General features: G+C 33.2%; 1 long non-coding RNA gene across 2 annotated transcripts; it reads left to right on the forward strand.

Moving 5' to 3' along the window:
• The first annotated feature begins 35,741 nt into the window (after nt 1-35,741).
• On the forward strand, nt 35,742-95,334 carry LOC143248376 (uncharacterized). Of its 2 annotated transcripts, none has more exons than XR_013026951.1 (4): nt 35,742-35,954; nt 69,111-69,234; nt 80,500-80,637; nt 94,758-95,334. It is a non-coding gene; the product is annotated as an uncharacterized LOC143248376 (long non-coding RNA). The 2 variants fall into 2 exon arrangements; XR_013026952.1 differs by lacking the exon at nt 94,758-95,334 and adding an exon at nt 82,736-84,658.
• The last annotated feature ends 48,845 nt before the right edge of the window (nt 95,335-144,179 follow it).

The raw sequence follows: 144,179 nt of genomic DNA on the forward strand, positions 1-144,179 counted from the left end.
AGCCGTCCCTAATTTAGCAGTGTAAGACTAGAGGGAAGGCAGCTAGTCATCACCACCCACCGCCAACTCTTGGGCTACTCTTTTACCAACGAAAAGTGAAATTGACCGTCACATTATAACGCCCCAACGGCTGGGAGGGCGAGCATGTTTAGCGCGACGCGGGCGCGAACCCGCGACCCTCGGATTACGAGTCGCGCTTGGCCATGCCGGGCCATCAGGCTAAATCAAACATACAAAGACATAAGTCTAAATCCTAATATAGGGCACTTTACAGGAGATGACCAAATATAAACAAAATATTATTTTCTTGAAATACAAGAAAAAAAAAGGCTATAATTAATTCTTTATATATACGTTGTTGCTATAATTAATTTTAAGAAAAACATGTTCACGAAATCTTTCTTTGACCCGGCATGGCAAGGTGATTAAGGCACTCGACTCGTAATATGAGGGTCACGGATTCGAATCCCCGGCACACGAAACTTGTTCGCTCTTTCAGCCGTGGAGGCATTATAAAGTTACGGTCAATCCCACTATTCATTGGTAAGAGAGCAGCTCGAGAGTTGGCGCTGGGTAGTGATGACTAGCTGCTTCCCCTCTAGTCTTACATTGTTAAACTAGGGATGGCTAGCGCAGATAGCCCTCGTGTAGCTTTGCGCGAAATTCAAAACAAACAAACAAAATATTTTTTTAAGAAAAAAAACATTAATCAGTGTTTAGTGTCACATGAGGGACAGTCAGCTAGCAATACAATAAAAATCACAAAATAACATAGCACGCTCTCCATAAATTCTACCTGATAGTGTTAACGTATGTAAAAAATAAGGCGTAAAAACCGTAAGATAGATCACTTTGTTTAAAAAAATTTGCAGTAAAAATCTTTCTAAGTTTCGAAACTAATGTTAATGGATAGTATTTGTTTCACTCTTATCTTAGAGATAAAATATTTACATGATTTACATATAATAATGTATATAGCTTTTGCTAAAAACATGTAATCAAGATGAAGATACCTTTATTTTAAGAGCGCAAGAAAAATACGGTGAACGTCGTATCCTTCTGGTGGCTTAAAAACCAAAACAAAAAGTTAATTTTAATATTTTTCCTTAAGGTTCTAAAATTTCCGAGCTTTTATTTATGTGTTTGAAAGGCAAAGAATCCGAGTTCTAAAGCCAATATTTTAATAATAAAGTTAGAAATAAAAATTACAATATTACTCCATATGATTACAAAAGGACATTTTAAACCGAAGCATCGTCTCTATGGCTTTTTTTAGTTTGCGTGAAAGATAATAATTCAAAGTGTCAGATTATATACATATGATTTAGATTCCTTTAGGAAACAGGATATTTACAAAAATAATCACCATAAGATTTGATTTTTACAGATCTTGATAAAACAACTTTGAGAATTTACAATTTATAACTGTTATAGGCAGAAAGTAGTTACAGAATTGTGTTAAGTTTACACATTGCCATCTCTTTAATGGTACGTTGACAACATTACTCTGAATGGACGAGAAATTGACTTCTCTCTACTATCTGAATAAAAATTTTACAACGGTTAAAAATCGACATTGAGGGTTAAAGTGTTGATAATTTACTTATTTCCTCTAAACCAAATGTTAATAAATCTTACACGAAAATATTTAAAATCTCGACATTTTTCTTTTATTTCTTTGAATTTAAATAATGTAAAAACCATAAATTGTTCTTCAAAAATTGACGTCACATATTCTACGGGTAATATCTATATAGCCGCACGGGAAAGATCTAATCTAATCACAAACACCGCAGGTATTCAAAATAGCGCAGCCGAAATAAATAAAAGGATTGAGTGTGTGACTTAAAGAAATGAAGCCAAATTCATTGCTAGACTTATAGTATTAATGAGAAGTTTGCAACAAATATTCATTCATCAGTTAGGCCTCGTTTTTGTTTTGCTTGGGGTATGATGGTGGATAAAACTAAACAGTTTGTTTTGTTTCCAAATTTCGCACAAAGCTACACGTGGGTTACCGTCCCTTTACACTGCTTTAGCAGTGTAAGATTACAGGAAAGGCAGCTAGTTATCACCAACCACCGCCAACTTTGGGCTACTCTTTTACCAACGAACAGTAGGATTCACTGTCACTTTATAACACCCCACCATGGCTGAAAGGGCGAGCATGTTTGGTGTGACGTGGATTCGAACCCGAGACCCTCGGATAATGAACTGAGCGCGTTAACCACATGGCCATGCCAGGCCCGTACTTTTGATGCGAAAAAAAATTAAAAGGAGAAACTCAATTTTGAGTTTCTCTATGATATATCTTAGGTATAACTTGGTTGATTGTCTTTAAATATGGTATGTGAAGAAACAGTCCAGTAGAGCACATCCTCTGAAAATATGTCATAGTTTTTATTACTACAGTTCGAGTTACAGAAAAGCGAATGTCGCTAAACTATCACTCTTGTTTTTTGGCTGCGAGACACACGGTAGGGTGTCTCAATATGTTTGTTTGAATCCAAACTGCACAATAGACCATAGGTATTTAGTACGCCACGGATAATCGAACTCAGGATATTAGTATTATACGTCCGTAAACTTTATCTGGGGGGAACTTAAGTTACGCATTGTAAATCTATGTTTGAAAAGATGGTATTATGTTACTTATTATAATTTATCTCGGACGATTCTATGGTTTATTTTGTTACGTACGTCACACACTATGATTTCTAATAGCCGGAAATTTTAATTTTAATTTATAAGTTAAATAAATGTCAGTATGTATCAAATTTATAATATTTACCAACAAGATTTATACATACAATGTTCTTCCTTCATAGAAATATACTTTAATACACAAACAGCCTATATAAAACTGTTAAAACTAGAATAGTAGTAATTATTAAAGGTTTTTTGTTTTTTTTACAAAGAAATGGTATTGGAAAATGTGCTATACAATAATTTATAATTTTACCATGTCATTTAGTTATAGACCTACATTTATATTTATACAAATATCTATAGCTAAATTCTAAATTTAATTATATAGACAAAAGAGAAAAAAAAGAAGATATTCAATGATTTTGTTTAGCATAAAGCAACACATTAGACTATCTCTTCTGTGCTCACCATAAGTATAGAAAAGATGTCAGATTTACTGTTTGTTTGTTTTTTAGTTTCGCGTAAAGCTACACAAGGGATATCTGCACTAGCCGTCCCTAATTTAGCAGTGTAAGACTACAGGAAAGGCAGCTAGTCATCACATCTCACCGCCAATTGTTGGGCTATTATTTCATCAACGAATAGTGGGATGTACCTTCACAATATAACGCCCCACAGCTGAAAGGGCTAGCATGTTTGGTGCAACGGGGATTCGAACCCGCGGCCCTCAAATTACGAGTCGAACACCTTAACTCACCTTGTCATGCCGGGCCCCAGACTTACTGCTGAACCACTGAGAACGTCTTTCACTGATTTTTGAAATGTATTTATTATGGTTTATACTTGTAAATCCATTTTCAAAAACCAGTTTTATATATCAACTATGTATCAACTATGTATCAACTATATATCAACAATGTATCAACTATATATCAACTATGTATCAACTGTATATTAACAATGTATCAACTGTGTATCAACTATATATCAACAATGTGTCAACTATATATCAACAATGTATCAACTGTGTATCAACTATATATCAACAATGTATTGACTATGTATCAACTTTATATCAACAATGTATCAACTATATATCAACAATGTATCAACTATATATCAATAATGTATCAACTGTGTATCAACTATATATCAACAATGTATCGGCTATGTATCAACTGTGTATCAATTATATATCAACTGTGTATCAACTATATATCAACTGTGTATCAACTATATATCAACAATGTATCGACTATGTATCAACTACATATCAACAATGTATCGACTATGTATCAACTGTGTATCAACTGTGTATCAATTATATATCAACTGTGTATCAACTATATATCAACTGTGTATCAACTATATATCAACTGTGTATCAACTATATATCAACAATGTGTCAACTATATATCAACAATGTATCAACTGTGTATCAACTATATATCAACAATGTGTCAACTATATATCAACAATGTATCAACTATGTATCAACTATATATCAACAATGTATCAACTATATATCAACTGTGTATCAACTATATATCAACTGTGTATCAACTATATATCAACAATGTATCGACTATGTATCAACTATATATCAACAATGTATCAACTATATATCAACAATGTATCGACTATGTATCAACTATATATCAACAATGTATCGACTATGTATCAACTGTGTATCAACTGTGTATCAATTATATATCAACTGTGTATCAACTATATATCAACTGTGTATCAACTATATATCAACTGTGTATCAACTATATATCAACAATGTGTCAACTATATATCAACAATGTATCAACTGTGTATCAACTATATATCAACAATGTGTCAACTATATATCAACAATGTATCAACTATGTATCAACTATATATCAACAATGTATCAACTATATATCAACTGTGTATCAACTATATATCAACTGTGTATCAACTATATATCAACAATGTATCGACTATGTATCAACTATATATCAACAATGTATCGACTATGTATCAACTGTGTATCAATTATATATCAACAATGTATCGACTATGTATCAACTGTGTATCAATTATATATCAACAATGTATCAACTACTTCTTTTTCTGTCAAAAATATTATTTTTGCTAATTAAATTTTCGTCATCATTTGAAGACGAGACTCAGTAGTTGGTGTGATGGACTGTAGATCTTTAGGTCGAAGGATAGGATCCCATTGCCACGAAAACATAAACATTAAAAATTCGTACTTTCTACTTTGGGGCTGTGTGTGGTGTGAATTTACTCTTGGTGTTATCATTACAAACTAGAAATACTATATTTTGCCTTAAAGATATATGCCTATGTTACAAAGTTTTTAATTCAATGTTATTTATCTATTATTCTGCCAGAGGGAACTGTTTTTTTTTGCCACTTGATGACCTTTCCTGTCCTATGTATTGACTAAAATCGAAGTTTATCAATGCTATTACAGTTGAACCTCTTACACAATGTTAGTGAAATTTAGTAGTTTGTATGAAATAATCGTTTCGGGGATCTTAATTTACCCATAAAAAAGTTCGTTTGTAAGCTGTACTCTTAAACCACTGAGTTTTATGAATTTTAGTTGTATTGTATGTTTTTTACTTCAAATGAAATTCTATATAAAATCATAATTTCTATAAAAAACGAGTGATTGTTTAAACAGTAATTCATTTATTTCTCATATTAAATTGAAGCAAGATGATGTATTACCGAGTTAATTAATAATTTTTTAACATTAGAGATTCAGATGAAAACAGAACAGATATCATATATTCAGATGAAAACAGAACTATATCATATATTATTTGCATACGAATAAAATTTTAACCGAACATCATAACTAATAAAATATGCACTGTATACAAACAAATATACATATACTCATAAATTGAAACAGTTATCATGGAAATCTCTTTTTTTTCAGGACAATGATTGTAAAACGTATGACATACAAAATAAATATAGAAGCAAATTCTACGCTACAGTACATTAAATGTGAAGTAAATAGTGATAAACACAATTGGCTATACTAACTGTCTTTAAATATTTATAAACCAAAGCATTAGGTATGACAAAATTTAAGAAGAATAGATAATTGTAAAGGTATGTAAAGTAAACTATTGGCTAAGTTATAATATTTACATCAGTTCAAATGACGGATACATTTATAAATGTGTTATAAAACGGATATACATAATGCGCTGTGCTGTAATAGTTGTCTCGTTAAAACAACAATTTTGCTTCTAATAGTTTGGGGCATATAATTAAATCTAGATATTGATGACGTAATCATATGTTGAGACTCCCTACAATGGGATCATGGTCCTATTGTTCTATCCGTTTATAGAAAGAGTATCCACCCTAGCAACAGTTACCTTAGTAATACAATGCTCCCTAGCAACAGTTACCTTAGTAATACAATATTCCCTAGCAACAGTTACCTTAGTAATACATTGTTCCCTAGCAACAGTTACCTTAGTAATACAATGTTCCTTAGCAACAGTTACCTTAGTAATACAATGTCCCCTAGCAACAGTTACCTTAGTAATACAATGTCCCCTAGCAACAGTTACCTTAGTAATACAATGTTCCATCTACCCAAGGAATTTTAGTAACACAATTCGCTTGGAAAACTCATTGTCCACTTCTGTAAAACACATGTACTACAACTAGTGAGTCTACCCTCCTGTAAAAAACAATATACTTAGTAATACTTTTCAAATACAGAACCATAGTAACACCGTCCGCCTAGAGGACCTTGGTGACAACATCTTCCTATATAACTTTAGTAAGAACTAAAGAGTAAAATGACAGATTTAATGTTATACTAACAAAGCAAAAGTGTAATTGTGATGAAAACCTTTCATTGTTGATAACGGTAAACATAACACTGTGTAAATTAGATAAAATATCCATTTAAGACTTATATTGTTACTGTAAAGTTGATGACATGTTAATAAAAACCACCCTCTGGTGTTTCGCTCAGGAACTATATGCATGTTTATTATTCTGCGTCTTCTAGCAACTTCGTGGAGCCATGATTTTTTATCCGTACCCTAATACAGTGGCACCCTGGAGTGTCTCTTACATAATATCATTTTAACCTTCAGATCTATATATTATGTAATCCTCGGTTGTATATATTATGTAATAGTTTTATAACTCTTTGGCGGCATCCTTTGACCCATGGAGAGTTTTCCTAACAACTAATAAAGATAGGAAGACTACACTACATATGTTAGGACACCCCTGAGCTACACCAAGTAAGGCTGCTGCGTTCGGCTCTGCTATTACCAAAAATGTAAGAGGAAAGCGTGTGGAAGCAAATTCATAAATACAGGGTGTGTATCAGTGTAGAATTAAAGAATTGAAATATCGACTTATGCAATATTCATGCGTTGTTTCCATGTTTCTTCTTATTATGATGCTTGAAATTTCCTATCGCAGGTAACATTATTTAGATTTAAAATATCCTTCAAATATAAAACTAAACTAATAAACCAGGCAGTTGATCAGAAAATAATATAAAGTAGTCATGTGAAATTACTCCAAAACTCAAACCTGAAAGTTTTGCGTCTCTAAATATACGTATTCTTAAGTCTTAATAAGACTTAATTAATAAGAATTAATTAAGTTTTTTGTTTTTATGATATTAACGTAGTTACCAGGAATTTACTATATAATTTAATTCGAATTTCTACAAAAAAGGCTGTATTTTTTATGGATTCAGTTATTTGAGAAATATTTGGAATTACTTATAATTGAAAATACAAGAGTGCATAAGTAGAGAAATATTAATAGGTTGACAGTACACGCACTTGTAAGAAAATAGATGCATCCACATGCTCTCTGTAGTTTAAGCTCAGGTCGATAAATCTAAATCAGCAGTTCGAACAGAATAACAGCAATAACATAATTTTGCATATTTTCAACACCTGCTGTGATATTCATGACCTTTGAAATTTAGCCAATAACGTCTTTTAATTCCCGAGAAGACTAACAAATATTCAGTTTTATCCATTATTAATAACTTCTGTGCTGTTTAGATTATTTCTGAATTTGAGTTAAAACTCTGTATAACAATGTTGCTGTATTATTTAGTAGAACTATTATTATCTGTTAAAGTTATTAGAGTTAAATAATATTTGATTTTGAGTTAAAAATTCGATCTTATAGGAATTTTTCTGTATTATTTAGTTGAAATCTTTATTATCTGTTGAAAATGTTAGGGTTAACTAATGTCTGAATTTTAGTTAAAACTCTGTCTTATAAGAATGTTGCTGTATTATTTAGTAGAACCATTATTATCTGTTGAAGAGATTATGGTTAAATAATGTTTGAATTTGAATTAAAAAGTTTATCTTATAGAAATGAATAGTAAGAGAAGCTATAGCTGCAACTGACACTTCTTGGAACAAAAATGCAGAAAAGAAAATTTACAAGATATTTGTCTAATGTTTCTTATTGTGATTAATTGTTATAAAAACTATTCAACAAGCATTCACTATTCTTAATCCCTCGCACAAAAGAAGCTGAAGAGATTTTAGTTATTTAGAAAAAGCTTTGTCATGCTTTTCCAACATATCTTGAATGAAGTCACTTCTGTTAAGATTACTAATTCTCTATTGAAATAGTTTTAGTTTTCCAGAAGTTACACCATACAAGACAATGGCCTTTTTTTAATGAAGATTTCAGAAATCTATTGTTGCTTCAGTAACACGATGCCCCTGCACTTGGTGAGCTCTTACTACCTGGATTTATATTCAATATAGGAACAGGAAACATAAAACGAAAACAACGTAGCTATATAGAAATTCAAATTCAAGTTAAAAGCTTCTTAGTAGCAACAACTTTAGCAGAATGACATGGTAAGCCATTACCTCAGCTTATACGCCAAGAATAAGTTGGATGATGTGACTTGTTAACATAGCTGAAATCTCTTTCAATTTCAGTGGTGGCTACTAATTTATGGTTTATGACCCATTAGTTGATTCATGACTTGATAGTTTTTTGAAGATCTCAGGGCTTTTATTCTCTTCTCGTTAGCAAAGGTCCCATTTCTGGATCTTCAGTTGTAAACGAAACTGTACTTATTGTTTGCCATTTGATCAACTACACAGTTATACCAAAAGACCTTCCCTTCAGCTATTCTTAACATTCCTCTGCTACAATGACAAGATATCACAATATTATTGTAATTTTAATTATTTTCCTTCCGCTAGAGGGCTCTCCTAGTGGTCATTGTTCTGTTTTGTCACTTTTTACTGAAGAAGATAGTATAACTGAAGTTATTCTCTGTCCACTTCGCGATTGACCGGAAAAAAATATTGAGAGAATTGATAGATTATCTACGATTTTATTCAGAGAGGGAAAACGAATATATGAACCTTCATTTTCTTATTCGTGACATGAAAGCTGAGTTATTCTAGTCGTCTGTATGGTAATATAAAGTTATATATATATATTCATCAATACAAGAAAAGTGGAACTACAGAGATAGTCCCCGGAGAAAGTGCTCATCGTGTATGTTCTATGTTGACAAGTCGGTATCTGAAGATGGATGATTATTATACACTGCCATAAGGTTCTCTTGGCCTCTCCATCCAAGTGGAAAACATAGTCAGGGTGCAAGCATCTGGAATAAATTGTAATAGTAACACTTTGTAATTCATCATGCAAGATAGTGCCACATTACAGTTAGACTTAATCAGATTCTATTTCATATAGCCACTCAAAGTCACACACAAGTTACTTATCTCACGGAAATATATAAAGATTATTTGAGTTATCTAAACCTACTTAACGTGAGACTTAGTTAAAACTATTCTACACTCATATGTTTACTCAAAGTTATACGCACTAAAATTCTTATCTTACAAACTTTATACTTGCAGTTCATTTCTCTTCTCCAACTCTTCTGATGACTAGATGCAGATCAGGATAAAACTGAAGAATCGCTTTGGATGACTAGTTACAGACACAAAGTTACACGATCCTGTTTATATTCTTACAAACCTATTTACATATACCACACAGTTGTTGGTTTTATGTATATATATTCACAAATCTCTTACAATTCCGCACTGAGTTGTGAATCTTATGGATTTTGATTTCTGTTTTTGTTTAATTCTCATTTCTAGTCAGCGTTGTTAAATAGAATTCATAATATTCACGCTGTGTTTTCATTCATTTAACTGGTTATGCCAAACTCGGTAAAAAACCAAGGGGAAAACAGAAACAAGAACATTTGTAATTCTAGAAACTTCCTTATAACACAGGCCTAGTTTCATTCGTTTCACAGACTTAATCAAAACCACGTATGAGTTTCTTTACTGCAATGGTCTCATTAACATCTGAATAAAAGTGTCATAAATCTCACAATAACGACTTAAAAACATTTAAGACAAGTTTAATTAAAACGTCAGTTAACAAATTAGCATTTAGTATTTTACATATAACGTGCAAGTCAATAATGAAACTGAATTGCACAGTCTTGATTATACAGAGCATTTGTAAAAACGGACATAGAATATACAATTAGGTAGGCATCACTAAAGACTTATGTACACTGTTTTAATTTTACTATCACAATATAAATTAAAGGCTGAATCATCTTTATTTTTAACAGAGCTAAAGAGAGCACAAGAATATTTATTTTATTTCTTTAAATTGTATATTGTAAAAAAAAATTATGATAAGGCAACAATTTAATATAGAACACAAGCACGAATCTTCTTTCTTCAATATTTCTCTTGTGGTCAAAGCGTATTTACTGTATTTAAAAAAGTAAACTTTTGAGCAAATTCCTTTTTTATGTTTGTTATTACTTAAGAATTATCCGGAAGATGTATTAAAAGTTTGAAGACCTCTCTAAACTAACCATAAACTCGATATGTGTATTTGAATGATTTAAGTTAGACATAAAGCAACGCAATGGGCTATCTATGTTCTGCTCATAACGGGTATCGAAACTCAGTTTCTAGCGTTGTAGCTCCACAGATATACAGCCGTGCCATTGGGGGCAATTCTACATGAATCTATAATTGATTTATACCTAAATCTGTTACTAATAAATTTGTTTACATTTAAAGATATCTGACCCATATAAAATATCAAACCGCGTTTCCATGTAAAGGAGCCACCCAGTGACATAGCATTATATCTGCGGACTCACACCTCTAAAAATCGGGTTTTGATACCCATGGCAGGCAAAGCACAGATAGTTCATTGTGTAGTCTTGTGCTTAATTATAAACAAACAAACAAACCTTATAAAGGAACGTATTCTAAAGTCTCATTTAAATCATGGGATCGAACGTTTACATTATTTTATTTATTAAAACTATGAAGTACGTCCTAAAGAGCATTCATGTGATAATACTTTGGAAATTATTCTAATTTATTCCTGGGAGTGATAGGAAGTTTCGATGTCTTCCTATCTGAATATTTTCTTTGTGACCAGTGTTTATCACTGACCTACACATTTTATTTTCGCCCATTATAATAACTGCTTATTTTCAATCCATCTGAAAGTACAATATATTTAAAAACTTCCACGAAAGTGTTTTAGAATAAGCTATTGATTCGTTGTGGATAAACGTTCTGCTGTTAAAGTTTCGTACTAAACTCATTGCAGTCTGCCCGCCTCCCAGTACCATAGCAACATGTCTGCAGACTCACACCGTTAGAAACCTGGTTTCTTTACCCCTGGTTGGTATAACACAGATAGCCCATTGTGTAGCTTTATGCTTAATTTCAAAGAAACAAGCAGTTTGCCTATAAGTGTGGAGTTTTGTGCTTAACTTCAAACAAACTAACCATACAATGCGGGTTCCGATAATTCACGACAGTTATATACAATAGACTTATATAACGGGAATAAGACCCTAAATAAAGTGTACTACATTTTTTTATTGAAGTTTATATTGTTTAAGTCTCTAGTTGAAACTTTATATTTATTATAAGTTATTACATTTGTGTCTAACCGTTAGCCAATAACCACAGTTAATCCCTTTACAACTGACAGAAGTAAGTCCTGTTAACGTTACTCATGACGTTAAGTCGATCTTTTTGGCAGATCCAATACATACCTAATTCACTTTAACTCACTTTGCCTGTCTCAGGGTTATTTGGTTGTCGCTAAATATTGATTCTGTGTACTGTTTTACTTCGACAGTTTACCATACATTTTTTATTTTTACTCTCATCAGCGTATTAAAGCTGATTAACTAAACGGTCGACTGTTCAAAACACTACCTGAAATTAAACACAAAATGTATTGGTGATCCACTCTCTCTTCTCTCATGCAAACTTATTAGTAGTTATGGGAAGAATGCAATAACAACAACAACAACAAGAAAAACATTTTGTTTGCATGTAAACTGACAACATCACGATCATTGATAATAATACGAACATCTAGAAGTATTAAAAGGTGTATAATAGAAAATATAGAGTAGGAAGGTGGTAAGAAAATGGAAGTTTTGTTGTTATCCCTAGGCAACGCTTTTATACAGTGGGAAATGTGTAGTTCAATAAAGCAAGAAAACTGTAAGCGTTTATGGTCGAAAAGATATGAAATAAATTACAATTTAACTAAATGATCTAATAAAAACACAATTAAAAGAGAAAAGAAAAAAATGACTAAATGAATGAATATTTTGTGTTTGATTAAAAAGGTATTAACTTAACACTTCGAACCCGTCACTCGACGAGGAACTTGTGTGGGTGATGATAGACCGGGCTGTGTAAAGCACAAGTATTGTACAAAACGTCTCTATATAAGACACAAGTATTGTACAAAACATCTCTATATAAGACACAAGTATTGTACAAAACATCTCGATGTAAGACACAAGTATTGTACAAAACGTCTCTATGTAAGACACAAGTATTGTACAAAACGTCTCTATGTAAGACACAAGTATTGTACAAAACGTCTCTATGTAAGACACAAGTATTGTACAAAACGTCTGCTATGTACAACGTTATAAAACAAGAAGAGATTGTCGAGATATGTGGAAAACAGCGAAATTGTGAAAATATTTCGTTCAAATAATTTGTTCAGATATCGACTAAATTGAGAAAAGAATATCTAATGCAATAGAAGCTTCACAGTCAAAATTCGTTAGAACATTGTAATTGTATTAAAAGTATTATATTGAGTGGCTTGAAGAACAATTTTATGGTACATAGCACATGCTGTAATAAAATTGTTCTCAGTGGAAGTTTTAAATAAAATCTAAATAACGTTTGAATAAATGTTTCTTCCTTCTGCACGAACAATTCACCTCTAACCTATTGGAAAATGTGCTTAAGTCACGGAGACAATTAAATAATTTTGTGTTCTCTTTATAGAAGTGCTCTCTACATTTTTAACTTGGAATTACAATGTCGTGACTACAAAATAGTTTACAGGTCGAAGGATAAAAGGAAAAATGCTTACATGGGTAGACCCATATACTTATTTTCAACTAGGTGTCAAATACAATTGTCGCCTCTTTTAGTCGAAACCACTTTGTTTTTATATGCTGCTTTATTTGTTTCTTGGATTATCAGCACAATATCATAAAAGTTAATCAAAAGAGAATTAACAATAATCAAACTTATTTTTCTGGTCAAAATCAATTAGCTTGCTACTCGAGGGCTATCTGCGCTAGCCGTTCATAATTTGGAATGTAAGACTAGAGGTATAGCAGCTAGTCATCACCACATACCGCCAGCTCTTGGGCTACTCTTTTATCAACGAATAGTGTGATTGATCGTCACATTATAACGCCCCCATGGCTGAAAGGGCGAGCATGTTTGGTGTGACGGGGATTCAAACCCGCCACCCTCGGATTACGAGTCGAGTGCCTTAACCACCTAGCCATGCCGGGCAAATTAATTAGTAAATACACTTTAGCTTAATATTCAGTAGTTAAATTTTAATTGAATAATGATTAAAATAAATTCCTAATTACAATTACTACCTGATGGAAATGAAATGTAGCGTTAGCTGGCATTTGTCATTGTTAGTTGATAGTTGTTAAAACAGCACACATGGACCCAGGACATGATAATATCAGTTGATAGTTGTTAAAACAGCATACACAGACCAGGGACAAGATAATATCAGTTTGTAGTTGTTAATAAACACACATGGACCAGGGACAAAATAATATCAGTTGGTAGTTGTTAAAACAACACACAGATATTAGGGATAGGGTAATTTTAGTTGATAGTTTTTGAAACAACACACGGAAGTCAGTGACAAAATAATATCAGCTGGTAGTTGTAATTATACATAGTTGTTAAAATAACACACAGAGACCAGGACAATGTAATTTTAGTTGGTAGTTGTCATTGTACGTAGTTGTTAAACAGGAAATAAAGATGAATAAAATGTAATTGTGTCTAACTTTCAGTTGAAGTGATTATTATAGAATTATGATCTTAAAAATAATTATGCTCTTGTTGAATCTAAATATTCATATGTATTTCTGTCAAGCTAAACTTGATGTAATATAAAGTTGATTACTATGACCTTATTAAGTTAGTGAGGTTTTTGTGCCCATTTGTTTGCGTGATACGTTTTGAAAAGTATCTTTATTTTCAGGAGTTTCTAGGAGACAATATAGGACATATTCTAATATTTGTCGTTTGTTTTTAGTTCCTCGTATAAAATTAATTTAAAATAAATAAGAAACTCTAAAAGTACTAAGACATATTGAATAAAAATCTGTTGGCAAAATTGAGTCAAACTATTTGTTTTTACTTGGAATGAAAAGAAAGTCGTATTGAATAAGTAATAAACAAAAATCCTAATTGAAACGAACTTGTTACGCTGGTTTCCGTGTTCAGTAATCCTCCCAGCTACGTACTATGCAACTGAATTAAACCATATTAATCTCTCCTAAAGCCTTTACGCTAATTTAACGAGGGATTCTGTTTACAAGGCAAAGAAAGGTGAGCTCTAGAAATAACGACTGTTACCATCTAGGATGTTCCCGGCTAGAAATAATAAATCTTGTCCTCCACGATCGACTGAAATTAATCTTCCACGAATTCTAGTCTAGCCCACTATGTTGCTCAGCAATAAAGAAAGAAAGGGAGATATCATGATATACCTTTGGAGTGGCACGTGCTCTCTTGAATAGATAAAGAGAATAATGACAAGTAGAGACACACAGGTAGAAACATTCATTCTTCTTCTGATCCGATTGGTTTAATGCGCTTATAGTACCATGCAGGATCATAATGCGTATATGGATATATTTTTGGCTACGAAGACTATAGGAGATATTATACATCAATTTCCATTCATCAAAAAATAAGCACACTCACAGATTATAGATGTCCAAGACACTTCATATATAAAAAAGGGCGCATATATTGTCACATTCATATACAGCTTCTCGTAGAAAATGAACAATTGCCAAAGTACCTTTTTTTGCTCATAATTAGGTTTACGTAAGTAAAGTTTCACTGACCATTCTCAACTGCATTTCCATTTAACTTATTTTGAGATGTAGCTTCCTACGCACACAACACAGAATTATAATTTTTACATAAAAACGTATACATAAAATAATATTTACACAAAAATAGAAAAATGTTTATGTCTCTTTGTTGAATTTCGAGCAAAGCTGCTCAAGGGCTACTTGCATCAGTTGCCCCTAATTTAGAAGTGATAAACTAGAGGGAAGGTAGCTACTCAACACCTTCTACTCCCCGCCAACTCTTGGGCTACCTTTTTACCAATGAAAGTAGAATTGGTTGTAACATTATAACGGCCCCACGACTGAAAGGGTGGACATTTCAGTGGAAGGATTTTCGAGCCCCTGACCCGAAGATAGCAAGTTGAGTGTCCTAACCATGTTTACATATTAACGGAATTAATATAATACGAAACATTTATAAAATGTAAAAATTATAATAGAATATAGTATTTGCTATTTTCGTTTCTCATTATTGTCCTCCAAAGCTGATTTTTATCAACAGTGTTAATTTAGAAATTTGATTCGCCCTAAATGTCTAACGTGTATGCGAAACTTTGCAACTTAATGAAAATCATGAATTTCTCTGCACTTCGATTGGTTAAAGTCCGTGTTTTCTGAAAATCATTTCGTTAGTCAAAAATTTCTTTGTTTAATTCAAATACACATTCTGGTTTAAAGTAATCGTATGTGTGTACCTGAGTTTACTGTTTTCAGTATTTAATCATGAATTTATAACTCAACCCATTTCCACATTCTCTGCTAATTACATTCACATCAGTAACAGTTAGGTTCGTTAATCAAGCAAAACGAGCTCTACTTAAAGCGTAATACCTCTGATACTCAACAATGCTTAATTCACCAATGGTCTCGTTAACATGAAACTAACTGATCTGATGTAATGCTAATGTCCTCTGTTGCTGTTTTCTTAACAGAACAATAGAGTTAGTACCTGAACATAAGCATCTAGAAATTATTTGATATAGAAGACAACTGTTTTAAAATGAAAATATCCAACGATAAATATGCTGATTGAAAGGTGTCGCAAGTTTAAATAATGTCATTTTCTTCAGCAAATGTCATAGGTTTAATATGAATACCAAGACATTTAAGAGATGATTATCATTCTAGGTAAAAATAAAATCCTGCCTCCCCCACTTCCCAAGTGAACAATACTGGTCGTTTTTAAGTTTTTTATTGGCGCGGCATGGCCAAGTGGGTTAAGGCGTTTGACTCGTAAGCCGAGGGTTGCGGGTTCGAATTCCCATCGCACCAAACATGCTCGCCGTTTCAGCCGTGGGAGCGTTATAATGTTACTTTTAATCAGTCAATTCTATTTTTCGTTGGTAAAAGAGGAGCCCAAAAATTGGCGGTGGGTGGTGATGACTAGCTGCCTTCCCTCTAGTCTTACATTGCTAAATTAGGGACGGCTAGCGCAGATAGCCCTCGAGTAGCTTTGCGCGAAATTCAAAAAACAAACAAAGAAGAAGTTTTTTATTTGTTTGTGATAGTAGCAACGGGAAAAAGTAACAACTGCATTCTTATTTGAGTTTGTTGTGATAAAGTTTAATCCAACTTATTAACGTTTATTTGTGTTCTTTAAAAACACAGTATGTGTGAAATAGAAGCAAAAAAAAAAGGGGATAACTAACTTTTTTTTTTTGCTGCCATGGTAACTTACATGAAAGAGTAAGTATGAATAGAATTTTATTTCAGTATGGCAACGAAAGCTTAACGACGAATATGAAAAGACAAGGTCATTTTTCATCAGCACGACATAAAAGACTACCACGCTGTGAGAATTATATTTGCGTGTCTCTTAGCAACCAAAGTGGCTTCCGGAAAGAATATGAAGTCATAATTTTAGTACGATCTTGATTATATATGTTGTTTGACCATAACTACTGCACTACTTCATCCGTGTGGATTAATAATTGGCAATCAAACACTGGACCTCCCTTGAATTTAGACTTCGAGTTTATAAATTTTTTGGAATACTTGTAATTAATTACTGACAAGTGCAAATAGCCTTTGTGTAACTTTGCGCTAAATTCAAAACAAGCAAACAAATAACTGGCAAATTTTTGTACTTTATACGTTATTTCAGATGAAAAGGGTACGAGTTACATGTTTAGTGGCATCGCTGCTCACCCAAGTAGTTTGACGAACTTATCAGTTGTTATTCAAATATTAGCAGAAAATAAAATGTCCGTAATTATCAGATCGGGTAAAACACTAAAACAGGAGGTGGCAAATAAGGCTAAACCTCAGTGCGCCATTGGATCATGTGACCAGAACAAAGTAAGAGTATTTCTCTGCTGACTGAGGTACACCCCGCTGGTCATCATGCGGCACATCTCAACGGGTGGTTCGATTTGCTGACGTAATTACGGGAGGTAACGAAGCATCGTTGAATGGTTGTAAATAGCCCTGTGGCGCACACAACAGCTCTGACAAGTACAGGCCATTAATGGAACATCTAAGCTAGGGTTTGTCTGCATCGTCGAATTATTTCCTTAGTTCAAGTTAACCGCTTCGCAGTTAGTTTACGTTTTTCTTGTGCCAAAAACTGCCATAAAAACTTGATGTACTGTTCTCCTGTGCATCTTACACGACGATATAGTTAGCCTTCAGCACGCTAAGTCTTAGCCAACCTGTCTAGCCGCAGTGTGTAAATTAACTTTGAATTTACTGCTTTTTGCTAATGAGTACAATGACATAACCAATGCTAATAATTTCAATTCACGTTCAATTGGATAAGCATTAGGGAAATAAAGTTCTTTGTTGAGTGAATTTGATAGAATGTGATGCAAAAGCTTTTAGTGGATCGAACTCGAAAGTATCTGATTACATTATGCAACAAAATTTTTACTTTTTCTTGTTACTGAGCAGAAAATGTTATTTCCCAACTGATTATGCCTAAAGTAAATGGAAAAAACCTATTTTTCTCTTCAAACTTTGCTTTTGTGACCTGGGTAATGAAATTTTCAAATTTACCTATTTTCTAGAACATTCCAGGTAGATTCAGTGCTGAGTGGCTGATAGAGAATTTTCAAGAACTTTCTAGAATGTTGTAGAGCTTCCAAAACCTTCTAGAATTTTCTAGAAAATTCCATAGTAATATATATATACAGGGGTTCACCACTCACCACTTCAGTTTAGTTCTAGCTGCCTAAGTGAACACAGACCTATCTGATTTTATCAGAGATGGCATCAAGAAGCTGCAAGCATTCTCCAGGCTTATTCTGCTATGTATGTGGCCAATTTACCAAGAAAAGAGTGAAAAAGTACTCTGTGACAGCATCTGTTAAAATGTGTGAAGCCAACAAGGAATATTTCGGCATTCCTGTCGGGGATCATGACAAACCCTGGGCACCTCATTTTACCTGCGAGCATTGCAAAACAACTCGAGAAGGTAAGACGGACAATTTTTTGCTTGATTGAATAGTAAGATTTTATAATATACAAATTTTAGACCTTTTAAAATTTAAATATCTTTTCATTTTTTTTAAATTTCTTATAGTATAGAAAAAAATATCACATATAAAATATTTTGTATGAACCTCTTACACACTACTTGTGGATGAAATAAATTTATTCTTTATAATAACAATTTTATTTTGCTCTTTTGCAGGATGGTACAGAGGGCAAAAGAGAGCCATGAAGTTTGTTATTCCAAGAATTTGGCGTGAACCCACTGACCACTGAAGCAGTTACTTATTCTGCAAGGTGGACACTTCCAAACTTCGGGCTGGCAAGAATGTATCTGCTATCATGTATTCGAACCTTCCATCATCAATCGCCTAAGTGTCACACTGCTCTTAGCTCCTTACCCACTCCGCCAGAGAGAAAGTAGCCATTCTCAGAAGAAAGCAGCAAATCAGAAGAGGAAGTAGACGTTGAAGATTCAGATTACAATTTCAGAGATGCAACTGAGAGAAACCCATACTTTCCCAAACAAAATGACCTCAATGATTTGATCAGAGGTCTTGGTCTAACAAAGTCGAATGCCGAGCTTTTGACATCTAGGCTCAAGGAGTGGGATTTGTTAGATGAAAGTACACAAGTCGCAAGTCAGAGGAAGCATCACCGACATTTTTCAAGCTTATTCACTCGTCAAGATGGGCTCTACTTCTGCCACAATGTATACGGTCTTTGTAAGGCAATTGAAATTGGCTGTAACTCGAACGAGTGGTGCCTCTTCATTGATGACTCATTCAGAAGCCTTAAAGCTGTGCTGTTCCATAACGGGAAACATTGTCCATCTTTTTCCTGGCTCATTCGGGGCACCTCAAAGAGCAAGGCGAACGCTTCTACTAAGATATACTGGACTTTGAACGCCCCTACCAAGGAGCGTATAGCGAAAATATAGTGGGAGACTGTATTTGGGGGCTGATACGTGAATGTGATTTACATTAGAGTCTAAAATTTCGAAAAACAACTCACTTCTAAACATTTTTGTTCATTTATGTATAAATTTAGAATAAATATATGTAAATCTTGATTCATATTGTTTTATTCAGACCTTATGCAAATGAAAATGTGCAAATTTGCTCACAAAAGCGAAGTTTGAAGGGAATAATGACCATTTTCTATACTTTTACAACATAAGCAATTAAGAAATAACACATACTATCAAGGAACAAAATTTGTGATGCATAGTGTTATATTACACACATGTGTAGAGAACAGCGCTCTATTACAATATACAGTTATTTAACAATATTTGTAAAATAACATTATTTTTCAGATATATATATTACAACTGTTACTGCTTGTATTGTAAATTTTGAAATTATTGTTTGGTCTCGTGAACGATTTTGGTTTGGTTCGTTTCGAATTTTGCAGAAAGCTACACGAGGGCTATCTGCGATAACCCTCTCTAATTTAGCAGTGTAAGACTAGAGGGAAGGCAGCTAGTCATCACCACCCACCGCCAACTCTTGGGCTACTTTTTTACCAACGAATAGTAGAATTGACCGTCACATTATAACGCCCCCATGGCTGAAAGGGTGAGCATATTTGGTGTGAAGGAGATTTGAACACGTGTCCCTTGCTTGGTATGATCGAATAAAGTTGCTTAGTGATTAAGAATAAAAAGTCATTTTCTCAAGGAATTGAAAATATTAAATTGGATGGTTCTGATACTTTTCCAGCTGTCTCTTTCATTAGAGAATAATATGAATATTTAGATGGTTTTTGCTATCCATTGAACTGTATATGCGTTTTCCTTATGGCAAAACCACATCGAGCTACCTGCTGAGTCCGCCGAGGGGAATCGAACACTTGATTTTAGCGTTATAAATCCGTAGCCTTACGGCTGTATCAGCAGGGGACTTTTTGGAAATACATTTAGTAACATAACTGTGTTTTTAACTAGTGTAATATAACATATTTTTCATGCCTTTACTCTGTACCAGTGGGAGACCAGCTGAAAGGGAAACGTTTAAACTTATACATCCAGAACGCTTTCTGGAACTTTAAGATAAAGATATTCTCTCGTCGATTAATAAATAAATTTACAGAACTAGTCTGTCAGTGAAAGCTTTGTTTACGGGTTGTACAAAACTGTTTGCCTTCATGTGGCTCAGCAGTATGCCTGATGGCATGTAACGCTAAAAATTAGGGTTGATACTCGAGATAGGCACGTTACGGATATTCCGTGGTGAAACTTCGTTGTTTATAACAAACAAACAAGGCTTTTCATACACTGAAAAGTAAGCAAGTCCACTAACAATGTTGAGAACATAAAAAATGACAAAAGCTGTAATATAACACTTATCAAGACTTACGCTCTAAAAATACACAATACCTAATGCACTCACATTCAACACTCGCAGCTTTCAAAATCAGTGTTGTATTCTGTCTCTCTACAGTGTGAACGTACGATTTGATGACTGCACCAATCTTCATTGCAAATAGATAATTCAATTTAAAACGTATTATTAGAAGGCTCGCTAGTTTTCTATCGGAATACTTAAATGTGCATAAGAGTAGATCTTGTGTCTTTATTCATATAGTTTCTCAATGTTTTAGTCAAACAGACATTATAGAAGTGAGAGCTTTTTTAAAATATTTATAACTTGTTCTTTTTTACCCATTATTTTCTTTATTTTTTGAATAATCTTTCATTTAATTGTTAATTATCACGCAAGGCGGCTCGACTGCTATCCGACTGGCCATTCCTAATTTAGAAGGGACAGACCAGAAGGAAAGCAGCTAATTAACACAACCCACCAACAACTCTTGCGCAATTCTGATGGAATAGTGATATTGACCGTAATTTTTAACAACCCCATGTCTGAAAGGGCGAGTATATCAGGCGATAATATTCGAATACGCGAATCACATATCGCGAGTCTGGGGTTCTAACCATCAGGCCATGTCAGGCACCATGCTGCATCAGGTTCTTTTCAACAAACCATTTTTATATAATAAAGTAAGACCATCTCGATAAACCAATTTAATTATAATAGTGCTATATTCGTATTTAAAGACTGTCCAACAGCTAAATCAGTCCACCAGAAACAAGAGATTCAAGAATTTAATTGAAAGGCAATGGACAAGTGAAAGACAGAAAGAAAATGTCTGTCAAAGCTTAACCTGAGAGTGCTACAAGAGGTTTCGATTTTTGCAATAAAACAACACGAATCAGATAGACACGAGTCCATGTGATTCATTGACAAACAATTCACAAATTATACAATTGTCCATTAAAAAATATTTACTACCCCCGTTGTACTGCAATTGGAATATACGTTTACTAAACGTTTAGTAGAGAAAATTCTATTCCAATTGTAGTAGAATAGAAATAGAATGTTTGCAACGTGATAATATTTAAATGTTGTTTCTTCCTAATTCCGTGCTTGTGTTTTTGTGTGGTAATAAAGAAAGTGTTAGTTACATCGAAACTCTGTAAAGTGAAAAAAGAAAGTTAGAGATAAAACAAAGAAAAAATGAGAGTTCAAGGTAACAGCGGGAAGAAGTAGAGAATTAAAAACAACAAGGGAAAAAAAAAGAAAGTTAAAGATAATACAGAAAAAGATGAGAGTTAAATATAATACAGAGGGAAAAAACGAGAGTTAAAGGTAACAGAGGGAAGAAATAAAGAGTTAAAGATAACACAGAGAAAAAAAGAGAGTTAAAGATATAAAAAAAAGAGTTAAAGATAATACAGAGAAAGATGAGAGTTAAATATAATACAGAGGGAAAAAACGAGAGTTAAAGGTAACAGAGGGAAGAAATAAAGAGTTAAAGATAACACAGAGAAAAAGAAAGAGAGTTAAAGATAACACAGAGGAAAAAAGAGAGTTAAAGATAATACAGAGAAAGATGAGAGTTAAATATAATACAGAGGGAAAAAACGAGAGTTAAAGGTAACACAGAGAAAAAGAAAGAGAGTTAAAGATAACACAGAGGAAAAAAGAGAGTTAAAGATAATACAGAGAAAGATGAGAGTTAAATATAATACAGAAGGAAAAAAACGAGAGTTAAAGGTAACAGAGGGAAGAAATAGAGAGTTAAAGATAACACAGAGGAAAAAAAGAGTGTTAAAGATAACAGAGAAAAATAAGAGTTAGAAATAACACAGTAAAAATATAAATATTATTTTATAGTTTTCACTAATCACATAAAAATTGTTAAAAAGAGCAGAGTGTGTATTTTATGGAAAAAATGCTACAACTTCTTAAAAAAGCAGCCTCCAACTTGCTATGACCAAATAAACCTGGGGGATACAAAGTAATCTATAATTAGTGATTACGAAAATAATGCGACAATGTTAAGATATTACTTTAAGTTACTGATTACTATATTTCTAAAGATATATAAAATTGCGAAATTTATCTCATTTTAAATATTCTAGAAATATAGTTTTAGAAAGGAAGGTATGATAAAAGTAATATAAACTATTTTCCCTTTGTTTTACACTTTGCCCCAAGCAACTACAAAACAAAGTTACATTTTCCAACTATTTTTGGTTCTGGTTGTTCAAAGTTTAACAAATCCAGTGCTTCCTGCACGTCAATAAAGTGCTCTATTATTTGAGTTAAAGTTTTAGCTCACAGCAGCTATTAAGACACTTTTTACCTACTCAGACTATTGGTATTGGTACCAAGAAAAGGAGGCCCGGCATGGCCGGGTGGTTAAGTTACTCGATTCATAATCCGAGGGCCGCGGGTTTTCGAATTCCCCATCACACCAATCATAATTGCTCTTTCAGCCGTGGAGGCATTATAATTTCACTGTCAATCCCACTATTAGTTGGTAAAAGAGTAGCTCGTACAGCTTTGCACAAAATTCAAAACAAACAAACTAATAAAAGTTTTTCTCAACTGGGCTTATCGTAATAAGAGATACCTGGTTCAGTATCGTTTCTTATGAGTAACTATTATTCAGATGTCCTTGGTTGCTGTCTGTTCTTAGTAAGAGCGGAATATCACATATGTGTTTTGTCAGATTGACATCAGTCGACAGTTAGATGGGAGATTTATGGAATGCATCACTGAAGGGGAAGCATACCAGATCCAGAAATTGATTTCTCTGTATCAACCTGAGATCTACTGTCACTGATCTGTTCAATCTTTCTTCCACCATATCTCATTATCGGCAGGAGAGGTTTCAAAGACCAGGAAGAGATCTTCCATCCCTGGTGTATCCAAATTAGATTTTGTATCGTTAGAGCACATCGACCTTTACTTGTCATAATAATGGACTAAACCATGATTATAACACAAATACATCTCTGTAGTCTGTCCCGTTCTATTTCTTCTTTTTTAGGCGGATAATATAATACTTGTGCAGGTAAATTACACATAATATAATAGGAGGTCTGTGGTCATGATCAGTAACTGATAAAATAGTTAACTGAAAGTAAGTAATGTTGAAAGTTACGATACTAAGCGAAGGTAATTCAGATTAAATAAGTATTCAAACAACGGGATTTTATATCGTTTAAAAAGTATCAGTTTAACAAGTGTTTTACAAAACTACGTAGGGCATTATTCAATATTGTATTGTGTGTTTGAATCTATCATGCTCGACATCAGTATGTATATACATATATAAACTGCTCAAAAATTAAAGGAACAAGTAGGTTTTCTTATATAATTTATTTCAGTGTTCCAAATGTAATAATGTTTTTATTTTTTTAGGTAATTTGCCTCATTCCAGTTCCATCCGTATCCATTTTTTAATGTGTGATGAATGGTAAAACATGAAGAAAGAATATTTTTAAAAATGACCAATGTCACCAAAACTGATATCCCATATGAAACAATACTTTAAACAGTTTATATGCGTTTATTCAAGAAATGTTTGAAACATTCAATATCTAGTGTGACATCCACGGGCTGTGACACACTCCTGACACCGATTTTGCACACTTTTAATCAGTCTATCGATGTTATCTTGGGGTATGACAGCCCACTCGTCTACCAGGGCTTGTCGGAGTTCCTGTACATTCTGAGGAGGGTGCTGGTGCTTCTTAGCATGCTTCGACAACATATCCCAACAATGTTTAATCGGGTTTATCTGGAGATCTGGTGGGCCACTCAAAAGTCTCTTTTCCTTCCTCGTCAAGGAAACCCATACACATCTGGTCTGGCGACGTGGGCTCGCGCGTTAACCTAAATGAAAATGGACCCATCGCCAACAGCAACGACGAAAGGCCTCACAATGGGTTCCAGAATTTTGTCTCTATATCGTCGTGCATTCAGAGCACCCCTGTCGAGTATGAGTAAGTCCGTGCAGCCACCCAAGCATATGCCTGCCCAGACCATTACAGAACCTCCTCCATAAGCGTCGACTTTCACAACGTTACAGGCGTAAAATCGCTCTCCTTGACGTTTCCACACTCTTGCACGTCCAGCATCACGAGACACAGTGAACCTGCTTTCGTCTGTCCACAACACGGTGGCCCATTGACGAAGTTCCTAGTCCAGGTGCTGACGAGCAAACTCCAACCTAGCTGCACGGTGTCGCGCTGTCAGAATAACGTCTCTTGCAGGCCGTCTGACCTTAAGGCGTCCTTCGCGCAGACGATTGCGAACTGTCTGGATCGACACACGGGTTCTAGTGGAATGTTGAAGGTCATTTTGCAGTGACCAAGCCGTAGTTAACCTGTACCGCAGAGCGATAGTCACGATGTAGCGGTCCTCTCTAACTGTTGTGCAGCGATGACGGCCTTGATCTGGTCTGCTGCCATAAGAGTTCGTCTCCTGGTAGCGTTGCCAAAGTTGATTTATGACGCTTGGTAACACGCCGACGCGCTGTGCCACTCTCCTTTGGGTCTGGCCATCCTCCAGCATCTGGACCACCCTGGCCACCTCGTTCTCTATCAGATGGTGCCTAACTGCTTGGGTACACAAGATGAAGGTACACACTGACAAAACGAACCGCAAAAGATGCATTTTGGTGTTTGTTTTGAGAATTAATGAGGAATGCATAGTTTCACGTAACAGCCTTACATAAGGCTGTATTCTTCAGTTGTATTCTCCTAGAGTGAGGTGAGTTTCGTTTCAGTTGCTTCAAACTTCACTCGCAAGCTTAAAAATACACTTGTAGACGAACAGATATGTTTTTCATAAATAAATTTAATTATGACAAGAATATACTGAAATATGTACTTGTTCCTTTAATTTTTTTGAGCAGTATATATATACATAACATGACTTAGGCGCCATAAAAACACAATACTAGCAAACAATTCAGAGTTAAGTCATACAGAAAAATAAACAAACAAGAGTTTCTTTGTAGTTTAAGCACAAAGCTACACAAGGAGTCACTGTGTTCTACCCACCACCACCTGGTTTCTAGTATTGTAAGTCTGAATACACACCGCTGTGCCGCTGGTGGGGGGTGGGGCATAAGAATAAACGAAGAGTTAAAATCCACTCTTTATGTCTCCATTGTTATCCCCATAGATTCCTTATCCACTCTGTATGTCCCTATTGTTATCCCCATAGATTACTTATCCACTCTGTATGTCCCCATTGTTATCCCCATAGATTCCTTATCCACTCTGTATGTCCCCATTGTTATCCCAATAGATTCCTCACTGTTCTGTGAAGTGAAACAGTAAATTTCCTAGTAGTGTAAATAATACAAAAATATGTGTTGTATTATTATTTTCAAAGATTTTACGTATATTAAAATCAGTGACTTATGTTTCTCTTTAAAAATTAAAACTGTACTAAAACACTTTTTGTATAATATGTAATGCTACAATTTGAAAATTAAGATAATGTTTTTACCAGACAAAATGTGATTAAAACTAAAACTAAAGTAACTTGAATATTACATTTAAAAATTTCAAATACATAAAGCTATAAATTCTTGCGTTGAACAAAAGTATTTCAAACCCTGGACATTTACCGTCAAGATACAATTTGTCTTATGAGACAGGCCCACAGTGTTGCAGTAACATCTCTGCAGACTTACAACTATAGGAAGTGTATTTCGATACCCATGAGGGACAGAGCACAAATAGACCATCATGTAGGTTTGTGCCTAGCTTCAAACAATAAGCCTTATGAACTCAGGTTTTGAACAGAAACAACGCGTGATTCGTCCTAAAATAGTAAGTCTGCTGAAACGCTTTCGACGAATTTCTAGACTCTTTTTTTTTTTTTTTTTGGCTGCACAGAAACGCAAGTTTAAGTTTGTTTCTGATAATTGTTTCCTTCCTTTTCAAATATTGGTAATGCCTACCTACAAGGTTATATATACATTTAGCATATCACTGGGTGTACGCCAATGACATCTTGAATTGTAGACACGTAAAACTAGTTTAATGCATAATTTGCAATGGTTATGTTAATTATTAATTAATACGAGTTTACTTGATAATTTTGCTTTAAACCTTCTTTAAACTTTTGTTTATACTTACAAAGAAATCTTATTAATTGAATTGAACCATTTAGATAATATAGCACTTTAAACTTAAGACACAAAGAAAGCTAAGGTTACATGCGAAGAGGTGAATTCGAAATAGTATATTATCAGTATGAAACAGGTCACAAACTACTTTTGGATGAAATTCTTTACTTATATCAAACTAAGACTAAAACAGATTGTTCAGAACCACAGAAATCATCAAAAGAAATGACCCCTCGATAAACCGTGATAACGGCTCTAGCTGGATTTAGCAAAGTGTACTTAGTAGACGTTTACCTAACCACTCAGCCCGGCATGGCCAAGCGCGTTAAGGCGTGCGACTCGTAATCTGAGGGTCGCGGGTTCGCATCCCCGTCGCGCCAAACATGCTCGCCCTTTCAGCCGTGGGGGCGTTATAATGTGACGGTGAATCCTACTATTCGTTGGTAAAAGAGTAGCCCAAGAGTTGGCGGTGGGTGGTGATGACTAGCTGTCTTCCCTATAGTCTTACACTGCTAAATTAGGGACGGCTAGTACAGATAGCCCTCGAGTAGCTTTGTGTGAAATTCAAAAACAAACAAGCAAACCTAACTGCTGTCACCTGGTGACACCATTTCCGTCACTTTAAACCCATGTGTCTTTTATCTTTGTAAAAATATATAAACCTTGTATTTGTTAGTACTGATTATACCTGAAGAAAACAGATAAATGTTCCAACATCAGTGAAACATTTCCTTATGCCTACATATCGTTTTTTACCTATCTATTATTATACTAACTTAATGTGTTAACTTACTTAAGTGTTTAGTTTGGTATAGCACAAGTTGAAAGAAATAAATTTGGCCAAGTAATTTTCGTGCATTATAATATCAGAAATACTCAACAGTAACACCAGGGATGACTGATTGTGCAAATATATGAATGTTTAAGAAATAACAGATTTATGAAGATATATATATATATATCAACATAATAAAGAAACATAAATATACACGCAAACACACTACCGGGAATTAAACTGTTCGTTAGATTGTTGTATTTTGTACAATACAACATGAGGGTTATTTGCGCTAACTGTTACTAGTTTTTAAGTGATAAACTGAATAGATGGTAACTAGTCAATACCACCAACCACCATCTCTGAGCACACCTAATATACTTTTATAACGTACTTTATAAGATTTTCAAAGTATGGAGTGTGATTTGTTTATCTGCTGTAGCGGATGCGAACCATAGATCCACAAAACAACGCGCCCTAACACAGTATAAATATGTATACACAAACACATATATACATAATAAATAAGTATATATATATATATATATATATATAACCCTTCTATTCAATATCGAACCGCATAGTAGTGTATTTAAAGAAAGAAATATCATGATATGCCATCAAAGTTTTTTATCTATTTTTAACCCTTACTTGTGTATTGTTGAAAGTTAAATTATTTACTGAGCTTTGTGGTCACCTTGTTATTTTGTCTGTTTTGTATCTCGTAACAAAATATTTTTACTTACTAAGTCATACATTAGTCGCGCAATCACAAATGAAAATCTTCAAATAAAAAATGTATTTGATAATGTGTAAGATATTTTAATCTTTCTAGCTTAAGGATTTTTTTTACATTTTAATAAGTTACAAAGTAGTTTCTTTTTTAACCTTAAAATGGCAAAGTGAAATTCAAAGTATACCCCATCGTGTCTAATGACAGGCGTTGACGTGAAACAAGAAAATTCATTACCATTCTAACCTTTTAATTGGCTCTAAAAAAAGATATAAATGACAAAGGCAGATTTATGCTTCACGTACTTCCTTACTTATAACTAAAATTGCGCTTCTTCGTGTAAATCACACTAATTAAAATTTTGTTTTAGAGTTAAGTGGAGAGAGGAATCTAAGGAATTAAAATAATGATTTTTTTTCTCAAAAGGAGTAATTAGCAGTCATGTAAGGTATCTAATTACATGTCTATTAATGATTAGTTAGTTTTCTTATATCTCGTTTTATTATTAAGTATATAAAGTTTCGTTGAAAGTTGTCACGTGTTAAAAAATATTTTAATCATAACGTATATTTTGAGTTGTTTATTTAGAATCAATCATGTTGAAGGACCAAAAAGGAAGATGAATATATATATATATATATATAACCATTTTTTAGATTTTAGTTTTTCGATATATATTCCCTGTGACAATGTTTTTCTTTCTGAAGTCCATCTTCAATAATACTGTCTGTTTCTTAAAGAAAGATTAACACTAATTATTGTTTAATTAAAAACGTATAATAGTTGCTAGGTTTAGGTTTTGAAATTCTATTGTTGGACGTAACATTTTCTTTTTATAATTTACTTTTCATTTACTTCAACTCTTCACTATCACTCATGTCCAGTTTCCTTTCATTCTATATCTTGCATCACAATATTATTATTTTCTGTAATATCTGAATATCTTTTATTTTTCCATTTGCATCAATACTCCATGATTCTAATTCATTTCTGTTGTTCTATTAAGTTACTCTATATTTCTCTTCACACTTCTCCAATAAGCTTTGGCTACATCATTTATACATTTACTTTCTTCAAATATGATCTTCATATTTTCATTAAGTCTTTTCTCCACCTTGCATGTTAACATTCTTTTGGATTTTCTTTCTAGACATTTATTTCTCGTTCTTAATGATACCTTTCAAAAATCTTATTGTTTTACTATTGTTACTTATTGTTCTTCTATAATTATTTTGTTCACCATCATGATATTTTTGTTCTTCACTTTAGTTTATGTATTTTTCAATAATTCGCCATTTTATTTTTATTTTGAATCATTTTTAAATAATTAAATACTGCATTTTTCCTGTTTTTTTACTTCTCTTGTTTTCTCTCAAGTTCCACTTATATTTTTATTGTACATTACTTTTTTATTGTTATTTATTTTAAATTTTTCTTTTTTACCTTTTATTTGTGCCATTGCTTCTGAACAATACGTCATCATTTTTGTTCATGAATTTGTTTCGGTCTCCTACATAGAATCTCTCTTTTATTCGTCATCGCACCTTGTCTCCTTTTCTTCTCACATTAATCTTTACCTCATATCTGATAATTATTTGAATAATTGAATGCTTATTTTTGATTCTTTCTGTTTAATAATTCGGTGACTCACACATTTTTTGCAATTTCCAACTTTTCATATTCAACATTTTAATAGCACCACTGTTCAGTTTTAATTCTGTTTTTAAACTGGCATCACTTTATGTAAATGTTTTCATACCTTACTCATGCTATTTTTCTATTCTTTGCTTCTCACAGCTTTCTAATTTCTGAACTATTTTGTGATTTTCCTTCTCCAGTTTTCCTGCTGTTATTCAATTTGTCTCTCTTCTTTTACCTGTTCGGCAGTTAATCATTGTTTTCTTGAGTTTATTTAGCATCAATTTTTTTTCTATTTTATGATAATTTTTATTCTTATTTTCCAATTATCTTAAGCTTTTCTTTTATAAGTTACATATTTTCGATTATGATTCAACAAAGTCTTGTCAATTCTTTATTCAAGATAATAACGCCACAATTATTCCGTAACACGCAGAAGATCTGTAGTTTGAGTGCTGCTCACCAGAAGACCCTACCGTTTTAGCTCCACAAAAAGGAAGCGGAGGATGTAACCTATCTTAGGAGAGTGTTACAATAGTTCGATACCACAATGCTTGTTACTATAAGCGGATGGCATTGCCAAGATTTTATACCAGGGTGCTGTTACTATGAGCGGACAGTGTAACTAAAATTTATAATAGTGTTACCAGATGGATTATGTATGCTTTGCAAAGGTAGTCGGCACAGCATGGTGAGGTGATTAGGGCGCTCAACTCATAATCTGATGGTTACAGGTTCAAAATCTTGTCACGCCAAACATGCTTGTCCTTAACACCATCGGGAGTTGTAATGCGACGGTCAATCCCGTTATTTTTTGACAAAAAAGTAGTCTAAGGGTTGACGGTAGACGATCAGCGCAGATAACCCTAGTGCAGCTTTGCACGAAATAAAAAACAACAAACAAATAAAAAGGGGAACAGTCTCATAGAATTACCTACAAATTTCGACTTATTACGCATGTTTTACAAAAGTGGATATGTTTCTTTAAGCGATAGTTTTTATTATTTAGATTCTATTTACATATTGTATCACTAAGGGCAATTTGATTTCAAACGTCTAGATTTAATTACTAGAGTTTTCACTTACAAAAGCTGTTTCTATCCTGTGTGGCCCGGCATGGCCAGGTGAGTTAAGGCGTTCGACTCGTAATCAGAGGGTCGCGAGTTCGAATCCCCATCGCACCAAACATGCTCGCCCTTTCAGCCGTGAAGGCGTTATAATGTGACTGTCAATCCCACTATTCTTTGGTAAAAGAGTAGCCCAAGAATTGGCGGTGGGTGGTGATGACTAGCTGCCTTCCCTCTGGTCTTACACTGCTAAATTAGGGACGGCTAGCACACATAGCCCTCGTGTAGCTTTATGCGAAATTAAAAAAACAAACTATCCTGTGTATAGGTTTAGCACAATAAAAGTGTTACTAGACGTATTAGATGTTTTTTGTTGTTTTCTTTATAATGGTGTTTCTATACTTCTGTAGGCTTGCTGCAGCTTTCATTTCATGCGTATGTTTTTCATTCACATGTGTTTCTATTGGAGCATAATATTACTAACATATTGCTAAAATGTTTTGTCATACCTAATGTTTTCATAAATATTGAATAAGAAAGTCTATTCCGTTTCTACGACTTAAAGTACTGATTATAGTTCTCCCTTCTATAATCAATCACAATTTTTGCATTTCTGAATTTTTCTCTTCTATTCACCCCAAAAATAACGCTTATTTATCACGTTTAAGTTGATCACTAAAGTTCCATAAATTGTTGAACTTTTTTGTTGAGGACTGTCTGACTGAAACTAACAATATATAGCAGTTTTTCGGTTTCTATACTTAGGTAATTTTGCAACAACAAAGTATAATAAACGAATGACTTACTATTCAACCACTTTACTATTATAAAAAAAAAATTAAAATAGAAACATTTATCATGTACTATACAATTTAAATGCTTGAAAACTGTGTGGTTTTACTTTGGGTTCAATAGACATTGAGGCAAATCTTTGTCTAGCGTCAGAACCACTGTTTGTTAGAAAATTCCTAGAGCACTTTCACAGAGTGTGGAATTTTTAACTCAGTTGGTGAAGCACTCGCGTTTTAACTAGATATTATACCCTTAGCCTTAAGGAAATGCCCTAGTTTTAATTAGGGCTTAAAATGAGTCTCAGATTTATATGGGTATATGAGCGACATGACGTTTAATCAGTTTCTTTTTCTTGCACTGTTATCCAAGAAATGGGAGAACGAGAACAATGTATGGGATGATTTTATCATAACTAAAACAAACATGGATAGGCAAAGTTCGAGAACATTTTGTACAATTAACTTTTGTATAACAAAAATCATAAAAATATTAAAATGAAATCAACTAGAGTCATGACTGGAATTTCATTACCTTATGTTAAATTGTTAAAACCCTCAGTTAATTACGTATCACATATTACAGCCCGTCAAGGCCAGGTGGGTTAAGGCGTGCGACTCGTAATCTGAGGGTCGTGGGTTCGCATCCCCGTCGCACCAAACATGTTCGCCTTTTCAGCCGTGGGGACGTTACCATGTGACGGTCAATCCCACTATTCGTTGGTAAAAGAGTAGCCCAAGAGTTGGCGATGGGTGGTGATAATAGCTACCTTGCCTCTAGTCTTACACTACTAAATTAGGGACGGCTAGCTTTGCGCGAAATTCAAAAATAAACAATCGAATGCAATTTTACAGACGAAAAAATAAACGTCCCGAATAAAAAAATAAAATAAAGACTTATGAAAACGAAATACCCAAAGGAATATTTACTTTTAAAAAAAAAACCTTCTGCTTTAACTCTCGTAAAAAAATGAAAGCCAAAATTTAAAACTCTGAACATTATAGTGAAGAAAGTGATAATTGAATAATTCAGTGAATAAAGCAATCATCAAACACTGATGGAACTAATTGTATTATTCAAACTAGTTGGATGAAACAGCTAATAAAGACTATTTTCACTGTGCTAAACAACACTGATTGTTTTAATTTTTTACTCTTAATAAGCAAATATCGCATGCACCTGAAAAGAAATTATATATATGTAATAATCATAGTAGGCCCGGCATGGCCAAGCGTATTAAGGCGTGCAACTCGTAATCTGAGGTTCGCAGGTTCGCATCCCCGTTGCGCCAAACATGCTCGCCCTTTCAGACGTGGGGGCGTTATAATGTGATCGTCAATCCCACTATTCATTGGTAAAAGAGTAGCCCAAGAATTGGCGGTGGGTGGTGATGACTAGCTGCCTTCCCTCTAGTCTTACACTGCTAAATTAGGGACGGCTAGTGCAGATAGCTCTCGAGTACTTTTCCACGAAATTCAAAAACAAAACAAAATAATCATAGTAAACATCACACCAAATTGGAGATGTTTTGAAGTTTTTTTTCACATTTCTGTTCATTATAAATTTCAAACAATAGGTTTGTACAAATATCACTTTTGAAATATGTTTTGTCTGTTAATCGTATGACTTTAAATTGTATGGTTTTGAAATATATTTGTTCCATTTGTAATACGTAATTGTTTGTTGTTGTTTTTTTAATTTCGCGCAAAGCTACTCGAGGACTATCTGCGCTAGCCGTCCCTAGTTTAACAATGTAAAACTAGAGGGAAAGCAGCTAGTCATCGCCAACTCTCGGGCTGCTCTTTTACCAACGAATAGTGGGATTGACCAAAATATTATAATGCCCCCAGGATGAAAGAAGAAGCATATTTAGTGTGACAGTGGTTCGAAACCGCGACCCTCAGATTACGACTGCAGGATGGAGAGAACGAATTAACTGATGACGGGATTGTGAGGTATTCAAAAATAAAGTGGAAGAATACATGATTAAAAAAATAAACTTTAGGCAAATACCAATATGTAAGAGGAATACAAGAAGAAAAATTTAAATACAAGAGTGTTTAGATGTTGAAAGAAAAGACGCGTTTTGCAAGACAAAAGAAGACGAGAATTTGATTGATAAGGTTTTGCAAAAGATAAGAAGATGAAAATTCAGAAGAAATGGAACTTGATGTATTGAAGAAGGTAAGAGAAATGAAAGTATAGGATTAGGATAAACTAATAAATGGAAACGACTAAATGTGCGCGAATTAGACAATAAAAAATGTAGTTATATGGTTATTGAAACAGGTACGACATGACTTGTGAGGAGGTGAAAAATAACAGAAATGAAGAATATAATAAAGGGAGTTGATGACAATAATTATAAGTGATAGAGAATCAAAGAAAACTGAAAAAGGTGAATGATTAGATTTTGTATTAAGTGAAGAAAACTAGTAGACTGGAACTATTAGGCATAAAAACTCAAAATGAGCGATATTCTAACTGCGGTAAATGTGATGATTCTGAACCTGAATTCCGAGATATTCAAGATGGCGGCAAAGATGCCTACCTAAACATATATCTGCCCATATATCAACTTCTACTTGTGATATCACAACAAAATATGGGTCTATACCTAGGTTTTTGACGAATCGTATTTCATCTTTGCATTTCAAATTGCTTTTGGATCAATGCTTTGTTCAATATTGGCCATAGTAGAGATAAACGCCTATTACATCACTGCACTAACTCGAGATCAACATTTTAAGGATGCTGCCTCGTGATTACATAATTATTGCAAAATACCCCGTCATCTGAGTATTACGTAACTGTTGCATAAAATGGTGACGACATTACATAGCTATTATTAAGTTTTATTAAAAAAAACTTGTATTTTGAGTGCTACTCACATGAAGGTGCTACTGTCTTATAGCCGCAAAACGACAGCAAAGAGTGCAATTGTCTAAGGAGGGCAAAAATCATACTTCGATTCCAAAGAATTTGTTACTGTAGACGTTTCTAATAGAGTTACTAGGATATATTTTATCCGGGTGGATGTGTTTCTTTAGGCGGATGGTCTCACTAGGTATATTGCGCATTTCATACATAAATGGATACTCTTATTAAGAGTTTATATATATACATATATATAATGTTACTAAGGGCAGTGTTATTTCTAACGTCTCGATTTATTTATGACAATCTTCACTTATTAAAACGGGCAGTGCTTCTATAAGTTTGACCAGTCTGACTTAGTAATTCCAAAATATTTTATATTTTCTCTTTGTTGTTTTTTCCCGTTTTTCTTAGAAGGGTTATCAGTGGCTTAGCGGTAAGTCTGAATCTGAAGGCTTATAACTCTACAAACCTGGTTTCAATACTTGTGGAAGGCAAAGTACATCGATAGCTCACTGTGTCGCACTACGCTTGACAATAAACCAAACCAATCGTCTTAGAGAAATCATAACAAGAGTGAACGGCCAAAACTTTGAACGATTGCTATACGATTCACTGAATAATTGAAGTTCTTGCCTCAACTGTTATTACGATGATTGTAAAATATGACGGTTGGAACGTAATCAGGTTTTTTGTTTATCTTTTTTTTTTTTTTTCCTTAGCGCAATAGTTAGCCGAGGCACTTAGCGTGCTTACATAAGTTACAGGCTAATTTAAAGTCAATCTAAACGACTTGAAACCTGGAATAAACTTAATTCTGTAATGTTAGTTTTCCTGACGCTAAGCATGGAGATAAAAATAAGGTTACTAGATAACTTCGAGAACAAAAAAACTTAATCACAGAAAAGCGCCGCAGTTACGCACTCGTCTGTTCGGGTTGTTCGGCCTGCCTCCACTGCACTGTGACTATAGGGACCCACGCGTCCGTCAAGTTCGTTTGTCTTTTTAAGCCCACTGTCGAATAAAACTAGAAGTTAGCAATTGGAATGTTTGGTGAGTTTACTAATTTAGATTTCAACTCTGACCTAGCATAGTAGTTTATTTTATAAGAAAGTCAAGACAATAATAACAACATGCTGTTGTCATCGTAAAGTTTTAATGTGATCCAGTTGAATCAATATCGGGTCATTGTTTTATTTTTTAAAGCTATTAACATGTCTGCGATTTTGCGTATAACAAATATTTATGATCCAATTGAATTAATGTCGGGTCATGGTTTTATTTTTTAAAGCTATTAACATGTCTGCGATTTTGCTTATAATAAATATTTATGATCCAATTGAATTAATGTCGGGTCATGGTTTTATTTTTTAAAGCTATTAACATGTCTGCGATTTTGCTTATAATAAATATTTATGATCCAATTGAACTAATATCGGGTCATGGTTTTATTTTTTAAAGCTATTAACATGTCTGCGATTTTGCTTGTAATAAATATTTATGATCCAATTGAACTAATATCGGGTCATGGTTTTATTTTTTAAAGCTATTAACATGTCTGCGATTTTGCTTGTAATAAATATTTATGATCCAATTGAATTAATATCGGGTCATGGTTTTATTTTTTAAAGCTATTAACATGTCTGCGATTTTGCTTATAATAAATATTTATGATCCAATTGAATTAATATCGGGTCATGGTTTTATTTTTTAAAGCTATTAACACGTCTGCGATTTTGCTTATAATAAATATTTATGTTGAAAATTCTGAAAATTTATAAGACTTTGTTAGCATTAGATTGTTAAGCAAAACGTGCATTCGCTTTTCATGAAATAAATGTGTAAAATCTAACATTTATTTTTTTATTTGTTTTAAAACTTCACTCATCTTGACCGTCAGTGAATAAATCATTAAATTTACCCACTCAACATGATAACTAAAAATGTAAAACAGATAAGCTCAACAAACTTATATTATATATGTTTTTGAATGAGTGATTTTGATCAATTCATTTAGGGTTAAGGCCAAAAACTTCTAAAAGACGTTAAGTGCAGTTATAGTCTCAATTTTTATTGTAAAGGCTTACTAACGTAAATTATTTTTCAATGTATAAGCCTTATGAAAAACTTGTCTATGATTTTATTTTGACGAAATCTAGCACTATTCGTAGTGCAAGGAAGTACTTTTCATAACGAATCACAATAGTTCTGTCACAGTTAAGTTGATTCTATCTTTAAAATAGTTTGTCTATTTTATTTTAGAAAGAGTGTTTTGGTCTTTTATGCTTCTATAAACAGTAAGAAGACCACTAAACGTCTCAGCACCAACGGTCCCGAAAAGTTTATAAGAATTTGATTGCCACAGATAAGAGAACATAAAATAGAATCCTCATTAATAAACTGATATGTGTAGTTTATATGTTTGCCATTATACAACAATCTTTCTATATGTATAATACAGTAATCTCACAAAATTCATGTTATTTTGATATTACAAGTTTTATTGTTTTTTTCCATATACGTGAAACTTAGTAAGTATGAAAATGATACAAAGTTGTATCCCACTAATTGACAACAGGCATATTGAGACCTTCGATAATTAGATTGACTTGAATATTTTATGTATTGTTACATTACAGCTCCTGATGTAGAATGTTATATGAACGGGAAAGATGTATATACAAAAATACATAAACAGATAAACGAATCACATGGTGTCTATGCATACACTAAAGTTCTATTGCATCATAAACAGGTAAAGGAATCACATGGTGTCTCTACATATAGTAAAGTTCTATTACACACGCACACACACATAGATATATTTTCTTATGTGTAAGGAATAATCAGTAGTTGTCAGACGTGAATTCACTGGTGGCACTCGTAGGACGTTCACCATCAACAATGTTTCGTTGAGTTGTAATTAACATTCTACGGGGAATAATTTATTATACTCAGGATTAAGTTTTTATTTTTTATTTTTATATTTTGGTGCTAGTTTAAATATAAATTTGTACTGCTACAAATTCGCTTCTTCTGTATGAAAATAAATCGTTTATTTATTTTTACAAATACCACTATTGGTTCTATCAGACTCCTTTTAACAACAAATAATCTTAAATTAATGATAACCACTATAAATGAAGTTCATAAAAAAATCCTTGTTATAAGATAAATCTAACATTTTATTTCTAAGAAATCAAATAGTTCATGTTCTTAAATAAAGATAAAACGTTCAGTAATGTCCAGAATCTCTGTTCGACTTCTGAAAGCATACACTATCGATATCTACATTATGTTAGATTTTTTTTTGTACCAAGTATCTTGTTGTGAGCCAAGTTTATACTTGTAATCATTAATGTAAAAACCTCTGAGACCAAAAGTCGGTTTTGATAGAACTAGTAGTGCTATTTGCAAAGAAGGGAAATAAATATTTATTTTCCCACACACACACAAAAGGTAACATGCAATGTTAAATGAAAAACAACAACAAATCTTAACAGTACTTTTCCTTGGTTATCAGAAATTTAAGGCCAGATTGAAGATTGAAGTTTTTTCCTATGTAGAACAGCAGTTTTCTCCAGCTTTTGAAATTCGTTTACTTTTAAGTTGTTCCCATATAAGGTATGTGCAGAAGGTAGTTTATCCACAGTGTATGCTTTCAGAAGTAAAAAAAAAAAAAAGATGTTCTAAATATTACTGTAAAATTCAGTAATATGAACGATATGGTTTCTTAAAAAGGAAAAATAAACCTTTATCAAAGTGATTAACGATACTGTAACTAGTGATATATATGTATATATATATAAATCATTATTATGTATGTTTTTAGTATTAATTCGGAATTCTATTACAGTTTTAAATGTAATAAGATAAACATACTTATTTGTATCACCACTGACTTCTTGTCACAAAGGTTTGATTATGACTTTATAACAAGTCTAATTGTATGACTGATTGTTTAGAATTAAGCTCAAAGCTACACAATGGGCTATCTATGCTCTGCCAATCACGTGTATCGACTAGCGATGTGAATACACAGACACATATACCGCTGTGCCACTGGGAGGGGGCGCGTAATTGTATGAAACTGTATTCACAAACTTATAATCTAATATATACATATACGTACCTTCAATTACTTTCCTCTCCTTAGGATAATTCTCGTTTTTCAAAATTTTATTATTGTTCATTATTGCTCATCGTAAGATACGATCATGTTTTAAGAGGCGCTAAAACTGTTTCTTCCGAAATCCACTATACTTTGTCTTTATTTCTTATAAGTTTTCAATCCCTTTACAGCTGTTTATTTCCTTACTTAGAATTATCAGTGTATTAAGTTTGTACATATTCAGCTTTATTTTAATGAACTTTTACTCACTGTTATTTTCTGGATAACGTTTTACTTATTTTTGGTCCTCTTTGTTGAGTTCGTTGTTCATGAATGTAGTTAAAGACGCTTATGGTTGAAATACAAGTTCATCGTTACATATCAAAATTAAAAAATCCTGTTCTTAAGAAGAGTTTGAATTTCGAAAGCAATACGTAGTTTAATAAACTAGATGTACTTCTGAAACTGATGACCGAGTTTGATTGAATAATCCAAGTGTGGTTTTAAATTGTACAAACTTCCTTACTTTCTGCTTCTCTTGATTCAAAGATTACTTCAAATATGTAATCATTTGATAATACTTCAACTTGTAGTTTCAGCTGAAAAGCTGCTGGTGGAAGATGAGAATATTTGAGTAATCAACATCAACGCCACCTGGAAGGCTAGCTAAGCACCCAGTTTGAGTAGCGATAGCTTTCTTCTATTTCCATTCCTTGCATTAGAGGCTATGCTCTAACCTATTAGAGCGGAAAGCAGGGAAAGTATGCTGGTGTCACTCTCAGCCTCGCTTCTAACTCGGAACGTGAAAACTCCATTATTTGCTGAGTGGCCGAATTTCCACGCTGGTGGTCAGGGCATTCAAAGCATTAGGCTTGTTTTCTGGTCAGAAAAATCCTATTATTCTTATTTTCCTTAAGACATCTAGTTTTTGTTTTAATTTTCTTTCATTCTTTTTATTTGAACATTTCACGAAAAATAAAACGAAACCCCGTTAAACAAACATTAGTCTAGAAGCTTTGTGAGCCCTTGATCTTAAAGACCCCTGTAGTATGTTCGTGACATTTTTTACGGCGTTGACTATCAGAAGAAAAAACAAAACTAAGAAAAGATTTGTGTGATAAATGTTCTCATATAATTGCGTTTTTCTGAGTCAAAAGTGCTTATATATATGTAGTATTTGTTTTGAGTTGACATCAAAACTTTAAAAGGTAGATATATAGGGATGAATTTTGTGTCGTAAATTTCAAAAGTTCGAATTAAAAATGAGCTTTAAAAAACACATAGTAAAATAGATTTTTTCAAAGCATCTTTTATATTAATAACTACTAAAAAAACACTTCTATATACTGATGTGTTCAGGTGAACTAAAATAAACTCAGAGCCATATCGCATAATTCCAATAAACAGGATATTTTATCAAGAGTGGCTTCACAAAAACAAGTTAAACTGGTTGAATTTAAGCTAAATAATGAAGAGATTGAACTCAAAGTATAAAACAAAACAAAAAGTATATTTATTAATACATAAAACAGAAGAAAACAGCGTGTGTATCTTTGCTTACGACGGACTTTGGCTTCTTCATAAAGTTTCACTTGTTGATTTGATTTCGCGCAAAGCTACACGCGGGCTATCTGCGCTAGCCATCCCTAATTTAGCAGTGTAGGACTAGAGGGAAGGCAGCTAAACACCACCACCTACCGACAACTCTTTTGCTACTCTCTTACCAACGAATAGTGTGATTGAACGTAACATTATAACGCCCAAACGGCTGGAAAGGCGAGCATGTTTGGTGTGACGTGGATTCGAACCCGCGATCCTCAGGTTAAGAGTCGAGTGCCTTAACCAACTAGCCATGCCTTACTTTTCTAAACATACTTGTTTAGGTTATGCTTGAGTAGTGTCAGACATATAACACCACCGGCATGACCCATCTTCTACAAAGTGTAGAAAAGTGTGAGAAATACTGATTCGTCTCAACCTAATCTTCAGCTAGTCATACATGATAGAAGTGTTGTGAACTTATAAGAATTAACATATTTTGTATCGTAGACAAGAGATCATCGTTGAAGTTATTTTACTTTTTTTTTTACCATTTAGAAACAAAACAACAAAAACATAAATTTATCTGATTTTCTATTTCTTGATCCAAAGAAACCTCACTTCAATATAATATTAGATAGTAAAATATATCACTTAAAGCATGAGTTTCGTTTTCTGAAATAAGATTTCTCCAGTTCTTCCTTTTTTAATTTTTTGTTATTTTTGTTCTTCAAGCCATCTGTCTGCCATAAACTTGTTCTTATGCATGAAATTGTCAAGATTATTACAATCACGTGGAATTTTCTTAGATGAACGAGGTAAGAAAAACGCGTGTTTATAACATATTAGGCCCAACTTGTTTGGAGACCTAATGTTTGGATATATCACTTTCTTCTTTCACTGATGTTTCTAGTTTACTTTACCTCAGGTGATGAAGTAATCCAGTCGTTTCTTATACGATATCCTGTTATTACAAATGTTGCTGTTTCTAGAATAGTATTACAGAACACCGAGCTGAGAGTTATTTTAAAAATATAAGGTAAAGCGGCCTTTTACGGATATGAAGGCATAAAAACAGTTGATAAACTTCTAGACGTACTTAAGCTGAGGTGATACATTTGTCACGCGATGTATTACTCAGCCTGAGCATAAACATAATGGAAGCAGAAAACAAAATTTTTATCGGCATTTAAACACACTTTTGTTTTAATATTTAGGTATAACTTCTACAGTTTCCTAACTACTTCCATACAGGCAATATTGCGTGAAAGAATTTTTCTATTTTACATGTGACCTGTTTCATTTCTTTCGCATGTCTTTACTTATTTTAATATGTCCATTCTGTTTAACTTTCCTTTTGTATTCTTATAGATTTTTCAAAAAATAACAGATATATTTCTTTCAAACCCACTCTAAAACACACTCCTGTCGGTAAATTAATCATTTTTATACTTATTTTAATCTAAATTGTAGCCAAAATATCAATTAATTCAAGCTCAAATAATCTTGACGTACACTTTAAAGAAGTGTAGATGACGCTACAGCAATTAATTATATAATTCATATCGTCTGTCTGTCTTCCTCTACAGTTGGTATTGTTATAATCATAAACGTTACTGTTTATCTATCTATAATTATGTGCTTATGTACAGTCTTGGTTTATCACCTACTAAGTTATTCCTGACTTAAGGAGTTTGTTTGATTTCACTCTATTACATGATGCATTTTATAAAATATCACCTGAAAACTAATGATATTGTATAATATGCACCGTCATTCCAGATCTTTTAGTTATAGACTAAAATACATTATATACAGTAGTTGCTGAAAGTTGAATAGTTTTTGTTTCAAAGAGCAGTACTTTTGTTCTAAATAGCTTTTCATCATATATACTTATTACGCATACGACCATCTTTATCCCACACATTAAATATCTACTTTAGGGAAATGAGTCGCACACTGGAAACGATGATAGGTTTGAAGAAATCCCATAAACCCACTAAATGATGTTTCAATTCCATTTCACATTCTTTAGTCAGTTATTACTGGACAAGTTTTGTTCTAACTGTCTGTGCAAGGCTACACCATTATATACTGTAAGCTGCTCATTTCCATAGACGACTGTCTTCAAATGGTCCAAGAGATTTTAATGATCCTTATAAACGTTCAGATTTTATGATCAATGCATAGGGTCTTAGGAAATAAATATTTCAGTTGACGTGCTGTAAAACGATGTAGAGTTGAACTGTTTTAAGCTTTTAAAATGTGTTTCATAAGACTTGTTTTCTTTTTTCTTTTTAAATAAGAAGATAGCTAGCTGCGCAGGAAGTATGCAGAGATAATTTTGAAAAGTAATGGTTTTATACGTATTAGTAATATTCAACACATTAATCTACGTATACACAGTATGGTAACTAATACTCAAGAACGTAATGTGAACACATTTTAAGGGTAATGAATGAATCACGAAACAGGTGGCGCGAGTGTACATTCTGTAGAGGTTTACTTTTTTCGAACAATGTGGAAATGGAACGCTCATTTCATTTTGCGTCAAATGAAGCTACGTTTTGTGCAACTCAAAAATTTTTACACATAACAAACTTTAGTAACCATAATTTTCTATATTTATGGAATAAGAAAATTTATTCAGTGCTACATTCTTTGTCTGAGATAAAGGAGGAGAGTAATAAATACAGAGAAAGTAATAAAAGTTAGTTTTGAAATCTTGTATACAAAATCAATACTTTATCGTTATAAAGAGAATTTCCTGATGTCACTTTACTTAATCGTGGAAACCATTGTTTTTCATTTTATAATATTTCCAGATCAATGGGCAGAAATGAAAGAGGAAAGTCACATTTTTATTGCTATAATTATCTATTCTTTGAAGGAACATTTCGTTTTATTCTTTCAGCCTGTAAACAATGTGAAACTTTTACTTTACATATTCCCTCGCTGGTAAAGAGGTAAATCTACAGATTTACAGCGCTAAAATCAGGGGTTCGATACCCTCGGTGGACTCAGCAGAAAGCCCGATGTGGCTTTGCTACAAGAGTGTGTGTGTTTGTGTTTTCGCATGTATGAAAACACACACACTCTTATTTTATATATCGAAAAAATAGCAATATATTAATAGCTTATATATTGCTATGAGCCTGTAAACAATACGACGCTTTTATTTTACATTTTGAAAAAATAACAATATATGAATAGCTGATTATAGAACTAGTAAGCAATATTTTTTTATTTTTAATAAACTAATTAAAATACAATGATTCTCTTAAAATAACTTCTGGAATATTCCTTACTCCTGATATATATATACTCTTCAAAAAAATAAACGCAAAAGGCAAAATATGAAACAAATAGTTAACAATTTTATTCCGGGTAGTTCTGTATGACATGTGTGAAACTTTGCACATTCACTGCTGAACATCCAAAGTCTGCAAAGGCGAAGTTCATGCTCACTAGGTGAAGTTTAACGTCACTCAATGTCAATAACGAGTATGCCCCCCGTGAGCATCAATAACTGCTTGGCATCTCCTGCCCATGGAAGCGATGAGATGATGAATCACATCCTGTGGAATGGCTGTCCACTCAGCCTGCAAAGCTGCTGCAAGCTGAGGTAGAGTCTGCGGTTGAGGTTGTCGCCGTCGCAGACGTCGGTCCAACTCGTCCCAAAGATGTTCGATGGGGTTTTAATCTGGTGATTTGGAGGGCCAGGGAAGAACGTTGATGTTGTGGTGTCTCAACAAGACAGTGGCGAGTCGGGCTGTGTGAGGACGGGCGTTGTCATGTTGAAAAACGTCGTTGACGTTCACCATGATGGGTTGCACATGGGGCCTAAGAATCTCGTAGACGGTTGCGTACGGTCTGATCGGAAATCCTACGCAGCCCTGGTATGGTTGAGGCAGTAGACGTCGCAGTGGTGGTCCTATCCCGAAGGTGACGTAACCGGATGTAGCGATCTTGTGCGGGCGTGGTCACACGAGGTCTGCCAGATCGTGGACGGTCACGAGTTGATCCATGTTGTTGGTGACGATTCCATAGCCTTTCGATGGTGCTTGGGTGGATATTCACAGCTCTGGCAACATCTGATCGAGATTCGCCTGCTTCCAAGCGACCAATAGCGTTGTTGCGTTGTGCTTCAGTCAGTCTTGGCGTAATTGTATTGCGTGTCGGTGGCTTAACACTGAGCTATGGAAACCGAGAACCCGTTACTTTTATAGGGATTTTGCACATGTTGCACTTGCAGAACATGCAGATCTCTCAAACAAATTTATTGGACACGCATGCGTTTTGGCGAAAAATCCGATGTTTTCCTCCGTTTTCAAAGTGCACAACTTCTATTGTCATTTTGGTCTGACAATCAGTGCCTTAACACGTGTAACATCACATACTCTGAGCTTGTAACGTTATTACATATATTTCTCTTCAAAATAACAAAAATATCCCTTTTGCGTTTCTTGTTTTGAAGAGTATATGTATACATAGGTCTTCATTAGATATAGACAGTACAAAGAAAATAAACACGTATTTGGTATGAAATTTGATTGCAATAAGACTGATACGTTTTAATACATCTTTATTTACTTGTCCTATACCGGTTTCCAGTAAGCATTTCTACTTACAAACACCTTGTGTGCTGGCTTGGCATTACCTTGAGATCAGGGCGCTCGACTCGTAATATGAGGGTCGCAGGTTCGAATACCCGTCACACTAAACATTTTCGTTTTTTCAGCCGTGGGAATTTTATAAAGTGACAGTCAATCTCACTATTCGTTGGCAAAATGAGTAGCCCAAGAGTTGGCGGTAGGTGGTGATAACCAGCTCCTTTTATCTACTCTTTTGCTGTTCAATTAGGGACGGCTAGCGCAGACAGCCATTGTGTAGCTTTGTGCGAAATTCAAACTAATCCAAATCACTTGTTTTCTTATAGCAGCGCTGAAGAGGCTTTTTGGGCAATAACAGAGCTCTTTACGTAAAGTGGCTGAACATAAGCATTGGAACGTTCAGGACGAAACGCTGTCATTTATAAGATATCAATTATTCAGGTATATAAGATCTTATGTCAAACAAACGTGAACTACATATCCGTTTTTTATGTGACAATATATAATGATAAGACTGGTAATGGTTTTTGACAAATATTTTTTATAGCAAAATATTATAGGTTTCCAATGATAAAAAATATAAAATCATCTAAACCACACAGCTCAAGTGTTTGCAAAGATTTTTTTTAAATTTATTTTTAGAAACGTGATAATTTTAAGAATATTAGTCTTTTCGTTTGTTATATATTAGTTAAAAGAATTCTTGAAAATAAAGGTAAGCAGGTCGGGATGATAATCTTGGTGTTACGAAGCTAGCACGTTAATTTACGTGATTCTCCAGTGCTGTTAGGAAGGACTATGATTCACATAGTCTTCCTACAGAATAATGTAAGACTCTTATCAAAGTATTTCACAAGTAGCATGGTCTTAGATGACGAAGGAGTAAGCTAACCCTAATTTGAAAAGAGAATTAGTTCAAAGATGACTTCCATGAAGTTTGGCAGAGTGCCACCTTTTTGAGATGATGAGAGACAAATAGTTCAAGTGGGATATTATCAGTTTGTGTTGTCTTTATTGTCGTTGATACGATTGCTTTAAATCAAATGGCAGAACTACACGATCCTGAAATGTTTGAGAAGCGGTTTTGGTTACCTTGGAAACGATACAAACAACTGTACGCCTACTGTTTGTTGATTTTTATACAAAGCCATTCAAGAGCTTTCTGCGTTACTAGTCCCTAATTTTGAAGTGATAGACTAGGTGAAAAATAGTGACTCAGTATCACTCCTCCTCTTTGCCAAATCTTAGGCAATCATTTAATCCTTACTAAAAATAGTCGGAGTGACCATTACATTATAACACTCTTATGGCTGAAAGGTTGAGCATGTTTGGTAAAATGTTTCAATCTCGTGATTTCGCATATTGCCACATAGTTGTTATTAAATATTTTCAATTTTCTATTCTCATTAGTAATTAGATAACATAACTTTGTGTTTTTGTTACATACTGTAACTACACACACGGTTATTTAGGATTTTATCAACAGAACATTTCATAATTGATTCACTAGATCTCATCCCGAACTCAGTCATTTTATGCAAAACTAGCTTTTCTCTGCGTTCTGAATCAACATATGTGACTAACAAAATATTTTTAGTTATAACTAGGTTGCGCAACGATTTGTTTGTGTAAAGCACAAAACTATGCAACAGGCTATCTGTGCTCTGCCTACCACGGGTATCGAAACCTGGTTTTTAGCGTTGTAAATCCGCAGACGTGCATATCGCTGTGCCACTGGGTGGCTGCACAGCTTACAAATAAAACATGTTGTCTGTATTTGAGTTTTGTGGCTTAGATATTTTTTATATTTCTTATTATTATAAACCTGTAATATAGTTCTATTAAAAAATGTTTATGAAAAATCGTTATCAGTCTCATCACTATCGTGATCAATATTCATGCTTCACACAGATCATTAAAAAGCCAGATTACACTATTAAAAGTGTTAAGTCTTCGGATTTACAATGCTAAAAATCAATGGTTTAATTCAGTTTAGAGGACATAACAGATAGCCCATTGTGGCTTAACCATAACATAACACATACACACATACACTCTCAAATTATAATTAACATAATAGTAATATAAATGTAAGCAACAATATATATATATATATATTAAGACAATAATATACATGCACATATATCTATTCTAAATGCAGAACATTAAATAATAAAGAAGACTCTTAAGAAAGAAATGCCTCTAATTTATACAATGAGATGAATTAAACAAAAGCTGGTGTTTGATCAGAAAGATCCAGTTGCATACTTATAGAAAGTACATGATAAGGATGTTCAGCATATTATATATTGAATATATAACTTCATCTTATTGTCTTTGGTAGTTCACAATAATTCTGCTATAGTTCACAGTATTGCACTGGATCAGGAAAGGGTGATGTGAGTTATTTGTTTCCTGATGGACATTGTATGAGAAGTGATCTTTTCCTCATTATTATTATGCTGTTATTTCATAATACGGTTGTCCACTAACTTTGGTGGTGTTCGGTCCATCAGCCACAAGTAGCGTGATTCCTTCAACCAAATCCATTATTTATCAAGATAAATAGGATACTTTTAAAATATTAAGAAACCAGTTGACGAACCTTATGAAAAGAAAATTTCGGGTTTCATTTTACGATCAAACCCAAAGAGACAAGCGACATATACCATTCCTGAAGTTATAAAAGAAACGATTTTAAATGAAAAATTCATGATCTGGTCAAATACGATACATATCTAATATTATATATATTAAAATTACACTTTTACAATAAACAAAAAGCTTTGTTCTATATTCTATAATAGAATGTTAATTATATTTTTGATATATATAAAAATCAAGGACTGCTTAATTTCAAGTTTTATCAAATCCTTTTTAGCCGAGTTCTAAGAAAACTTTTATTTAAGAAGAAACCAACAATATTTAGAGACAAACTCGATTAAATTTAATTTATATAAACAATAATGACGAATGATATACTTTAACTAATGTGTTTATGGAAATATTTCCAAATATATAGAAGTTATTGTTTTGAATTAAGCACAAAGCTACACAATGGGCTATCTGTGCTCTACCCACGACAAGTATCGAAACGCGGATTTTAGCGTTGCAAGTCCGCAGACATACCGCTGAGCCACTGGGGGACATATATAGAAGGTAAACCTAGATCCATTAAATAATATATAAATTATGGAAGTTTAAACTAACAGAAGTTGTAATGGTCCACCAGAAACGGCGAGATGTATCACATATTCTTTTGTTAATAGCTTCGCAAAATCTTTCGGTACACTGAAGTTACAGATTATTTAGAAATATTTAAAACATTTTAAACTGTGTATAGAATATTACAGATTTATTAGAGCTCCATCTATCAACGTTGAATCTCATACCCTTTTCAATAATGATTTAATAATAGGATACTTTAGGGTAAAAAAAGAAAATGTTTCAAGCAAGAAGCTTGACACTTCACTTACAGTCACATATTTATAAAATAATCAAACAATCCATCTTTATGCCAAACACATTGTCCATCAGATGTCTTCAGTGATTTCCTAAGCCATAGTATGTAAAAATGTATTCATATCAATGCTAGTCCTTAAGACAACAGGTGAAAAGCAAGGATTTTTTCTGATTTTGAAAAAGTTTTGACAGTGACAGTCTAATTGACAGTTATCAAATATATATATTTTTTCAGTTTGTTTAAGGGCATTTGTATCAATAGTGACAATTAAATGGGAATAACTAACTATAATAAGATTGTAATCACTAACACCATTTGAGTGAGGAAAAATCACTATCTGCCATGTCATATTGATTCCTTCAATAAGGTCATTATTCGAATTTTTACATTTTCCAGTGGGACCTCAATGTTTTTATTCAACTACTAATAAAAGAACTAGCGAAAGACGATCCTTTGTCATACAATATCAGCAATTCATTGTCAACAGTTTGAGTTTTAAAAGAACTAGCAAAGCCATGATTCTTAACGAACATCTAGTTATTGGATGATTTATAGCAAATCTTGTTATCCACAAGTTAAAACTGGAGATCGCCAAAGCTTGTCTGCTATTTAAGAAACCACTCAATTAGAACAAAGTATGGCGCCTGTTCCAATTTACAGGCCTGCCAAGCGACTATTTTTCAGTTTGTCACGAAAGCTTGGTGGATACAGTTTCTCCCAGTCACAGATGTCTTTGCGTTTTCGATTGCCACTACAGATAGGCCTTAATGACAGACTCTTTTCAACAGTTAGTCAAAGCAATAGTTTATTATAACGACGTTCTTGCTCGATAGGTGTCTACTATCAAAAAGATGGATGAACAACTATCAAATACCGACACCAGACTGAAGTTCAGTTTTTCTAGTTGTGCGGTTTCTCTACTCAGATATTGATATTAACTGAACTCATATTTTATATTATATAAATATTGAATATTATAATTATATAAATACAAATTAATCTGTTCACCCAAACTAATTCCTCTAAATTAAGATGTTTTCGAATACAAATAAATAATTTTCTTATTTATTCAAATATTTATCACCTCATGCACTTTCTGAGAAGATTTGGAACATTTTTTTTTTCCAGAATATGAAATTAGTTTCTCCTAGAGCACCCAACTTTAAGTGGTACAGCGGCAGTTCTGCAGACTTCAATACTCGTGGTGGGCACAGATAGCTGTTGTGTAACATTGACCTTAAGTACAAACCAGTAAAAGTTCTAGAGCAAGTAAAATCTTTGGTCCAATAATTTATTTGAAGCTAATTAAAAACTAGAGAAATGCGATTCATTATTAAACTTCGTGTTACTATTAGGAAAGTGCAAAACGTACTAGAGAACATTTCGACAATTTTAAAGATGGTTGTGGCACAAATTGCATTTATTTTCATTAATTGGAAAATTTATAACGGTCAAATTAACAAGGAATTCCGACCTGATTGAGTGGTTGGTGTGGATCTCATACAGAGCTCTTTAAAATGGTGTCTTATATTTTAAAATGTGAAACTAAATGTCTCAAAGTAATGACAGTTTTTTGATATTTCTTATTGATCCTTTTGGGGAATGTTATAAAATATCCCTTTTTGAAGCAGATATTCATACATTCAGGCCTTAATAATTAATGTATTCAGAACGAATACATAGAATTTTCAGGTTTGAGGCATGATTATATTTAACAATACAAGAGAAGAAACGAACTTGAATCGTCTTAGAACACCAAACTATCCAGAAAGAGACCTGTAACAAGTCGTATAACGTAGACATTATTTGATTTACATTGGTTATTTCATTAGTGTATATTATACATTTCTGAACAGGTCTAACTTGTGCTGTGTAATCCAGGAAATCGTTAATAGATCCCTCTTGCATTCCAGCCACGAAATTTGATAAATTTAATGATATCTGATTTAATAGGCCCGGCATGGCCAAGTGTGTTAAGGCGTGCGACTCGTAATCCGAGGGTTGCGGGTTCGAATCACGGTCGCACCAAACATGCTCGCCCTTTCAGCCGTGGGGCGCTATAATGTGACGGTCAATTCCACTATTCGTTGGTAAAAGCGTAGCCCAAGAGTTGGCTGTGGGTGGTGATGACTAGCTGCCTTCCCTCTAGTCTTACACTGCTAAATTAGGGACGGCTAGCACAGGTAGCCTGCGTGTAGCTTTGCGCGATATTAAAAAAAACAACAAAACTAATAATCTGATTTAATAACTTTGTATTTTCGGAAAAAAATAATTTAGGAAAATTATAGTTCTAGGTCAGACGTGCATGTCTTTCTTTTAGAGAGTGGTTCGTATTTTCTTTTCTGCATCTATTATCTAAAGAAAATGTGATTTCACACTTTTATTAGTGTAAAGTATTGATATAAAAGCTATACTAACTGTGAATTGGCACTTTATTAGAAAAGTGATTTTACACAAACACAACAGAATTATAAAATATTAAATACAGAGGGTTTATACGTTCTATTAAACTATTTTAATATACAAATAAAGCAGTCACTTGACAACGATGGTTAGTATAAAATGGTGTAGTAGTTGCATCTATCAGAATTACATTTTAACTTTCTGTTATTACATAAGTAATGTGAAGCCGCCGGTTATTAATCCCTTTGGGGAAGGCTATAAAACACCCCTTTTGGAAGCACGATATTCATATGCTCAGGTCGTAATAATGTATTCAGAAAGAATATTTAGAATTTCCACGTTTGAAACATCATTATATTTAACGGCATTGAAAAAGAAAGGAACATGAATCAACTTAAGACACCAAACTATCCAAAAAGAGACCTGTAAGAAGTCGTATTACATAAGTGTTAGTCAAAATCTAACGTCCTATAATAGATGAGAAACCATGAATGTAAAGGTCAGTGGCAAAAGTTGTCTACAAGACACGTGCAGTACGCGATATAAATCAAGAAAAACAATATATCTCTCTGGAAAAGTAACAACAGTCACAAGTCACGTGTGCACAAGTTGCTTTCATAAAATATCCAGGAAATAAAGACGAACTTCAGGAAAGTGTATGAACGATATATAGCCTGGGCAAAGCGTTTGTAGGGATGGTAATTTATAAAGAGTACGCACTACTGTGTCTGAATAGCTGTAACTGGCATCATGCCGTTTTGTACCAGTTAATGGTTGTGAAAATGTTTCAAAAGAAAAGCAAATAATGTTATAAAATCTTTTTGAAGGAATTCTTTATACTTAATAGATTCTGCAACTGGGTAACTTGGATAAAAAGGTCCATATAAACTCTACTTACTATCAGATTAGTGTTCTGAAGTTTCTATACCACACAGAAATATTGAATTTGTAAGGAAGCTTGAACTATAGGTTATAGGCTCACAAGATAAGGATTCTAATTATTTGTTTCGTTAAGCGTCGGATATCTCAGGCAGATAGAAAATTATGTGGGTATTCATATCGTTTCTTATGAAAGTATCGGACGTGAGTGTATGGATTTCTGTGTAATGAAACTGTTATGCTGGGTGCTGGGAAACCGCCGTTTTCGTACACTAGATGGATTATGAAAATCAGCAAGGAATTGTGGTGTGTTTAGTCGTGACAGGTACTGTCACGATATACAATCGTCAAATACAGTTTGACTGAGCGTAGTAACACGATCTGTAGCCATGTATTAAAGCTTCAAAATCCTTTAATATAATAAAATCAACATTTGCGTAACATTTTAATAAATCATAGTTCTTACAAGTTAGTTTAGTTTTTTGTTGTGTATGTATAGCTCTTAAAAACTTATACTTTCTAAAAATGTATTCCTAAAATGTTGCTTATAAAATGATCTTGATGTTAGTAATTTTGTTAATAGTTGTTTTTAAATTAATTTTACTTACATAACGCGATTCTGTTTATAAGTTTACAATTTTAGATAAATTGCAATAATTTGTAAATTATTCTAAACTTACACCTTTAAAAGAGTAAAATATAATTGTTGAAACAACACTTTATTTTCTTAGAGTATATGCTAGAGTTTTGTAATGAACGTCCTCGTGTACGACTTGTATGTAGATGAAATGTGACAATTCCTCTGCAGTTTTACGGAATTGGTCCTTCCTCCAAATTAATATCTTGTTTGCACACTTCAAATGATGGTTTATTCACTGTAACCTTTTCAGCTCATGTTGATCACTTTTGTTACAGAACACAACATCCCTACTGTTAAGAAAAAGTTTGAAATTAGCTCACACCTTATTAACAAGTTAAATGGCTAGACATTAAACTTAAACCAGGCTTAATAAGAGAAATTTCAGACTTAGCATTAAAAGCTGTGTCGGAACTGTATGGGTTACTTTTCATTAATAGGTTTGAACTGGTTATAGTCTGAGCTTAGCCGATACACTAATCCAGTTAATTTCTGATACTACCAGTTCGACCTGAAGAGAAAAGATGCCACTTCAGAACGGCTGGTACTGGTATTAACACTTTTATTGATAAGGAGAGAACAACGTTTTGACCTTCCTAAGTAACCTTCAGAAGTTTTGTAATTTATCATCGTTTCGGTTTTCAAGAATGCAAAGCTTTATTTCATGGTCTTATTTGATTAAGATGCATAAACACGATCCAGTCGGTCTTTAACAAAATCGCACAGTCGAGATCCAAAATTAAATACTTTTATCTTTTTACACTTTAAACGTTATGTTCCGATCCTTGCATCTTAATCAAATAAAACCATGAAATAAAGCTAATCACAAAACTACGAAATGGGCTATCTCTGCTCTGCCATCGCAGTATCGAAGCCAGATTTTTAGCGTTTCAAGTCCTTAGACTTGCAGTTGAGTGACCTGTTGGACCTTTTAATAAATATGTCCAAGTGTAATTGTAACCATGACCATTTCAGATCGTATGGTTGCGTTTGTATTAATTGGGCTGTTAATAACATTTTAGAGAAATTTCGAGATGTAAAATGTTACCATGAAGAAACAGAATGTCATAGAGATTTGTTTGAGAATACAGCGAGAATTTATAGTTTTTGTGTAACTAAATTATCTGTCTATAATGAATACAATTGGAAAACATATACTAATATTGACACACATTCCCTACTAAGCAAATATAAAACTTTACTAGTAAAAAGCAACCTTTTCTAATAAAACATATGTGTCTAAAGCATCGCTATAAATAAACCTTCATGCCTATTATTAGTAATTATTCTGCGAAAGTATGTGTACTAAATTTAAAACTATGTATATTGACTTTTTATGTTCCTTCACTTAATACATGATATAGGGGCTGACACCCTAAAGTCGGTGATTACAGTGATCTAATGTTCATCTATCATTAGCTGTTTAATTTATCTTTCACTTTGTGCTTGACATTTTCAAAGAAACACATGTAAATGTAAGAAAAATAAACAAACTACAAGTGGTAATGATTATATCGTTTATCTTAGAACTGTGATATTTTTTTGGCTTATGCAAAATGTACCAAAAATATGCTGATTTTCTAATTCCTCTAAAACCTTTGCAATATCTTATTTAGTATTCTAGTAAAGGTTTGGATGGAATATACCAAGCCGTTTTGAGAATATTTGTTTTCCTTTTAAGTCTAACGTGTGTTTTTTTTTGTGTATGTGCATTTTATATGCGCAGGCTTTACCAGTCAATAGTAAGAACTTTAAAGTCTTGTTTGAACTGAATCTTTACTGTACTGTTTTATCTCTCACTTTGGACTTATAGATTACTCTTGATGACCGAATAATGGGATTTGTCTGTCGTCCTTATAACGCACAAACGGCCTGAAAGTGTGGAATGTAATTTTATTTGATCGATAACGAAACAGAAATATTTGAACCTAGCCCCTTAATCACAGTTTGTTTATAACTGCAATTAATAACGCGAGTAACAAGTGATTAAAGTATTTTAATATCTGTTCGAGAATATCGAAGATCAGACTTTATATCCTAGTGTATATTATTGTGCAAAAATAAAATACAAAATAATCAATAATGCAAAAAATGTACTAAAATATTTTTATGAAGTATGAGACAGGTATTGTTATGTAAAATTAAAAACAGATACCATTTTTATTTGCTTTAGTAAATGTAGAACAAAAATGATATGCCAACAATAACAAAACGAAATTAATCTGTCTTCATTCATAACAATTAAATGACTCTAAACTTATCTTATAAAGTCTTCAATTTAACCATATACCAATTTAAATTAAATATCACAGTGAATACAATTTTTTCAATTTTGACATTTCCTAATGAATTACAAATAAAAACAACGGACAGAATCTTAGACAAGTTGATATCCTATATGAAATGAATATTTTTAATATTTTTGTGGCGGGTCTGTTTTTTTCATGAGTATTAGGTAGTTCAGCTTTATAACGGAAGGAAAGATTAATCAGACAATTTTCAAAGTATATCTGAGCTTAGCTGAGTTGTAACCTAAGAAATTAAATAGACTGAACACGGAATGTAAATTGAAACAAAAGTACTTTATTATTATTGCAAAATAAAGAAACAGATGGGTGTATACTTTTATAGATGTTGTATAGTCGTCTTCTATTTAATTAAAACGTCTGTCAGCAGCTACCATCTCTGGAGATGTCTTCCTTTCAACCAAATCACGTTAAAATTGACATTAATAAACTAATGCTCTGTAATAAAAAAAAACACGTTGGATTTACTCACAAAAATGAAAATGTGCATTACCGCAGGACCGGTCGTTCTTGTATAACATTTAGATATCACATATTCGGGCAGTGAACAGCTTTACTCTTGTTGACTTGTTCTGCACAATAATCAAAGATGAAACAAGGTACTGATGGCTGAAAAAGAAACAAAAGTAAGAAAAACAAAAAACAAGTCATCGTTTTTCTGGACTATGCGTTTTTGTTAAAACTACATAAAATGAAGCTAAACAAAATCTTTGAAATTTTCTATATTAATAAAAGAAGATAGAAAACATTTAATATATCCGCGCATACATCTTCACGAGAAACAAAACTTCTGATTGTGTGTAACATACCGTAAGTGATTCATTACATTTACTTACATATACTAGTGCCATGGCACAATCTCTCAATAAGATGGCGCACATAATGAAAAATGACACTTTACTAGTCTGAAAAAACAAACATTGTTTACATAAAATTACATATAACAAAACTATGGAGTTTTTCAGGCCTATAATCATGTCACAACAAAACCACATTTAGTAAGTTTTTATAACATATCATCCTTCTAGTCTTACTTTTGCAGAAAACGACACCCAGTGATTTATTTGTAGAGGTTTTAATCAGTGACGTTGTCGCAGTACAAAATAATAAATGACAACTTAACTGCTTGTACTGTTTCGGTTTCGTAACAGTGTTGGTAAAAGAAGAAGCTATACTGCTTTACTACAGTCTGATTTATTAAAAACAATATCTATAACTTTATGAAGAACTATAAGGTGCAGTGCTAACCTGCTGGTTAGTGTCTTCTGACTATGACTCACATGATCTGTAAGACTGACGATGGAAGCTATTCTAGAGCTTTCTTCTATAGAGTAGTTAAATCCAAGTTTAGGGATTCCTATGCTTAGGATAATAATTCTGTTTCTTTGCAGGAAAAAACATAAAGATGTAAAGAGTAACTACATTTAGAAATTTAACATAAAGAAATCCATGCTTATCTATGGGATTAAAACATAATCAGATTCTGGTCTCAAGTATACGTAGAGTAACACATTCCATGAGTGAAATTCGTAAACTTCATTAAGAAAAAGGAATATTAAATATCAACAGTAACTACCATCACCGACAGTAAACTGAGTATTTGAAACATATGTACACGTTTTAGTCTCTTGTTAGTTACATTGTGTACTTTTTAAATAAATAGATTAATATTTAAAGCAATTGTTTATACTTAAACTGGAATTCCAGTTAGAGTGGATTTTTTTTTTCAAGTTGGAAGATAAAAAGTGAAACATAAACATTTGCTATTGTTGGCTGACTTAGATAAATGACTCAGTTGGTTGAAAAGTAATTTTTTATTATTTATCCTTCGGAGTTTTGCGATGTAAAAGAGTAACACACTTTTTAGTTTCCGATCTCAACATACAAGTAACTTTATACGAATCAAAACCTCATTGGTAACAAAGTAGTATAACCTGCTTTAAGATCACATTCAAGAATGAATTGACTAGAAAATAACTTCTGGATTCGAACGAAGTACATTATTAATGTAATTCCTAGTAGACTCCACCCGACATTAGAAAGTCGTTATCTGATGTTTTTATTGATCTGACATCATGCTATTAAAACCTATGTTTGGTATAATCTATTGAAAACTGAAAAGGAACCCGGTATTTTCTTATAAACTGCTCGAGCTTAAACAATAACTTACGTGACAGTATTATAGTATATAAATCTGAAGCCTGGTTTAATAAGTTTTGGTGGTCATATCGAAAAGGCAGGATGACTCATCGTGAAGATGGAATATTCGTTGAGCAACGATTATTCCAAACTGTGACCTCATTTGATAGGCCGGATTTTCACTGATAAATAAAACTAGTACATACACGTTAAGAAATTGCTTTTTTATTTTTCAGGAAGCAAAACAGAATTTGCTTAACGTTAGTTTTGTACTTTAGCATAAAATACAACATATGATTCAACCATAACAGTAATGAAGTACTGTGTTGTATATATTGCGCCCATTCTGTAAGGTATGTAGTGACTGTGAGGAAGCAAAATACGTCAGTATGACCAGTAAACACTAAATGTGGAGAAATAAAGGATTAAATAGTTGTTCGAACATTCATTTACAATCAACTCATTATGTATTATACATAGTTTCATTTCTTTCCATGTCTGTGGCTTCTACTTAGTTGTCGTCTTTACCAAGAATACGAGAAAACTCTTGTTTTGAGGAATATTACTATCTGTTATTTGGTTATTATCTATGAACTGCTTTCAGAAAAACATATGAATTTTTTATGACCCAATAGTATGGATCTATCGAAATTAGGTGGGAATAGAGGTATTAATCTGAACAGTGAAAGTATATAATGTAATATTATTCTATTAGGGGCGTTCGTGAAGGCTCAACTTGATCTCTTCAGTATTAGCAGAAGAAAAAAATTAACTGTAAGCACTCAATTCCATCAATAACATGAAATATAACACAGAAACAACAACAAGAAAACAGAGATATATCGACCAAACTGGCTAAATCGTTAGTCAGTGATGAAAAACACTACATGCTGCTTACGTCTTTTATTTCTTTGTAGAGGTCAGAAAAATGTTGTTTTCTGTAATTGAAACAGCTAGCCAAAGTCATCAGCAGATTCTGTAAATATCCAAAACAATCAATCACTTTCTAAAACTTGTTTATCTCTTTCAGTGCGCTATATTTAGGCAAAAAAGAAATAAACTTGAACACATCGTTCAAATATGTAAGGTCCACTCATTGTGTAAATCCAGGTGTTTTATATTGAGCAACTGTCAAAGTGTATGTCAGTAATTTCGAAAGCGTAAAGCTACAGAGCGGACTATTTCTGCTCTGCCCATAGGAAGCATCGAAACTCGAATTTTAGCGTTATAAGTCTTCACGCTTACTGATAAATACTATGCTCATTAGTGACCACGTTCACCTAATGAAAAAAAGATTACCAGCTATCCAGTAATTAAGAGCATTGATAACAAATGACAAGTCAACCAAATTCAATGAAAATCCGTAAAACACCCACAGATTTACAGAGGAGGACACGGAGAAACAGACAATTTATTTGTTTTTTAAATTTCTCGCATAGCTATACGAGGGCTATCTGTGCTAGCCGTCCCTAATTTACCAGTGTAAGCTTAAAGGGAAAGCAGCTAGTCATCACCACCCACCGCCAACTCTTGGGCTACTCTTTTACCAACGACTAGTGGGACTGACCGTCACATTATAATGCCTCCACGACTGAAAGAGCGAGTATGTCTGATATGACGAGGATTCGAACGCGGGACCTGCGGATTACGGGTCGAGTTCTTTAACCACCTGGCCATGCCGGGCCATAAACAGACAGTCGAACAATAATAATTAAAACTAATGTTTGGTCCACCTTTACAGAAATAAATAAGTTAAAGGATAATCGTTGGGAAAAGTTAATAAATAAAAGTAGTTTATCTATGAAGGTTCAATATTACAGAGAAAGTTATCTTCATAGAACATTTGTAAGCAACAGTTGAACGCTCAACTACTAGGGCTGTTACAAGTATTTTGTGTCCTTGAACTGTTCTACTCGAGTCACTTTATACTTGTTTAATTTGTGCAGAAAGTAACGCATGCACAACAAATAAAGAGACGATAACTTCTTCATATTAATCTATAGCTCTATATTATATACAGTGAAACATCATAGACATAATATTTTTCGTTGTCTTTCAAAATATTGTACTATACACTGTAGTAAATATGTATATTAACCCTGCCAAAACTGCAAAGGCGAAACGTTGGTTTAAATAAAAATACATTATTTTATATTTATATGGAGTGTAAAGGTCGTTTTTGCTCAACTTTTATTAAACGTAGACTTGTAAGCTGTAGAAAGAAATCAAACAACACGATACAAAGAAATTGTTTTCAATGCTTGTAATTTATTACTCCAATGCTAAAAGTTTGTGAAATATTTTATTGTTACGTGTTTTGTGCGAGGAAACTGACAACACATTATCAATATTATTATTTTTTTAAATATAGCAACAGTATTTGGATTTGGAACTCAAATTTCAATTTCGCATTATTCATACAAAGTAATATTTTTAAGCTTAAGCCTAACTTAAAGAATGTATTTCAAAATTCTTATCAAAACATATATATATGTATATACACAGTTTATATATTGTTCAATTATTTAGCTAATACATACTTTAATGTTTTGTTTCGTCTGTGCATTTTCCATTCTCATTTATCATAGAAGAAGATGTTTAATATAATTCAAAATTACTTATGGTGGCAAATATTTCCTTAAGAAGACAAATTGTTTCATCATTGTGGTGTTCATAGTTTCATGACTTCATACGATTCTGAAAACAACGAAGACAGACTGAAATGTGTCAAGGTGAATTAGTTTGGCGTTTCATCAGGTCAAATGTACCGATATGCTACTTTCCGATATTATTCTATAAAGTGTTATCCTAAGCTTAACGTGGCGCAGTTTCGTAGGTTATAAATTACCAGAAAAAAAACTACAAATATTTTGTGATGATTGGATTGCTCAATGAAATATATTCCACATAGGAAGAAACTACACGTTTGTTTATCGTGTTTTATGTCTTAAATATCTTGTGAATTAGTTTATTGTAACGAGTAAGTTAACTTAATCATTTGAAGTTTAGTAAACATTGGTAAATATCACACCATTTGAATTGTTTTTCTCTAAAAAATTAACAACAATAACAAAGCAGCCTTTGAATTAATATTAGTTTAAGTGTATTTATCTGACTGAATTTCCCGTAATTTTCTTTATATTTGTATAAACATTGTGATATATATTCAGTACTAATGTGCTAGAAAAGCCAATTGCAGTGTATTTTGTTTTTATAATCACACAAACAGTGTTTATAAGGAAAAGTTCACGAGTAGTGACACTCGATGTGTTAAATGTGTGCTGTTTTTTAGAGTTTATGTTGCTGTTATTTCTCAGTGTTTCGAAGGACAAGTTGTTTTCAAGGAAACTATAATATAGATAGTATTTGGTGAACCTTTTTTTGTATGGAACAAAACGTATATATATATATTTTATTTCGTTGTTTGTCAGCAAGATAACTTGATTACAAATAAAACAAAGTTGTTGTTGACAGATAACATTAGTGACCAGCCCCACAGATGATATAGGTCAAGTGTACAACGGACAGTGGCCATTCTTTAAATCTAATCAATTTCCAAGACAGTATGTGAATGTCCAGCATTTGATGTCATTCCTAATGGAAGTTTTGTCTCTGTTTGTTTTTGATTTTCACTGAAAATGTGATTACTGTCGCCTTCCCTATGTTAAACATTTTTCACTATGAATGATGGCTAGTTGTTGAGGAAACAAGACGATGCTTTCTTTACGTAAAAAAAGAATTTTGAAAAACCCTCTTACTTACAATTCCACAAGTAAACTTCCGTTACAAACTTTGTTGGCAAGATACTTACATTTCCGTATCCTTTCAAACTTTTATCATTGTAGACAATTATTATTTTGACAGTTAGATAAACAAATATCTTGGTTATATTTAGTTGTTTGATTGACGGATTTGAGGACAACCAAGTTTGTTTAACAATGATAAAAAAGTAATACATAAAAGTTGAGACTTTTGCAATTTAGTTTACATTGGTTTATATCCAATAATAGAATTTCGTGAAAACAAAAAAACACTAATATAGAAAGCATTGTGCTTTATTTATTATAATATGCGTTAGAGAAATGAGTATTAAAATAGAATAATTGGGACATGTAACATTTCATAGTAACAAGACTATTTTTAAGTGATACCTTTAAAGTGAGTGTAATGGAACATTTGCAGGGAAAAGCCTAATATATTTTAGAGTTGTTGAACATGGTAGTGAAATATAAAACAATTACTGCTACATACTCACATTACCTGATATTATATCTAATGTGTTTGGTGTAATTGAATTACCCTTTCTGTAAGCTTGAATATTTTAATTTTGCTAAACAAGTTAAACATATCTGTAAAATAAAAAGTGAGCATTTTTTTTGCAAAATTTTGCTTTAACACAGCAACGGTTATTTCTCTGTTGACGGAACTGCGTGAAATTCTACGATAAGACATTTGTAGTTTTATTGTGATATATACACTGCAAATGTAGAATGTGTAGTGACATTTTTCCTTATTATTTAACAACAATCATTTAAAGAGACGATCCATATTTTCAATTCTACATCGAACAAGTGGGTGGCTATTACCATCTATGAATACATTTAATTTCATGTGGCTTTAAATGATGCAAATGTTTTATGGTGTTATCTTATTCAACACCGTAAAGATTATTAGTTCAAGATATTTATTTGGTGAACTTAATAACTATCATTTCTGGGCACTAGTTGGGAATAAGTTCGTTTTGAATTTAAATACATCAAGGCTTTAAAAACGGTAAAATCAATAAACGTACACTTAGAATAAGCAAGAGTAACCAATAAGCTTAACCTGAGTTAGGCCTGCTTCATTTTCGCTATTTTGTAGTTTACAGAAGTCTGTGTTTGCTTGAACCTTAGGTTTGGTTTCAATTTCGCCTAAATCTACACAAGGGCTATCGATTAAGCAGTGTAAGACTAGATGGAAGGCAGCTAGTCATCACCACCCATCGCCAACTCTTGGGCTACTCTTTCACCAACGAATAGTAGGTTTTGATAGTCACATCATAACACCTCCTCGGCTGAAAGGGCGATCATGTTTGGTGAGACGGGGATTCAAACCCGCAATCCTCAAGATTACGAGTCGAGCGCCGAAACCACCTCGCCGTGCCAGGCTGATTTTAGGATAAAAGATAAATTCAACAACAAATTTTGACTTATTATCTCTATTTTTATTAGAATCGCAGCTAAAAACACTTTCAATATTTCACATTAACGAGAATAGTATCTATGAATTTAATGCAACATTTATCTTTATCACTTCTATAAACGGATTGTTTGAAATTACCCACTGTTTTATGCACTGTTTGCTACAATGAGTTTATTTTACAACTTGTATCTATGGTTTATTGAAAATTACCTTTTGTCTAATTCATTGTCCTTGCGACAGTGGGTTTCATTTACAAACAGTGTAACGATGATTAAGTCGATGAAAATTACATCTGCGATTTCCGCCCAAGAAATTCTGCTAGATGTTACGTGTAGATTTTTCTGAAACTATTGTTACTTAAGTAATGCGTAGGTGGTTTTAAAGTTAAGACGACTGAGTGCGTGTATTCTCTAAGCCTACACTAAATTTTTAACATCAAAAGAATTTTTCAAAACTTTAAAACGTTGCTATGGGTGATATCGATTATTATTGGTACTCAATGGACTTTTTTATAAATATATTTATATATGTGTGTGCGCATGTTTTTCATCTATAGCTAAAATATGTCATAAGCCACTTTGTGCATTCAAGTAGAGTTGTATTCTATTTGATAATAAAAGTTTTGAAAAATTCAGTTTTCTACAAAGGTTGCCCAACTGTTTGAAGCGGATATGTATTAAACTGTAAGTTTAGCGCTTAATAGTAAAATTTAATCCTTTGTGTACATGAATTACTCTTTGCTCAGAAATTGAAATGTTAAAAATTTAGATATTTTTGAAAAATAAAACGTAACATTTACACCATTATTAGTAGGATTATAATTTATGTACACTGTTTACACAGTTTTAACAATACTCGTACTATTCCAATGAGTACTATTAACTAAACTGAATAATGTGCCCAAACAATTCTTTAATTTGTTTTTCTCAGATAATTTCTTATTCTAATAAACCATACTTCGTGGTTTAATGATACGAACTGAACGATACGATACTTCTCTCTTGGATTTCAGCAACAACCATAAATATTTTGGTTATCCCCAGAACCAGTTTCTAAGCTAGTACTTATTTTTGTTCGTATATCTAGGCTGTATGCAGGCTTTGACAAGTTAAAAACTACTTGTGTTAAACACACTTTATAAAAACATTTCAAAGCCATGTATTACTCAAGAAATTGCTTCATCCTAGATTGTGTTCATTTGGATGATCATGCTTATCTGCATTTTACCTCACATTCATATTTTTACTGTATTAAGCTTGGCAAATCTGTAAGTGGTCGTCGGCTTGAGTTTAAGCACACCAAAGGTGCATGAAGTTGGTGTTAATCCAGTTTCTTCAGCCACTTTTCTGCATGAAAATAGCCATTGATTTAGTTTCGAATATTTTGTTATTATCTTGTTAATTGTTTTAAAAGACATGTCGTATATCATCAGAGTGACGTTTTGAGTCGAAAGGTTCTCTTTCATAGCCCTAACCTTTCTTTTAAGATGAAAGTATAATTGTGAATTGTTTTTGGATGCGGTTACAAATATTATTTTTGTCATTCTAATCTAAGCATTCTTCTATCAAAAAATCTTAGTTTCCTCAGTGTATATTAAAGGCTCCCTTATTCAGAATCCCACATCTTTGGCTTGATATAGGTTAGCTAAATCGCTATAAAAGTACTCTTTCTTGAAACGTGTGGTGTTTTAATTTTCTCTCCAGGCGTAAGATTGTCTGAAGTGATATTGCGCTTTCGACAAAAATCAAATATGTGTCGCCTGTGGCGTCACGGCTTGTACGTACAGCAAGACACTGCTGTATTAGCATAAGCACTCCTTTTCATAACATTCAAGTAGCCCTCTATGAATCATTAAAATCGACCCCTAGTATTATAATTTGATGTAGAATGGACGTCAAGGTTTATTTGCATCGCATCTTTTATCTAAAGACTTTAAGCAACTTCTTTATAATAAATTATTTGTATTATATATAAATATAAATTGTATGCATCTGTTTAAAGTTCCAATCAATATCACGCTATACACTAAACCAACTTTGTTTGCCATAAGCAAAAATTTCTTTCAGATTGTATAGATTCAGAGTGAAAAATATTGTTCATTGCTTGGAAAAAAAAAGTACTTGTTAATAGGGTATTTTTAATTATTCATCGAACAAGTGACTGGGTATAGACTCCTGACACTAATTAGTAAGATACTGCTATTATTTTCTTAGTGTTTCGAAATACTTTCTATAAAGTGTAAACAAAATAGGCGAACATGAGTATGTATGTATTTTTTTATAGCAAAGTTACATTGGACTATGTGCTATGTTCATCGAAGAAACTCGAACCCTTCATGTTAGCATTGCAGATTTGTAGACATACCTCTGTCTTGACTGGGGACAGAATAGGTGAAGATAGAGAAGATATCATAATAAAAAAAATTTAAGAGAGTTAAAAAAAACATACCGATGAAAGACATTTTGATCTTTCTTTACTAGCTCTCTCCGCTAGATGTCGTGGTTTTCATAGAATTTGCAATTATAATTTAGCGAAATCAATGTTGAAAAATATAAATATGTTCGTAGTAAAACATCAGATATCTCAGATTACTATTAACATATCAAATACTGTGGCATGAGAAAATGGTTAGATTTTATATAAAAAATATAACAATTATTAATTGATACAAGGGTTTGTGTACACAATTAAAACGGTCATTGTAAAGGGAAAAGGGTCACTTCTAGTGGTGTTTAGGACAAGCGAGCACGCGCGTACATTTAGCAGTGAAAGACTAGGGGAAAGGCAGCTAGTCGTCATCACCCACCTTGAACTTTTGGACTACTCTTTTACTAACGAATAGTGGGATTGACCGCACATAATAACGCCTGAAAGGGCGAGCATATTTAGTGTGACTAAGATTCCAACCTGCGACTCTCAGGTTGTGAGTTGAGCTCCATAACCAGCCAACTATGCTTGTACCGGAATTACGTCAGCCATATTTTTTATGGAATGAATTAGTACAGTGTACTACCAGTTTAAGTTTTAAAAAAGTGGTTATTATATGTCAAAACAAATCGTGAGTGTATATAAAAATACCCATACAAGGTATAAAAATTCTTCTGAGAAAAATACTTTGCTTTCGAGTGAGTAAAGTGATTTGGTGAAACGCTCATAAAGAAAAAAGATTCTCTTTTCCTACCGTTCTGCCGATTTTTGGTAGTTATTTTGGTCGAGAAGATATCACGCCCCTTAAAGAGTCTCAAAGATAAGCAGGGACTATCATAAACAACTGTTTCTCTTCACCCTACTTTGTGTCCAATGGATAAAGACTTTCTTTAAAAAATTAAAAAAACTCTAATTTTCTGTTCTTGAACATCGTTAGAAAAGGACCCCTCGTGTGTGCGCAAAACTACGGACACTAGTACCGCGCATGCGGTAGATGCAAGGATCTGAAAAATCGCACTTTTGTGACTAGCGACAAAAACGTTCGCGGACATCTTATAAACCACAATGCGGATGGAAGGAGAGATACAGCGCGCAAATACCCTTTTAAAATTCATAAACAAAACTGTATCCACAATCGTACACAAGTAGGAGTTTTCCAAACACATACACTGGCTGTATTGTCTTGCTTGATACACCTTACAGTGGCTGTTTCGTCTATGTTTTATTTGCTGGATACACCTTAAAATAACTGTTTTGTCTATGTTTGGTTCTTCAGAAATCTTATTAAGACATAATAACAAAACTTTAGCTTGAATTGAATACACTTGCTTGTAATTCGCTTTTTTTTTTGGTCCGGCATGGCCAGGTGGTAAAGGCACTCGACTCGTAATCTGACGGTCGCGTGTTCATATTTCCGTCACACCAAACATGATCACCCCTTTCACCTGTGGAGGCGTTATAATGTGACCGTCAATCCCACTATTCATTAGTAAAAGAGTAACCCAAGAGTTGGCGGTAGGTGGTGATGCCTAGCTTCTTTCCTTCTAGTCTTACACTGCTAAATTAGAGACGACTAGCGCAGATAGCCCTCGTGTAGCTTTTCGCGAAATTAAAAATAAACAAACAATCGCTCTTTTTTATCATATATTCAACAGAAACGTGTTGGGAAAGAAAGAGAAGTGTTATAATCCATTTGTTTGAACGAACCCCGAAGGCGATAAATATCATATAACTTTCATACAGCTAACTATCTTACCTATGATTGATGTTATTCTTTTGTTTTGTTTGAGCAGGAATAAAATAACTCTATGCTATATATAAACATTTTAGAGCAATTTAGTATTTTGTGTTTGTTTGTTTGGTATTAACCATATAACACATCATTACCATCTGTGCTTTTCCCACCACCAGTATCGAAACTCGGTTTCTAGTAGTCTGAGTCAGTATTTTGTGAGATGACACTCTATTAAAGATCTTGATGCTATAAAAACTCCAATTTAAGCTTTGTATTAATTACAAACGTCTATTTACGTGGAATAAACAAATAATTTCAACAGTTAGTATTTATATTAAAGAATTAGACGAACTGAAGTTATAGATAATGAAAATTTTTATGTGAATTTTATATATTACATTTGTCACTAGTGGTACTAAGGTATTAAAAGATTCAACAGAGTGTCTTACTTGTTCATAATAGATGTCTGCTTGCTTGTATGATACATGTAAAAGTACGGTGTACAACTCACTGCTGATGCTATCAGACTCAACGTATATTACAATGGTAAACAGTTTAGCTGTTTACGAGTGTACACTTACGGATGCTGCGGATGAGCTTCATGTACTAGCGATTGCAGTAAGAAATTTAACACCACAAACAGTAAGAAATAATATAGAATCTATGGTTTTTTATTTATTTATTATCATCATATTAATACAATCTTATTACCATAACGGATAGAATTAGATTGAAATTTCGAGAAACATGTGAAGATATTTTGATATAAGTAACTTTAATATTTAAAAGTATAGATAATATATCAAATATTGTTTATTTGTTATTAAGCACAAAACTACGTAAATAAACTGTCTGTTTCGTGTCAATCGTGGGTAACAAAAGCTGATTTTTTAGATTTATTAGATTATTGTTGTTTAGCCTCGGGTATGTGGGGGGTGGTGGGATAGATACTTCATAATCAGTATGTGTAAAACAGGCATATTTGTTATAATAGTAACATAAATGATGTTTGCCTACTAACCATGTGATTTGTATCAAACTGAAAAGAGTAAAATAGGCACTATGTGTTATAATGGTAACATAAATACATGATGTTTGACTATTAATCATGCGATTTTCAGGTGCATCATTGGAATCTCACTTATAAGGGCATGTCTACAGGGTTGGCGCGAAGGCAGACCATTATTGGAGATCTCTGTCTACCTTCAATTTGAGATATCAGAATTTAGTATTTTAAGATCTCTAAACTACTAACATGAAAACACTTTTGCTGTTGTTATTGTTTGTTTATATTTCTGCGTGGGAAGATTTAGTAGAAGTTTGAAACAATATTAGACTACCGTGAAGATATGCGTAGAGAGCCTAAGACAGTTTCTTTATTTTATAATTAAAAATAAGAAATAGACATCTCTCAAGCCAAAAACATGTGTATTTTGTACTTGTATTTAATAGCACACGATTTCTATGGTTTGCCTTCAGCTTCAACGTATCTGAGCGCCCATCATGAAGAAGTGATTAAAACAGATCAAAATTATATTAATTATACACTTTTTTCTTCTAGCCATAGGATGCCCTATTTTCTACCGTTTATTTCAAAAACCATTGGTTTTCCTTTGCCTTTGCTGTATCTTCGTAGAAACCACGTTTCTTAGAAGCGTTTTGCCATTAGATATAAATTTTCCAAGAGAGTAAATCTGTTTTTATTTCGTATTTAGAAAAAACAAAACAGTGTGTGTGTGTTTTTTATAGCAAAGCCACATAAGACTACCTGCTGAGTCCACCGAGGGGAATCGAGCCCCTGATTTTAGCGTTGTAAATCCTTAGACTTTACCGAACAAAACAGAACTGTTAACCATTTTTTTATAATTAATGATCTTAGAGATGCCTATAAGAATTTTATTTCGATTATTTTGAATAGACTATGAATGAAATCTATAGCGTGAAATTTATAAGGGCGAAAGTAAAGTTTAAGTTGAATGTAAAAAAAATATATATATTAGTCTGATATTATTAGAAACTTGTGTATTTGGAAACATAGTCTGTGGATCAATAGATATTCAACTGATGTAGAAATAAATTAATGACTCCGCAGCTTTATAAAGGGGTTGAAACTATATTTTCAAAATGTAATTAGATATTCACAGTATTTTTTGGTAAACGTTTGTATGGTTAATGTACTAAACACTTAATTCATTGCTGAATAAGACAAACAGAAATAAGATCAAACTGACGTAAAAATAAATTTAAAAAACTTTAAACATGGAACCTTATCTTAATCAGCGATGGTATAAAATAAGTTGCATAATTTCAAGATTCATCATTTTGATGGGCCAGTTAGCCACGTGAAGCTCTACAGCTAACTAGACAGCGATACTAATGGCCACGTCTTATTAAACAGGCTCTGATAAATAAGATGCTTAAATTCTGGCTTTTATATCAAGTTTCCATCGAAAGAAGGCGTCTGTTTTTTTAATTTTTAGTTTTATGATCTCGCATGCAAGCTGTAACACGCGAACAATATGAATCTCTTGTATTTGAAAGTAGTTCATTATTTTCGTGTTTAATATGATAATTTCTTGGGTCTTTTTCTTGTAACGATACATTCAGTATGTTTCCTTTTGTGTTAAATGAGGTCTTCTTGAAATCATGTTTATCCTTTTTCTTTAAGAAGAAGGACCATGAAATGTGGACGTTGCTTCTTTACGATCTAATATAAAGCCGTTACTAACTTAGACGACCGTAAAAAAAACATTATACTTTTTACTTTCGGTAGTGACGAAGAAGAAGATGTTTCCCGTTTATCATCCTGATGTGTCTCAAAAAGACATCCTCCGTTCTGAATGAATCACCAACATCACTAAGCATATACTGTCGATCCACTGCCTTAAAAGCCTTGGGTAAGATCTTTCGAATTATATTTCATAAAGTCTTTACTAAGCAAAATCACTAAACAAACAAAACAAACAAATAGACAATGCACAGCACGACCATTTAAGTTACAAGGCAATGTTATCAAGTTTGTTAAGCACTTCTTTGGATAAAAACAGCTTTTATATAGCGATGTAATTCTATGACTTATAGGTGTCAGTTCCGATATGTTGAGGTGATTTTTTTTAAAGAAAGCAATGTAGTTCTTTATTGAAGACCATCAGGCCTAAATTACTGAACGCTATGTAGGTTTCAATAAATAAGCGCAAATAAAGGCCTTCATGTACATGTTATTACTTTTTTACTGATAACCACCCCTATCTTAGCTATATCTAAACTGGAGAGAGCAAACTGAGTAAATTTTCCCCATCTGTGCAAGCGTCTTTATCATTACTGTTGCCTTGGTAACGTATTATAATTTTCACGCTGTTTAATTAGCTGTTACGCTCTCGGTGAACCAAAGGTTTGTTCTAGATGTACACGAAAATAAACTCTGTAATGTAGGAAATCTACATATGAATTGTGATCTGCGTTGATCGTTGATTAGGCCTAAGGCGGTGACAACGTAAAATTTACATAATCAGAACCGACAGGCATTATAACTTAGGCCCCATCCACGATGGACGCAATAAACCACTATAACACTCCAGTGGGTTTCCTACAATGTGATCATGAGCTAAAGAGCCTCAAAACCAGTGTAACAAGATCGACAATTTATGTTTGGATAGATTGTTAATTTGCATGACAATACGAAGAAAATTAAAACAAGATAGCTAGTTTGAACACTGATGACACCTAGCTCGTCTAGAAACAGAGATTAAAATTATGCAAGGTTAAATGTCCATTTCAGTAAACAATATGAATGTAATGGTACTAGGAAAAATAGATTATGGTGAATATGCTTTAGTCGTGACTAAGTTCCAAGGACTGTACTAGCAAAGAGACCATTTTACACAGGAATAAAAAATGAAATTACAATAAAATACCTAGGACTGGTGCCTACAAGATTCAAGTACAGTTGTGATTAATTCGTGAAAAAGTTCCACTGACCTAAGTTTTCCTTTGTATGTACTTAGGCTAACAGGAGATTGAGTTGCTTGTTTTCCCTTTACAAGAAAAGTGATTTTTTTTCAAATATTTTTTATTTTAAAGAAAGGTATTTCTCTTACTCATAAATGCAATTTTTTATGTCAGTGTAGTACCAAACTTCAACAACAGTCGCAGCAAGTAATAAATAATGCATCTGGAGTTGTAAAAGACAAGGAAAATAAATATTATTTTTCAACCTTGCACCCATGAAAAACTCACTTATTTCAATAGAACATGTTACAGTTTCTCCTAGCAGGAAGTAATAGTTCGATTTTTATATCTCATATTTTGTGAAAGCAGTTATATTGAATGTGTGTACATATTCGCATATAAAACTAGAACCAGCAGACAACTATTATGTATCAAAACAATGACAGGATAGAAAATATTTGTTAATAAAGAAAAAAAGGGAATAATTTAAATTAGAGTAAAAATTGAAGCTTTTGTACTCAACACAAAACAAAAAGTGCGTATGTCTTGTGACACTGGCTAGCTATAGTGTCATCAGAAACTTACTCATTGCTAAGACAGAGGGAAAATCATATCTTTACTAGGCAAAGACTCAAGGATTGTGTTTACACTGTATTTTTAAGTTAGGCCATAGTCCGAGTGCGGCATCCTTCAACCCTAGATTACCTATGGCAATAACTCTTCCTTATGCATACTAATTTATATTAAAATATTGTAACAATGTCGCTCTTATTAACTGCACACACCTCAGAGAAACGATGACAAATAAACATGGGAAAGTTTGCTTGTTTTGAATTTCGCGCAAAGCTACTCGAGGTTATCTGTGCCAGCTGTTCATAATTTAGCAGAGAAAGACTAGCAGGAAGGTAGCTAATTGTTACCACCGACCGACAACTCTTGGGCTACTCTTTTATTAACTAATAGTGGGATTGACTGTAAGAGTATAACGCTCTCACGGCTGAAAAGGCGAACATGTTTGGTGGTACGGGGATTGGAAAACGCGACCAGCATATTGTCATAGTGTAGCTTTGTGCGAAATTCAAAACAAATCATATATACAGTGAAAGATTAGTGGAAGAACTGAAGAAGTAAAACGAAATAAAAAAAATCTATTGATGATTAACACTCCAGTTCTAACTATCTTGACGTCTGATAATCCTGGTATTTTGTTATCTTTTAGTCTTTAAAGCTCAACTTTTAACATTCAGTTTGTTTTCAGAACAAGCAGACCTCATTGTTTTACAAAACAAATACGCGACATCAAGATGAATAAACTTTTTCTTATGTTTATTAAGCTGTTGTTACTTAAGACAAATAAAGTGTACACGATAACAACACATATGCTATGATTTGGTAGCTTTATAGTGTGCCAGGATCATGAAGTTAAAAAGTACTTGTTTGTGACCCATTTTCTATGCAATTTGGGGTCAATTTGGGGTCACAGATGTGTGATAACAGTGACAATGAAATATTAATAATGAGCCAGAGAAGAATAGTCTTAGTGTTGGCGGTGAATGCTTTTGACTAGCTGCCTTCCCTCTAGTTTGTCAGCTCAACCGTTCTAAGCAGATAGTTGCTGACTGTAACTGACTGCTTTTCGAGATGTTTACGTAGTTAACTGAAAGTAACTGTCGTATGACTGATTTTTCTTTCAAAGGCTAGTAATGCCTATCACGCTCTGGTTTTACATTATACAACCAAACTACCTGGTCAGCAAACTTAACACCTAAATTATACCTCGACAAACAAGATGTTGTTTTAATATTTCGATCTAAATTATGCAGAATAGAAACAAATATAACCAGAGTGCATTGTTACTTCTGTCAGTATGAATTCGTGGTTGTCTATAGATGTATATAAATACATACATATAATATATATGAATTTACAATTAAAAACAAATTGATATATAAAAAACAACAACAACAAAAGCCCAAAATATATTTGGGTTCTATTTAGAGATGATATTTGTTGTTTTTTATCCAATACCTATATGATCACATACCATTCGATACTCATGGTCAGTACTGTTAATTGATTATTATACGATTTCACACATAAGGTAATTTACAAAAGTTGAAAGTGAATAACTAAGAAAACACAACACGTGTGATTGTATACTTTACGTGAAAAGGTATCTGTAAAAAGAAATTAACCAAATTTCTTTCTTGTTTTATTTTAGAAATTTCTCGTTAACATGGGCATTTCCATTACGAAACACGATGTTCAAAAGCCTTGGATTATATTAGCTCAGGGGAATAATGTCTAACTTTGTTTAAAAGTGGATCAGATAATGATAAGGAAGAACTGATGAGCGAAGCGACGCCAGAAGTTTTTATGCTAAAAATATTCAGGGTGGGGTAGAAAATACTTTTCCGCCCCATTAAAAAAGGGCCTATTGCTGGGGGATGATCTAAATGCTGTTATATAGGGCTGCAGACAACGTCAGGGTTCATGCCACAATGCTGTACAAATGCTCCGCATTCTCAGCTATAGGTGAGTTACAAGAGTAACAGTCAAAAACTTTATTCAATTCATTGTATCTCTGTCACTACAATTGCATTACCGCTCCTAGAAATTAATTATAAACGTAATAAGGGCAATGAAACTGATTCTAACCCTAAAGGTAAACACATTTACGATTTCAATTCTGTAGTTTATTCTCTTGTGCGTGATAGAATGACATACCCGTGTAAAGCATTCTTGTATATATTGTACAATACACAATTTAATTATAACCTGTGAAAGCATATAATGTTTAAGCTCTTCCCTTGCGATTATTTGCAAATTAATAATTTTGAAAGCGTTACCTCAACATTTACCCACGGTTATCACCCGGAACATTCACCAAACTTATCATCCTATTAGAAACATTAGTCATGTGTGAATCACGGTCATGAAGACACGCTGTGATCGCGAAACAATAATACGTTCGTGAAATGTACCATTCCATTGCCAAGATGTGGAGTGAGTGGATATTATTGCTCATGTACCGAATACGTGTCGCATATTGACAGGTCATGCAGGCGCATATTAAATTCTCACAAAATCAATGCAATGTTGATGATGTCACTCCCTCACCATTCTGGTTTTCAGGGGCTACAGTATAATGCCTGTAACATTAACGATGAAAATAAAAAAAAACTGAATGAATTATAGACTTTTATCACTTATTTAATGAGTTATATTTCAACCTATTTTTACAATAAGAAGAAACTCAAACTGCAATTTTTTGTCTCGGTTTCATAGTATATAATTACACTAGATAATACTTTGTATTTTATTATACTATAAAATAATTTTGTAATTGTAACGTAATGTTACATTAATATCTAAGTTTGTAGCCATGATATTGTGTTATAATAAGTAAAATATTGTATTAAAAGTAAATTGAAAACGAGTTGTATTATGATGGTATTTCTTATTCTACAAAATATGATGTTGTGCCTATATTATCAAGTCATAATATCTGTAGTAGGTTTTGTAATGAATTTGAATGTCAACTCATAGATAATGAGAAATTTTAATAAATAATTAAAAATCGTTAACAGTTTGAAGTTCTGTGAAAATAAATACAATTGTGGAGTGTGTACAAAACCTTCACATTTCAGAAGTTTAAAACCTACATTACATCAACTACTAATTTCGAATTTACTTTAGTGTTTGTTTCGTTCTTTAACACAAAGCTACGTAATGAGCTAAACATGCTGTGCCAACCACGGCTATCGAAAACTGGTTTTTAGCGTTATAAGCTTTCAGACTTAAGCTGAGTCACTGTATGTGTGTGGGCGCAATAATATGGAACCATATTTTAATTGCGAAATATTTAGTAAATGATCAATATATTTTTATTTTATCACTATAGCATGCTAATTTAAAGTGTCATATAAAATGAACACTTGTATAGTTTTCTGGGTAAGTTTATTTCTTCTCTGTCAAAAAAGAGCAGCTACGAAAAACAGAAAGGAACACATTTCTTCTTCTGTCAAAACAAATCCATTTTAACAGCCACATATTTGTAATAGACAGTTTTCAATAAGTGATGATACGATTTCGCAGAACAGTGCAGAAAATGCTTAATCGTGGAATTTCTACGCTATTATTACAATTTTTTCTTATGACTTATAACGAAGGCCCGGCATGGCCAAGCATGTTAAGGCGTGCGACTCGTAATCTGAGGGTCACGGGTTCGCATCCCCGTCGCATCAAACATGCTCGCCCTTTCTGCCGTGGGAGCGTTATAATGTGACGGTCAATCCCACTATTCGTTGGTAAAAGAGTAGCCCAAGAGTTGGCAATGGGTGATGATGAATAGCTGTCTTCCCTCTAGTCATACACTGCTAAATTAGGGACGGCTAGCGCAGATAGCCCTCGAGTAGCTTGGTGCGAAATTCAAAAAATAAACAGACTTACAACGCAAGGGTTAAATCTATTACTTAAAGCAGCAGAATCAGTTTTTAAAACTGGTGCAATAAAAAATACATTGGGGGAGATAGTAAACCTTATTGTTATCTTAACTGAAGAGGGTAATGATATGTCATTTTAACTAATCGCTGCCAGCAAGACCTCTCCAATTTGACTAAACGAGCAGGCAACAGTGATGGATGATTTTTAAGAGCGTTGCCAGACAAGCCACAGATGTTTTCAGCTATTCATCTACATATACAAACGAAACGGGACCTTGCTTTTGTTTAGAGACGCACTTGACATTAAGATATTAATTCCTCGTTCTTGTGCTTCACGTGTGGTTCTCTGGTTGGCTCACCCTACTCTGACTCACTGTATATTCTCTGTTTCCTGGAATAACGTATAAGGGGAGCGTTGTATTGATTGTAAAACTTTGGACACGTTTACAAAATAACCTTTCAGGAAGGTTGAAATAACCGCTTAGTTTGTTTAAAGGAACACATTGGACTGTTAGGGGGAATTTTTTTTATCGATATAATCAGACGAGTTCTCCATCGCATTTCGTGCAACACTTGCTGTTGTTTTCTCTCGTGTTATGATAGACATTTTGTTTTTTGTAGGTTAGCTAGAAACTTAAAAAAGATTTGTTTGTCTGTTTGTTTTTTGAATTTCGCGAGGGCTACCTGCGCTAGTCGTCCCTAATTTAGCAGTGTAAAACTAGAGGGAAGGCAACTAGTCTTCACCACTCACCGCCAACTCTTGGGTTACTCTTTTATCAATGAATAGTGGGATTGACCGTCACATTATAACGCCCCCACGGCTGAAAGAGTGAGCATATTTGGTGCGACGGAGATTCGAACCCGTGATCTTCGGATTACGAGTCGAACACTTTAACCAACCTAGCCATCCAGGGCCTTCTGTTTACTATTCTGTGTATGGTTGACAAAATTTAGTACTTTGCTTTACTGTAAAATTTTACATCCGCTGCAAATTAATACCTACCGACCCATTCAATCGTGCGTAACAAATAATTGTAAGCACTGCACAAAGTAATATTTTATTCTAATGGTTACTGTATCACAGTTGGTTTGATTATGCTTGCTGTAAAACGTTTGTAAACAAACCACAACGCATAAAATTACACATTGACAAGTGAGAGAGGTATATAGCGAACTTGTAGCTAAAACAAAGCGACATAATCATTTGTAAATAAGAACATCCAACAGGGCTCACGCCCCCACTAGTGCAGCGTTAAGTCTACGGATTTACAACGTTAAAATCAGGGGCTCAATTCACTTCGGTGGGCTCAGCAGATAGTCCGATGTGGCTTTGCTATAAGAAAACACACACAATAACAAGGTTCAAAATATTTTAGCCTTTTAATACAATCATAGAACAGGGCAGTAATTCTGTTAAAACAACATTGATTAAAGTTGCTATATTTATCATTAAAGGGCAGTTTTCGGGTTCCCTGCTGGTACAACGTTAAGTCTACGGATTTACAACGCTAAAATCAGGGTTTCAATTTCCTTTAGTAGACTCAGCATATAGCCCGATGCGACTTTGCTATAACAGAACACACACAAAGTTTTCATCATTGAAGATCCTCTAAACATTTTAAATGGTAATATATTTGTATTTGTTTCATTTTACATGTGTATCTCAGGAAATCTCCAAAGTGTCACCTCGGCATGTGTGTGGACTTATATGTTAGAAACCGGATTTCGATGTCTGTGGTGTATATCTTGTGTACGTTTGTGGCTAATAACAAACAAACATAAAGTCTCAATAAGATTTTGAATGTAAATGAAAGTTGTGGTTTACAATTATAACATTACATTTCAATCCTACATTGTATAGATACAAGTACGTGAATGTATGAATTACTACACAAATAATGTGCTAAAATATATGTATATTTTGCGTCATATTTTTTTTTAGTGCAGTATTATTGGTTAAGAATACAGATGCTGGTTTGATCAGCGGTAAAACTAACAAAGTCAAATCGTGACACTGATGCATTCGGTTGAAGATAAACTTATACTAGGATAAACCAGATGTAGTAACAGCACAACTGTAATTAGTTCTTTAGTTAGTGTTGATCTAAAGTTTAAGTTAACCAGTAAGTTTAGAAATAAGCAGTAAATTCTGTATTCTGAGCACTCAGCTTAACTGGACTAGGCAAAAGTTGTACTGACTGAACCAAAGTTTTTACGAAAGTAAACTTTAACTCACTAGAGTTATTAGAGACGTGTAACTTCCAGAGTTGTAACAACCAATAATCGGTTACAAGCTCTTTATAACACTAATTCCCATGTGAAACATCTCGCCGACGATCTCAGAAAGTTCTAACTTTCACTGTACCGTGATCCAATAAATCAATAAAGCACGGAAAAATCCTGCCCTAACAATGTTAGCTACTCCAAAGATGAGACCTTTTCAGTTTAAAACGGTCAATAGTGAATATCTACTTACAACGAAAGTCTAGACATGTACATTAATCTTAATAGGTTATATTTAAAAATACGTAATTAAGATAATTAGTATGGTTTTTTTTTGTAATTAAGCAAAAGTTACACAAGGGGCTACTTGTAATGTACCCTCCATGGGTATTGAAATGTAGGTTCCAGCGTTGTTGAGTCTACAGACTTAATGCTGTGCCACTGGCAGTCAAAATCATTAGAAAAAAAACGCTCATTTTATTTCTTTCTACAAACTTTGGTTATCATAGGATGTATTTAGAGTTGTTAGTGTTTACAAAGTACAATAATTTTTTTATAGTAGGGTTTAACTAATATAAGTGTCAGAGATACATACATCCACGTTTGTCAGGAATGCAGAGTAATTGAAACTAGACAAAGGATGTATTTAGAATTGTTAGTGTAACCTTGTACTACAACCACCAAGTCATCTAAGGACATGTCTTGATTAAGTATCATATGTTTATAAGGTTGAAAGATTCGAGAGTCAAACAGGTATTATAATAAGTGTGTAAGGCTGCTATGGTTGAACGTTACTTGAAAAATATAAAATAATTAATAAACTATTTATTACAAGCGTTAATTAACCGATACAAACATTAGTTACCCTAATGAAGACAACCGTTTTCTGAATATATTAAAACATTGGCGAGATTTTTTAAATCCAAGCGTTATGAGTGAGCTTATTTGAAAATATAACACTCAACTATTTTAAATTCTGAATTTTTAGAGTAAATAACACGTGTCTTCAGAAAGTTCTAGGTCGTTTAGGGTTTCTTAAGGACTTCGAGAAATCAACTGGATTCTTTGATTTTATTATAGAGACAAACAATGACGCACAACAGTCTGAGCGAAACAAAATATGTTTTAACATAAGTAGTGAAAAACAGAATAGATAACTAAACTGTTGTTTGAAAAATGTACCATATGTAGTTTCTGTAGTTTCCTAAATCGGCTTTTCTTTTTATGCATACTATTTGAACGTTTACCTAACAACACTGATCATAATAAAGTGTAGAAATAATTTATTACAACGATTAATAAAGCGACCTACTGATATAGTGAGTTCGAAGTTTTAACAAACTAATATATCAGGAGAAAGATGATATCTCTCTACATTTAGACATTTATCGTTCGGGATAACCTATTGAAAGCACACGCAGACAACTCCTGTTAGTTTTACTCTATGTCATCCTTGCTAGTAGTCCGTAAAATGTCATTAACAAAGCACTTAAATTAAGTATTCTGGATGATTTTATTTTGTTCTAGACTAGCTATGCTTAAGCCTAATTACTTTCTAACTCACGTTGGTAAAATGTTAATGAAAATTATATAAATGGAGAATGAAATGCTTTCAGTAACTGTATACTAAATGGTAGTTCTTTGACAAGAACACAGACGATGAATTATTATTTGTGTTTTGTTTCACTTTCTGTGTGTGTGTGTTTGAACGGTCATAAACAACGTTTCATAAATATTTACGAATTTTGAATTACGTTAACACCTTTTTAATTAGAAAATATGTGCAGGGCGTTGTTATTCTATCATTAGTTTACCAGCAGAGACACAAAACATTTGCAGTCAAATTAGTATATTTACTTCAACAGTACTTCTTTGTATACAGGATTTCTAGAATAATACAACAGAATTCCAATCGCAGACGGCCCGGCATAACCAGGAGGTTAAGGCACTCGATTCGTAATCCGAGGATCGCGGGTTCGAATCCCCGTCACACCAACATGCTCGCCCTTTCAGCCGTGAGGGCATTATAATGTGACGATCAATCCCATTATTCGTTGGTAAAAGAGTAGCCCAAGAGTTGGCGGTGGGTGGTGATGACTAGTTGCCTTCCCTCTAGTCTTATACTGCTAAATTAGGGACGACTAGTGCAGATAGCCCTCAAGTAGCTTTGAGCGAAATTCAAACCAATCGCAAACATCGAAGTCCACTAGTAGGCCTAATATTAAAACATTGGCGAGATTTTTTAAATCCAAGCATTATGAGTGAGCTTATTTGAAAATAATTTAGTTAAGGCTTTATTAAGTGCGGCCTATATCCGATAGAGATAAATTAACACTGTAACTCGTGTGAAGCTTTGCTTTAGTTAGAGCTAAATTTTACTGTACTTAATAATATCTGTAAATAAAATTATAATGTATTTTATGATTTAACATTAGATCGTTTTTTTTAAAACTTTGATAAGTTTTTAATATGTTGTTGTACAAAATATCTGCTAAAGTATATTCATATTTGCTATTTGTTTACATCCGTTTAAATGAAGTGCACGCGCGTATTCCGACAAACGACAAAAATTGCGTATTATTTTGATAGAATAGCTTAAAAATTTACCTGAAAAACATACCAAGGATGATGTTGTTGGCATTTTAGCGCATAGCTATAGGATAGGCTATCTGCGCTCTGTCCACTTCAGGGAATCGTACCTCACATTTTAGTGTTTTAAGTCCAGACATTTGCCAATGGCCTACCAAGGGACGACTTCAACCATAAAAAAAATGTATGTTATTATTTTGTTTAGAACTAAACACAAAGCTACACCATGGACTATCTGCGCTCTGTCCGTCACGGGTATTGAAACAAGTTTCTTTCGATCCGTGAGCCTTCAGACATATCGCTGTACCACTGGGGAGCAGTATGCAATGAAATGTATGATATGGTAAACAGTGCTGCTTTTAATTTCTTTACACTTCAATGATTCCTTCAAAAATGAAACACTGTGTTAAACTGCTGACAGTATTCATGGTTCTTACAAAATAACTAACTTAACATTTTTTATTATAAATAACTAACCTAACATTTCTTATTAAAAATTACTAACCTAACATTTCTTATTAAAAATAACTAACTTAGCATTTTTTATTAAAAATAACTAACATAACATTTCTTATTAAAAACATCCCCCCACTGGTACAGTGGTAAGCCTACGGATTTATAAAGCTAAAATCATGGGTTTGATTCCCCGAGGTGGGCTCAGAAGATAGCTCGATATGGCTTTGCTATAAGAAAACAAAAACTCTTATTAAAAATAGCTAACCTAACATTTCTTATTAAATATAACTAACCTAACATTTCTTATTTTTTATGTTTTTTAGGTTAAGTCCATAAAGCAGGAAAATCAAAATATGTCGTTATTATTCTATTATTGTTGTCTGGTTTTGTATTACAAATCGCTTTGTTAGGATTAAATTATCAAAGTTGTTTTGCATACTTGACGTTTAATTTTTATTTTGATGAACATTTTTCTTAACGTGTGTGTGTATTTTCTGATAGCAAAATCACATCGGATTATCTGGTGAGTCCACCGAGGAGAATCGAACGATTGGTTTTAGCGTTGTAAATCCGTAGACTTACCACTGTATCAGCTGGGGACATCTCTTAACGAAGTTACCATATAAGGAAACAAAACTGGTAATGATCAACATATAAAATAGTTCTAATGACGCACCACATAACTATTTATTTCAAAGAAATTAACATGGTGGAATTTATTCGATTAGTGTGTTAAAAACCAATATAAACAGTCTCGAAATATTCAATTATTAAACAATAAATGGCAATCTGAAATAAAAAATAATTCCAAAGTGATTTATTAGAATTTTTAGAACGATAGTTTTTTTTTTCTTCTTCTAGGGGCTCTGTAAATAACTACCTTAAATTAAACTTAGATATAACACATCGCAATTCAACACTTCTAAATTATTAGGGTAACGGAAATAAGAGCAAAACTATCTGTACATTAGTTTGTTTTGAATTTCGCGCAAAGCTACATGAGGGCTATCTGCGCTAGCCGTCCCTAATTTAGCAGTGTAATACTAGGGGGGGAAGGCAGCTAGTCATCACCACCTACCGCCAACTCTTGGGCTACTCTTTTATCAACGAATAGTGGGATTTACCGTAACATTATAACGCCCCCACGGCTGAAAGGCCGAGCATGTTTGTTGTGATAGGGATTCGAACCCGCGACCCTCGTATTACGAGTGGAATGCCTAAACTTACCGGGCCATGCCGGGATCCTGTACACTAGTACAACTGTAGTTTAATTATTCTCGAGGTTTCTCTATATTTTCTTTCAAGTTCAGTCGCTTCTGTATTCCCTTAGAATGAAGGTATTTCTCAACTACCACTACTGTTATCTTCATTACATAATTAACAGGTCAGTTCTTAATCCACATATACATGTGCGTGCATGAAATAAGAGACTTAACCTACCAGAAAATCCCGTCACGTGAATGCGAGTTAGACAGCGAACTGAAACAATTATAGAATATCCACGTTAAGCCTATTTAATTCTAGACAGTTAATTAAGTGACAGAAAATGGTAAATTTTATGCAAAGAACGGTGTTTATGACTCGTCTGACCAACATCAGAAACTATCGGACCAGAAATTTTCATTAATTTGTATGAAACAAGCGTGGATCAAAATAACCAACAAGATACAGGACAATAGAAGGTGTTAATTTGGGTATTTAAGACTCGTTGTTTTCTCGAATTTACGTAGATCGATACTTAGTTTACGCCACCTGGTACTAGTGTGAAAGGAATATACGCGTGTCACCAACATCTTATAAATTTAACAACAATATCAACGTTTTTATCCATGTGCATAAAATTGTGAATAATTATTTAGACAGAGGATTGCTCAAACTTGTTTCTACTGCACTTATGTTTTTGTAGTGGAATAAACCGTTTTAGTGTGGTTTAACTAATATCAGAGTCAGAGATAAATACATCCACGTTTTTCAGTAACAGAAAGTAATCTAAACTAGACAGAGAGTTCTGCTTGTTACAAAAACATGATAATGGAAACAAATTAAATAAGAACTAAAAACAAATAATGCAAAGGCATAAAACGAAGAAAATAATTTATATCACATATTATTCATGGTAGCATAAGTAAATTTTTATTCGGTCCACAAAATTTCAGGTCAGCAATGTAATTTGTTCCGTATATCGTGCACATGTTGTCAGGATGTTTCGGAGAGATGTGTTAATTTTTTTTTTTGAAGAGTTCGAGTGTAGACGGTCCAGTATGGCCGGGTGGCTAAGACATTCGACTCGTGATCTCAGGGTCGCAGGTTCGAATCCTCGTCACACTGAACATGCTCGCCTTTTCAGCTGTAGGGGCGTTATAACATGACAGTCAATTCCACTATTCGTTTGTAAAAGAGTGGTGATGACTAGCTGCCTTCTCTTCAGTCTTACACTGCTAAATTATGGACGGCTAGAGCAGATAACTCTCGTGTAGCTTTGCGTGAAATTCAAACGGAACGTAGACGTTCTCGAAAAATACAATACCTTACCTTTAACGACACAAACCGAAAGAAGTAATGAAAACAAGACAATTTATCTGTTATTTTTTCAATATTATACTTCAACAAAACTTTATTTCTTGTTAGTACGAAATTTGACTAATTTATTAGTTTCTAATATGCTGGAAGACTTTGATCAGTCAATGCATTATAACATCAAGTGATCATTTCTTTTTCTATATGGATTCCTGGACAGAAATATATTCGTCAGTGAGTTACATCAGCAGTAACAGGATGAACAGGTTTGCGGAAGTGACAGCGAAATGAAGTTAATCTTTCTTTACACAGAAAACTAATGGAACGTCATTTGCCAACCAAGTCAGATAATATAAAACTGATCATACTTTTTACGACTACCATGTTTTAAAGGTAGTCTAGGTTACACTGATTTTACTAACAACGTCATTGCGGACAGTAGGTCTGTAAAAATAAGACTGTTATCTTATCTGATTATTAACAATAATAGACTAGCTTGAAGTTTTAATTCACAAACAGGACGTTAACAAAATGATCCTTTCCTGCTGTATGAGTTAGAGACCAGTTAAAGATCTAACTGCTCTGCTCTTACATGTAAATATCATGTAGGCTTTCTGGTTACTCAGGTCCAACAAACCAGTGAGAAAGAACAACTTGATACCAGTTAGAAAGGTTCTCCTTCCCTTGATCACATGTTACGGCTGCCATGAGTGGATTAAAAAATATATAATGTTTAAAAATATATACCAAGTTTTGTATTTAACTGAGAGAAACATAGGCCTAATGATAATGATGTAAACATTATAGTTATGTTACAGTCGTTCTTGTACATACAGTAACTGCTACAACTCCCATGTAATAGTTGTGAGCGCAGTAACGTCATTTTATATATTTTTTCTTACATGTGTGTTTTTTATAGTAAAGCCACAACTGGCTATTTGCTGGCTGTGTTCATCGAGAGAAATCGAACCTTTCATTTTAGCGTTCTAAATCCGTAGACTTACCGCTGTACTAGCGGGTAGCGTGAACCTTGTTAAAGGTTCTTATTTACAAATGACTGTGTTGCTTTGTTTTATATACAAATTCGCTACATATCTCTCTCACTTGTCAAAGTGCAATTTTATGCGTAGTGGTTTGTTTACAAACGTTTTAAAGCAAGCATAATGGAACCAAATGTGGTATAGTAACCATTAGAATAAAATATTATTTTGTGCCGTGCTTACAATTATTTGATATGCACGATTGAAATTACCTGAACGTAAAAATAATACAGTAAGCGTGTTAAGGCGTGCGACTCGTAATCTAAGGGTCGCGGGTTCGAATCCCCGTCGTACCGAACATGTTCGCCCTCCCAGCCGTAGGGGCGTTATAATGTGACGATCAATCCCACTATATGTTGGTAAAAGAGTAGCCCAAGAGTTGGCGGTGGGCGGAGATGACTATCTGCCTTCCCTTTAGTTTTACACTGCAAAATTAGCGACGGCTAGCACAGATAGCCCTCGAATAGCTTTGTGCGAAATTCAAAAAACAAAACAAACAAACAAACAAAGCATAATCGGAGTTACAAGATACATAATAGTCTGAACAGGTTAAACGCGGCCTGGCATGGCCAGGTAGTTAAGGGGTTCGGTTCGTAATCCGAGGGGCGCGGGTTCGAATCCCCACCACACCAAACATGTTCGCCCTTTCAGTTGTGGGGACGTTATAATGATATGGTCAGTCCCACTACTCGTTGGTTAAAGAGTAGCCCAAGGGCTGTCGGTGGGTGGTGATGACTGGTTTCCTTCCCTCTATTTTTACGCTGCTACCTTAGGGACGGCTAGCGCAGATAGCCCTCGTGTAGCTTTGCACAAAATTCAAAAACAAACAAAGCTTGAATGTAACACTACTTCTGTGTAGGTGTAATTTTACTCTATTTATTAAGCATGAAAGTTATGACATAATATTATCTCAGCATTAACAGGACGCTTTGAATACGTGACTAAAATAAACAAAAGTTTTCTTTAGTTTTGTATTTGTTTTTTCCATGAATAAAAATTTACTCGAAAATACAGTTTTTTGTGTAACAAGAAATGAGAAGTTTTATCTCTTTCAAGAGTAGACCACGTGATATCGTGTAATCTTATTAACTAAGGAAGAGGAGGATGAGCTGGAAGATAAGTTCAGTTGGGAATAAATTACAGACTTTATACATATGATATGACTTTATACATATGATATGACTTTATACATATGATATGACTTTATACATATGATATGACTTTATATATATGATATGACTTTATATATATGATATGACTTTATACATATGATATGACTTTATACATATGATATGACTTTATATATATGATATGACTTTATATATATGATATGACTTTGTATATATGATATGACTTTATATATATGATATGACTTTATACATATGATATGACTTTATACATATGATATACGATATCCGGAACAAGGCAGATCAAGCGATGAAATTAAAAAGACTCGTACAAACGGCTGACGGCCATCAGCCAGCCGAGACGTATACCTTATAGCCTAGTGAAGAAATCAGAAACTAGAGATGCACGTTCACCCTATGAAGAAGAAAAAAAACACGAGTAGGAGTTAACCTCGATGAGTTCCACTGAAGATCAGAGAATGCCAGCATATTTTCAGACACTGTGTGCTAAATTCCAAAGTATTTAGGTTTTCCCTCCTTTCTCAAAGTATTCGTAGCTGTTTATTTACTTTAAGTTTCATTTACATTCTTTTAAATGTTTCGAATGGAAAGGTGGTCTCTGCTAGCAAGCTTTCCTTGCTAAATAGTTTAGCAAGTCAAACAATGACATTGTATATTACTAAATATATTCCCATAGTTTACACCTATTTTTGTGAGAATTATTATTTTTATATCATTTTTAAAATGAAAAAACTTACCAAATTAACAAATGTTCATGATAAGACATTAGAGTTGGTTCTTGAACTTTTTCTATCTTATTTTATTATCTGTAAATGAAAGTCATTAGTTTCTCTTAATTTGAATTTACAAGCACGTTCGCACATTTTAAACTATGAACGTATATATTTTTTATTTGTTGTTACTTTTATATTGTCAATCTATATATAAATTTCTCTCATACTGAAAGAAAATGATCTTAATTATGCAACATTTGCATAAACGAATCATAATTGATTGAGAAATATAAAAATTCACCGCAAAAAATTGTAATAAAAACTTGAATAGCCTTGGTCGTCGGATACTCTGAGTGCTTTTTGGGATTTAGACTGTTTCAGTTAATTGGTTTTGAGGAAGAAATCTCTTTAATAAAATACAAAATACTCTAACATTCCAATAAAATTCCAGGAAACCTTAGCAAGAAGTGTCCAAAAAACTTTTTTCCTTGGGCACACTATAACTTTTAGAAATTCTTTCCTGTTTCCTCCACGTGCGAGTTCTGTAGCTTACGGGTCATTACCAACCCATCTGACCTTAACCGTTCGAGACCCACAACCACTAGGAAAGAAGAAAATAGAATAGGCAAGCTGCCAGCTTGGAATCAAATGGAGAGAACAGAGATGATGTTTTTCAGCTTCTCCTCCATCTTATCGAACGTTTGTAGCCGAATAAACAGGATGTAGAATGTTTTTCGATTTCCTTTGTTCCTTCTAAACCATTAATGGAGAAACACACCATTAACTTAAATTACCTTTCACTTTTCCGAGTAGCCATTAGTGTGTGTTGTAAAGTGTTTTAAGAACCAATCATAAATTTTTACTGCCAATCCACAATTCATATTTTGTGGTTAGTTCAAACTGTATTATGATATGATGGAAAATAAAGTTCGTAGTGTGGTGTCTCAGCCAATGAATGAAACTAACCTACTCACTGTCAGTTGCATTTCTTTTAGATGTACTTTATGATTCAACTGTTATTAATAAATGCATTACTAAGATAGGTTTACTTTAATGTCGTCATTTGCTACATATTTAGTTAAGATCTAATTTTACAAGAAACAAAAATATTACACGGAATTTATGCATGTCATCTGTAAATATACGTGTAACATCATGTAGCAAAATATTAATAACTTATATTTTATTACAATTTACAGCTCTTAAGTAAGATTTGTCTTTAAACCAAGTACAACGTTTCGATCATTACAAAGTTGTTTGTAATTAAGCATAAGGCTACACAATGGGCTATCTGTGCTCTCACCACTGTTCTACAAGGGGACCATTATTAAGTACCATTGATACCGTGTTCTAAACGCTAATCTAACTTACTGTAAAAAGCTGTAAATTGTAATTAAATATACATTACCAATAATTCAACTTAAATCAAAACTGTTAATAAGTTAATGTCAATTCCTACTTACCTAATTTATGATCGTTCAAAATAGATAACAGACACAGACATTGTTAAAATTGAAGAAAATGTCTAAATACTAAGAGAAGACTTCGGAATATGGCGTTTGCGGTAAATAAATAATACCCTGGGTGTAGGCATGGCCTGATAGCTGGTGTGCCCGAACTGTGAGTTTTATAATTTGTGGTTCGCGTTCCATTGCTGCAAAATATTCTTCACACTATGGGACTGCGGATGTGCTATAACAATAATGGTCAAATCTCAAAATCAGACAAAACTAGTTAAGGTTAAAGGTGGGTACTGTTCATTAGCTGCCTTCTTTCTAGTCTCTCCGATCGAAATTATGTGTGGCTAGAGGTGACAATTTTGAAATAAATAAACACGTATCACAGCAACATCTACCAAAAATGACACATCGATTATGTCTGATGAATGAAGTTTCAGGGACTTCCTTAGTATTTTGATAAAAATAATAAAAATATTACCAAATAGGCCCTTACCAAGAATAAATCTTAATTATTCTGTAGTAATATTATAGTATGAACTTGTGACCAAGAAGTCCCTCGTGCATAACAAAATAAGAATGTTAGCCACTTTAATGTTTTGAATACAAATATATATATATATATATGTAGTGTTCTGTAGCATACTGGCAATTCTCAACACGTGCGCTGGAACTGCTAATTTTTTTTTACTTTGTCCTGGATAACGTTATAAACATGAATAGACATTTCTTTGAGATTTTTATCAGAAAGCATCTAACCACTTCATGTATTATTTTTCTTAATAAGAAATATCCAATAGTTTATAAATGTTTTATTTTATAATCAGCTGCTAATTAATTTAAACATCTGTTCATAAATGGATGCCTGGCAAACTTGAAAAAAATGCTAGACCTTTCTAGGCTCAATGTATACTGACTTATTCTTTTCCACTGCTATTAGCTAGGTGGTTAAAGCGCTTGAATCGTAATCTGCGGGTTGCGGGTTCGATTCCCTGTCGCACCAGACATGCTTACCTTTTCAGCTGTGGGGGCGTTATAATGTGACTGTTAATCCCACTGTTCGTTGGTAAAAAAGTAATCCAAAAGTTGGCGATGGGTGGTATGACTAACTACCTTCCTTGTATTCGTACACAGTCCACTGTCATTAATCTTATAGGAAATTAAAATATATTTTTATCTTACATATTACATTAATTTATCATTTTATATAGTTTAAACCAAACAAGTAAAGAAAGAGGTTTATAAGGTCTACTAGAATCAAATCGTGTATGGTTTTTGGATAACTTGTGAAGCTTCAAGTTACCTGTAATGTGACACAGTTTAGTGCGTCACGATACACGTTTTATAGGACGTAAGTAAGGCCTGAATATTTTACTTTTTTCACCTCGCCCATTCATGTTACCGGTATAAATCAGTCAGTAATTTATTCGTGTCTACGATAATGCACTAAAGAAAAAAAATCTGTATTAATAACAAGGTTCTGTTTGAAGGCTAGAAAATCTAAATGGTTTGTCAAAATGATGTAGGGTTTAATTAACTTTAGCATATTATTTCCAGGCCTACTACGTGTTAATAACATTGCACCTACGCTTTCAGTTCAATAGACTTTGTCTATGAAACTATTGGGTTAATATTTTCCTTCCTAATGTTGAGCTGTATTCTCATTCAATAAATTCTATCAGGCTATACTAGAGAAAAAGATTAAGTCAGTTATGCCAGTTTTATATCTTTTCCTCTGCATTAATGAGATTAAATATAGGTATTGATGTAGGCTCATAACACGGATCATAAATGCATATATTTGCACATAAGACAGGGGCATTTTTATTTAATATGTTTTTATATATAAAAGATTATAAAATTAACTAATCGATATAGTAGTATAAGGGATAAGTGCTGTACAAGTTGTAATATAGTTCCGACAGTATTTCACAGTTTGTGAATATTTTGAAAGTTATATGTACATATTCCTTTCTAAAAGAACAATTTTTATTGTATGCTATCTATTTTGTATGAAACTAAAGTAGCGACCATTAAATAAAGGTTAAATTGTGTTTTATTCGAGTCATCTGTACTTTCTACATCTAAAAGTCTAAACATAAACTACGAAGTTTCAATTTTCAGTGCATTCTGTTTTTATTCTTTTCAAACCCATAGAAATCTTCCAAATATTTATTATGTACTTACCAAATTTTATTACTCTTTCTTTTGAATAATTTACCAGAAAAATACTAGTTCTTATGTTAAAATTTACCCTTTGAAGACAAAACACATTCCAAACATGAAATAAATAATCAAACGTTGAACTGTAACGGTGAAAACTATATTTTAAGATTCGAATATTTTTTTTAAAAGTTTACTCCAAGAAATAAATAATTCGTTTTACTATCTATTCATTGTTCCGTTATTGTTTAAACATAATAGTTCAGAAATAAATAAAATTAGCTTCTATGAAATTTTGTAGAATTATTTCTAAAGTAGAATTAAATTGTTTTTCCTTCATGGTGGTGGAACTTCAAATAGAATTGAACCGTTTATAGTTTAACAGTTTTGTTATTTATTGTTTCTGTGTTGTAGAATAAGTTAAGTTTATGCTTTTTAATTCTTGCTTAGAATGTTTTCTTGTAGCAAAGCCACATCGGGCTATTTGCTGAGCTTACCGAGTGGAATATAACCCCTGATTTTAGCGTTATAAATCCGGAGACATACCGCTGTACTTACGAGGAGCTTTTTACTTCGAAAAAAACAACAACTAAAATAATTTGTTTTCATCACGATATTAAACTTCCATTTGTCACCATAACGTCTTTGTTCGAAACAAAAGAAGACAATTCATTCATTTTATAAATAGTGATGTATTTGAGTGTAAAGCAAGTTTAAGACTTCAAGGATCACCTTATACATTAATTTGGCAATGTAGCAGTCTAAAGCCAGCTTTCTTGTTCCGACTTAGTGTTTTGCAGACTGACCTTTATACGACTATTGAAAATTAAGAACACTTTATAAAAACGATTTTCCAAAACTTACACAGACCTTCGAATTGCTTTCCCTATCACCGATCTAATTAATATGTTATGCTGACTCATTCTGATGACTGTTGTTATACAGTCTTGCCTAACACTCAGTAACGCCAAACATGCTCGCCCTTTCAGCCGTGGGGGCGTTATAAAGTGACGGTCAATCCAACTATTCGTTGGTAAAAGATTTGCTCCAGAGTTGGCGGTTGGAGGTGATGACTAGCTGCCTTCCCTATAGTCTTACACTATTAAATTAGGGACGGCTAGCGCAGATAGCCCTTGAGTAGCTTCGCGCGAAATCCAAAACAAACCAATTCTAAGTTACAGCAGTACAGAAATAAGTCTACACGCTCGACGTCCATTTTAAGAAAGCAGGTTTAAAATTAAATATGGTAAGACGATAATTAAAATTTCTAGCTTTCTTACAGTTCAACCGAAGCATAAAAAGTGATGCGTAAACTGGTTGCCAGTAAATAAAATATAAAATGACAGCCATGCCATCCGGAAATTGGATCTCACATGATCGGAAGTTCGTCTTTTCTCATTCGGTTTAAGTTGAGATTGTTCTGCACTGCTATCATTCATTCATTCCTTTCTCAATTTTCACGTCGTCATGTTATGTTTAACAGCTGTATGGAACCATCTGATGTTATTCTTGTCTAAAAAATAAGGCTATATCAAACTGCTAAAAATATTTGGTCATTTGTATGAAGAATTTGTAGTTTGTTCACTTCCAAAAATCGCATGAAATATTTTAAATGATTTGGTTTGGTTTTTGAATTTCGCGCAAAGCTGCATAAGAGCTATCTGCTCTAGCCGTTTCTAATTTAGTAGTGTAAGACTAGAGAGAAGGCAGCTAGTCATCATTACCCACCGCCACCTCTTAGACTACTTTTTTACCAACGAATAGTGAGATTGACCGTCACTCATAACGCCCCCAACGGCTAAAAGGGCGAGCATGTCCGATGTGACGGGAATTTGAATCTGCGATCCTGGGATTACGAGTCAGTTACCTTAACCACCTGGCCATGTCAAGCCTATTTTATATGAAAGAACGCTTCTAACAAAAAAAAAATAACGTTTCCTATAGTACTATAATTCGATGTCACACGATATTTTGAGCTAAAAATAGACTGGTATTGTAATAATAGGATCTGAAATGTTTCTTATGTCAAAGTAATTGTGTGAACATCTAATTTTTAATTTCTTTACATTTAATAATAAGAGTCAAAGAAAGTCAAACAACTAGTACAAATTACAACATCAAAATATTATTAAATGTTGTAACACATTTTTCCAAAGGGTTTTGACACTCTATATATCTAATGTTAACTGTGTTTACACAAACAAGATAAGTATAGATCAGTTAATAGCTTTAAAACACAATCTTAGTAAAACGTGGTATCTGACATGGTTCACTTTGTAAATATAACTATATATTAATATTTATTTTGTTTTCAAGATAGTTATTTGTTTGTTCACTTAAACATCACCTTGTGCATAGAGTAAAGTAAACAACCAGGTTAAAAACCGTATGGTTCATTTTTACTTATCTCTAATTTTGAACTGCAGACCAGAGGAAGTACAAAAATGATAAATACTCAGCAGCTAAAGCGTCTTATATTATTAATATAGTTGTATTGACTCTTATTTTTATAACGCACCTATAGCCGAAGAAACCACGAATCGTGTTTTGTTACACCACGCCTATAACTTGAAATCCATTGGTCTTAACTCCGATACAATAATCACCATGATACGTCCAGTTTTGATGATAATTGTTATTAAAATAATAAAGGCCTGGCAGTTGGGGCAGTCGATTCGCCGTTTTAGCTGTGGTGGTCAATATAACGAGATGGTCAACTCCACTATCCTTGATAAAAAGTAGTTCAAACGTTAGTAGCTGGTATTGCTGACAAGCTGTTTTCTCTTTAGCCTACCCGGCATGGTCAGGTGGGTTAAGGCGTTTGACTAGTAATCTGAGGGTCGCGGGTTCAAATTCCCGTCATACCAAACATGCTCGCCCTTTCTGCCGTGTGGACGTTTTAATGTTGCGGTTAATCCCACTATTCGTTAGTAAAAGAGTAGTCCAAGAGTTAGCAGTGGTTGGTGATGACTAGCTGTCTTCCCTCTGGTCTTACACTCCTAAATTAGGAACGGCTAGCGCAGATTGCCCTCGTGTAGTTTTGCACGAAATTCAAAACAAATAAATAAACCCTCCAGTCTATAACTTCAAAATTAGGAAGGCTAACGCAGGTAATACTCGAATAGGTTCGTTCAAAATTTAATAACACATAAATTAACAAATATTAATAAAATCATATTTGATATCAGTTTAATACAGCATGTAGCCAGCACTGATTTTTTTTTCCAGTCTAACTGTAACACAAAAACTTTATAAAAATATCATTATATTTATAGTGCGACTGTCTGCTTATTCATACTTTATTTTCATTCCGATTTTTTTTTTTTTCAAAACTGATTTGGGGATCATTATTAAATAATTTGTGTGTTTGTTTTGAATTTTGCGCAAAGCTACACGAGGGTTATCTGCGCAAGCCGTACCTAATTTAGCAGTGTAAGACTACAGTAAAAGCAGCTACACGTCACCACCCATCCACTTACCAACGAATAATAAGATTGATCGTATAATTATAGCGTCCCTCGGCTGAAAAGGCGAACGTAGGACTCTCAGATTAAGGGTCTGTTTGTTTTGTTTGTTTGTTTTTTTGAAATTTCGCGCAAAGCTACACGAGGACTATCTGCGCTAGCCGTCCCTAATTTAGCAGTGTAAGACCAGAAAAAAAGGGCAGCTAGGCATCACCACCCACCGCCAACTCTTGGGCTATTCTTTTACCAACGAAAAGTGGGATTGACCGTAACATTATAACGCCTCCACGGCTGAAAGGACGAGCATGTTTGGTGTGACTAGTATTCGAACCCGCGACCCTCAGATTACAAGTCGAACGCCTTTTCCCACCTGGCCATGCTGGTGTAACGATTTCAAACTACCCCCTGTAAATGTTAACCCCCGGTAATTTGAATTCGTTTTCATATTACCGGGAGGTAGGACAAAATCGATTTCAGACTACCCCCGGGGGTAACCTGAAATCGATTTCATCTTATCCCCCTTGATTTCAAACTACCACCTTCCCAATAGACTCGTTTTAACGGTTTGTTTAGATGCTAGACGTTTTTAACGCACTCAGTGTGTGTAAATGAAATTAACACATTAATAATAATGTAAAAATTCGAATATTTATCATATTCTATATCTCACGCTATCAATCACTCATTTTTATTTCAGTGCACATAAAGAAATATAAAGAAATTAATATGTATAAATTACAATATATTGAAGACAGTATGTAGACCTTGTGGTCTGGCGAGGACGAGCCCTTAAAATACCTTTTATCTTTTATAAACCATCAATTTTAATGAAAAAAATAATAGACCTTTTGCCTATTATCATGTACTTAGATACGTACTCGACACGTACTACATTATGTTTGTCATTTTGGCGTTAGAAAAGGGGGTAATTTGAAATCAAGGGGAAACTTAAAATCGAGTTCATGTTACTCCCCGGTACTCAGAAAACGATTTCATATTACCAGGGGGTAACTTGAAGACGAGGGTAATTTGAAATCGTTACACCGGGCCGATTAGGAGTCAAGTGCCTTAACTACTTGGCCGCGCCGGGCCAGTATTAATTAATCTAAATAAAATAATATATTTTACAAAGCTGAATAATAATAGTACTGGAGTAAATATAATATTATGATGATAATAAAAACCGAGCTACAAAATAAAAAAGAACTGGATGTGAAAGTAAAAAAAACACATGAGATTAAAAAAGTCTTTGCTTTGTAATAGCGTAGAAGTCCGGGGTACCAGAGTGAATCAGCGATAGCTTTAGGGATTTACCACGTTAAAATCCGGGGCTCGATTTCCCATGGTAGATTAAGCACAACTAATCAGATGCGTATCTTTGCGCTAAAACACATAAACAATATATTACCGATTATTGCTCGTTTCATTAAATATAAATGTAACCAGCTAGTTTTATAAAATTACGTTTTCTTTTATTAAATTTTGAAAATAAGTGTTCTTGCCTTATAAACACCCATTCTTGGTTGAAAGAAAGGTAATAGACAGACATGATAAAATAGTTATTTAATAAAGACAAGCTAGCAGCTTAGTTATGACTGACACTGATTGAAGGTACGGCATATAAAACTGTTCGCAGTGGACCAGCGATAAATTAATGGATTTAAAACGTGTTTTACTCTCCCCAATAGACAGAGTGCAGATATTTCACTGTATATCTGTGCATTAAGAAAACAATAACAACTGTAAAAGTTATAAAGTTTGAAGAAAACGATTCACTGAAGTCGTATATTCTCGACCTTATCCATAATATTGAAAAAAATATATTACATTTGACACGAGAATCGTTCTCATTATCTTTAATAAAATTTAACATTATAAACAAGCTTAAAGTATTTCTAGCTGCTTTGATTCCATTATAATCCTTCATGAAGCAGACTAGATGTGCAACAGTGGATATAAACAAAAATATATTTTCAAAATAAATTATAGCTTTAAGTTGAAAGAAATGAAGTTGAATTATATTTTAAGGTTGTCCCTAAAGAAAGTGTTTCAGTATAACCTAAAAGTCAATAAAGTTATTAAATAATAGTTTGGTTGAAATAAATCTTATAATAATATACACGACAGCATTATCTTTCTGTCTTTTTTTTATATAATTCCTTATAACAAAGTCAGACTTTGGTTCTAATATTAATATCAAGTATATTTCTTACTGCTTGTTATTCAATGTTTATTTTTATCTCTCACTTTGATTTAGCCCCCAAGTGGCACAGCAGCATACCTGTGGACTTATACCTTCAGTAACCGAGTTTTGATACCCAGGATGGCCAGAGCACAGATAGTCCTTTGTGTTTAACCCTTGAACGGCGGCCATCATCAACTGATGCTGCCACCTACAACATTTCCGCTGTTTAAGAGTTAATAAGAAACAAGCGGTTTGCTCTAAACAATATTATTTCCGTACTATTTACTTTTCCATGAATCATTTCCTTCGTAGTCTTCAAATAAATCTTAACTTCATCGTTTTTTAAATACAAAAATTAATTTAAAAAACAGTCAAATTAAATGTAAAGGTGAGAAGTAAAATGCAGTAAAAATCATTAGAAGTTAAATACCGATCAAACCTATAATTACACCTACATAGTTTTCTTAAAATATTCATTAAACAATTAGCATTTTTCACTCTAGTTCTCTTTAAGCCAGCAGATCGATTTTGAACAATAATATCCTCATCGCTTTAGTTGATTATTTTTTATTTAAAATATTTATGGCTTGAGTCGAAAGTAGCCTGTGGTTGCTAGGATGTTAGAATATGAGACGTATCTTTAAGCTTTAAGCTGTGGGCGTGTGAAAAACAGTTATTCCTGTTATTCGGTTTTCAAAAAAAGCCGAAGAAAATGTTAAGTAATCTTTAAATGTCTACATTCTGGTTAGTAATAATTAAAAATAAGAAATGTTTGTACCTAATCTCTGGGATGTTTGATCTTTTCACTTAGCCATTAAGTATATAATGTGAGCTTGGGATGAAAACACCAGTACCAATGTATGGTACATTAAACAAACGTGGGTTGCCATAAGCTTTTCAATGAGTACCAATGTATGGTACATTAAACAAACGTGGATTGCTATAAGCTAGTCAATGAGTACCAATGTATGGTACATTAAACAAACGTGGATTGCCATAAGCTTGTCAATGAGTATCAATGTATAGTACATTAAACAAACGTGGATTGCCATAAGCTAGTCAATGAGTACCAATGGATGGTACATTAAACAAACGTGGTGGATTGCCATAAGTGGGTTGCCATAAGCTAGTCAATGAGTACCAATGTATAGTACATTAAACAAACGTGGATTGCCATAAGCTAGTCAATGAGTACCAATGTATGGTACATTAAACAAACGTGGGTTGCCATAAGCTTGTCAATGAGTACCAATGTATAGTACATTAAACAAACGTGGCCATAAGCTAGTCAATGCCATAATGGTACATTAAACAAACGTGAGTTGCCATAAGATGAGTACCGATGTATGGTACATTAAACAAACGTGGGTTGCCATAAGCTTGTCAATGAGTACCAATGTATAGTACATTAAACAAACGTGGGTTGCTATAAGCTTGTCTATGAGTACCGATGTATGGTACATTAAACAAACGTGGGTTGCTATAAGCTTGTCAATACTTGTGTACAGTCTCAATTTCTGTATTCTCATTTATCTGTTGAGCCGTAGCAACCTGAAAGTTCGTCCTTTTTTTAAGGTTATTGGTCCACTTACCCATCATTATTAACTAGTTCGTACTGGTGTATTTAGATGGAGCGACGTATATTCTGTGCGCCATGTTCCATCTGTATAATATTTTTGTAGAGTTTAAGTCCCATGTAAATATATATATATATATGTCCAAGATAACTTACAGAATATCTAGTATGTTATGTTAAAGCAAATTTGAATAAGCAGATCAACAAGTCACTGAACAACCACAGTCGATATAAAGTCGCGGTGCAACGGAATGTATCAGTACTATATTTTGGCACTGTTTATCAATTATTGGGCAGTGTGATGCCACTAACAATTCATTGATTTTGTTAACAGCATACAACAGCCTTTTCCAACGTAAATTATTAGTACATTCAGGTCGTAAAGATGTATTCAAAACAGGAACTTAGAATTATAAGAATGAACATATATATTTTTTGTAGTTAATGACGTTGGAAAACAGTGGAATATGGATCATTTTAAGTCACCAAAACAATACATAAATACGCATGCAATAATTCGTACCCTAGCTATGATCACTAAAATGCAACGTTTTGTGTTCTTCAGAATCCACGAACACAAATGTTGGTGTCAAAAGCTGTCTATATGCCTCAAGCAGTAACACATATCAATAAAAAAAATCTTCGTCAGTGAGAGCGCACAAGACATGTATACAAAGTACTTCCACAACACATCTGTTTAACTGCCTTCCTTGTACACTGAATGGATTATGTAATGTTCACACGAAGGAGGAGTGTAATTCTGACGTTACTGCCTGAAATAACGAACCTTTTGCAATGGTCATCAGATTGAGAATGAACCAACATGACAATATATCGTATGTAACATGTGTACAACTCTTCATGACATCTGAATAGTAGTAACTGTCCGGTTTGTCTGAACAATAAATTACTGTTCAACTTGACAACAAATCTCGACATTTCAATGGCCTGCCTGTAGGCTTTTATTCCCCTGAACAAGAAATACCACAACAATTTTGTTTAGGAGAAAAAGAGAAAGATATAACTGAACTAACAGAGATCTGGTACTTTTAAACAACTACTTGAAAAAATGAAAATAAAATGTGATGAAAAAGAGCAACGCGTGAGACGTTTAAACGTTGTAAAATTAATGTGAGAAGCAAAAAAAATGAGTAGATTAAACCAGTTTTATTTGTTTCGTGTCATTGTGAGACATTAGATCATTTAATATAAAATAGAACTGAGCTTAAAGCAATTTCAAAACGATAACGAATGTTTGCCTAATGATACTAAAGTCAGAATCAAACGATTTTATTGGAACCTAACACGGCAAAAACCACCCACGTATTTTATTGATATAAAACAATAAATTTTTGAAACTTAGAGTTATCGTTGCACATATATGAATGTTTTCAAAAGATGCACCATGATTTTCTAGATTTAAAGTCCAGGAAATAGCTATCTAAACAAATTTAGTTTCCGATCCCTCAAAAGAAGCCTCAATATTAAGGAAGAGCATCTTTTTCTTCTACTCACATAACCTGGAGCCTAAAGAAGGTAAACAAGATTTGGTTTTCAATCCTCATATGAAAATTGCATTAAGCCTTGTAAAATGTGTAGAAAGATGCAAACCACGTGACTTGATGCTATAGTTATAGCTGTTGCTATGGTGGCAACGACCGCTGTTTTCGCTTCTAGCAAAACCGTAGTAATGGCTGATCTCAGGTCCAACTTATCAAGCGTTCATGAAGTGTGTAATATATTTTGACATTTCCTTTAACCAATTTGATGTGAACAAGTGCTTGTGGCGCATTTCAGTAAAAACTTCTTATAACTCAGTTTTCTTGCTGGTTAAAAGCCACTTGGTTTTATGAAGCCCGAAAAACATCCTGAAATTACATTTTCTCTAGAAGATACTGAACACAAAAGTTTAGTAACCTAGCAACACCAGGTAGGATGGAAGGATGAAGAGTTTGATTTAATTACGTTTTTGATGGAACTATAAGAGCTTCTGCCCGAATGGAATATTAACGGTTAGCTTCTGAGAAGTACAACATTATTTTCTATAGGCTGTCCTTGGGCAACATGGCAGCATAATAGTAATACTATCGGAAAGCTTAATGGTACCTTTTTTTTTGGTTCTGCCACTTCTAATGTCTTAGGTTTTAAATTAAAACGAATGTTGGTTCCTTTTATGTTAACATATATGATGTTCGAAGTAAACGAAAACAAAAGACAACCCTTACTGTCTGCTATTCCCAACAGCAGCCATTGAAAAAATATAGGTAAGAACTAAAACCAAATACCTTTCATTCTGATTCATTAAGTTGTCAAGTGTTAAGGTTTCGGAAAAACATGAAGGAAGTCTTATAAGCTTTGGTTAAGATTCTATAAATTCTTACTTAGATAAGAAAAATGTACTTCAGGAACAATATTTCAGTTTTACTGAATAAAGAAAACTAGAGCGAGTGGTTGTGTCAGTTACATATAAACAGGATTTATTTTGTTGATATATTTTGCGTGTAGAACATCGATAATTAATTTATTTCTACCGTGACGGTTTCTATAGTAACCATGCATTATTTTTATTGGCAGCTGGAACGTTTTAACCTGAATTATTCTATAATTTAATATTTAGCTTATCTGGCGAATACTTTAATATTATAAATCGTTTGGTTAACAACCAATATTACATAGAGCCACGAACAGGCTATTAAGTTATATATACATACGTACGTGTGTTTGTGTGTATGTACGTATATAAATATTCAATATCTAACAGTCACTCTGTGATACCTTTCAACAGAATATTAGTAACTAACGACAGTGGTTCTAGTCCATTTAATGTTATGTTATTCAACTGCAGCCTTCTGACTCTGTGTGACCAGCACTGTCTTTATAGACATAAACTTATGCAATGTCTATCGTTGAAACACGCCAAGTAAAGCTGCAAAACATTGATACTATTCTGTAGTACTGCTCTGGGTAAGCTAGAATTTTTTGTAGCTTTTTCTCTTTCAAGTTTGAATTTCTAAATATAATAAAACTACTAAACTTTGAAATTTAGGCTACCAGAGGGCGATGTTACTGCCCATTATTAGCAGATTGTAGTAAAATTTATATATTTCTCTGTATATTAAATGATGATAAATCATGGACGGGATTTGAAGTCGAAATGTGCGTGGAGGGAGGAATAAAATAGTCTGACTTAAGTATTGTATATAATTTATCCAGCAGGGAGAAAAAATGAATGGGGCGACTTCTCCCTCTTGCTCCTTTGTAATCCCGCCTGTGGTTGAAGTTTATACAACATGTAAAAGGTTGTGGACTGAGACACTAAGGGGGAGTTCTGTGTGACAGCATACTTGGTGACAGATTGTCTGAAATAGTTACAGCTTTACATACCAGAAATAAAAAAAAATATGCCGCCTCAGCTGGGCACGTGGTCGCAGCTGATGCGAGTTCTGCTCTGGGTGTCCAATAGGAAGAAATTTATCTTTGAAAAGGAATTCGAAGTGAAATAGCCCATATCGGTCATGAAGAAAAACAAAACGTTACCATCAGGGCAATTTGAGGAAATGGGCCTTTAAATACGTGGAAAAATTCTTCAGATCATTCTTGCAGAAAGTGCTCGAACTATGCACCTCTTTTGATGTGTTCAATAAAAATACGATTCACATTCTTACAGAGTATTTTTGTTCATGTTAGGCACTAAACTGTTTCCGTGAACGCATGAGACAAAGTGATAAATGGAAAAGGAAAATTATCTCCTCTAATAAAAAACGCAAGAAGGAAATTGAACAGTTGCAAAGACCAATGCTTATTACTCTTGAGATTAACTAACAAGATGTAAACATAGGGAGTCACAATGGAATGATGTGTGCATCGGAACACAAGCTGCATGTTAAAAGAACGCTGTAACTGACGTATTCAGGTTAAAAGATTACATACGTACAGGTTTCTAGATTTCGTAGTAAAAGAGAGGCTCTAAGATCTGGCAAGTGGATATTGATATAAAAGAGATAAGTGTTTCTGAAGAAGAAGACAAGGGAAAAAAATGAATTAAACAACTGAGAATAACCGAGATAAAACCGAAAAAGAAGTAAAATATAATTTAATTTAAAAGATTATAAGAAAACTTCATTTGAGACAATACACCTATCAGATGAAGAGAAACTTCAAAGGACTGTGCCATTCTTGAACTTGGTCTTACTCGTTGAAGAGTATTTGTTTGTTTGTTTTGAATTTCGCGCAAAGCTACATGAAGGCTATTTAAGCTAGTCGTCCCTAATTTAGCAGTGTAAGACTAGAGGGAAGGTAACTAGTCATCACCGCACACCGCCAATTCATTTTACCAATGAATAGTGGGATTGACCGTCACACAATACGCCCCTACGGTTAAAAGGGTGAGCATACTTGGTGTGACGGGGATTCGAGCCCGCAACCCTCGTATTACGAGTCGAGTGCTTCAACCACCTGGCCATGCCGGGCCCGTTGAAAAGTAACAGAAAACTCCAAAGTTGAAGAAATTCCAGCAAAATGTTCCCAACAGTTGAACAAATCATAATAAAGTAACTGGTAACTAGACAGTTTCTCATACCATAGGATAGACAGCTTCATACGCTCAAGTTCAAAAACCACTAATACTCGACTTATCAATGAGATGTCAGAGAGATTATATTAGTGCCAACTACAGAAACCAGACCTCTGGAGCTGGGTTTATACATGCAAAATAGTATTTCATAGATTCCAAACCAAAGTACAATCGAGAACAAAGTAATATTTTACACGTTATAGAAAGAGACAGTTTATGATCTAAACCTGTCATGCATGTGTCTGCTGTTTGTTGTTGTTGTTTTTTTATAGTGAAGTCACCTCGGGCTATCTGCTTTGTCTGGTAAGAGGAATCGAATCCCTGACTTTAACGTAGGGGACCCTTACCATGCAACTTTTCCGTTTAAGAATATTAACAACATCAGATGATGAAAAAATATGGTGCTTTTTGATTTTTGAATTGTAGTTTCCCTATGGCACAGCGGTATGTCTGCGTACTTTGAGTACTAGAAATCGGGTTTCATATTCATGGTGGTAGAGCAGAGATAGCCAATTAGGCTTAACTACAAACACACAAAAGTTGTCAGGTACGGTATAAATAGGTAAGTGCAAAATTGCATAACATCAATAACATGAAACGGCTGAAGACATTCTAAGGGTTATCAACAACGGAAGATCACCTAATAGCTTTTGTGGTAGCACCTACCAAATGATTTAGCTGAGCTTGATATGAAAAAAGTGGTTCTAGTCTCGATTATTATTATTGTGTTGCTTAATTTAGTATCCTTTCAAACACTAGAGTCACAATAAATAACACAATATATATTATTGTTCTCAAGAGTATGTGTTTTGAAAATGTGCTTAGTCGTTCAGCATTAACCAGAAACAATGACTGCAATCTATTGCTCTATATCGTCTGAGGTCCTTGTTTAATACTTTACACACGTCTCACGTTTGCACGGCGTTAAATAACTTTGAAGGTTCTTTCCTTCCCTAAAAACAGATGATATTTTCTTACTTTAAAAATTATCAACATAGGGAAAGCATAAGAGAGTCATAAGCTTGGTTTATTGAAGAGTTAAACACGAATTATGAAACAAAAGAGCCACAAGTTTCTTACAGGACGAGAGCGTTTGTTACCTACGAACACGCCAAATTTTATTCTAAATATCAGCATAAAAATAAAATTATATTTACAGCTAATATTTTATTAAATACAAATAACACGAAATGTTCTTCTGCAGTGTCCCCGAAATTGTTCAGTTTCACGAGTAAGTAAAACCAAAATTAATAGTAACAAATACTTCATATATATCATGCCTGCAAAGCAAATAATGTTCTTCGTCATTTGTGACGTGTATGCATACGTTTTACTGACGTCACAATAGCACAAAATGCAATATTCGACGTCCCTTGTGAGACATCATTTTATTGTCTATTGACTAGCTGACATACAACACACTACTGTATAATAATGTGAGTGGTTAAAATAAATGACCTCCTCCACACATTTGTAGGTGTCTTTCAGAGAAATAAATACCCATAAAGAAAACAAAATATTTTAATTATCTTAGCGTCATTATAATGGGTTAAACTATCAGTTCCATCCAAAACCAAAAGAAACAAACAAATTAACTGATAATTTGTAGATATTTCAAACTCTGAAAAAATAAATAATCATAAGAAACTATAAGTCAAGTTAAACAAAGAATGTAACAGTGTGCCAAACACAGTATACGTATATTATATCCAGTGCTGACGCCGCCTTTCGTACGTTACTGAGGCTCGTCAGACCGACTGGGACATGATAGACAAGGCAGTTATCGAGACATTATACCATCAACTACTTGAACAACTACTGTTTCAGTTTGAGCTAGACTCAACTGGTGAATTGTAATTTTCATTCATTATAATTAAACCATAACACATCAGAATCAGGTTTGCGATTCTTATAGATATCAAATTGTTTATTTATTTTAACATCAAATTGTTTTTATTGTATTTTTAACCCTTGATCTCACTATATTATTTTTTATTTTAAGATTTATAGGCACACCAAATTTAACCTATTGGTCAGATAAATTAGTTCATAAAAGAACTATGAAAACGTGGCAAGACGTATGTTAATTTGACTTGAACAAAAATTAAAGCAAGCGCTTTAGTATATATTGTTCATGTGAACTATTTTTTTAGAAATAATCTGCTCAAGTTTCAAGTGAAATCCACTTTCTAATTCACTTAGGGTTTTATAGCCATTAAATGTAAAAAAAATGCTTTTTAGTCTTAGAAATTATTTGAGCCATATTGTATAAATATAATTTTTATGTAAGAAAATCTAAGCTTGTAAAATTGAAATTTCTATATGTCAAGAACTAAATATCTTGTATAATCATATTTTATATCATCAGTCCATAATGTATATATATATATATATATATATATATATACCATAGTTATGATTAAATTTTAGAAAGAAATATCTAATATGTGTCCCAGTCAAATTTTGAGGAAAAGTGCTAGTTTTTGAACGATCGAAACTACATTTTAAAAATGAGATTTTTATCTGTTACTAAATCTGGATCTTGTAAATGAATATTTCGTGTATAGTTAACTATAAACTAAAACAATCAGTTTCTTATAAGAAACTTACAAATAAAACGATATTGAAACCTCAACTACTTCACAAATATTCCTATATTTTTACATGTGGCCAAAACATTGCCAGAACTGGCTTTTCATGATTAAGAATCGTTAACGCTTTAACCTACGCTACTGATTCTGTGCACTCTGACCACCAGACGATAAGCCTTATCTCAGCATTTCTAACCAGGAGTAAGTAACAGCTAACAATATGCAACCTTAGGATGTTTACTTTCTACCCGGGGCTGCCGACACGGCATGGTCTGATAACGGGTGAGTTAGTAGTATATTATAGAGTTCGTGTCCAAAACAAACAGAAACTTAGTTTTTATATAACACTTCTAGTGCTATCTGCTATTTAAACATCAGCAACTTACTTTGATGTGTGGACACATCTCGAAATTCAATCCCTAGAAATGAATACCTAATCAGGTTTGAATATTCATAAAACGTGCGGCTAAACATAACATTTAAGTCAAGGAACTGTGTGCGAGATGTAATATACTCAGTACACTTGGGATGAATTTTGTTTAGCTGTCATAAAAATTATTAACCGTAGCATTATTTTGTCAAACGAGAAACTGTTTTTCTTAGCTACCTTCATTATATTTGGTAAAGATGCACTTCCTAAGACGTCTTAATAAAATAGTTAATCATATTATATAACTTATATGCATAATTAAACTTTATTTCTAAGTTTTTAAAATAATTATTTCTTGCTTGCAGAGACAATGTGTCTTTAATTGCTGAAAGCGTAGCCTTATAGAATAAAGTAAACGTTAGAAACCTGAAGTTCAAAACACTGAATTTGTCACTTGTGTCGTAAAATGCCGGTTCAAGTAACCCGAAAACTCGAACCGTAGGTTATAGCTTTGAAAATTTCAAATATTAGTACAAAGTAATATTCGAATTTAAAAAGTAGCAATATTATTTAATATTTCATCATAATAACATAAACCGTAAAATTATAATAGAAGTGAATAAAACTGGTTACTTCCAGGTTGAAAATTTACAATAATATTAATACTTGGTCATTATAACATAAATCGTTAAAATCATGATAGAAATGAATAAAACTGGATACTTCTAGGCTATAATGTTTGTCTGAAAAGAACTTACTTTGACATTTCAAATGTTCTTCATGAAACACTGTGCTTAAGCGATATCTTTAGTTAAATAATCCTACAAAAATCTAATAGCTTATGTAATAGATTAAACTATCATACCATACTTAATAAGAGTGACTTGGTTTACCGAATAAAAATTTTCTATTCCATTTAACGTTGATCTAAATGTGATAGTTGTTTTTATTTATTCAGTCACTGCAACTTACAGCTTCTCGCGTAATTTTTTATTTGTCATATATATACAAAAACCTACGAGTGAAAACAAAAAAGCGAATATGTAAAAATATGTTAGCCACACTTATATATACCACATCCACTATCGGTAAGGGCTTTCATCCAATGTTACCACATCCACTATCGGTAAGGGCTTTCATCCAATGTTACCACATCCACTATCGGTAAGGGCTTTCATCCAATGTTACCACATCCACTATCGGTAAGGGCTTTCATCCAATGTTACCACATCCACTATCGGTAAGGGCTTTCATCCAATGTTACCACATCCACTATCGGTAAGGGCTTTCATCCAATGTTACCACATCCACTATCGGTAAGGGCTTTCATCCAATGTTACCACATCCACTATCGGTAAGGGCTTTCATCCAATGTTACCACATCCACTATCGGTAAGGGCTTTCATCCAATGTCAAGCAGAGCTTTTCAGGCTATTTTTGTCTTTCCACTGGCTCGTAAAACTATATTAACTCACATCTGCAGGTCATTACTCTGATCTGTATGTGGTCAGAAGACAGAACAGTTGTATTATGGAAAAAATAATAAATCTGATTGACCTGGCATAATAAGAAAAGGCTAACCTGTTTTGTCAGAGGTTTGTTCCTAAACTTGGTGGAGATGCCAAACTGGTATCTTGTAGCTTTCAAGTTCTGCTGAACATTTTATATATATGTATATGGCTTTCTGAGGTAAATCTTAGCTTAACCCTTATTTCGACAGGTTAGTACGAAGTACAAAACAAGAAGTTCTAAAGATTTGCACTAAGAGTACGAATACGTTAACCTCGACTAAATGGAAACAGGTGCTTTACACACATGCTTCCCTTTGAAATAAAAGCAACCTCGATGCAACATGAGAGAATGTCTGTAGGAAATGGATAGTTTTTCTGCTTTCGCCAACAGGAATTTAAAGCAGAGTCTGTAATATTATAACCATCGTGTCATTGTTATCAGTATAAATTATAATTAAGGAATGTCACTATATTCAGATTCAAACTCTGTTAGAATGTCAGGGAATGTCATTTCACCAACATCAAGAAACCATCCTCATTATTTAAAAAAAGTAAAACCAGAGTCTACAAATTCTCTATTTTTAAATAAACGTAAAATGACAAATGTTCCGAAAAAGTAACAAAAGAAATATCTGGTAAATTGGATCAATACAGAAACAGATGTACTCTATTCGCTCCTGATTTCGTTTGTCTATCTACGAGCAAAATTTAGCGCAATTTAGAACAGAATTCTCGCTAAATATAAACAACTTGTACTAAAATTTAAAATATATATATAGCCGGAAAAAATATATATTCTTTTTTTTTTAATTACGAAAAATTGCAACCATTATATTTGTATGTTACTTATACTATGGGAAACAATTATGGAAATGGTGAATACAATAGACGTAAAGTTCAAATATTAAGTAGATGTTTGCCTCAATGCTGTATGAAGTTGAACTACATTAAAGTGCGGCCATATACTAACAGTTTACACTGTGATTAGAACTTTTTTTCAAGTAGGAAATGTGTAGAAACTCTGAAGAGAGTGTATGAATCTAGTACTATTGGTAATAGAAGCAGTTGAGGTATAAAATCCAAAATGAAGCTAAGTAATTGAGGATATGTTCTGTACGTGATAAAAGAGAATTAAGTAAAGATTTTGACAGTGAGGTTCAAACAATGAGATAAGAAAAACAAACTGAAAGTGGATTTTTTTCACAGATGTATCCAAAATTATTTGACAACAATCAACAATTGTTTGTTCAGTGCCAGAGAGGATAACAGTAAACTGGTCAATACAGACATCAGTAGTGAAGAGTGCGGGAGACCATTTCAGGTGTAAACTATATCTCAGCTAAAATTTATTCCAAAGTTATAGCATCCTGACAACCTGTGAGTGGATTCTTATCCATTATACCTTTTTTCAGTAGCAAGTCCTGTCACCAAGGGTTCATCCTCCAACAAAACGGTCATCCTCATCTTAGAGTAAATGATGTAAAACGATAACTGGAAGAGAAAAAAAAAACTCACGAAACATTTGTATCGATGTCTTGAAAACACAAAGTCCCGATATGGGTATTATTAATGCTGTATGTGTTTATATAATTATTTGTTTTATTGTTTGGTTCTTGTATGGCACAAAGCAATAGAATGAGCATCTGTACTCTGCCAACCACGAGTATCAAAACTCGATTTTTAGTGTCGTAAGCCTACAGGCTTATCACTGAGTCACTGGCTTATATACAAACCGAAAAGGTGAAACGAAATCAGAAAACTTGATTGTGTTGTTGAGACTAATCCAAACCGTTCGGAACACCATTTCACGATCATACACTAATAAATTTATGGTAGCGTAAGAATAAGACGTTGTGGTGTCTCTACAATAAACAAAAATTAATAGTGTATCTCTCACTTTTATCTTGAATTTTTTGTAGTATTGTATTCTAATGCTAATAAATTGAAGACTTATGTACCATTACTTATTAAGTATTCGTTCTTAATACTTACGTGTAATATTAAATTTCGACTCGTAATCCGAGGGTCGCGGGCTCGAATCCCCCTCACACTAAACATGCTTGCTTTTTCAGCCAGGGTCGTTATAACGTGATGGTCAATCTCACTATTCGTTGGTAAAAGAGTAACCCAAGAGTTGGCGGTGGGTGGTAATGACTAGCTGCCTTCCCTCTAGTCTTACACTGCTAAATTATGGAGGGCTAGATGAGATAGCCCTCGTGTAACTTTGCGCGAAATTCAAAACAAACCAGACCAAACTAACATTAACACAAACACAACTTGAAATATTTTTAGTTCAAGCAAACTTATGGCCTTCAAAATGCTACTCTACATGTTTTGACGTTTCAATGTCATCGTCAGAAGTAACATTGCAATACATAATTATGTCATATTTATTTATTTATTAAATACGTCGTTTGACCTCTGTATAGGTTTATTATTTTTGCATAATTATTGGAGAAGCTTTTGAAACATTCTCACACAGATACTTCACAGACTTTAGTTTCTGTTTAATAATTCATGATCAGGTATTACTGGATCTAATACCTTTTTGGTTGAGCTAGTAGTACTGTTTTTTCCCCATAATATTTAATGTTGTGTTTTTTTTATATGCTTGTTATGGCCAAATTATCTTATCTTTTTATTTTTTACACATACGTTATATTATGAAAAAAGCTATTAGACAGACAATGATTAAATGAAAATGCTTTTAATTGTCTATCCATTTTAATGTCATATGTTATTATGTTATTTATTATTTTAATAATTACTCTTTGTTTGTGCCCCATGTATGCCTATAACCTGTGTATTGCCATGAATATTTTAAACACTGTATATACGCAAACCTTTTGCAAAAATCGTGCATTTCGTCTGATTTAATGTTTACAAATTAAAAACAACAAAAGCGTATTGTTTAAACTACAGTAACTTCAATTTAAAGTTGAAAACTACCATAATCCTCATGTTCTTTCGCCATTGTTACTGCCATACCGTGTTGGCATTTTGGATCATTACATGGCCTATAGTTGAATTTTGCTTATAAACACAATTAAATATTGTTTTATGAACGATTATATTTGCCTTTCATCCGGCAAATAGTTAATCTCAATTATATAGACGAGTCCTTGAACAATGGTCTGTTGCAGAATGAAGTGACAATCACAGGTGTAAAATGAAACAACAACGATAGAAAGATTTTCTAGTTACATACTGTAAGTTATTATATGTTTGCCTGATATTTCACGGACAGCTGGATAGTTTGTTTGACTCACAATCTGCGAATGGTATGTTAGAACCACACCACCAAGCATGCTCTATCTTTGATCTATTGGGTACTTCATAATGTGACGGTTATTTCTACTTTTCGTAGGTAAAAGAGCAGCTCAAGAGTTGGCGTTGTGTGGTGTTGACTAGCTGCCATTTCTCTAGTCTACCAGTTCAAAAGTTAGGGATTAATAACACATTTATCTGTCGAGTAGCTTTGCGTGAAATTCAAATCCAAATAAAAACTAATATTCCAAAGCATTTTGAAATGCTAACTTTGTTTTCTCTTTCAAGTTCTGAAAGACAAAAACAACTACAAGTTGCGTTGCATGCAGTTTTTCGAATGGCTACAGTTATTTTAACTGAGAGAGCACGACTATACATTTTTCACACTGGTTGAGATAGATGTTGGCTGTCAAAAGCTAAGTGTTTGTCTTGCTGTAGAATGTTTTGTTTTATCAAACTGACATTACTGATTGTATCTTACATCATTCTTTTTCCCAGTATAAATTTTGAAACCTCACAACATAAAATGGATTTCATTTCTTTATCATATAAACAATTTTTCGGTTATATGAAATTGTTTTATAATGTCAAAAGCGTATTGAGTAGATTCTATAAGACTTTTCGAATTCTCAGAAAGGTACCGATAGTTTTATTGTTTTATAAGCCAGCAGGTGCTCATTACCCTTTGATTGTTTTTTTATGAAAATCTTTGTGAGTACTGAGATAAAGTTTTTGTTTGTTTTTGGAATTTCGCACAAAGCTACTCGAGGGCTATCTGTGCTAGCCGTCCCTAATTTAGCAGTGTAAGACTAGAGAGAAGGCAGCTAGTCATCACCACCCACCGCCAACTCTTGGGCTACTCTTTTACCAACGAATAGTTGGATTGACCGTCACATTATAACGCAACCACGGCTGGGAGGGCGAGCATGTTTAGCGCGACGCGGGCGCGAACCCGCGGATTACGAGTCGCACGCCTTACGCGCTCGGCCATGCCAGGCCTACTGAGATAAAGAACATACGACTAATGAACACACAAAAAAGAGCAGATTATTTCTTTTAAACCTATTTTTTTCAAGAGTGTAATTTTGTAACGAGTTTGCTTGTCTGTTTATGAAAATTAATGTTTTTGATATTAAGTAGATTGAGTAAATCTACAAAAAAGACAATTTAAGATTGGAAATGTTTTTAGTGTATAAAATTAAAACTGTTTAAAGCAGAAATGGCCCACTAATTATTCATCCGATACAAAGTCATCACATTGTTATCTAAGCTAATCTGACATATCTATTAAATCTAATGACACAATCATAAAATCCTTTGCCTTAAAGAAGATATCATAGTACCTTAGAAAATTGTATTTTATATGGAACTCACTCTGAAGTTATAAAAGTGAATGTCCGTTTTGCTTTTATTACAGTACATTTTTTTTTAAATATGCTGCCGTACTGCCACCTGGCGGTAGTATTACATTTTGTTTTAAAACCAATGATTCGTGAACTTTCTATGCAATTTAACTTCCGTCATTCTTTAGAAAAAACAAAGAAATATTATTGCTTTCTATAAAAATATTATTGTAAAATGTTAGTTTTTTTCATACATATGCTTTATAGACTCAGTTGATCCAAAAACATTTAATTATTTATTTAAGATTACCACCTTGAATTTCAATATAGTTATAGTATTGTAAAAATTATGGCAAGAGTGCATAAAGTTTATACAAAATGTAAATACTATGTATTAATCCTCCTTTATTGTATGAAAATGAATTACATATAACACCACAATATTACCTTTAAAAGTATAGATAGTAGTAGTGTGTTGATTGCACTTAAGCTTCGAAGGCAGGGATACTTCTCGATAATCGCATAGAAATCAAACTATTGGCTGATTAATTCTACTTCATATAATAGATTGAGAAGAAAATTTAAGCTTCAGTTGAAGATGTTTGGAAGCTATGAACAGGGTATGTGAAATCTGTACTGTCTATAATAGAAATGTTGGGATAAAACGCCCAAACACTTGAAAAGTTTTATTAAGTACACAACGATGCAGAATAATTTTTTCCAATGATCTCGAACACTTAGATACAAGTTAGCACTACGGTGGTCTCAAGAGATGAATAGCTGCTTATAAACTTATGCTTAAGAGAGATAACCAATAAATAAGAATAAGCTACAAACAATGAGATGAATAAAAAGGAAACACGTTATAGTTGAATTTAAGTTGTTTCTTAACAGTCAACGAGAGTTTATTCAATGACAGAGAGATGAAGGATGGGTACCATGGTAAACGTACATTTTCAGTAGTGACTGCTGGAGGCGAGGCCAAAACAAGTGCGAACTATATCTCAGCCATCGGTTGTAGTAAATGTATTCAAAATTTATGGTATCCTGAAAGGTGTAAAAAGATTCTTATCCATCATGTCATTCCCAAAGGAATAAAACCTACTGAGTTGGTATTCATCTTTCAATGATCCCAACCATGCAGCAAATGTGATGAAATAATATCTTAAAAAAAAGAAGGAAGATCCCGGTAGATTATTCTCGACCATTGAATGATCCGCACAAAATCCCAATATAAATAATAATAAGGTTATATGAGCTTAGGTGGAAACTGGAAAGGTCTAACTGTAATCATATAACTTGGTTGAATTACGTGGAGAAATAGAAAAAGGACATTCAAACCAAAATTCACAATCATAAACTAAGAGCTAAAAGTGTCATAAAAAAGATATATGGGTGTTTAAAGCAAGTACAAAATACTACAGTGCATTTTACGATTTGTTGACTTGTGTATTTTCTGTAATAGCGTATTGTATCAATGACAAATTAATAATTTTGATTCCAATTATTTCGAAGTATTTACTACTCTGGAAGTGTGTGTGTGTGTCATGTTGTGGTTTCCATAATTATTTTCCATTATTGGTTTTATGTATGTGTATATATATATATAAGTAAAACATCAATAAGGTACGCCAGTGAATATCAGAGGTATTTCCCTACTTTTATTAATTTCTTCTGCAAGACTTACGGGAACATTTAACTTTGCATATTTCTGGTGATTACTAAAATAATTTATATTTTGATGAGCGTTTTAGGTTTATAACAAATATCAATTAGAATTTCTCTTTATGCTGAAACGCTTACCAACACGTTTATACATGACAAGCTTTTATTATTTTTTCGAAGATAAACTTAATTTCCTTGTTTCTAAAAATCTTTTCCAAAAAGTTCCTACGTGACAACAAAAATACCATCAAAATAATTAGGTATTATGTTAAACAAATGTAATTCGAAAAATTCCATAATGATATCAATTATAAGTTAGAGGGATCTTTGAGCTCATTGTTATACCAGATATTTAATAAAGACTTTACTTCTGATAAGTAAAAAAAACAATTGTTTTTAAAACTACCTAAACCTTTATTAAACCTAGAATGAGTCAATTATTTGTACTAGCCTATTACCCGTGACGCCAATGCATTAGATCCGCGTGTGACATATTCATGACGTCTAATACGCACCCTCAGAATGGAGAAAAATAAAGTTATCCGTGACGGGAAATGGTGGCTAAACCGGAACAACGCGTAATAAAAAAGTGTTATCAGTATCATACACATAAGCAAGAGTTCTATTATAGTATGACGTGTGACGTATTCATGACACCATATCTGCGCCCTTAGAATGGAGACAAATAATGTTCTCTGTGACGGTAAACGGAAAGGAAAGGGAGAACTGTGATACCTATTGGAAATTTACTTGCACACCGGATAAAATAGCCGCAAAGTTGAGGGTAAAACATTGTGCAATAAAAAGTTTATCCAGTATCATATAAGCAAGCGCTCCATTAGAGTATGATATATCTAGAAAACTTTACAGAGTTTTAAGTCCGTAAGTCATGTTAATACTTGTATACAAAAACTATTGATTGTATGTTTGTTTGTTATTAAGAACAAAAGTATACAAAGAGCTATCTGTACTCTGCCAATCACGGGTATCGAAACCAGGTTTTTAGTGTCGTAAGTTTGCCAACATACCGTACTGGGAGCCTGGTTTTAGAAGGAAATCAAAACTTCACTGGCAATTTAAGTGACCTTTTAAACATTTTGTTAAAAATCTTTTTCTTATATCATATTCGTAATATTTTTATAAGTTATTTCAATTTGTTAAAAGATTGTCAAGAAAATTAGATGAAAATCAGAGTTTTGTATCTTCAGACATTGTAACTCTGCATCCAAGTGTTTAAAATGATGATGGACTTCAAACTGCGTAAAGCTTTCTAGATAAATACAAATAATTAATTCGTCTCAGGTTTAATAAAAGGGTTACCTAAGAAGGTTTAGACAGAATTTTAAATTATTTGTATTTACTTATTAGAAGAAAAAAATCACTAAATATCTGGTATAATAACGGGCTGAAAAATAGTTCGAACCTATGCTAATATCATTATGGGAGTTTTCGAATTATAATTAATTTATATACTACCTAATTATTTTAAGGAACTTTTGTAGTCTACGTAAAAACGTTTTCAAAAAGATTTTTAGATGTTTGTTTTGTAATATGAATAAATACTAAAGGTATGAATAAATGTGTTGAAACTAAATTCGATAAACAAGAAAACTAAGTTTATCTTCGAAAAAATAATAAAAGGTTATCATTTTTAGATGTGTTGGGAAGCGTTTTACCAGTAAAGTAAATTCTAACAGATATTTGTAATAAGCCTAAAATTATCATCATTATATAGATTATTTTTTTCACTAAATGTTTTTCTGTAAATCTTACAGAAGAAATTAATAAAAGTAGGAAAACATACCTCTGATATTCCACTAGATTTATATATATATATATATATTATTAACATAACGATGATATATATATATACATGCACAATCTAATGAGAATTATAATTAGACTGTATATATTGTACGAAGAACAGTAAAAGGCCTAAAATCGAGGTTTTACTTCTTCGATTAAATGTTTTCAGAACATTTGTGTTTTTAACGGCATTTGGCAGTAAGTATTATAAGTTTCCATAGCATAATGTTTCGACTGTAACCTAAGCCTAATCTTTCATTTATTTTTGTAGAACATAGTTACTTTTAAGTACAATGTTTTTGATATATTTATACATCAAAAGTAGCTCTTAACTTTCATGCACGATCTTAAATATACAAAAATAGCTCGTCAGAATATTTGTACGAGCCAGTAAGATGTTTTTCTAATTGTGGTTATTTTTTATTCATAGTGGAGTTATTTGTTTTGTTTGTTTCAAAACAAAGCCACATTCAATTGTGGAGTGTGTCTCCTGGGGGAATCGAGCGCCGGATTTTAGCATTATAAGCCCGTAAACTTACCGCTGTCCCACCAGGGAAAATAATTCTAATGTTATCTCATAGTGAAATTAGTTATAAGAATATTAGATTTATCCACAATAATTCATGCTCAAAATTAATGCGGTATCTAAACTCCAAACCCTTATATTATCTAACTTACAGATTCCGAACACCCTTACTCTCAAAGCATTTTTTAAAGATAAAAATTAACTCTCAGGTTGAACTTCACAGTTATTGGTTTAGCCCCGTGACACAGCGGTATACACGCGAACTTTCAACACTAGAAACTGGGTTGTGATATCCGTTGTGGGGAGAGCACAGGTTGCAATCATACGAACAGATAGTTTAATTTTCTTAAATAATAACGAAATGAACACCAACCAAACATCAAATGTTCAGCTAATGGAATAATTAAATTACTTGACAGTTCTAAAAGACATATTAAATACTTCACAATGTTAGACGTAATTTTAGAAACACTTTGAAACGATTCATAAACATATTCAAGTCAATAAAATCTTTATTTCCTGTACAACTATGATAAAGGGGGATATATTTTTTCCCTCCCGTCTTCGAAATTCTGTCGATGGTAAATTTCAAAATTATCTTTCATAATTGGTATAAATTTCAGGCAGATGTACATTATTAATTTTTCATATTACATTTGTCATTAATTCAGTTAAATAAACGTTAATTGTTTTTCTAAACATTATGATTGTTATAAGTCTTCTAAATTAAGTAATCTCACAAATTTAAACATTTTTAAAGGACGCAGTTAATTTATTAATTGTTAAAATAATTAAGCTTTTTTTCTTTCTAATTCTCAGGCTGCACATGAGCTATCTGTGTCCAGTACAGGTAATCGGATCCGGGCTATAAGCATTCTAAACCTTTAAGCTTAAATCTGAGCAAGTAGATAGTCATTAATATTTTAATACACATAAATGTGTTATTTAGGCTTTTTTATTATCTTATTCTTGCCTATTCCGCTAAACACAAGACCCTACATTGCAAAAATTAAAATAAAATTACATATTTATATGAGGATTTAATTATTTATATTCTTATTAAATATATAAATCAGATAAAACTAAAAAACTGCTTGTATTATTTTATCTCTACTTTTTCTTTCTTTTTGTAAAAAAAAATATAAAATGCACAAATCAAAGTTTCTTGTTATAACGAAAGTGAGTAGATTAATAAATATATACAATGCTGGCCAAATGAATATAAAGAAAAAATATGCGTTTTGCGTTGTTAGACTCAACCACTTATTTGAGTAGAGCTTCGAAAGTTAAAAATAAGAAAAGGGAAAATAAAAATAAAAAAAGCTTTTTTAGCATTTAATAGGGAAAATGTGAACACTATGAAATTAGCATAAATACTAGCTGGTCAAGAGATAAAGACCATACTAAAAAGCAGCGTTAATCGGTAAACCCGTAACGAAATTTAGTCATTTGTGTTCAAGCATAAGCGTTGTCAACATCTCCCACTGATATCTTCTGTGTTACGTTGGGTGAAAACATGGCAAAGGCTAAAAAGTTAACAAAGTTTGAACGTGGCAGAATTGTCGAGTTGCAAAAGCATGGTATATCTGAACGTGTCATCGTTGGTGAGATTGGGCGTAGTAAAACTGCTGTTGCAAATTTCTTAAAAGACCCTGAGGAATACGAAACAAGAATTTCAAGTGGTCGGAACAATAAAATTTCGCCGGCGTTGAGGAGGAGGATTCAACGGGTTGTCCGGCAAGACACCAGCCGATCGGCGAATCAGATTAAGACCCTTACGGACGCAGAATGCAGCTCAAGAACAATAAGACGGCATCTACGAAAAAAAGGCTTTAAAAACCGCAAACATCTCCAAAGGCCACGCCTCCTTCCACGCCACGAAATATCTCGGTTAAACTTTGCTGAAAAGCACCAAATATGGGATGTAGAAAAGTGGACGAAGGTTTTGTTCTCTGATGAGAAACAAATAACCTGGATGGTCTAGATGGCTTCCAAAGTTACTGGCACGATAAGGATATCCCACCAGAGACATTTTCTACACGACACAGTGGAGGAGGTTCCATCATGATCTGTTTTTTATTTCTTCTTCCATGGAACAATGGAACTTCAGGTTATACAGGGGCGTCAAACAGCAGCTGGCTACATTGGCATGTTGGAGAGAGCATCCTTATTGACTGAAGGCCCTCGCTTGTGTAGAAATGACTGGATATTTCAGCAGGACAACGCCGCAATTCACTATGCCCGCAGGACAAAGGACTTTTTCATGGCGAATAACGTGATTCTTTTGGACCATCCAGCGTGTTCGCCCGAACTGAACCCAATTAAAAATGTTTGGGGCTAGATGGCAAGGGAAGTCTATAGAAATGGACGTCAATTCCAAACAGTGCATGATCTTTGTAAAGCCAACTTCACCACTTGGAGTAACATTCCAGCCAGTCTTCTGCAAACGCTTATATCGACCATTCCAAAGCGAATGTTTGAAGTTATTCGCAATGACGGCCGTGCAACTCACTACTGAGACCTCTTTTGGGCATTTCCTACCCTGTTTAGAACTTCTTTTTGGTATGCTCTTAAACTTTTGACCAGCTAGTATTTAGGCTAATTCCATAGTGTTCGCATTTTCCCTATTAAATGCCAAAACGTTTTTTATTTTTATTTTCCCTTTTTTAGTTTTATCTTTCGATGCTCTACTCAAATAAGTGGTTAAGTCTAACAACGCAAAATGCATATTTTTTCTTTATGTTTATTGGCCTAAAGATTTCGGCCAACAGTGTGTATCTAAAACTGCTCTTTGAGATAACAGAAAGTATAGTCCAATACAAGTGGAATTGCACTGGCAAACCTGAATGTGTACTTGTTTCTTTCAGTAATCCCCAGTAGCACAACAGTATGTCTGAGGACTCACACCGCTAGAAACCGGGTTTTCATACCCGTTGTGGGCAGAGCACAGATACTAACTGCTTTCACTCTAGTCTTACACTGCTAAATTAGGAATAACTAGCGCAGATAGCTCTCGTATAGTTTTGCGGAAATTCAAAACAAACAATGGTTCATCAGTACTAATTTTTTGTTCTACTGGCCTTGATGAAACCTTAGTGACAACTGCTTAAATAATGAGTTTTATTTATCAATGTTTATGGAATAAAGGTCGTTTTTTATTTTGTTCTCAAAATGGTTAAACAAACTAGTAGTAACGATGAAAGTGCTATAACCTGTCATCCCACGTGCTAAAATCAGCATTTTAAAAGGCTGCTCTAAATACTATAACTACTTGTTTTCAGTAGAGCTTTTTTATTAAATATGTCTTTAAATAACAAATAATTATAATTGATTTAGTTTTTTTATTAAAAGTACTAGATTTATTGTCAAAGAAACATCCTCCATCAGCCATTGAGACAAAGAAACTTCAAACGGAAAGGTCTGATATGTGAGTTTATGAAACGTCTGTGCAAGAAATATCTTTTAAAGGCGACATATCAGCACTGAATTTCTTGGGATTTGTTAGCTTATCATGTAATATATATAACCTGTTTGTGTAAGAAATGGCTTTTAAAAGTGACACATCGACGTTTAATTTCTTTAGCATTTATAATTTGCCATTTAACATATCAAACGTTTATGTAAGAAATACCTTTTAAATGTGACATATAAATGCTGGGTTAATTTAACATTTACTGGTTTCTCATATAATATATAAAACATTTATGCAAGAATTGTCTTTAACAAGTGACACATCAGTGTTCGGTTTCTTTAGCACTTACTAGTTTTTCATTTAAATATTGGACGTTTATGTAAGAAATACCTTTCAAAGGTGACATATTAGCGTTGGGTTTCTTTAGCATTTACTAGTTTATCATATAAGGAAAAGCATTAGCATCATAAACATATATATTTTTAGTGTTTCGTTTTCTCACTTTGAATTCCCAAACGTAACAAGCATGTCAATGTATTAATTCTGGTTCTATATTAAAGAGTGGGATACGATTTTCAAACTGGTCAGTACCTTATGTAAACATAGGCTAAACAACCAGGTGAGATACTGCTGTGGCAAAGGTAGGGCAGATCCTAAATTCGATCTACTGATTTAAGAAGAAATAGTCAGATAACAGCACTCGCTAATCTAATAAGTGTAACGTTTTTTAGCTCTAGGGACATCTAATACTCTGCCTTTTCATCACAGAAAATAAGAAAAGTATTTCTCAGTCTGTAATGTATTTCAATTTATATGTTATCGTTTTGTGCGTTGTTTTGTATGTCTTATGTTGAGTATGTGTACCATGTAAGCCTACCTAATCTTCTCTGAAGATGAAAATATTGTTATTGGAAAATTATTTCGTTAAGCCTTTATCACATTTTTTGCACCTTTTTATAAACTACAATAAACATTTACAGTTGAGTACAATGATCTATTATGCTAAAAAAAAGTACAATAGCACTGTTAAGTCTACAACTGGATCCTAGGAAATAGTTCATCTCTGTTGCCTTTAGAAATAACAAACAAATTGTTTCAGGCCAAAAAAAATTAATTAAAATTATTATTGAAACTTATTTAAAAACGGTTTATGATGCCTGTTGTTTTTATTTTAATTGTAATTTTAAGGGTCATAAGCAACAATTAACTCACATTATAAAAGCTTACTAATAGTCAAAATAAGTAAAATATACACTAAATTCTTAAATAATATGGTCGAAGTATAAGCTTTTATAGAATTGATTAGATTCGTTATCAGCTGGAACTTTAAAAAAGCTACAGCAAAAAGTTCATTTTCTGAAAATTAGATGTTCATGTTGAAAATATTCTGTTCTATTCACCAGCATAACTTGTTTCTTAAACAACATGGTGCTACACTATTTTTACATGTATGTATATATATTTTTTTTATCATGGGATGCCTGGGTAACTATTTAATGAAGCCAGATATAGGAGCATATCGTTATGTTTAAAAAGAATATATCCTATATTTATTCTGCATAAAATGCAGAATAAATATTTGTCTTCAAAATTCGTATTTTATTTAATGAAACCAGATGGCTAGTTACTTATAAACCGTAAATGAAGTGTTAAATATTTATGCAAATCGGGTGGAGATAATCAAAGTTGCATCACATTTCGAATGTGACACTTATCGCTTACTTAGTGTCTTTTCTCGCGCAGAAGATGACGTATTAACGCATTTCGAAGGATTTTCATAATCTCATGCAAGTTTCTCTTGCACCTGCTGGCAGTGAGGTTATTTGAAACTAAACTTTGTAAACCCAAATGCGTTCATTGTTTATCCACGAAAAATACTTCCATATTCTACTTCAGATCGATTGTGCGCTACTCTTTAAATAACGAACTACATGAATTTTGATGAATATTCATAGCTGTAACATATATATATACACATACCATACCTGAATAAGAAACTGTCGTATTGAAAGTTCATGACTTTTGCTATTCTTATATTGATCACAGTAATCGATGTTCAATAAATGTCAGCTTCTATAAAGAAGAAACAATATTTCTCTATATGCACAAATGTGCCAACTTCAGCCTATATAATAATCACAGAGAAAGCATTGGATGAATAAACGACTTTTTTTTTTTAATTTAGAGAATAAAAATAAGTTATAAGAAAGTCTCAACATTTGTGTTATGATTGGGTTTCCTTAGCCAGGTCAATCACGTGCAGTTGACAGAATAACAAAATAAGAAACTCAGTATAATATACTTCTGAAAGTTAAAAATAAAATTTTGGACGTTTGTCTGTAACCAAACTATTGAAACAAGATAAACAGTAATAAGGCCAGTGAAGGGAGGGTAGAGTTAATTTTCACTTACTAAAATATCATATAGTTTATTGATTATGATATTTGAGAAATAATGTTAGAGAAACACAAGTATTAATAATAAATTAATTTTATATAAAAATATTTGCACAAAATTATGAAAGTTAATATAATTCTTATGGATTGAGAGTAGAGTGAAATATACCTTTCTCGGCAAAAATAAAGATAGGAATTGTAATATTCAAGTTAGTTTATAAGTTAGAAATTAAGTTATGTTCCGATACTTGAAGGTTAATCAGATAATGAGCTATTACATTCCAATCAAATTTAGTTTTTTAATACTTTCATTGGATATATAATTATTAAACTGTTCATAGAAATGTAATTGGAGCAACGAACTGATATTTTTGTTCAGTGATTTTCTCTAAAGGATCTTGGTTTAACATCAAAGTTAGTTAGTGGACTATTTCTCCGTCCAATCACCTCTTTTTGCTACTTCGGAAACAAATTAACAACTATTTCTACCAGCCTGCTAACTCTCATTTCTCATTCACGTCACAACCGAAAAAAATCGAAAATGAACGAATACAAATAGTTATCCTGACTATTTTTCTGTCGTTCTGTCAGAGGCAAAAACACTTTTAGCAGATTAATATAACACTTTTTCTTCAATATAACACTGCAAAAGAGCTGCAAACTTTAGGGTTAATGAGAGAACAGGGACTGAACAGTGGGATGTAACAATGATGTTAGGTTATATGGTGAGTTTTTACGGCTTGGTTTCTCAATATCTATACTCCATAACTTGTAATAAATAATTCTGTAGGAAGTGTTACATGTAGAAACATATACACTGAAAGCTATTCAAATAAATTATATACAAGAGGCTTTACGCGAAACGGTTTATATATAATGCATAAATGCGTGTTCTGCGTATAATATATAGAGGGTGGAGCAGAGTTCTTTTATCTAGAGCTGAGAGGTTTAGAAAATTAGGAATAAACAGCATGAGATTTATAAATAACTAACACTCTCTGGAGACCAGGATACGTTCAGGTAAATAGTGTCACGTGGTATAATGAGATGGTCGTTTATTTTCAAATGAAATGTCGTTATTATCGTAGAGGAAGCTGGTTTTACGTGTTTGATATGTGTTCTTGTGTTGGATTGTTTAGAACTTACTCATTGAACGTTAAATTTCCTAACAGCTGTCCAGAAGGGAATCTCCTCGAGCCCTCACAACACAATTTTGTTTATTGTTTTTAAAACCGGAACTTGTATATCGTTTGCTTTTCTAGTGCCCTGGAGTCTGGGATATGTCACTTTCTACGACAATGTATAAGCTTAACCATCACAGGACTAGCAAATTAATATTTTTTTAAACGATTGTTACTTTGTCGTTGTTTTCTCCATAGTGTACTACATCTTGTAGTAGAAAGTTATGGTTAAAGCACCAGTTCCATGTAATATACGTGTTTGTATATTTAAATAATAAACACACAAGTAAAAACAATTAAGAATATATTGTAACACGTTAACAATACTACACTTACCGTATCTAACACTAGCGATCATCACGCTTGGGTCAACAAATAATCATATTAATGGTCAAAGTGTTATATATATATATATCATTTGTTTCACCTGATGTACATTGTTAGTAGAATATACTTGAATGTAATATTAACTCTGTATTATCTTTTATTGTTTACTTTTGAACATTATTATTGATTGTGGTATATACTGAGGACTGGTCTGGCATGGCCAGATGGGTTAAGGCTCGTAATCCGAGGGTCGCGGGTTCGAATTCCGGTCGCACCAAACATGCTCGCCATTTCAGTCGTGAGGACGTTATAATGTGAGGGTCAATCCCACTATTCGTTGGTGAAAGAGTAGCCCAAGAGTTGGCGGTGTGTGGTGATGACTAGCTGCCTTCCCTCTAGTCTTACACTGCTAAATTAGGGACGGCTAGCGCAGATAGTCCTTGAGTAGCTTTGCGCGACTTTCAAAAAACAAACAAATGAACTGTAGAAACTTTTCCAAACTTTATTGGTTAGTATGTTTTGGTCCGTGGTTACATATACTGCCCGTTGTTAATATCTGCACGTAAAATTAAATCTCACAAGACTTTCAAATCACAATACTCGTGTGGAACTAGAAAAATACAACTATATATCTCCAAAAAATACACGCTTAAACGGAAGAAAATTATAACTATACATCTCCGTCAAAATTCTCGTTTGAACTGAAGATAAATAAGACTGTACATATTTTCGTTGAAATATTCATGTGAATTGAAGAAAAATACTGCTTTATATTTCCGCAAAAATACTCTAGCGAACTAAGAACAACAACAACTGTATATCCATGTTACTGGGATTTAGACATTTTATCTCGTGAGCGCACTATTCATATTAGGTGTTCTTTTCAATATTATAGCAAGAACAGAAACAAGTAAATAGCCACACAGTTAAATAGTAAAAAAAAATACTTTTCCTTTCTTTTTATAGTAAATTATAATGATATAACACAATGGTATAACGCAGTAACAAGTTTTGCTGCTAGATTTTTATATACTACGCTGTGAACTTTATGTGTGGTTCCACTAAAAGGACGTCACTAATATCAATAGATTTAGAAGTCCATAAAAAGATATTCTTTCCACTTCTTTAGCTGAGATTAATCAATTAATTTCGAGTAATAAAAAAGAAAATCATTTATGTGGCGTCAAACCTGAAGAGAAAGTGGTCCTCCTTTATCTGTAACTTACTAGTGAGGAGAGCCAGGCAGAGACTCCATAGTCACATTAAGACTTCCCATTATTTTGTATAGAGAAAAATATAACATCAAATACACAATGTTCTCATCACTATGTAGTACGTGTAAATTTGGTTCCTTTAATCATTTGGGCACCAGAAAAGATGTATGACGCCAGTAAACAACACAATGACGCATTCCACAAGTCCTGTGAAATAACATTTGAGAGACTTGTTGTTTAAACATAGTAGCAAAGAAACGGGAAAACGTATATAAAAGTTATTACACAATCATTGATTCGTTGGTTTATAATTACATCAGGCGCGAAAAAGGGCTGTTTTAGAAATTGCAGGATTCGATAATATCAGATTTTATTTGTGTGTTTTCTTACAACAAAGCCACATCAGGCTATCTGCTGAGTCCACCGACGGGAATGGAACCCCCTGATTTTAGCGTTGTAAATTCGTAGACTTACCGCTGTACTCGCGAGGGACAGATAGGATTGAACTTCTTCCGTTATGTTCAAAGATTCAATGCACTATTAACGTGTTTGAAAAATAAAACCAAAAGGTGACATAAACTCTTCATGAACTCAGATTTGGTATATGTATATACATATTTTTTTATGATTCTGCAAAACGTAAATGAGCTAATGTTTGTGAAAACTGCGCACTGAAGCATATAGCGGTGCACTTTTCACTTTCCTAAATAGTCATGGGTTTAAACCTGAAGTATTTATTGTCATCATACATAGGTCATCCATCCTTCAATATACACCATACCATTCAAGATGTGACTATTTCAACTCATTTCAATTACTTTCGTTTCTTCATACACGTGTTATTAACTTTGACCATTTTCACAGTACGGCAATGACGGCGTAATTTGTCAAGCGAAAATCCATTAGGCGTTTTGAGCACAAAGTGGAGAACCTCAGTAAAAATTCTATATAAAGAGGAAAAGAGCAACAAGAGCAAAGCATTAATTGGGTTCTCATAATTGGCTGAAGTCTTCAAAATTTTCACTTGCTAATCACTAGACAATTTCACTTACAACAGTAAAATGAAATAAATTTAGCAAAGCTTAGTAACTCTCTTGATATCATTAGATAACGCCCTCTAGTGGCACAGCAGTATGTCTGGGGACTCACACCGCTAGAAACTGGGTTTCAATACCCGTGGTGGGCAGAACATAGATAACTCATTGTGTAGCTTTGTGTTTAATTTTAAACAAACAAATATTAGATAACTGTATTATCAGACGAAAATTCTGAAAAAGAAACATGAATAAGATAAGGTTCTTAGATATCATTATGTTATTCTGCTTTTCGAGAAAACTCATCCTTAGTATCATTATATGATTTTATTCCTCGAATAGAACACTAACAAAGAAGGGTGAAAAGAACAACTTATTAATTATTCTTAGATGCTTGGTTTGGTTTGAATTTGGCATAAAGCTACTGGAGGGCTACCTGCACTAGCAGTCCCTAATTTAGCAGTGTAAGACTAGAGGAAAGGCAGCTAGTCATCACCACCCACCGCCAACTCTTGGGCTACTCTTTTACCAACGAATATTGGGATTGACTGTCGCATTATAACTTCCACGGCTGAAAGGGCAAGCATGTTTGGTGTGACGGTGATTCGAACTCGCGATCCGCGGCCTCTTAGATGGTAAGAAAATTTAATTCGCTCAAAAGAGAAATATTGAAAGAAAGGATGAACAACATGAGGTATAATAAATGTTAAGGCTTTATAACTGTTCCGAGGTAATCGAAAGATATAGAATGTTTAAGATATAAGATGTATTGATCTATATTGTATAATACATCAAACCTAGGCTTTCTTTCATGAACATAAAACGCATTTCGATTTTGTTTGTTTGGAGTTAAGCACAAAGCTATACAGTGGACTATCTGTGCTCTGACCACACACTTCGAAACATGATTTGTAGCAATATACAGAACTCATTACTGTGTAATTCTCAGAATAAGTATTGATTTTTTTTACAGATCTTGAGATCAAATCCGGTTCTTGACAAATGACTGCTTTACCATCTCATCAAATGGATTATCTACTTGTAAGCTGCTAGTAACGTACAGTTTAAAAACTTATATTACCTGCTATCACATTTCACTCTCTATAAATAAGGCCTATGCTCAGTATTAATCGTGGAGTTATGGAGCGACCACTAGATAAGTGTCAATGTATCTTTTCTGCTTCTGTGTTTACATGTTTTCAAATTACATTTGGTATTTCTTGCATGCAAATCGAATGTTCTACCAACCGAACCTAAAAGTTAACCCTCTAGTTTCAGCTGGTTGTTTTCCTCTCACGAACAATAGTGTGTTTTCAGCGAGAAGTAATGAAGCTGAGCGCTAATGTTTTACTGGTACCTCTTTAATGTTAAGCGAATTGTTTCCCACTCATGCTTATAGGGTACCAAATAGCCTATTTTAGTATTAGAGTAGCCTGCTTTAGTATTATATTTTTAAAAACTAAAACTAACAAACTACCACGTATACACTATTAAAACTGATCAGCTGTATAACCTAAACTTTAAAAACACGTACATGTCGTTTCATGTACAAAAGTTAAGTAACAACGCTAAAACAAAGTGCATTTTATTAGCTGAGAAAGTGAACTTTCAATGTGGGAAATACTAATAAAAACATCTGAATATGAATATACAAATTTATTTATTGTTTATCTCATATAAACAAAAATATTTGAAAAAAGACAGAAAAAAGTAAAATTATACTTATGAGTTTTGAAAGTGTGTTTTCCTTATAGCAAAGCCACATCGAGTCATCTGTTGAGTCCACCGAGAGGAATCAAACCCCTGATTTTAGCGTTGTAAATCCATATACTTATCGCTGTACGAGCAGGGGACAGTTTTGAATTTAAGTCGACGTCCAGCTTCTGATATAAGTTCCACTGAAGTATTATGGTAATTTTTCTTTCTTTAGAGTCGTTGTGAGTGTTCACTATCCAAGATTCCAAGTTTATAATTTTAGGATGTCACTGCTCAAGCTTCTTAACAAAGGAATTCTTTGTGAAATAAATAACTTATGGTCTTTCATGAGAAAATATTATAGCAAATATCTTGAAACTCTCAACTTTCCAAAATCACTAATTTGCAATAATGAATGGAGTTTTAAATCGAATAGGAATTATACTCGTTTTTTTTATTTATTCATGTAGTATTATTTTCAATGAAAATCGAATAATCATTACGGTTTCTGTGAATTTTAAATATTTTAAAAAAAGGATGAATACACTCTGGACGAATATTTGCAATACCATTATAAATAATTAAATATAAATATTTATTTTTGGGGCCTATAAGTAATGAAGACATTGGAATTGATCACGACTTGAAATCGTTTCACTTAAATATGATAGTGCTCTTCTACCATTGGTGGGAAATATATTTAAATATTGTTGAAAACAGTTAATTTTGTTACCATTTTATCATTATTTTCAAGGATTGCCACTTTCGTTGTCATATTTAACTGAACTTCTTTGAACTGGAACAATGCCCTCAATGTATTGATGTTTTATGTTGTAATAGCTTTAACTATTTTTATTAATATTATATAATATATTTGTACAGACATTAAGTCTTATACACATGAAAGTATGTTCAAGAAAAGCATATTTAAGAAAAAAATACGGTTATTAAAATGAAGAGTACAGACACAAACATTGGATCAGACATGTATTTGTTTTGACCTGCGTCAACACCTCATTCTGGAACTTATGGTCAACAGTACGTAGGATGTTGACAATTTTGGATGAAGAAAACAGACTTCAAGCACAAACTGTAAGGTTCACGTAACTTCCAGCTCATCCAAACAAGCGAAAAAATTTTGATAACCAATATTAGCTTCAGTTCAAATCTAAACTACACTATTCTGATTGTCGAGATATAAAATTTACTATCAATGATTTTTACTTAAACAACTGAGGACTTGAGTAAAAATAAAGTAAATAAAAAACATTGTAAGGCCAATTGTAAACTGAACAATATCTCTACAAAGAATGACTTTTACTTCAACAATTGGGACTCTTAGCACGTTCATCCACGTAACAATAAGAGCAAATTAACACCTATATTTTTCTTTGTAGGGAAACTCAACGCCTCATTAGATAAAACATTTGTAATCAATGAGTTTAACTTCAATGATTGAGGACCTTATTACGTGTACTCAACTAGTAACCTGAGCAGAAAAGCATCTGATTAGTTTCGTGCAACATAATTATTTGAAGTTTTATAGCGGTAAGTGTCCTGTTGTCTTTACACGTACCGTGAAGCAACTTCAAGTGTCAAGGCAGGAGGAGCCACAGTAGAGTCAGCTCGAGACAGCGGTCTTCCAATAAGCGTTTCGTAATCTGAGGGTCGCGGGTTCGCGCCCGAGTATGCTCGCCCTCCCATATATGTGACGTAATAAAAAGTGTTCAAGGTCTCAACTGTAAAAGTGACGTGATGTATGACTTTGTATAATCATATAGTTACAAGAAACCTTTCTTCTTCTTTTTTCTTTTTATTGAAGCATGATTAAAAAAACATCTCTTCGTCTGGAATTGAAACCGAATAAATCTACACTTCTAACGTAAACGTTTCGAAATCTGTACCGTCTTCATGGTAAGTTTTATGTTATACACGTGTGGATGCCTTTATGTTCTGGTCGAAAATACTTTGTTTATTTCGGTTCTAATTTTTTATTAGGTATAAATACTAGGATTTTAATGGTTCCTGCTCATTACATATGGTAATCTAAGGGTCCCCGTGAATCCGTGATGTGAATCCCCGTCACACCAAACATGCTCGCCCTTTCAGCCGTGGGGACGTTACAATCCTACTATTCGTTGGTAAAAGAGTAGCTCAAGAGTTGGCGGTGGGTGGTCATGACTAGCTGCTCTTTCTCTAGTCTTACACTGCTAAATTAGGGACGGCTAGCGCAGATAGCTCTCGATAGCTTGGCGCGAAATTCAAAACAAACCATAATGATTACTTATAACAATTTATTAACACTTTTAATTAAATATAATAATTAAACGTTAATATAGATACTTAGTTCCTTAGTGCACAAATTAATTTTTTGTTCCGACAATTTCTCTTTATTATGTTCAAAAACTCTGTTTCATGTCCTTCAGTATTAATTACTAATTATAACAAAACTTTAGTCTGATTGATTATGCACTGTTATTAATGAAAACAAGCAGCAAAAACTCTTTCAATCTTCTATGAACTAGTGAGAACAGTTAATATTAATTTTTTACTTTGTTAATTAATTTTGGGTGCTATTATAGTGAAACCTAAAATTCATTATTTCATTATTCGGCTAGAGAAGACCAAGAACTGGTCGTATGTACTGTTGACTAGATGTCTTTCTTGTACTCCAAAAATTCAAATGTAAGAAGCAAAACGTTTAATTATTGACACCAGTTGTATTTTAGTCTTTTATAAGTTTTATTTTATCTCGGGAAAACAATTGCTTTCAACTGTCTCGATACGCCAGTAATTAATGACAACTGTATTTCAATCCTTCAAACCCTTTTGTAGACTTAAAGAATTGTATTTTTTCTTAGCCCATTGTTCTGCTCTGTGCTCAAATACAAAACAAACAAACATATCAGCGATGCAAAAAAAGTTGTATTTCAAACTTCCACAACATTCTGTTGATTACAACAGTTGTATTTTTTTCTTTCAGCATCTTGTATTAACTAATGATAAAAATTTCTTTCAACTGTCTCGACACTCAACAAATTGCTGAAACAACTTGGTTGGAGAAAATTTTTAAAAGTTCTGTATACCCATTTCTGTGTCTGTTCATTTACATTTTTTTTGAAAAAAATGAAATTTCAGTTTTATCTATTGTATAAGCACACATTTGAATTGAATTTTCACTGTCATTATCAGTCTATTCTTACTATATCACTAAGAAAGTAAGGGCAAAAGAAATCTAATTTGAATGAACATGAGTTTCTTAAAGATTAGATTCCATTTTCCGAAATAAAATGTTTCGTTTATTAAAGTTATTATTCTTTTTAAATAACGTTTTTGTTGTTTTTACAATCGTATTCTATTATGGCTTTTTCAACTCGTGAGTATTTCATCTATACTACCTCGGACATGCGTAGAAAGGCACAAAGAAAAGGGGAATGTTACTCCCACTGTACTAAATATCTGAGTTTTGTCCGAATTTGTGTAACTATCTTGTTTTAAGTACTTTTAAGAGTATTTAATTTCGAACGATATCATTCTAACCATTGTTTACAATTAAGGGTTATAGGTACTTCTGTCATAATAATTACACCAATCAAATTTTAAGCCAGTTGGTTTATAATGTTTCGCCAGATATTGACGTTTAAACCGTGATGTGTATATATATATATACACATACACATATTTTTAAACTAAAATTACGAATAAGCCTTCTGTTAAAAGAGCATTTCGACCTATTCTCAAGGGTCGGTCAGTAAAACGATTCTTGTGCCAAAATACAGTACTTGTATTTGCCTAATTTCTAATAAGTCTCAAACCTTGGAAAACACACATAGCCCAGTTTCATTCATTCGGTGGTTTGAGTGAAAAAAAGTTTAAAATAGGATATTTCCTCGGAAGATAATTTTAAAGATGGCAAGACGAGATATTATTGGTGTCTTATATTCAGTCTACAATAGCTAGATTATTTTGTTCTTTGCCCAACAAGAATAGGTCGCATTGCTTTATTTGAGTATATATGTATACACATATTTACATATATTTAGTTTATTCGTATTATATACAAGGAGTGTTAAATTGGTATTGTATTATCAGTTGTATAGAACCGACTTACTTCGCGCTGGGTCCACTTGGATTATATAGCATTCTATGGTATTACATCTATAGATGAAATGAAACTAATAGCTTTGATTGTTGTGTTAACTTTCATTCATTTTCAAAGCCCCTGTTTGCGAATTATCAGTACTCTAAGCTGATATTACTCAACCTTATATTCAAATTTATGTTGGCTATGCCTCTCAGATTGTCACAAAAGTCTTAAAAACAAGAAAAAGAATGAAAACTACACAGATGACGAACATCACGCTGAATGAAGTATTGGTACTGCCTGAGAATATGGATCACGTTCAGATAAGTAACATCACGCTGAATGACGTATTGGTACTGTCTGAGAATATGGATCACGTTCGCGCCTTTTGACAAAAGGCATTTTTGTTCATATGTAAATCCAAAACTTTTGTTTAAAACAAATAATTGAAACTTATCTTAGATTGTTATATTTAGTCTAGGTGAGCACTATTAATATATATTACAATTTAAAATTTAAAAAGGCCCGACATGGCCAGGTGGTTAAAACACTCGACTCGTAATCCGAGGGTCGCTGGTTCGAATCCCAGTCACACCAAACATGCTTGCCCCTTCAGCCGTAGGGGCGTTATAAAGTTACGGTCAATCCCACTATTCTTTGGTAAAAGAGTAGCCAAAGTATTGGTGGTAGGTGGTGATGACTAGCTGCCTTCCATCTAGTCTTACACTAATAAGTTAGGGATGGCTAACGCAGATAGCCCTCGTGTAGCTTTGCGCAAAACAGAAACTAAAACTTAAATATGATACGTTGTTTTTGAAACTTTTTTCGTTGATTTGAAATAATGAACAAATTAAACATTTTTGATAAATAACTGTGATATTTTTTTTTCTATTAGAGTTACTAGGAAGTTTTTTTTAAATTGAAAAATTTCACTGTATATGTTGTTAAGAAAAGCTTTAGTAGGAAAACGTAACCAGGGTCTTCATTTCTTGTGTTTATCAAATGAAGTTTATTCCAAGGAACAAGACATTGTAAGACACAAATAAAATCCTTCGTCGTAGCAATTTAGCAAAAAAACTTCTGGGTAGTTGTCTTAAACTTCAGGGTTCTAAAACACAGAACACATAGTCGCTTATTCTGCTCTGTGCTTAATTATGAAACAAAGAAACTTATCAACGGATGTATACTTTCTTAGAGCAAAGCCACATCAGGCTACCTGCTGAGCCCACCGAGGGGAATCGACCTCCTGATTTTAGCGTTGTAAATTCATAGACCTTCCGATGTACCAGCGGGGGTGCTTATCAGTGATGTAAAATATTTTTAAAAAATTGTCATACAGTATTTCGGAACGGCTGGTATGGGTATTAACACTTTTATTGATAAAGAGAGGTTAGGAAAAATGTCTTAACCTGAAGATGACCAAGGAAGGTCAAAACGTTGTTCTCTCGTAATCAATAAAAGTATTATTACCCATACCAGCCGTTCTGAGATACATTTTTATTTCAAGTGGATTTCTCGTTATCATGAACGTAATGCAATATCATACATTTATGAGTTATACAAAGGCGTTTTAAATTTCAAATATATTTTCTTCAATATTTTAGTATTTGTTCTCTTAAAATATTTTTAAAAGAACGACTGAAAACGAAGAATCCTACAAAGTAACAGTTCTTTTATCTCAGTCGTGGTGATTTTTCAGAAGTTTACCTTCGTGGAGTTATAATAATGTTAGTCACTAACATTTTTATTTTTATAACTAAAAACACATTAGAATTTTTGGATAGTTATAGACTCATTATTAGCTATTTCCTACACATGTTAAAAGTTATCTTCGTTCATAAGAAAGAAAACATTTATTTTAAATTTCGCACAAAGCTACTCGAGGGCTATCTGCGGTAGCCGTCTCTAATTTTGCAGTGTAAGATTAGAGGGAAGGCAGCTAATCATCACCACCCACCGCCAATTTTTGGACTACTTTTTTGTCAACGAATAGTGGGATTGACCGTCACATTATAACGCCCCCACGGCTGAAAGAGCGAGTATGGTTGGTGCGATCGGGATTCGAACCCGCGACCCTCGGATTACGAGTCGAACGCCTTAACACACTTGGCCATGCCGGGCCCAAGAATAAAAGCACCAGTTACGGTGGTTCGAATATAGTGTAACGGATTAAAGTAGAATAGTGTGATAAAAATTAAATTAGACAGTTTTATGATATTTAGTAGATCTGCAGAGATTTTCCTCTCAGTCATTTTCGAAGTTTCATGCAAAATTGGTACTCTTGATGTACAAAATGTATTTTCTCAAGAGTTGCTTCGAACTTTATTATGTTATAGCTATCAATTACCAGCGAAAATTGATTTCGGCCTGAGGAAATGTTACAACCGTGTCATAATTTCGAACGCCACGATATAAATGTACTTATAAATATATATAGTGATAATCGCACTTGGTAAGAATAATTTGGATACGATAATAGTGTGTTTTCGCCGCAGATAGAAACCGTAGTGCTTCGAGCAACATGTTCAGCATCTGAGTGTCTGGTTTACGATGAATTCCAGACCATTCGACAGTGCAATGGTACCAATGTAAGAATTATGGCTAGAAGAGAATGTCACAGCCGTTATGAGAAATTCTATTTGTATAGTGGAATAGCAAAGAACCAGAGTAAACCAAATTCATACTCATCCATCTATAACATCTGAATGGCATCAGAAAATGAAGATCAAATGAAAAAAAAAAAAAAAAACACATTAATAGTATTCCATCACGCCTGGAACTCCTGTCACTATTGTCTAATTTTGCAGACTGGTTGTCCAGAGTCACTCGCTCTGAAAGTAGGTGCTAGCAAGTCACACACATTCCAGTCAAATGTGTATAAAATAATTCATAAAAAAACAACAACATAAGGTACAAATGCAGTAAAGCTGCTCCTTAAAGTTCATCATGGCTCAGAGACATGTTTGAGGGTTTATAAAGCTAAACTATGGGGTTCATTCTCTGCGGCGGACATATTAAAGACAGCCAATTATGTAGCCGTGCACTTAAGAACAGTGTTTTTATGGATCAGAAAGATCTCACTTGACTGTGCGTCCATGAAAATTGTATTTGCTTGTAGACGGTATTGGGATTCAATGCTCATATATACCGGATAGTGTAGAAAGCTTGTCAAGATGTGTGGTCTTCAACTTACCTCGCAATCTTTTCAGAATGTTGTTAGAACAGAAATAATCTGAAATTATAATAATCAACCTGGCCACGATCGAAGAGAGATCTGATATCAAGATAATATGGAAACTGGAACACCCCTCTTTTGAAACACAATTAATTCAGCTTGAACAGTGATCTCAGGGTCGTTGTACACACCATACTTAGGAACATTTTAAATTATTACATAAAACTTAAAAAATAATAATTTTCTACTTTCTCATAATTTGTAATTGTTTGAAGGATAACAAGGAATCTGGAATATCATTCTTTTGAAACGTAATTAATTTACCGTATTGAAACTTTATCTCAGTCTCGATCACACTTACGAACATTTTCAATTATATAAACTTAAAATAAAGAGTAATTTTCTACTTACACATAACTTGTAACCTTTTTAAAACAGTATGCCAAATTTTATGTTTTTGGAAACATGTGCGAGAGTGAACCTTTTCTAATCACTAGATTGTGAGAGTGAACATTTAGTAATCGCTAGGCTATGAGAGTGAACCTTTTCTAATCGTTATAGGCTAAAAGAGTGAACATTTAGTAATCGCTAGGCTAGGAGACTAAACATTTAGTAATCGCTAAGCTATGAGGGTGAACATTTTCTAAGTATCTTTCGTTTACAGTTGTACGTGTCCGCCTAACTCAAAGAACTCATTGAATAAAGGCCTAAATGCGATAAAATAAACAATCCGGTCAATTTCCATGTACAGTGGTGCTGATACAAGTGGCCAAATGGCTATATTCACCAGGGGTTTTGAAATCTTACTATTGTGCCAAAAATTCTAAAAATTAGAAAAAAAAACCTCTGAAGATTACAAGTGATTTCACCTCAAAACAAGAAAGAAACTTTATCGATGCCGCAAGATGTTTTGTTGGAACACTTTCCAATTGAATATTATGTTTCTTCACCCTTTTTCTACGTCTATTCCAATTGTAGTCGTTGTCTCTAGTCCCAAAACATAACAACAGCGTTGTATTCAGTGTAATACACTAGAGAAGCCAGAAGTCTTGGGTTAAGCAAACTATAAGTATTTTGTCTTATTCTGTACAAGTCTTAGGTTGAGGAGTATTCAGTGTATTTTGATCTGAATCTTAAACGGAAAACGCAAACCTAGCTATCTAGCTCTTGAATACGAACAATGCGGACTGCAGTGGGTTTGGTTTCGAATTTTACGCAAAGCTACATGACGGCTATCTGCACTACCAGTCCCTAATTTAGAAGTTTAAGACTAGAGAGAAAGCAGCTAAGAAGGCATCACCACTTTTGGATTACTCTTTTACCAACGAGTAGTGGGATTTATTGTACCATTGTAACGTCCTCATGGCTGAAAGAGCGAGCATAGAGCTCAGAAAATATGATTAAACATTTGGCCCCTATTCACATCAAGTTGTTTATTATAAATTTGTTTTTATTAGATTTCAACATTGGGACTAACCAACTGCCGCAAAGGAAAGTTTTTTTGTTTTTAATGGATGAAATAGATATAACCCAATTTACAGCAGAAACTAAAGACACACACTAACACTCTTTTAACGTCCTTCTTGTAGACATTGAACCACCTATTTAACCAAAATGTGACAAAATATGAATATTTCAAGGTTAACACGTATCATTCCAGAGTTTACCCAAATTTTAACGAAACTTTAACATATAGGATAAGATAAGAGTTTTTTGTGTGTTTTTTTCAGTAAAAACAGGTGTAAAAACGTAGCTCGTGTATTATTTTGATGCTCTTGTGTGATAGCCTGTTTAACGTTAGTTTCTCAAGAGTTATTTAGGATTCCATTGTCTAATGATTATTTTCACTGACTATTATTGCACCTCATGAAGACTTTATAAAAACAAGCTAATCGACCAGTTTCTGTGTATAAGTTGTTCTATTGGTCTCAACTATTACTTCAGATATTGAAGCGAATACGATTTCTTTATTGTTGTCGTAAAATTTAATGTCTGATCAATTTGAAATCGTCTTTGCTTTAGTAGATTTTGTAAGTTTTCTAATCATTTCTGTTTTATCCGATTGCGATATAGAAAAGAAAAAAATTCTAAACGATATTCTTCTGCATTTTGAAAACCAGTAAATTGCATGGAACATTTTCACTGCAATAATAATCATTTTTGACAAAGAAAATGTAAGGAAAATGTCTATTGCTTTAGCACTTTTACAAATAATTCATTGTTTCCTAAAGCACACATTAAGGTTGATATAGATAGCTAAGACAGATTTATAACAATTATTTTTAGACTTTCAAAGAAAAGGGGGATAAGTTTGTTTGTTTCTGAGCTACGCACAAAGCTACACGAGGGCTATCTGCGCTAGCCGTCCCTAAATTAGCAATGTAAGACTAGAGGGAAGGCAGCTAGTCATCACCACCCACCGCCAATTTTTGGACTACTCTTTTACCAACGAATAGTGGGATTGACCGTCACATTATAACGCCCCCACGGCTGAAACGGCGGGCATATTTGGTGCGACCGGGATTTGAATCTGCAACCCTCGGATTACGAGTCGAACGCATTAACACACTTAGCCATGCCTGGCCTCTGGGACAAAAATCAATAGTCAACAATCTTTGTGTTAGCTGGAGGTTTTCACTAATTAGTCGTTTAATTCAAGTTCGTTTTAATCAGGATTAAGATTAGTTAACTACACTTGCATTATCTAACAGATTGTAACAAAGGTGTCATCTACTTAAAGTCAAATAATCAAAAACTATTATAAATATAAACGTTAGAAATAGTAATGTTTAATAGTTCACGAAGTGTTATACACAGTACTACTGAAGTGCAACAGAAAAGACTTAAGTTTGTAAGTCCAAATGCTATTTATAAATAAAATCAAGCAAATGTGGAAATCTCATTAGAAACACCTCTAGGCCCAAAGCTACTTTTAAACAATTATATATTCCAGTTTAGTGAAACAAAATTTGTACTTCAGTAACAAGCTTTAAAAAAATAGATTTTAAATAATAAAGTTTCATTGTTAACGGTAAGCAACCAAGAGATATGAGATCAACAAGTTCTAACTTTAAGTAATAAATATATAACAATCAATAGGATTGTTTTTCAGTAACTATGATCTTGAAGGTTATCAATACGGTTATTAACAGACTCGATGAAAAGCTAAACTACATTTGAAATAATGGAGAGCTTCACTTTAAACGTTATACCATTTTCAGTGCACAATTTTTTTTATAGTTATCAAATTTAAACATTATTAATCACCATATCTCTGATTTATCAACAGTATGTTTTCAACAACTAGCAGTTACGATATTAATAAATCTCAACTTTTCTTAATCAACAAATTCAAGCTTAACAAAGCAGTGAACTTTTATTAATTAACTTGAAAATAGTTCAATAGTCCTTAAGCATCAAATTCAAGATTAACAAAATCAACCCTCAGTAATTAATACGTAAAATATTACAAAACTAAACATTCCCTAAGCAAGATTAACAGAAATCTATTTCGAGTAATTAGCAGCGAGAAGATTGACGAACTTCGATTTTTCTTCATTAACAATTTCAATATTAAAAATAATTAACTTTAAGTAGCGAAGAGTTTAAAAATTAACAAAACTAACTTAGCCATAAAAGGTAACTAAGTTTTAAGTAAAAAACAAAGAACAACTTTCATAATAACCCAAAAAGACATATTTTAGTACTTAACCCGTTCTGGAAATTTCGAATTTAACAAGACAATTCACATATCAAAATATAATAGTTTAAGAATAATAGTGAATTGTTTTCCACAACAGGCATTTTTAGAGTTATACTGATGAAACTGTCAAAATCCTATGCAAAATATAGCTTTATATAGAAAATATAATCAGAATCGCGGAGATGATCTTGGACGTGAACCTAGAGACAATTTAGTGATTGATAAGACAAGTCAAAATCATCAGCTCCAGACATGACGAGGGACTAGAAAATAATGATTGTACCAGGAGACCATAGACCTACAAAAAACACACGTACTCACAGATTTTTATGTTTGCTTACTTCTGCGAGTATTTGAATAATTTGACATAAATCTGTGGTCTGACACGGTCAAATGGTTAGGGCACTCGACTCGTATTCTAAGGGTCGCTTGTTCGTATCCCCGCCACACAAACATGTTCGCCCTTTCAATCCCACTATTCATTAAGAAAAGAGCAGCCCAAGAGTTGGCGGTGGATGGTGATGACTAGCTGCCTTCCCTCAAGTTTTACATTTCTAAATTAGGAACGGCTAGTGCAGATAGCCCTCATGTAGCTTTGCGCGAAATTCAAAAGTAAACCATAAATCTGCAGTTTTGCTTTTTAGCGATCTTACTAAAGAATTTGAAGTCTAGAGTCTGAAGTTAATGTCCCCATTCCCCTAAACTATGCTCTTTGCTACAGAACACGTTCTTGTATAATGATTCTTGATCTTCCAATAAAATGTTTCCAATCAAACGCATGGCCTGCCTGTTCGTGTTATTTACGCTTTCACTGCGAGAACAACCTGAGAAATTTGAAGCGCCTGTAGCAGCTTTTAGGAAGGTAAATACTAAATTGATCTGAGATTATTCTAATGCCTCCAAACACCTAATCTTCGAGCCAGTAAAACTGTTATGTTTTCGTGTAATACGATTCCTCTTGACGTTCCAATCAGCCCTACTTGTTAAAGCCCACTAGACCTTGTTGGAAGGCTGGATGCACTTTCTCGTGCCAAGTAATTAATTGTAGGCGAGGGCTCTTTTAGGTTAAGTAGCTTATCCTTGTAGAAAATTGAATACCGATTAAGAGAAGAATCAGCTGATGTTGTTTGTTTTTTTTAATGAAACGACAACTTGTGTGAATGAGATGAAGATTAGGTCGACAAAATGTTCATGCCGATATACAGAGTTTGAAACATATTTAATCTCTCTCTATATATATATATACAAATGCAGACCATACTAGAAGAAAAATATTAACTAGCACGAAAATACCAATAACACTGTCGCCTCAAAATAAAAATCAATGAATTCTTTCTTCACTTGTGTTTGAGTATGACACATAAAAAAAAAACAGATTTGACAACTTACAACGGCATAACTTGTTAAATTTAATTAGATAGTATATAGAAATTAGATTTACTTAACGAAAGAAAGCCCAGATAAAAGAAAGTCACGATGTAAGTACAGGCTAATTGTTTAAAAGATATTTTAGTGAACCTAGAAGTAAAACAAATATCAGATAAGTTGTTTAAAGTAACCATTTCATATTATACCAAGACATCGTTTTATCAAATATACTTTTTTATTAAATTTTTGTTTCTTCATGTGTGTTTATTTCGAGGCATTTATTAGTAATCAGCAATAAAGTAAATGTAGTTATTTATATTTATCACAATTACTGTCTTATCTTCATGCACTGTCTGTTTCTCAAAGACATAGTTAAGACATCGCTGGTTTAGACTGTTACCTTCATGAACAAAAAAGCATAGCACCAAACATGCTCGCCCTTTCAGCCGTAAGGGCGTTATACTGTCACGGTCAATCCCACTATTCGTTTGTAAAAGAGAAGCCCGATACTCAGCAGTGGGTGGTGATGACTAGCTGCCTTTTCTCTAGTCTTATACTGATAAATTAGGGACGGCTAGCGTAAATAGCCCTCGTGTAGCTTTGCGCGAAATTTAAAAAACGAACACCAAACCGTTGGTATTATCTATTAACCGTAAATAACAAATATATGTATGTATTTCTTTTATTTAATGCTATAAAATTGATGCATCTCTACAGTGTTATTTGTTTTGTTTTTCCCTATTTTTTTCAGAAAAATTAATATAACCTGTAGATTTACAAAGGTGAAATGCACGGATTAGTTAATTTCAAAAGTTGACTTTTCCATTTCATTAGTTCTTGACAAAAACAATATGTTCATGCTGGTAAGAATAAGTAATCTTTTTATTTTCTGTCATAATTCTCTGTGTGGTAAAATATGCCATCAAATAAAGCTAAATCCCAGTAAGATTTTTAATCAGCATCTATAAGCTTGCTTTTCTGCTAAACGTTACTAGCACACATAGAAATAATATTTACGCTAACAAATATTTTCTTGAGAACGGATGACAACAATGGCTATGTCATTGCAAATACAACTAGACCTGGCATGACCATATAGTTAAGGCATTTGACTCGCAATCTGAGGGGTGCAAGTTCGAATCCTCGTCCCACCAAACGTGCTTGCCCTTTCAGTAGTTGGCGCGTTATAAGTTACGGTCAATTCCACTATTCGTTGGTAAAAGAGTAGCCTAAGTGTTGGCGGTGAGTGTTGATGACTAACTGTCTTCCATTTAGTCTTACACTGCTAAATTAGGTACGGCTAGTGCAGCTAGCTCTCGTGTAGCTTTTCGCGAAATTCCAAAAAGAAAACAACTAGACACGTTACAACGTTTATAAATATCAGAATGGTGTAAAATTGAAAATAGATTACTTACACTTACTTTTTCTAATTGATTGATGTAGCTGGAAAATACTTTTGTTGCTGTAAGTTATATTAAGCTACCTTATGTAATCCAATACGTTACATTTTGTAAAATCATTTCACCTGTTTTGCTGATATCTTAAAGCAAACGACATAAAAATTCTGATGAATAATATTATGATAGTCCAGTCGCGAAAACGGCATTTTATGTTACCAAAGAATGACTTTTATTGACATCATAGACTTTAAATATCGTCTTGTCATCACTAGAATGTACATATCGATGAAATATGAAATCGCTTAATTCGAGTGTTTTATAATCTAGAGTTTATTAAATTTTAACACTACGGGTAGTACGAACATATTATTTTAGAGTTCTCAAAACTATGTGTGTTATCATTTCATAAACACAATGTAATTTCTTGTGGAATTATGCAATTATTTTAGTAAGTCAAGAATATGGGGATAGAAATGTTTCACGTGTTTATTAAAATCGTATTCATAACAACAGAATGTATTTCATAGAAAAATAATTTTTTCTCAAAAGCTACGTAGTCTTTAGTTTTGCCACAAGTGGCGAGTTTTGAAGTTAAGTTGTCTTGGATACAATTCGTTTTTCATTTCTTTTTGCTACAGTTTGCCCACGACATGTCTACACGTGACACTTCAGTGATCGAGCGTTGTATTTCACTTTTACCAAACACCCTAACCCCTAACTTACTCACATCATTTATCATTTGGGAGTTACGTGGGAGCATTAGTCGTTAATTAAGTTGTGTATTTTTCTTTGACCGTGAGTAGAGATTTAGTCATTAACATAGGAACAAGAAAAAAATGTCGTTACGTTTTACTGTTGCGTAAGTTATTTGCTAGGTCCCGGATAAAACGATCAAAGAATTAAAACGATGTGTGTTTAAACACAATCAGGATATTTATACGCCTCCTCCCATCATTTTGAAACGTAAAAAGAGCTGTTCGTTTGTTGTTAATCGAAAAGAAACACAATGGGCTATCTGTTCTTTGCCCACACTAGGTATTATACCAATATTTAACACTGTAAGCTCTTGGGGTTGCTGCTGAGCTTTCAGAGGCACGTAAAAGGAACATTTTGGATTTAATGGTATAACAAACTCCTTGCTATTGTTAGTAAATAAATCGTGGATTTGAGCCCACTCTTTCGGATTTATGTATTTTCTAAATATTTTTTTATTTCTTATGGATGTTATTTCTCAATATGGGAATATATTTTGAATCTAATGCTATTCATTTCGAAACATTAGGATTGGTCATATAACATATTCACAACGTGTTTTTGGGTGGTCCTCGGATAGATAGCGGATGTTCCCGCCTCCTAGAGAAGATGGGACAAATCCCAAGGCTCATTAATCGCTTCAATTACAGACTTATGGTGACTAGAAGTCTGAATTCAACACGACCAGATATTTTGAAGAACAGAGTGGTTGGAATATTTGTACATACAGCTGGCTCCCACATGCTGGGTCAAAGGTCATAAATAATTTTTATGCGAAGTTTGAAATATTTAACCTTTTCTTTTTTAATATCAATATCAAAAGAGATATTACGACCGTGCCTAAACTTTCTGTATTCAACGCATGCTTCGAGTCTTTTGATAACCAGTTTTGAGTGCATTATTTTTTCTTAAGTTACGTTGATGAATGTTAAAGCAAACGGCTACGAGAAGATAATTTTATTGGATTCAGATGAGATCTCCACTAACATCTCATTAATATCTAGGAAGTTGAGTCCAGAATAAGCCAATTACGGTCAACAATGAACCAAGCGTATCGAATAAGCAAGTTAAGTGAAAGCACGTGCACAAAGAAAGACCCAATAAAAATATTAATTAATCTTACGAATGAAAATTGATGGAAATAAGCATTTAGAAACTTGTGTTTTTGCCAGAAAGACAGCAACAAAACACAATTACTATAAAATATATACAGCTTTGACTTTCAGTAACATGAGCATCGCACGTCACAAGGAGAGCTGAAAGACCTTGCGAAGAAAAACCACGTCCCATAAATGCTTGCAAACATAAAAGTTGTATTCATGAAGTATTTCAACTCTTTGTGAATATAAGTGTCTTCTAAGAACCAACAAATTCATATGTTATTAACTGGTAGAGTCTTTTAAGTTGCACTAGACGGAAATTATATACTTTTAACATTCTGTGGTTGTTATAAACTGGAAATATTTCCATATATTGTTAAACTGGAAGACACAGATAATATGATTTAAGGGCATTATATATATGGCCAGTCAGATAACAGTCACCACATACGATATCATTCACTACAATCAAAAGGTTAAGTCGATCTCTAAAGGTATCAAACTACAAGTTTAGTGTTGACAACTGTGGCTCGCAGAAGTCAGACTGTCAAAGCTTCAGTAACTATGAGTGACAAGAGATGACCGGATTTATAACCCTCAGTTTGTCGGCGGAGAGCAGAGGGAGCAGATATTATTATATTAGTCCAATCTAGTACTCTATTGATGACTAATCAAGCTGCAGCTTATAGAGCGAGGAGTAAGAAACTTTAAGTCGAGATGATAATACATCTTCTGTAAATGTGTATGAGTACAAAAGGTAATGGAATGGAATGAGGTAAAGAGATATCTTAGTAAATTCTACTTCAGTCATTACGTAGTGTTTGCAAATAATAAGAAAGATAAGCATTGTGCGTGGAATTAAATACAATATCAAAACCAATGGAACACATCATCGTCACTGTGTCGTCACAAGTGGTAGTGTAGAAAATAAATAAATGCGCATAGATTAAGTTACTGAAAAATCACCGAAAATATTGAAAAAAAAATACTTATACAACGTTTCGGTCTTGAGCTCTTCTTAGAATAAGGTAGCTAAGTGGTAGAGGACAGAGTTATGCTGATCGTATTTGAATTCAGAAGTAAACTGATAATAAGATCTCTCGTGACAATAGTGCAAAAGTTAAGCAACTAGAAAATGTGAAAGAGAATGCAGACACAATACGAATAAAAATTAGGTAAGCGTGTATTACAAAATGATAAAAAATATTAAATAGCATCACGAATTGATATAATTTAGAGATTCTTTCAGGCATATATGTGAAAATTGTCTCCAGTGTAGTCGATATGACCACAGAAACATAAAACGCTTTTTAATCGTTTGGGTTGATAGTTTCAAGCTGAAACACTATTTTGTTTTGGAAATATTTTCGCTTTGTTCATGTGTTAGCGCGTTAAGTTAAGGCTAAAGTTTTGAAATGCTCAAAAGAATGGTCGTGAGAGTTGAAACGACGGGTTATTGGTTTTATTGGGTTATAATTTATTACACCTCTAATATCAGTATTTTCTTTACTGTGTTGTGTCAGGCTCGTTTTGTTTCATTACTAAAAATTCACATATACAAGTGCATAGACACTCAAGCGTAGTAATTAATTTTTGTGTGCTCTTTTAATACGTAAAATTATTATACCGCCATGCGTCACTACTATAAATAATATTATCTTACAATCAGGACAGGCTTTCTACTTTGAGCGAAATTTAAAATTAAACTGGTAAGGGATATAGCTAATTAAATACACGTTTTTACGTTCTTTTCTATAAAGATTAGAATAAACTGTTTTTTTTTAACCCCTGCTGTTAACATTGTTTCGGCTGTAATTACAAAAGTATGTCACGAGGTTTGGACAGCTTAGGAAATTTATGTTGCTTCTAAATACATATTTTATGCTATTAATTAGCAGTTTTAATTAATTCCAGGGTACAGTTGTATCAGTATCTTTAGAGTGTAAAGATAATTTACCATTTATACTATACCTGTACGTATTCTGAATTTTTGGTTTAAGACCTTCAAGAAAGTATATAAGTTAAGTCCCAACTTACTTAAGCAGAGCAAATGTATTTATAGATTAGTATTTTTTTGAGAAAATGCTTTATCAAACTAGATATACGGTTTATAGCATAAACATACAAAAAAATGCTATTAAAATCTTTCACAATATGCATATAAAGTATAAAGATTTAAAGACAATATGGAAATTTTAAAAATAAATTTTATTCCATGTATGTTTTTAAACTTTTACCACAGTTTGATTAACTTGTTATTATATTCATATGTACCAACTTATAAAAGAAAACCATTAAAATTTATTCGAGCCACATATGAAACACAAAGCAATTAAACACACAATACACACACACACAGTAAATAATTTATTTTATATTGTTATTGGAAAAGATACGTAGAAACTGGAAAATATGCTATAAACATTAATTACTATAATTAAGTAACATTTGCTGTCTCTACAAAACTCGTAATTTAATATAAAATAATCTGTCTGTTACTTGATAAGAAAACAAGTTATGGAATTGAATTTCGATAAGGCAGTATTCCAATGTTTTAACGTACACAAGTTTGAACAACTACTTTTCTTACGAATTGTTCGCCTTATAAAAATAATGTATTTGTTTTAACTTATCCTAAAATACAGTTTCAAACAATACAATAGTTTATTTCGCTACACTAGAAGGAGAAATAGTTTAATAAACGTAAATCATAGATTTTTTTAGTAAAGAAAAGTGCTTCAATCAATTAATTTTTTTCACTCCAATTATTTTCTAAGAGTAGCTCAGAAATAAAGATCACAGCTACTTCTGAATGTTTGTAAAAATAATTAAATAATAAACACAAACCTTTCTATTATTAGGCCCACCAAAATATTTTACTATTAAAAAGAAACACAAATGATTGTTTATTTATTTTTGAATTTCGCGCAAAACTACGAGATGGTTATCTACGCTACGTGTCCCTAATATAGTAGCTAGTTATCACCATCCACTCCAACTTTCTGGCTATTCCAACGAATAATGGGATTGACCATGATATTGTAACGCCCCCACGACTGAAAGGGCGAGCATGTTTGGTGTGATGGGTATTTGAACTCGTAACATTCAGATTAGAAGTCCAGCGACTCTAACCATCTGGCCATGTTGAGCTCAAGCATATAGAAACCTTTCAAAAACTTCATTTGATAGCAACATAAAATAAAGACAATGAAAAGAAAAAATGCAAAACAATCATAATAATATTTTAGCACTTTCAAAATAACGGTTTTTCAACTTCAAATGAAGACTTTATGCATACAAACATGCATTATCATCACAACCAAACAACTAATTTTAGATTATAATATTATAGAGCTTGAATAATCTGTTTTAAGATGAAATATGTGTATACATATATATATATGAGTTATGTATCACAGGCCAC

This window comes from Tachypleus tridentatus, chromosome 4, assembly GCF_004210375.1.
Source record: "Tachypleus tridentatus isolate NWPU-2018 chromosome 4, ASM421037v1, whole genome shotgun sequence".
NCBI classification, from domain to species: Eukaryota; Metazoa; Arthropoda; class Merostomata; order Xiphosura; family Limulidae; genus Tachypleus; species Tachypleus tridentatus.